Source organism: Thamnophis elegans, chromosome 1 (genome assembly GCF_009769535.1).
Source record: "Thamnophis elegans isolate rThaEle1 chromosome 1, rThaEle1.pri, whole genome shotgun sequence".
Classification (NCBI taxonomy): domain Eukaryota; kingdom Metazoa; phylum Chordata; class Lepidosauria; order Squamata; family Colubridae; genus Thamnophis; species Thamnophis elegans.
This window is the reverse complement of record NC_045541.1, coordinates 172,250,068-172,394,246: the sequence shown is the minus strand read 5'-3', so window position 1 is coordinate 172,394,246 and position 144,179 is coordinate 172,250,068. Positions and strand designations below refer to the sequence as shown.

At 46.1% G+C, this 144,179-nt stretch overlaps 1 protein-coding gene across 1 annotated transcript; it reads left to right on the top strand.

The window, feature by feature from the left end:
- Positions 1–35,938: 35,938 nt before the first annotated feature.
- NCAN (neurocan) lies at positions 35,939–123,539 on the top strand. The gene is made up of 14 exons (XM_032214327.1): positions 35,939–36,008; positions 37,494–37,934; positions 42,297–42,471; positions 48,790–48,917; positions 59,765–60,058; positions 71,781–72,764; positions 88,840–90,216; positions 98,257–98,373; positions 104,782–104,895; positions 111,545–111,703; positions 112,380–112,462; positions 115,412–115,556; positions 120,486–120,668; positions 123,388–123,539. Exons 1-14 carry the CDS (start codon positions 35,939–35,941, stop codon positions 123,537–123,539), a joined length of 4,422 nt encoding a protein of 1,473 aa, XP_032070218.1.
- The last annotated feature ends 20,640 nt before the right edge of the window (positions 123,540–144,179 follow it).

Genomic DNA, 144,179 nt, shown 5'->3' with positions numbered 1-144,179 from the left:
AGCCTGTCTGCTCTCCAAGCCAGATAAGATCTGTGACTGTCTGTGACTCCCTTGAAAGACTTTGCTGGATGTGAATGAGCAGAATTCACAGTCAATTAATAAAAGGGGTTTTTGTCGGGACGAGGAGTTTGCTTCATGCTCTTGGGAAGCCTCGGTCAGAACACCTGGTCAGTTGCTGCTCAGTTGCCTAGTAGGCTATTATAGAGATTCTTAGTCATCCAGGTCATGGTTGTCCCAAAGCTGCTTTTAAAAAAAAGGCAACTGGACTTTGTTTTTCCTTGAAGAGGTTTCGCTTCCAATCCAAGAAGCTTTTTCAGTTCCGACTCAGTTCGGAGTCAGAACTGAAGAAGCTTCTTGGGTGAGAAGTGAAACCTCTTCAAGGGAAAGCAAAGTTCAGTTGCCTTTTAAAAAAACAAAAACCTTTGGGGTAATAGGCCAGGGATTCCCAACCTCTGGGCCATGGACCAGTACCAGACCATGGCCTATTGGGAACTGGGCTGCACGAGCAGAGTGAGCAAAGCAACTCTGAAGCGAACCTGGCTGAAGCCATCTTGTGCTCCCTCATAGTTACCACGAAGCCTGAGAGGGGGAAGGAAGGGGGGAAGTAGATAGCCAAGCTCCAGTCAAATGTTGCCTCTCACATCTCCTGGCCACGCCCACCATGGCCATGCCCATCCACCCAGTCATTAGGCCAGAGAACTGGTTGTTAAATTATTTGAATCTCATCACTGCCCCCCCTTCCCCCGGTTTGTAGAAAAATGGTCTTCCACAAAACTGGTCCCTGGTGCCAGAAAGGTTGGGGGAATCACTGTACTAGGCTATGTTGCCTCTGAAGATGTGAGACCCAGTTGCCAGTTAGAAAATATCTTCTCTAGACCATAGTTATCAAATTTTTTAGCCCAACACTGCCTGACAGGTACCAGCCAGGAAAGCCTATATACCAGTATATTCATATACCGTATTTTTCGGAGTATAAGACAACCGGAGTATAATATGCACCAAGATTTTGAAGAGGCAAATTTTAAAAAAAAGTTTTTGCACTCTGCAGACCTCCAAAAAATGGCCTGTTTCTCGTGAAAACAGGTCCTTTTTGTCAAGAAAAGGGCATGCATAGCCTTTAGGAGGCTTGTAGAGTGCTCCTGGGGGCTGGGAGGGAGCAAAAACTAGCAAAAAATGGTTCGTTTGTTTGTGAAAATGGCCCCGTTTTTTGTCAAAAAATGGCAGTGCATAGCCTTTAGGAGGCTTATAGAGTGCTCCTGGGGGCTGAGGGGGGGGCAAACATAGCCCATTTTCCACTCATTTTTGCCTTCCCCAGCCCCCAGGAGCACAGTGTATAAGACACACCCAGATTTTCACCTTCTTTTTTTAAGTGTGTCTTATACTCTGAAAAATACGGTAATTTTTTGCAACACTGCTGGACTATTCTCCTAGAATTGCTGACATTTCAGCCACCTTGTAATATGCAGATGATCCCTTCTGGAAGATCTTATGAGACCCTAGTGATTTTGTGTGAGATCTCACAAGATTTCAGATGTGGTGTTGAAAGCTCCAGAGTCATGGCCCAAGGTCATATAGTGGCACCAAAGTCCCAAATATCCTTTTTTCCAAAAGGCAACTGGACTTTCTTTATTTTTTCCTCCTTTTCACTTCTCATCCAAGAAGCTTCTTCGGTTTAAACCGACTGGTAGGGAATGGAAGGATTTATATTCTTTGCAGCCATCTGGCCATTAGCTCTGAGAGTTCCCTTTCTATCCTCAGAGTCACCTGAAACAGTGTAAACGTGTGTGGGAGCTTTTTCAAAGAGAAAACCACTTCTATCCAAATGACAAAATTAAGGTTGCATCATTGCAATAGACAAACTCCGTTCCTTTCATAGGTGCATTATAAGAGCCGCGGTGGCGCAGTGGTTAGAGTGCAGTACTGCAGGCTACTTCTGCTGATCACCGGCTGCGGCAGTTTGGCTGATCGAAGCTCACCAGGCTCAAGGTTGACTCAGCCTTCCATCTTTCTGAGGTTGGTAAAATGAGGAGCCAGATTGTTGGGGAAAATATGCTGACTCTGTAAACCGCTTAAAGGGGGTGTGAAGCGGTATATAACTCTAAGCGCTAGTGCTATCACACATACAAAAGGGGTAGAATATGAGCCATGGGGGCCAGGGCCGGATTTTCCTATAGGCTAACTAGGCTTCAGCCTAGGGCCTCAAGATCAAGAGGGGCCTACATTCAAATTGTTAGCAAAATTAAAATTACACTATTCTAAAAACAGTGAACACTAAAACACTGAACCGAAAACAAGGATAAATTCTACGCATATGACTAATAAACAAACATAAAAATGTATTGGTTAAGATCGTTCCAGTGCCGCGGCAGTTGGGGAGCCCGCCCACGTTCCCGGCACCGGCAGTTGGGCGAGAGGCGCGGCCGCTCCCAGTAGCCGCCCCGTCGACGCGGAGCCCACCAGCGGCCAGGCAGGTGAGGGCGAGGGGGCTGAGCCGGGCAGCTGAGAGCAGCAGGGGAGGCGGCTGGCCTCACTGCCTTTGCCGCAGAGCAGAGCCGAGCCACCCTCCCACTTAAAAATGGGAGGTGAAAGGGCCTCATAAGTGGAATAGCCTAGGGCCTCTTTTCATCTAAATCCGGCCTTGATGGGGGCGCACTGGCTGTGGGCAGAGTTTGCCGGCAATACTGCATTCTAACCACTGCAATCATCATAAATATATGCCAGTTGCCAAGGACTTAAAATTGATTATGTGACTGTGAGGATGCTGGGATGATTTAAGTAAAATAAGTCATTTTTTCAGTGCTTTTGAGCCACGGTGGCCCAGTGGTTAGAGTGTAGTACTGCAGGCTACTTCTGCTGCCTGCCGGCTGCCTGCAATTTGGCAGTTCAAATCTCACCAGGCTCAAGGTTGACTCAGCCTTCCATCCTTCCGAGGTGGGTAAAATGAGGACCCAGTTTGTTGGGGAAAATAGGCTGACTCTGTAAAACTGCTTAGAGAGGGCTGTAAAAGCACTTTGAAGCGGTATATAAGTGCTATTCCTGTTTGTGTTGCATTAAGGTGATGCATGCTGCTATCATAATTTGCCTATCCTTGATCCTATCTTTAGAGACTTCTCATTGGGTAAAATCATGTATAGGTAGTCCTTGACTTATGACCAATCTCTTAGTGAATGTTCAGTGGACAGTCTGGGACCTGGATTCAAAGTGGCAAAGCTTGTTCTCCCTCACCTGGTGTCCCATGAGCACATATACAGCCATTTGCAGCGTCCTATGATCATACAACTGCATTTAATGACATTTTTGTCAAAAAAACATATTTCCAGTTTTCAGCAAAACCAGCCCATAGCAAACCACAAATTCACTTTACAGCTTCAGTGCTCATTTAATAACAAACACAACAAAAATCATAAAATTGGGTCACATGGGTGACCCGAATTACGACAGTCACAAATATGACCATGATGGGCAGGTTCCATTACGGTTGTAACTCAAGGACTAGCCCAATGGAACCTGCCCATCATGGTCATATTTGTGACTGTCGTAATTCGGGTCACCCATGTGACCCGATTTTATGATTTTTGTTGTGTTTGTTATTAAATGAGCACTGAAGCTGTAAAGTGAATTCGTGGTTCGCTATGGGCTGGTTTTGCTGAAAACTGGAAATATGTTGTATCCTGCACTGGCCAGCCAGTTGCCTGCCAAGCACAATGTAAAGTTTGATCACAATGGTCACCAGAGCCTCCTGATGAAGGTGAAGGAGGAGAGTGCAAAAGTTGGCTTGAAACTCAACATTAAGAAAACTAAGATCATGGCATCCGGCCCTCTCAGTTCCTGGCAAATAGATGGGGAGGAAATAGAGGTAGTGACAGATTTTATTTGCCTGGGCTACGAGATCACGGCAGCCAAGAAATTAAAAGACGCTCGCTCCTGGAGAGGAAAGCTTTGGAAAATCTAGACAGCATACTAAACAGCAGAGACATCACCCTGCCAACAAAAGTGCGTATAGGCAAGGCTGTGGTTTTCCCAGTTGCAATGGATGGCTGTGAAAGTTGGACCATAAGGAAGGCTGAGTGCCAAAGAATTGAGGCCTTTGAACTATGCTGCCGGAGAAAGTGAAACTCAAATACTTTGGCCACCTAATGAGAAGGAAGGACTCCCTTGAGAAGAGCCGAATGCTGGGAAAGCGTGACCCGACAAATGTGCACCGAGAAAACCGCCACGACAAAACAGAGACGTTGAAAGTGCGCCCACTAAAGCGCGCCGACAAAACCGCACCCACAAAAGCGCGATTAGGGTTTTTAGGTTAGGATTAGGGTTAGGGTTAGGGTTAGGGTAAGGGTTAGGGTTGTTACCGTTGTTACCATTGTTTTCACGTTATTTTCGGTGGCACGCTTTTGTCGGCGCGCATTTGTCGACACGCTTTAGTGGGCGCGCTTTCAACATCGCCGTTTTGTCACGGCGGTTTTGTCGGCACGCATTTGTCAGGCGCACATTTGTCGGTGAACCCTGGGAAAGATGGAAGACAAAAGAAGAGGAAGGGAACGGCAGAGAATGAGGTGGCTGGATGGAGTCACTGAAGCAGCAGGCCCCAGCTTAGATGGACTCCTGAGGATATTAGAGGACAGGAAGCCCTGGAGGAACGTTGTCCATGAGGTCACGATGGGTCAGACACGACTTCGCAACTAACAACAACTGATCATAGAGCCGAGGTGGCGCAGTGGTGAAATGCAGCACTGCATGCTAATTCAGCTGACTGCAGTTCTGCAGTTCGGCTGTTCAAATCTCACCGGCTCAGGGTTGACTCAGCCTTCCATCCTTCCGAGGTGGGTAAAATGTGGACCCGGATTGTTGTTGGGGGCAATATGCTGACTCTGTAAACCGCTTAGAGAGGGCTGAAAGCCCTATGAAGCGGTATATAAGTCTAACTGCTATTGCTATTGCTATCACTAATGCCTTAAAGACTTTGGACCATTTCTTGCTCGCTCTGGAGTCTGGACCAATTCTCCGGCTCGAAAAATCACTCTGTTGAAATTTAATCAACACTCAAGTGAAAGTTGACTTGCCTCCCTTGGTAGACAATTCCTGCTCCTCCTGAATCTCCTATTGGCTCAGCAGAACAAGTATGGATTTTCCTGGCGAGATAAAATTAATTAGAAAAAAAAAAAACACAAAATGCTTGAAGAAGTTTCTTTGATTGTTTCCCCCCCACCCATCCACCCACCCCGTTTGTTCTTCTGACTCATTCTTGTTTGTGTGCTGCCTTGTTCCTCGAGGCTTCTTTTTTTTTTTATTTGCCGTTTCTGACAAATAAAACAATGCCGAGATACGCACCAGCGCACATTTACACACAAACAACATCACTTCTTAGCCGAGCATATTGCGATGTCGGGATAAGCTGTAGGATTAGTGACAAGGAAGGAGGAGAGGAGAAGAAAAATTAAGTTAAACTCCCGTTTCCATGAGTGGCCTCCGGGAAATTCCGAAGACAATATTGCAGTGGGAAGGGGGTGGGAGGAAAAACACCCTCAAATTTGTAAGCCTAGTGGACGGTTTGAATTGATTCTACTCCTAATCTACTCCACGGCCTCCATTTTAAGAACTGAAAACGCGGAGGCTAATGTTTGTCATTTAAATAAAATATGGGCTATTTACTCATCCGTATTGGCACCCCAGGCCTCCTAGCTGAGCAAACAGAAGTCAAACACCAGCTGGCACAGATGTGCAAGAGGGAAGGTTTTGCCTCTGGCTCTTTCAAAGGTGCCGTAAAATAAGACCATCTTGTGGCTTTTGTGCTCCGTGTCTCGTGCCAGGGATGGCCAGTCACCTAGAATCCCAGGACTGGAAGGGGTCTTGAAGGCCATCTAGACTGATCCCATTTTGTGGAGGAAATCTAGTCTTGTCAGGACACTTTGGCAGGCAGTCCTTGATTTAGGACCACCACCGAGCCCCCAAATTTCCGTTGCTAAGCAAGACCGTCCCATGGAGCACTCCTTGGGGGGGGGGGGTGTTACAATATAGAAGCATTATTTGCATTTTGCCCCACAGTAATCTGACTCCTCATTTTACCGACCTCGGAAGGATGTAAGGCTGAGTCAATCTTCAACCCGGTCAAGATTGAACTTGTGACTGTTTGCCTGCAATACTGTATTTCAACCACCGAGCCACCACTGTTCCCATCTGAATTCAGGAGGCATGGATCCTTAACAAAGCCGATGGAACTGACTCCCTTTAAGGCCTTTCAGTCCCTGCTTTTCAATATTTTTGCATCTGTTTCATTTGTATCCTTTCTACAGATAGTCCTCAACTTACGACTACAATTGAACCCAACGTTTATGCTTTGTTAAGTGAGTGCCCCATTTTATGATTTTTCTTGCCTCCTTTATTAAGTGAATCACTGCAGTTGTTAAATTAGTGCAGGTAGTCCTTGACTTATGTCGACAACTGAGTCCAACATTTATGTTGTTAAGTGAGTTTTGCTCCATTTTATGACCTTTCTTATCACAGTTGTTAAGTGAATCGCTGCAGTTGTTCAATTAGTAATACGCTTGTGAAGCGAATCTGGTTTCCCCATGGACTTTGCTTGTCAGAAGGTCGCAAAAGGGGATCACCTGAGCCAGGGACACAACAGTCATAAGTGTGAGTCATTTCCCAAGCAGCTGAATTTTGATGTTCAAATATGCTGACACTCGCTCCTGAAGAGGAAAGCTTTGGAAAATCTAGACAGCATACTAAAAAGCAGAGACATCACCCTGCCAACAAAAGTGCGTATAGTCAAGGCTATGATTTTCCCAGTTGCAACGGATGGCTGTGAAAGTTGGACCGTAAGAAAGGCTGAGTGCCAAAGAATTGAGGCCTTTGAACTATGCTGCCGGAGAAGATGATCAGAAAATATGAATTGAAAAGAAAAAAAAAGCCCCTTTAGGACGAACTGTTGTAAGTTGAGGAGTACTGTATTTTTTGGAGTATAAGACACACCAAGATATTGAAGAGGCAAATTTTCAAAAAAAGTTTTTGCATTCTGCAGATCTCCCAAAAAGGGTGTGTTTTTTTGCAAAAACGGGCCCATTTTTTGTAAAAAGAAAAAAAGGGGGGGTATGCATAGCCTTTAGGAGGCTTGGGGCCTCTTTTTTGTCAAAAAAATGGCATGCATAGCCTTTAAGAGGCTTATCGAGTGCTGCTGGCGGGCAAAAATGAGCAAAAACCAGGCCGTTTTTTGCTCTTTTTTGCCCTCCCCAGCTCCCAGGAGCAATCTATAAGCTGCCTAAAGGCTATGCATGCCATTTTTGCAAAGGGGGAGGGGTTTGGGGAGGCTAAAAATGCTGTATTCAGTGTATAAGACACACCCAGATTTTCACCCTCTTTTGCGGGGGAAAGGTGCGTCTTATACTCCGAAAAATACGGTACCTGTATTTTGTACTCCCAACAACCCTGTGAGGGAGTTTGAAGCCAAGAGATATTATTATGTTTGATGAATTCCAACCCGGGAAATCAAGATATTTGAATCTGGGCCCATCTGGTGCTAAAACACCCTTGTGGGTGCTTATAATTCCTCCACTACCATTTATTGTTGACGGCTGGGCTATGGATTTGTTATTGAACCAGACAGTTCCTTTGACAGGGAGGGGAAGGAAAAGCCGAACACAAAGATTTGCAAGAAATCTTTTCCTCGCGGAGACCCCTCCCTTTCCTCCCCAAGGGAAAATCAGTGTGACATTATTGCACACTTGAATGCCTGGATCCATTCCATTGAAATGCAAATTCTGACTTTCTCCCAGACAGGGAGACATCTTGGCTTCGCCATCAGAAATAATTAGCTGTGATGGGAAGGAGGAATAGCATTGCTGAGAGGCCATGGATGGGACTTCATTCCTTCCTGTGCTTCTTGCGTTCCTCTCCAGCATACTGTCAACCCTGAAGCTGACCTGACAGAGGCCATTTTGAGGCTTCAGTGTTGCCACCCTGGAGCTGAGGAAGAGGGTGGTGGTGGAATAGAGGTAGCCAAAACAAAATATTTGGAGCCAAAACAAAAAAAAAACTTTCTCCTGGGAACCAAGGACACTTCCACAGGTGATGGGAGAGAGGAGGAGTGAAGTTACCAGGCAACCAGATGGCACTTTATAGCAATAGCAGTAGACTTATATACCGCTTCATAGGCCTTTCAGGCCTCTCTAAGCGGTTTACAGAGAGTCAGCATATTGCCCCCAACAATCTGGGTCCTCATTTTACCCACCTCGGAAGGATGGAAGGCTGAGTCAACCCTGAGCCGGTGAGATTTGAACCGCTGACCTGCTGATCTAGCAGTAGCCTGCAGTGCTGCATTTAACCACTGCGCCACCTTGGCACTTTGATTGGACCATGTGACTGATTGTTTGGGAAAGGATAAAAACCTTTACTTAGGTGAAAACCACAGGAACATTGAGAGTCGGTTTTCACCAGCCTGTGCCAATATGATATGTCCAATGAAACTATTCTTTGAGGAATACAGTCCAGACGTTGGAGAACAAGAGTCCCACTTGGGAGGAGGGGTGGTGGTCAAGCAGGGAATTAGCCTAGAACTCACTACGTGAACACAAGAGGGCCCAGTCTAACCTCCCACCGAAAACTTTTGAGCCTTATCTGGTTTTTTCCAGGCAGAGGTGGGTTGCTCCAGGTTCAGCCCGGTTCGGCTGAACCAGTAGGGGTATTTTGGCCTGGGTCGCAGAACTGGCAGTGACCCAGGCTGGCCACGCCCCTGAACCTGTTCCCCGGTCACTGTTGCCGCTGCTGACTAAATGTTGTTTAGTAGCAGGCGCAGTTGATTGTAAATTGCGCGAAAAACAATTTAAAATTGAAAATTTAAAAACAAATTTTTAAAACAATTTAAAAACAAAAATTGCATGCGCAAAAAACAATTTAAACTGAAGTGTGCATGTGCGTGCAGCAAACTGGTAGTAAAACTGGGAGTAACCCACATGAGAGCTGCAGATTGAGGGAGATTCCTATATTATAGGCAGAGAGAAATGAAGTAGCCAGTTGGAACTCTACACCCCTTGTTGTGCCTGGCAACAAGAAAGTTTGGCAGTTCGAATCCCTAGTGCCGCGTAACAGAGTGAGCTCCCGTTACTTGTCCCAGCTTCTGCCAACCTAGCGGTTCAAAAACATGTAAAAATGCAAGTAGAAAAATAGGAACCACCTTTGGAGGGAAGGTAACAGTGTTTCGTGTGCCTTTGGCGTTTAGTCATGCCGGCCACATGACCACGGAGACGTCTTCAGACAGCGCTGGCTCTTCGGCTTTGAAATGGAGATGAGCACCACCCTCTAGAGTCGGGAACGACTATCACATATGTGCGAGGGGAACCTTTACCTTTACTTAACTGAGGCTGGAAACCTCACCCAAAGCACATCATAAACCATACAGAAACCAGACCCAATTATCATTCTGGCCCCCAGTAAATGAGAAAAAGGTAGGTCTTTAACACCCTCTGGAAACCAGCAGGGCTGGAGCTATCTACATCTCCGGAGGGAAGTTGCTTCCTCAAAGAGAAATAGTGCTGGCACACCTGAGCCCTGTAGGGGATTCATGGATTTGATGAATGAATAGAGAAGATACATTCTCTCCTGCTTTCAAACTCCAACATTATAGGCTTATCTAATGATAAAGGCTGCGGTTCATTTAATTCCCTCTAAAGTAAACATTTCTCGGTTACGCTCATAATTGATTTTGGGAAACTGAGATGCCGGGATAGAAGGAAGGGCCATAATTCAGGTTTAGCACAATTTTGGACACATTCAGCCTCTGCTCTTTTCTGGTAGGGAAAGAGCAAAGGAAAGCTGGGAAGAGAGCAAGGAAGGAAAAACAAGGGAAGAAGGTAAGGAAGAAGAAAGAATGAAGAGGAAAGGAAAAAGAAGGGAAGGAAGGAGGGTTATAATGAGAGTCAGAGAGGGTCTCAGGGAAATCCTGCTTTAGCACTGCCTTAGCGTTTGGCTACCACAGGTGCCCCTGACACAAGTCCCGTGTCTTGCCCACCATAGCAATAGTTAGCAATAGTAGTTAGCCTTATATACCGCTTCATAGGGCTTTCAGCCCTCTCTAAGCGGTTTACAGAGTCAGCATATCGCCCCCACAGTCTGGGTCCTCATTTCACCCACCTCGGAAGGATGGAAGGCTGAGTCAACCTTGAGCCAGTGAGATTAGAACTGCTGAACTGCAGATAACAGTCAGCTGAAGTGGCCTGCAGTACTGCACCCTAACCACTATGCCACCTCGGCTCCTATGGCCATGACTATAGCCATGCCCATTCGGCCATGCTCATGATGACCATGCCCCCTCCTGGCCACACTCCCCAGGCCCTCCTAGGTCAAACACAATCCTGATGCAGCCCTCAATGAAATCGTGTTTGACACCCTGATCTATTCAAACCACTAACAACCCAACTGATCAGCTCACACACAGTGAAATGTATTCCGATAAAAAAGGATTTCTGGCATAGGACCGTGAAGTCCTTAATGCTCTCTGAGCTTGGGTGTTTTCTTGCGGATGTTTCATTACCCAATTAGATAACATCATCAGTGCTAGTGAGCGTGGAGCGGAGTTTGCTTCTTGTTTATATTACAGTAGCTTGCTCTGCCATTGTTTGGCGGCGGTGGAGAAATTCTTCTTGGTAGTTCCTTGATTTCTATAGAGATAAATCACATTTGCATACTATTTAAAAGAGTTCATAAGAAATTAGGAAGGAAACAGAAAGACCAGAACGTATCCTCTCTGGCAACCAATACCCAGATAAGCAGGGATTAACACCAGACAAATGATCAAGCAGAAAACTAACCTAATTAGGAAACTACCAAGGAGAAAACCACCTCCACCATCATTGGCAAGGCAAACTAGTATATATAAACAGGGAGTGAGCCCGACATTCACAAGCATTGATGATGTTATCTAGTCAGGTAATGAAATGTCTGCAAGCAAACAGCCGAGCTCAGGGACCACCAAGGGCTCCCTGGAGAAACTTATTATTCAGATGATTTTGTGACATTTGGAAGGTTGACGCAGGAAGCTAGTGCTTTTTGAAACAATCCCCAGGTAGAGATCAAGCTGGGAGGGAAATATTTACCCTGCTGTGAAAAGTGACACAGATTTTGTTTTTAATTGTTGTTGTTATTATTTCTTTTACTCATTAAACATGAAACTCAGTCCACTGAACATTCAAAAATGCACCACAAATACCATTGACTGGTGCTAATGGTTGATACAGGTTGCTGCCAGCGTCCTAGGTATCAACCAAGTACCTTCTTAAGATGTACGATGCACAGTTTTTTGCAGTTCCCCTGGTGTTATTGCAGGAAGCTGCAATTTCTTGATGTGTTTTATAAAATTCTTGGACATGGTGTCAAGTGCCCCGATGACAATGGGTATCCGGTTACATGTTGTTGTTGTTGTTGTTGTTGTTGTTATTGGTTAATCTTTGGTGAGATTCACAGCCTTTGGGGCTGGTTGGTAGCTCAACAGCTTGAGTCCTAACCAAGGACCTAGGAACTATTAAGGTAACGTTGGAGGATATAAGCTGTTTTTGGTAGAGTCAGAATGTTCAAGTCCGATAAATTTAGAATTTCCAACTACCGAGGTAGCCCTTTCGGTATTGCTCCAAGGGCTCCAATTACAAGCGGGACAACACTCGATTTCTTTTTCCACAGTCGCTCAACTTCAATTTGCAAGTCCCGGCACTTTGTGATTTTTTTTCTTGCTATTTATCTTCAATTCGCACATCACCAGATATTGCAATGTCAATGAACCAAACTTTTTTTCTTTTCAACTATTGTTATATCAGGTGTGTTATGGGCCATGTGCCTGTCAGTCTGAATTCTGAAATCCCACAAAAGATCTTGACTTTTTCATTCTCTAGAACCTTCTCAACCTGATGTTCCCAGGGGTTTTTGCTGTACTCAAATCCAAACCTCTGGCACAATTTCCAGTGAATGGTTTTAGCAACTCGATCATGGCATTGTTTGTGAAATTTTGCTGCACCCACTGATCAAATGGTCGACTGTCTCGTCTTTCTCATTACAGAGGCGACATTTGCTGTTGGTGGTAACATGCTGAATTTTTGCCTTCATGCAATTTGTGGCTAAGGCTTGTTCTTGACCCGCCAAAATAAAGCCTTCTGTTTCTTTTTTCAGTGCTCCTGATCTTAACCAGTTCCAAGTTAGCTTTCGGTCAGCTTTGCCTTCAATACTTTTCAAGTATTGGCCATGTATAGCTTTGCTTTTCCAATTTTCAGCTCCACCATCACCACCACCATCACCATCATCCCTGTTCATTTCCCCCCCTCCCCAGTAAAAGAACTGCTGAAAGCTAGAGGCAAGAATTATACCCAGGCCTCTCAGACCTTTAAGAATGTTTGGGGGGGGGGGGGAATGGGTTGGCTTGTTTTAAGAAATCTATTTGCATGCATAGTTCCTTCTGAGGGCAAATAGGATTGCAACAGGCAGAGCCCAGCCTGTGCGTATGTGGGGGTAGGATAAGGAAATGGGTGGGAAAGGCTGATGCTGGAGGAAATAAAGGAGGAAGAGGAGGAGCGGTATGGAAGAAAGTAAAGAGTGGGTAAAGGGGGAGATTAAAAGGAAAGCAAATAGGGAGGGAGGGAAGGAAGGAAGGAAGAAAAAAGGCAGGGAAAGGGAAAGGAAAAAGGAAAGAAAGGGAAAATGAAAGAAAAGGAAAGAAGAAAGGAAAGGAGAGGGGAATGAGAATGGAAGAAGGAAGAAGGAAAAAGAAACGAAGGAGGAAGTAAAAGAACATTTTAAAGGAAGGGAAAGGGAGGGGAAGAGGAAAGAAAGGGGAAGAGGGGAATGAGAATGGAAGAAGGAAGAAGGAAAAAGAAATGAAGGAGGAAGTAAAAGAACATTTTAAAGGAAGGGAAAGGGAAGGGAAGAGGAAAGAAAGGGGAAGAGGGGAAGGAGAAGGGAAGGAGAAGGAAGTAAAAACATTTTGAAGGTAAAGAAGGGGAAAAAAGAAAGATATGCAATGCAGGAAAGAAGGAAGAAAATGCAATGCAGGGTAGAAAAGGGGGTAGAAGGAAAGAGGGGTATTTAGGGAAGGAAAATATGTACAAAGGGAACAATTTGTGCTACTGGAGGTTCATATTTCCCCCCCCTCCTTATTCTTCCAGATTAAGGATGGTCCATCCAATGCAAGATGTCGGCTGCTGGTTCCTGCTTGGCTATCTCCTCCCTCTCTCAGTTCTGGGTGAGTGAAACCATTGTGGGAAATGATAGGGGTGTGCGAGTAGCTTGCTTTATCTGGACAGAATTTATTGCTCTGCCTGTAATTCTGAAACCCCAATGATGAAAAATTGGGGCGGGGGGAGGAATTCTATTGACTTTCTGCTCTTCCCAGGTGCTTCGGGGTTCCCAGAAAAATCTGTTTAGATACTATTTGAAGTTGTGTTCTGGGCTCTCGGCTTCTGAACATTTTTCTATTTTGATGGATTTTTCTTTGATCCATTGGGAATTTCTTAATGACCCTCTTTCAACAAGTACAGGTGGTCCTTGACTCACAACAGTTCATTTAGTGACCATTCAAAGTTACAGTGGCACTGAAACAACTGACTTATGGCCATGTTTCACACTCACAACGTTGCAGCATCCCCATGGTTATGTGATTGGAATTCAGAGGCTTGACAACTGACTCGTATTTATGATGGTTGCAGTGTCCCAGAGTCACGCAATTTTCTGACAAGCAAAGTCAACAGGGAAGCCAGATTCACTTAACAACCGATTGACTAACTTAACAACTGCAGGGATTACTTAACAACTGCGGCAAGAAAAGTCTTAAAATGGGCTAAAACTCACTTATCAAATTTCTCACTTAGCAACATACATGTTGGGCTCAATTGTGGTCTTAAGTTGAGCACCACCTGTAGCACTTTTGAAGTCTATAGCATTCTTTAATATCTCAACAAGATTGAGGTTATGACTTTGTCATGGATTATTTTGACTGGGGGAAAAAATAAAAGCCGTGTGCAGCAGCTGCCAAAAAAGCCAACCCAGTTCTAGGCTGCACAAACAGAGGGATAGAATCAAGATCATGCGAAGTGTTAATACCACTTTATAAGGCCTTGGTAAGGCCACACTTGGAATACCTTCAGGAAAGCTGTTAAAACCTGGCTGTTCCGGCAGACCTGGGGCTGCTGACCTGATTATTGAGGTCCAGCCCCGATTAGAACGAATGCATGTGTTGTGATTTTAAACTGTCTTTTTCTTATTTTCTTTTTCTTCTTTCTTCTTTTGTAAGCTGCCCAGAGTCCTTCGGGATTGGGCGGCATATAAATTTTAATAATAAATAAATAAAATAAATAAATACGGCATTCAGTTTTGGTCACCACGATGTAGAAAAGATGTGGAGACTCTAGAAAGAGTGCAGAGAAGAGCAACAAAGATGATGAGGGGACTGGAGACTAAAACATAGACTGAAGAACGGTTGCAGGAACTGGGTATGTCTAGTTTAATGAAAAGGAGGACTAGGGGAGACATGATAGCAGTCTTCCAATATCTCAGGGGTTGCCACAAAGAAGAGGGAGTTAAACTATTCTCCAAGGCACCAAGAAGCAATGGGTGCAAGCTAATCAAGGAGAAAACAACCTAGAACTAAGGAGAAATTTCTTGACAGAACAATTAATCAATGGAACAACTGGCATCCAATGTTGCAAATGCTCCAACATTGGAAGTTTTAAAGAAGAGATTGGATAACCATTTGTCTGAAACGGTATAGGGTTTCCTGCCTAAGCGGAGAGTTGGCCTGTTCTTAAAGACTCCCAGTGTTGGGGCATTCACAACTTCTGGAGGCAAAGCTGTTCCACTGATTAATTGTTCTAACTGTCAGGAAATTTCTCCTCAGTCATTTTTCTATCCTGCTTTTTCCTAAGCCCAATCGCTTCAATGCTCATCTCAATTTGAATTTAAGAAGAATATTCTCAGAATAACAGTGCCGGAAGGGACCTGGGAGGTCTTCTAGTCCAACTAGTGAAGAAAAGGACCAAGGGAGACATGATAGCAGTGTTCCAATATTTGAGGGGCTGCCGCAGAGAGGAGGGAGTCAAGCTATTTTCCAAGGCGCCTGTAGGCCAGTCAAGGAATAATGGATGGAAACGGATCAAGGAGAGATTAAACCTAGAAATAAGGAGGAATTTAATGACAGTGAGAACAATCAACCCATGGAACGGAAGTTGCCTTCGGAAGTTGTGGGAGCTTCATCACTTGAGACTTTCAAGAAGAGACTGGACTGCCATTTGTCAGAAATGGTGTAGGGTCTCCTGCTTGAGCGGTGTGTGTGTGTTTGTGTGTGTGTGGACTAGATGGCCTATAAGGTCCCTTCCAACTCTGTTAATCTGTTAAAAACCCCTGCTCAAGCAGAAAACCCTATATCATTTCAGGCAAATGCTTGTCTAATCTGTTCTTATATAGCGCCAGTGTTGCAGCACCCACAACTTCTGGAGGCAAATTCTGTTCCACTGCTTAATTGTTCTCACTGTTAGGAAATTTCTCCTTAGTTCTAAGTTGCTTCTCTCCTTGATCAGTTTCCATCTGTTGTTTCTTCTCCCACCTTCTGGTGCTTTAGAAAATAGGTTGGACCCTTTTGTTACCACCCCATTGTACAGGTTGCCCCCAACCCTCTCCCTGCTCCCAGATAGACTGGTTCAGCAATGGGAAGATCTACAGGATTCCCCTGACTTCTTCAGCAACCAGCATCTCCTTCCCCTCCCCTTGGGCCAAGAGCTGCCCCCGACACATGACCAAAGCTCTCTCCTTCTCAAGCCATTGCTTCAATAGAGCCGAGGTAGCGCAGTGGTTAAATGCAGCACTGCAGGCTACTTCAGCTGACTGCAGTTCAGCAGTTCAGCTGTTCAAATCTCACCGGCTCAAGGTTGACTCAGCCTTCCATCCTTCCGAGGTGGGTAAAATGAGGACCCGGATTGTTGTTGGGGGTGATATGCTGACTCTGTAAACCGCTTAGAGAGGGCTGAAAGCCCTATGAAGCGGTACATAAGTCTTAACTGCTATTGCTAAGCCACTCAGAGGAAGCAAGCCAGACAGGAGTAGTAAACTCCAAGTTGCAAATAATATACAGGCAATTAATTATTAATGGTAACTGTAAGAACGCATGAATAAAGAATGAAGGTAAAAGAAAGGAAACACAGCTTCAAAATGCTCACCACTAATGTCAGCTGGACGTCCTTTTCTTGCTACCATTCAATACCTGACAAACCGCCCTCTGGCTCAAAATATTAGGTTCCTAATTGCACAATACTGCGCTGACTACACACACACACCCCTACACACACACACCCCTACACACACACACGCACACACACACTTTCACCTGCCTTTTTCTTTGAAAGATGATTATTATATTAATAGCACTTAGCACTTAGACTTATATACCGCTTCACAGTGCTTTTACAGCCTTCTCTAAGCAGTTTCCAGAGCCAGCCTCTTGACCCCAGCAATCAGGGTTCCCATTTTACCCACCAGGGAACGATGGAAGGCTGAGTCAACCTTGATGGGATTAATGGGATAAATTAGCAATATGTGGCTTCTACTGATTTCGTACTGTGTAGATCAGTGTTTCTCAACCTTGGCAACTTGAAGATGTCTGGACTTCAAGTCCCAGAATTCCCCAGCCAGCTATGGAATTCTGGGAGTTGAAGTCCAGACATCTTCAAGTTGCTAAGGTTGAGAAACACTGGTATAGATCTTGGTCTGATTCCAAAGGCCTCTCCCAGCCAAAGATCATTTCAAATCTCCAGGATGAACCACAGGGACACAGGGGTTAGAGTGTAGAACTGCAGGCTAATTGTGCTGACTGCTGACTGCCTGCAGTTTGGCAGATCGAATCTCACCAGGCTCAAGGTTGACTCATCCTTCCATCCTTCCGAGGTGGGCAAAATGAGGACCCAGATTGTTGGGGGCAATTATGCTGAGTCTGTAAACTGCTTAGAGAGCGCTGTAAAGCACTGTGAAGCGGTATATAAGTGTAAGTGCTATTGCTAAGTGCAATGAGTCAGAAGCCTTCTGAGTGGGGAAGTGGGGAAGGAAAGAAACGGGGAGGGGGAGAAATGAGAAATGAGATGGTCTTGTCCGTGTTGGTCTCTGCCCCACCGTCAAACACAGCTGTCATATTCCATGAGAGTTTATGGTTTTTGTAGAAGGAAAAAAACTATATTTTCATGCTCTGGAAAAATCCCATAGCTGGAGCAGCAGTTAGTTTAATGGCTATTCAAAGTTACAACGGCACAGAAAATAGGGACTTATGACCATATTTCACACTTACAGCCATAGCTGCATCTCCATGGTCGTGCTTGTTAGGCAAATCACCGCTATTGTTAAATGAACCACAGGATTGTTAAGCAATTTCAGCTTTCTCCCATTGACTTTGCTTATTGGAAGCTGGCTAGGAAGGTCACAAATGGTGATTCATGGGATGTTGGAATTGTCATAAATATATGCTGGTTGCTCACCACCTGTCGTGCCTCCATCTGAGTCTGAATCTGCGGGGGAAGATGAGCTGACAAGAGATCGAGAGGGTGGCTCCGTTGATCTTGAGGAAACTGGGAAAGGGCAGAGTCAGTCCGGACAAGGCTTTTCAGGATTAGAAAAGCCCGCAGACAGGCAGGAGCAGGAGAGACAGAGGTCAGGCGAAGAGCAAGGACCACCCCCTCCTGATCCTAGAGAACGGAGAGAAGAGAGAAGGCGAGAACAACACAGACTGAGTTGGCTACGAGGGAGAAGAGTGCACCGCCTCCCTTCACAAGGCACACCTGGGGACTGAGATGTAAGGAAGGGTGGTGTGAGGGGCATTTGTCGGGAACAAGCGTTGAATCTGTAGAGCCTCGTGTGTGTTTGCCGATGCCTGGAGATTACTGTGCTCTGTCTTGTGGGGTTTGCCTGCTTTATTGAACTTCCTGTTCTGGTTACTGGCTTACTGGACTGCTAGCTCTGGTTACTGTTTAGCTAACCTGGCTAACTGGACTACTCACAGACAGAGTCTGCTGTAGGTGCGTGTGAGAGAGCTTTGGTCCAGGACTTGTAGTAAACATGGGGACGTTTGAGGGCAAAGTTGGAGCAATAAAGAGGAGTTAGACCTGTTCTCTGGCTGAGTTTTTTTCGTGCCACGCCCTGGGTCATCATCAGTGGTGGGATTCAGCCAGTTCGCACCTATTCGGGAGAACCGGTTGGTAACTTTCTAAGCAGTTTGGAGAACCATTGTTGGAAGAAACCTTTTGTTTTTTCCCACTTTACAGGGCTAATCCTGTAAGGGAGGCAGGAAGGAAACATTCTGGTGTTGTTTCTAGCCTGATCTTTATTGCCCTGCTTACATAAACTGTCTCTCCAGTTAACCCTTATTACCATTGTAACAACTAAGGCGAAGTGCCCATCGACCTGAGTGACATTGACTTGGCCACACCCACATGATCACATGACCACCGAGCCCCGCCTACCCAGCTGGCCATTAGGGCAGAGAACTGGTTGGTAAATTATTTGAATCCCACCACTGATCATCATACCACCTGAATACCAATCACATGACTGTGCGGGATACTATGGCAGTGATAAGCGCAAGGACTTGTCATACATCACTTTTTTCAATGCTGTCATAACTTTGAAAAATCACTAAAATCCATCTCGCACTTTGGCCAAAAAAGAAGTTGCGGTGGGAGGAAACAAATGGAGCTCATATAAAAGTATACCTTTAAAAGGAGAAAGTATGTAAAATCAGAAATATGGAAAATAGTTTTTTGGAATATAATTATTAATGCCACTGATATTGAATGGGGTTCGCTAAAAGGCGGAAATACACCACGCAAAATAGAAAGTGGAAGGGAGATAACGAGAAGGAAAGAGAGAGAGAGGAGACCGGAGAGAGGGAAGCAGAAGGGAGGAAAAGAGAAGGAGAAAGGGAAGGTGTGGAAAGAGGAGAGGAGAAAGAGAGAGCGAGCAAGGGGAAGTAGAGAAGAGAGAAATGGTAGAAGGAAGAAAGGAGGTAGGGAGAGGAGGAGAATTGAGACTATAATATGGTGTATGGAAAGCAGAAGCGCCAATAAAAAGTGACGAGGCTTGAAGGCAAGTGGAATTGATGTATTATTGAATATTCAAAAAAAAAATATTTGTCAAGATGTAATGGTATACTCTGGATTATATTATATGTTTGTTAAAAAAAACTTTGGGGGAAAAATAACCCTGAAAGGTCACTAAAAAAAATAGGACTACATGTAATTTATTAGGCAGCTGGTTTGAAGGGAGCTACCAAGAACAGCTCAGCTGTTTCCTCCCCTCCTTGCTCTGCTTTAAATAGATAATAAAAACTCTCCTTGACCCCGTGCTTTAAAAAAATGCTGCATGATGTTTCAGGATCACCCCTTAATTGCATTAAGGTGGCATAAACTTCCCTTTTGAATTCTTTGCCCTCCTTGGTAGCATGGTAAAATGTAATCAATATTTTATTGAATGTAGCCCCAATTGCCTGCTAAAAGAGGAAGAGGCCATGTATCAAGTTAATAACTAACGGAATGAATATACCTACCAACCAAATAGACCTTTTTTGCATTTTATGTTCCTTAATAACCATATTTGGAAGCAGATCGTACCACTCAGTAAGTGTTCTTGACTATGTTTGCTTCTTCAAAAAGAAAAAGGATGCGACATTCACAGTTCCACAGCGAACCTTTGAGTGAAAAATCCAAAGTGGGGATGTCATATCATACACGTAGGGAGGAATGTGGTTTTTTCTCACCCCAAAAAAATGTTCAGAAGGTTGGGTGTCAGCCCTTCTTCATTCAAAAATCAGGAAAGAAAAACCACAGTACTCCATTGGTAGAAATCAAGTGTACTTTTACTAATTATAAATGAATAGAAGCGAAGCTAAGCGAAGTCTGATTATTTAGGCGCAAAAGCGAATAATATATTGTATAATTCATTCCCCTCCCCTTGGCATCCCGTGCACAGTCCAATCATAATTCTCCCAATTGTCAGGTGTGAGATAACTTCGAAAGGCATCACCAGGATGGAATGCTAGTTCCGTTGGCCTTGGCGGGAAACACTCCTCCTCCACATGCGCAGTAAGGTGGACAGTTCAAAATCTAGAATCTTCCTCCAGCACAACAATGGGTCCCGTCCCAAATACCATGCCCCCCCTCCCCGTTTCAATGGCAGCCGAAGCAGCAGCAAAGCGGAGGCTGACATTGGGTCTCTCTCTCTCTCCCCCTCCCTCCCCTCCCTCCCTCATCCTCCCTCCCTCCCTCTCTCTCTCTCTTCTCACCTCTTTAAGTTTTTCTAAGTTGCCGAAGTGCATGCATGCCATCTTTGAACTTGCAAATAACTATGTTGTGGCCCACCAGCGGCCAGCTGAGCTGGTAGCAGACTCAGACAGTGAGGAGGTTGGGGAGGAACATGGGCCAGCCCTGGAGTCTGGGGAAGGCTCTGACAAGTTTCTCTGCATCGGAGGCAGAGATGGGGCGAGGGCCGTCCGTCAGTTATCAGCCACCTTTCGGAGTTGGAGATCAGTGGGGCAGAAGAACAGCTGGAGCCTGTTCCCGATGTGTGCATGCGCAAAGCTGCCAGGAGAAGGGAACAGCTAAGGAAACAAGGGCCGACTTGGGAGTAAAGCCACAGGTGGATGGTGAATGGCCCCTCCCATAAGGAATAAAGAGGAGAGAAAGGAGAGTGGAGTTTGCAGGAGACAATTAGTTCAATTCATTAGAGTGAAGGTCTATTCCTGACTTCTTGCCAAGTAGCTGCTTGGCAGCATGGCGTTTGGAAGATATCGGCCTGGCAGTTCTGCTGCTACAGCATGACGTTTGGAAGATATCGGCCTGGCAGTTCTGCTGCTACAGCATGGCGTTTGGAAGATATCGGCCTGGCAGTTCCCCAAGCCTGACGAAGGTCTGTAGTTGTGGAATCTCTTGAAAGACTGTTTGCCAGGACTTTGCTGGAGAGGAATTCCATTTAACCTAAATAAAAGAAGTTTTATTGGGACGAGGAGTCGGCTTCGTGATCTTGGGAAGCCTAAGTCAGAACAAACTAGATGGGCCCTCACTGCCTCAGTGGCCTCTGTTCCTGGTCATATAGCAGTAGCAATAGCAGTTAGACTTATATACCGCTTCATAGGGCTTTCAGCCCTCTCTAAGTGGTTTACAGAGTCAGCATATTGCCCCCACAGTCTGGGTCCTCATTTCACCCCCCTCGGAAGGATGGAAGGCTGAGTCAACCTTGAGCCGGTGAGATTAGAACCGCTGAACTGCAGATAACAGTCAGCTGAAGTGGCCTGCAGTGCTGCACTCTAACCACTGCGCCACCTCGGCTCGTTTTAACCAGTTTCCACCTGTTTGTTTGTTTGTTTGTTTTGCAAGTACCATTTTTTTGTTGTCGTAGTCTTTTGAGGCAGCCTTGCTTTCTGGTGACTGTGTCAACAGGTGCAGGCAGTTGTCTTGACTACATTTTAATTTAATTTATTCGATGTAAACACTGCCGGGAAGTTGGTACCTAAATTGAATTACTTTAATTTCAATTAAATTTTCAGAAGTGGTTAACCCCTATCCACTTCTGGGGCACCTTTCGATTTCCCAGTCTAAAGCTGAGAAGGATGGATTGGCCCAAAGATTCCTAGGAAGATTCTAAGGCAAAGTGTGTGTGTTTGGGGGGGGGATTAAAATAAGGTGACCAGACGTCCCGCTTTTGGCGGGACACCCCCACTTTTGAATGCATTTTCCCGCATCCCGCCCGCCTTTTTAAAAGGCACGCTTTTTTTTGGCGCTCGCAGCTCCCGCCCATCAGCTGCTAGCTTGCTGGGCTGGCTCATCGTTCTGTTCTCTATCCTACCTACCTACAAATTTAAGCCAGCCCAGCCTGCCGCTCACTGACTGGATTGGCCTGGACTCCAGCCAATCAGTGAGCTGGCTGGGATGGAAAACGCGGCGTGCTTAAAGTTTTCCATCCCAGCCAGCTCACTGATTGGCTGGAGTCCGCTTAGCACGCACGCACCCCCCTCCTCTCTGCCCCCCCTCTGCAACCCCGGATACCCTCTGCCGCCATGCCTGAAGCATGGGAGCGCTCACCAGCCGGCAGAACGCCGGAGTGGAAGAGGTGGATGTCCCGTCCAATTCCCTCTACAGATACCCCCCAAAATCTGGTAAGACGGAGCAAGCGGGGGGGGGAATATGCGAGAGGTTTGCGGGGAGTCCCGCCTGGCAGGGTTTTGCGCGCGCTCCGTACTCTGAGTTGAGGGAATGGCGAGCAGAGGCTGCAACCCCAGAGTTCGGCTAGGCGAGAACTTTAAGGCGAGCGGCGGGACGGACCCTTGCTGTCAATCTCCCCCCCCCCTGTGCCTTTTCGCAGCCGTCCCATCGTTCTCCCGCCAGTGGGGCTGCTCCTGTGATCCCCCCCCCGTGGCTGCGAAGGAGTTTCCCGAGAGTTTTAGAGGGTCAGGAGCACGACCCTCATTGCAACGTCGCCATTTGCAAGCTCCGGCTGCTTGGGAGGGTGGTTATTTATTTATTTTTTTCTTCTTGCTTCCGCTTTCTTGCCGGCTTGCAAGGATTGTGGTGGCGGCTTGGATGGAAATAGTGACATTCGTGGCATCGCGCTTGGGGTTAAAAACTGCTTTTCGTTCGCGGCAGCAACTGCTCTTTGAGAATTTTTGCTTGAAAAAACAGGACTCCCTCACGCGGTCCTGAATTGAGGTCCATCTCCCTCCACCCCTAATTAAAAAGCCCCTGGTAAATTCTTGCCTGTCCTGTGCCACTTGGCATGCCTGCCTGTTTAGTTGTTATTGCACTGATTGAATTCTAAAATACCCCATCAATCTACCCCATCCGGAGGTGGCGGCAAGAGCAGCGCGTTGTTGTTGTTGGGGCCAGCCTGCTTGTCCATGGCTGGAGCCGTCATCGCGGGCGTTAGGGACCTTCCGTTCTTCCTCCGCACCTCGCCCGAGCAGTCCTTACAGTCGCTGCCCGGCTCCAGCCATGGACGAGCAGGCTGGCCCCAACAACAACAACGCGCTGCTCTTGCCGCCACCTCCGGATGGGAAGCAACCACGCCTGTGCGGCCCCTGTGCTGCGGTGGGAAGCGAGTCTGCAAGGCTTGGTTGCTTCCCATCCGGAGGTGGCGGCAAGAGCAGCGCGTTGTTGTTGTTGGGGCCAGCCTGCTCGTCCATGGCTGGAGCCGTCGTCGCGGGCGTTAGGGACCTTCCATTCTTCCTCCGCACCTCGCCCGAGCAGTCCTTACAGTCGCTGCCCGGCTCCAGCCATGGACGAGCAGGCTGGCCCCAACAACAACAACGCACTGCTCTTGCCGCCACCTCCGGATGGGAAGCAACCACGCCTGTGCTGCGGTGGGAAGCGAGTCTGCAAGGCTTGGTTGCTTCCCGCCACCGCCGCTTCCCTCGTCCGTCTCGATTGCTGGAAGCAGTAACAAACGGCACGTCTGCTCCGCTGTCAGCGCCTTGACAGCCACCCCAGCCGGCGGCTACCGGGCCTCACTGGAGTCAATTGCAAAACCGCGTTCAGCGCTTTGAGGACCTGGGGCATCTTGGGAAATGCAGTTCCCTATCGGAAAGAATGGAGTAGCTGCGAATTTGTAACAACAGAAGATAATAACTTGGTGCTTCGCAGGTTACGAAAATCTCAAGTTTGATTTGCAACCACTGTTTTTTAAAAGTTAGATAAAGAAATTATGCTGTGAAAGCGACTAGAAAGCCTCCCCTCCCCTTCCTGTGTGCGAGAAAGGGAAGGAGAGGAAGGAAGGAGGGAGGGGGGAAGGAAAAAGAAGAAGGGAGGGGGGAGAAGATGGAAGGAGAAAAGATGGATGGAAGGAGAAAGAATGGGAGGAGAAGGAGGAAGATGGAAGAAAAAAAGAAGAAAAAGAAGAAGGGAGGGAGAAAAGAGGGAAGGAGGTAGGAAGAAAAGGGGAAGAGAGGGAAAGAGCAGAAAGACAAAGAGGATGAAGTTGATAGGCAAGAGGAAAGAGGAAGGAAGGAAAAAAGAAAAAGGGAGGGAGAGAGGAAAGAAGAAAAGATGGAACTAGAAAGGAAAGAAGGGAGGGAGGAAAGGGGAAGACAGGGAAAGAGCAGAAAGACAGAGAAGGTGAAGGTAGATAGGCAGAAGGAAGGAAGAAGGAAGAAATAGGAAAGGAGGGAAGGAGGAAGGAACAGAAGCGAAGAGGAAGAGAGAAATGGAAAGAGCAGAAAGACAGAGAAGGTAGATAGGCAAAAGAAATGAAGCTGAAAGAATGGAAGGAGGAAGGAAGAGAAAAGGAGGAAGGGAGTGAGTGAGGAAAGAAGAGAGGATGGAAGGAGAAAGGAAGGGAGGGAAAGAGCAGAAGACGGATAAGGTGAAGGTAGATAAGCAAGAGGAATGAAGGAAGAAGTGAGGAGTCTCGAGGAGGGGGAAAACATTTAGTGACCAAAGTTACAATGGCATTGAAAAAAGTGACTGATGACCATTTTTCACACTTAGCGACCGTTGCGACCATTTTTCACACTTAGCGACCGTTGCAGCATCCTCATGGTCACGTGATCAAAATTTTGTTTGGCAACAGATTCGTATTTATGCTGGTTTCAGTGTCCTGGGGTGACCTTTTGACAAAAAATTTTTTTTAAATCAAGCCCCCCCCCCCCCCCCCCCCGGTCAAAGGCGTCCCTCTTTTCCAATCTGAAAATCTGGTCAGCTTAGATTAAAACCTCAGTCTCCCCATTTCTAGTCCACCCTTTCCCCACTCCATCTGATTGGCTTTGGGATGAGAGGGAGGGTCTGGCCCAGGGGTGAAATCAACTTATCTTTGCTACCAGTTCACAAATGGGAGTGCACATGCGCAGAGCATCAAAAACGAGACGTGATGACATCAGGGAGCGTGGGCAGAGTCTCCTGCCGCCATCGCTATTGGTTCGCCCGAACCGGATAGAACCGGCTGAATTGCACCACTGGTCTGACCCAAATTCAACCAATGAGTTTCTGAGACTGAAGGCAGACTATTCATGCCCTTTTGTTTTTTGAAAAAAAAAAAAACAGGGCATTTTTGGGAAGTCTGCAGAGTGCAAATTTTTTTAAAAAATTTGCCTCTTCAAAATCTTGGTGCGTTTTATACTCTGGTGCATCTTATACTCCGAAAATTATAGTACCTCCAGCATCCCATAAAAGTGACATTTCTTCATGGAGTCGATCCAGAACACGCTGATCCTACTGGAGATACTTAGAGAGATACGGTTCTGTGGATAATGAGATCCTAAGTCATGAACGAAAGGACGCAGTGGCTCAGTGGCTAAGATGCTGAGCTTGTCAATCAGAAAGCTCAGCAGTTCAACAGTTCAAATTCATGGTGCTGTGTAACAGAGTGAGCTCCCGTTACTTGTCCCAGCTTCTGCCAACCTAGCAGTTCGAAAACACTTAAAAATGCAAGTAGAAAAATAGGAACCACCTTTGGTGGGAAGGTAACAGCGTTCCACGTCTCTTCGGTGTTTAGTCATGCTGGCCACAGGGCCATGGAGACGTCTTCGGACAGCGCTGGCTCTTCAGCTTAGAAATGGAGATGAGCACCACCCCCTAGAGTCAGGAACAACTAGCACTTATGTGCAACAGGATCATTTACCTTTACCTAAGCCGTGAACAGCTTTAGAGATGTCCATCAATTGCAACCTGAAGGCAGATGTGGGTTCCTACCAGTTTGGACCGGTTCAGCCGAGTAGATAGTAACTCGCAAATTTTTTTGCGTGCCGAACCAGCAGTAATGCCAGCAGCAACCCATCCCTGCCTGAAGCCAACTGGCAACCAGTACAACTCACCGAGTAGAAGCATTATATGGGTATATTGAAGCGCGCTCATAACTATATGTAGTCCTTGACTTATGATCATTCAAACTTACAACGGCACTGAAAAAAGTGACTTAGGACCATTTTTCACACTTATGGCTGTTGCAGCATCCCCACTGTCACACGATCAGAATCTGAATGCTTGGCAACTGGCATGTACTTACGAAGGTTGCAGTGCCCCCCGGGGTCATGCGATCCCCTTTTGCGACCTTCTGACAAGGCAAAGTCAATGGGGAAACCAGATTCATTTCACAACCAGGCTACTAACTTATTCACTGCAGTGATTCCCTAAACAGCTGCGGCAAAAAAGCTCGTAAAAGGGGACAAAACTCTCTCTTAACAACTGTCCCGCTTAGTAACATAAATTCTGGGCTCAGCTGTGGTCGCAGGTCAAGGACTACCTGTACTTGTGTCATCACATTCCAGACCGATGGTGTTTGAAGGCAACCCATGAGATTTCCCTCGGGGTAATGGATGACAAAGCCGAACAGATTTTATTCTCTGGAGACTGTCATTGGAGACTGTCAGGAAAAAAAAAAAGACAACTTTATCATTGTACAGCGAGGGATAATTTAAGCCTTTCTCTCTCCCTCAAGCGTGGGGGACAAGATAAAGTCAGCCTCATGACAACCTGCAGTGATAGATGAGAAAGACCTTGAGAATCAGGGTGAAGAAACGCTGTCTAGGGAACAGTCAGAGAAGAGACAGCAGAGCCCACAGCTGCATAATGGGTGGAGAGGAAGCTAAGAAGGGATGCACAGAGGCAGTTCAAGGGCTGTAAAGGAGTCAGCGCAGTGGTGGGATTCAAAACTTTTTACGACCGGTTCTGTGGGCATGGCTTGGTGGGCGTGGCAGGGGAAGGATACTGTAAAATCTCCATTCCCTTCCCATTCCAGGGAAAGGCTACTGTAAAACTGGGAACTGGGTATGTCTAGTCTGATGAAAAGAATGACTAGGGGTGACATGAAAACAGTCTTCCGAATATCTCAGGTGCTGCCACAAAGAAGAAGAGAGTCAAACTATCCTCTAAAGCACCTGAGGGTAGAGCAAGAAGCAAGGAGAGAAGCAACTTAAAACTGAGGAGAAATTTCCTGACAGTTACAACAATTAATCAGTGGAACAACTTGCCTCCAGAAGTTGTGAATGCTCCAACACTGGAAGTCTTTAAGAAGATGTTGGATAGCCATTTGTCTGGAACGGTATAGGGTTTCCTGCCTACAAAGGGGGTTGGACTAGAAGACCTCCAAGGTCCCTTCTATTATATTCTATTTTATTCTATTCTATTCTAAGACTGGAAGTTTTTAAGAAGAGATTAGATAATCATTTGCCTGAAGTGGTGTAGGGTTTCCTGCCTAAGCAGGGGTTTGGACTAGAAGACCTCCAAGGTCCCTTCCAATTCTGTTATTCTATTCTAATTCCCCTATTCTAATTGGTGGCTACTAGATAGGTAATAAAGGCATCCTCGTTGGGGACGGTATCCCTAAAGTCCAGTCTGGACAATTGTGTGATTAATTTTATTTATTAATCGGATTGACAGCCTGCTGCAATCTCAGCAATTCTCACAAAAGTAAACAAATACAATATCAGTCAGGGTATAAAAACACAGTACAATTATAACTTTCAACAAGTACGTTCCATTGGACCCCCATAGGTCCTCCACGAAAGCTGCCTTCAATGTTATCCAGAACACAGAGACTGTTGGAGACCGAAGAACTTCCAACAGAAAGTCTCAAAGGCTGCTTTTTCAAAAGGCAACTGGCCTTTTTAAAAAGCATTTTTGAGGCAACTATGACCTGGATGACTGAGAATCTCCACAGACATATTTCTAACAGAAGGTAATTCCACTGGGCTGTCCCCGTTGCTGAAAATCATACCGTTTTTATCATGTCAGCCACCCAGAATCACATGATAGCGACGGTTCCCCGACAAATGCGCGCTCGACAAAAGCGCGCCCGACGAAACCGTGGCGACAAAACCGCGAGTTCTAAATTGCGCCAACGAATGAGCGCAGAAGCACGCCGACAGAAACGCGCTCTAAACCTAACCCTAAACCTAACCCTGAACCTAACTCTAAACCTAACCCTGGACCTAACCCTAAACCTAACCCTGAACCTAACCCTAAACCTAACCCTGAACCTAACCCTAAACCTAGCCCTAAACCTAACCCTAACCCTAAACCTAAACCTAAACCTAACCCTGAACCTAACCCTAAACCTAACCCTGAACCTAAGTCTAAACCTAACCCTGGACCTAACCCTGAACCTAACCCTTACCTTAACTTAAATCGCGCTTCTGTCGGCGCGCTGTTGTGGGCGCGTTGATGACATCGCAGTTTTCGCGCCGCGGTTTTGTTGGCGTGCTTTTGTCGGGTCACGGAAAGCGAGATGGGCAGCATGTACATCGAATGAATGAATGAATGAATGAATGAATGAATGAATGAATGAATGAAACAATGCTTCTGGATTTCAGTCTTCCTGACTCCGGAAAATGAGGTTCAGCCCGGATGCTTCTCCTGGCAGTAGTTGGGGCAACTTTACCGAGAAAATGTGGCTCTATAAGTAACCCAGTGCCAAGCCATAAAAAGCCTCATAAATTAAAATTAGCACATTAAACTTAAATTAATTTAAACCCAAATTAAAATTAAAAATTAAATGATATTAAATTAAATTGAATTTAAATTAAACTTAAATTAAGATTAAATTAAATGTGACGCACATGCAAATGTGGCAGGGCTTAGTTACCCAATCAGTAGTTGTCATCTTGACTTTTTGCACAATTCCTCTCCCGTTGATGCGCCTGGCTAGTTCCTCTCAAAGGCTTAAAACCTGGTGTTAAAGGGAGCAAAAGCATTAGTCCTTTTAAAGCTTTTCACAATTAGATGTATTATTCACAATCACCTTGTTGGAAGAAATGTCCTTCTGGGTTCAGTTCCAAGTGGAGAAAAAGACACTGGAAACATGGAGGCTGTTTGGAAAGATGGTTTAATGGTGGAGAGGATCACATGGCTGGAGCTCCTGAGCAGAAAAAGGTTCTCATGCTTCAAGATTTTGGGTGAAGAAAAAAAGGGGCGAGTTGCTGAAAGTCCCTTTGTTTTATACCCTCTCCTGGGCTTTGAGCTCCCTGGGGCACAGGAAGAGTATCCTGATTGGTTGCTGTCAGAGGTCATAGCTAGCTTTGTAGGTTGTCTGTGTGCTACGTTTGGTTGAAACCTGGTGGCAATGAAATAGCTCTGCCTGTTATGTAGAATAGACTGGCTCAGACCTTAATGAAGCCGAGGTGGCGCAGTGGGTAGAGTGCAGTACTGCAGGCCACTTCAGCTGACTGCTATCTGCAGTTCAGCGGTTCAAATCTCACCGGCTCAGGGTTGACTCAGACTTCCATCCTTCCAAGGTGGGTAAAATGAGGACCCAGATTGTGGGGGCAATATGCTGACTCTGTAAACCGCTTAGAGAGGGCTGAAAGCCCTATGAAGCGGTATATAAGTCTAACTGCTATTGCTATTGGTCCATTATCAAAGATTGGGGGGGGGAGCTGGGTTTTGTGCCTCTCTTGAGTTTCTACTTCTCTTTTTAGGGGAAATATTCTGCTTTTTTAGTGTATCCCAAAATGTTTCACTTCTCCAGGAGAGGGGTGGATTTTAACTTCCAACAACCTCTTCTAGCAATAAATGCCCCTCACTTCCTCACCCTCATCCTTAATGTAAAAGGAGATGCTGCAGAGAAACTGGCAGACGATTAGGGAACTAGAGTCTGAAGGAGGGCAATGGGTTAAAGCAGCCTGGTTGGAGGAATGAATGCAGTACAGGATCAATTTCTGCAAAAGACCAAGGGGACAGTGGATAAAGATAAAACATGGCAATGTCTTGCAACTGGAACTTTAAAAAGAAACTGAAGGCTTGGTTTTGGCTGTGCAAGAGCAAGCTATTCGAACTCATACAACCCAGGCCAGAACTGGAAAAAAAATAATCAAATGGATTCAAAGGGCAGATTGCGCAAAGAAGCAGAAGGAACAATAGATTAGATACTCCGCTTGCGCAAGAAGATTGTGCAAACTGATGATAAACAACAACAACAACAACAACATAGCACGGTTTGCCAAAATGATTCACTGGAACATCTATAAAAATCATCATGTGTTGGTAATGAAAAATTGGTGAGAAGGTAGAGTTGAAAAAAGTAGTTGAAAATGAGCAGAGCAAAATATTGTGGCATTTCCAAATACAAACTGCTGAAGTCTTGGCTCAGAATACCCCAGACTGAACTGTGGTTGAATGGTGTGTGTGTGTGTGTGTGTGTGTGTGTGTGTGTGTAATTGATGTGGAGATACCAGGAGATGGTAGACTGGAAGACAAAGGATTGGAAAAGATCACAAAGTATTAAGATCTGAAGATCAAAACTGAAAGATGATAGCATAACCCAGACATACTTCAAAAATTTAAATGGAATTTTTTAAAAAATCTACACATTGATAATATTTCCATGTGTCAATCACAAAAGGCCACACGGCTTAGATCAGTGTTTCTCAACCTTGGCAACTTGAAGATGTCTGGACTTCGCTGGCTGGGGAATTCTGGGAGTTGAAGTCCAGACATCTTCAAGTTGCCAAGGTTGAGAAACACTGGCTTAGATCTTCACATGTGCTCCAGAGGTGGATTGCTGCCGGTTCGGACCAGTTTGGCCGAACCGGTAGTGGAATTCAGGCCTGGGTTGCAGAACCGGTAGCGACCCAGGCCGGCCACGCCCCCGAACCGTTTCCCTCACTGACGCTTGGCCGCCGCCATTTTGGATTTTAGTGACTGTGCAGTTCACTGTAAATTGTTCGGCGCCATGCGCACAGAACAATTTACATTGAACAGTGCATGCACGCACATATTGCATGTGTCTGGCACACACGCACCGAGGTTGCGTGTGTCTGGCGCACACGCATGCATGTTGCACGCCCATTGCAAACTGGCCGTAACGCCGGCAGCAACCCCACTCCTGATGTGCTCCACCGATACATTACAACATCTCAAGTTCTTGGGAAGAAATCAATGTGTGTGAAGGCCAATACCAGCTAATGAACTGGCAGTTGTGTCTTCCCATTGTGAACAGAAAAGAATATAATATATTAAATTCTGCCAACTTCCAGGGACTCTTGGCGTTCATAAAAGCAACAATAAAGCAACTCGTTAAGCTGCTGTGTCTTTTTTCTAAACTCAACCAACAGGTGCTGTGTTCACAGGCGTTACCTATTCTGAAGCACCTCTTCAGAACTGACACTAAAGCAGTGTTTCTCAACCTTGGCAACTTGAAGATGTCCAGACTTCAACTCCCAGAATTCCCCAGCCAGCATTCGCTGGCTGGGGAATTCTGGGAGTTGAAGTCCAGACATCTTCAAGTTGCCAAGGTTGAGAAACACTGCACTAAAGCATTGCGCAGTGCTGAAAAAAAAAACCACTTCAATTCCAACTGGCTCTCTCTGTCCTGTAGCCAACGCTTCATTTCAAGACGACATAGAAACATAGAAAAGTCACAGCAGAAAAAAACCTAGTGATCCATCGAGTTTTGCCCTTTGGGTTGTTTTTTTTTTTGAAAAAAAAATTATTTCGTTTTTGTCAGAGGATGGACAAATGTGTTCATTCCAAGCATGTTTGAACACAGTTGGTAATAATCGACCCACTACCCCCGCTAGAAGCGGGTTCTATGTATATTCGTTTCTGGCTTCATTCTCATAGCACCACCATGAAGTAGGTTGGGCTTCGAGGCCAGCATCCAGAGGTGGGTTCCTACCAGTTTGCACCTATTCGGTAGAACCGGTTCGTCAAATCTACCGAACCGGTTAGAAGAGGTTCCACCAGTGGACCCGGAAAGCAGGCCACACCTACAGAAGAGGTTCCAAAATTTTTTGAAACCCACCACTGGTCCTTGGATACGATTATTCTACACTATCATGCTCATATTTATAAAACTCAGTGCCTCTGTGAAAGGTAAGGATGACTGCTGCGTTTGTGGTGCAATCAGAACGTTGCGTGTGTTGAAGTTGTTTTAACGCAAACCAAAGATGCCTTTTAAAAAACAAGTTTGCATCATATTCTTATGCATGCCAGGGCTGTGTGTGAGGTAATTTAAGGTGGTTCTGACGAGTGTCGTCGGCATCTTCATATCCGGTCACATGGGCAGCAAGCCACTCCCATCCGGTCACATGGGCGGCAAGCCACTCCCACAAAGGAGGCCACACCCACAGAGTAGGTTTGAACAATTTTTGAAACCCACCACTGAGCATCTCATAACACTTGCAGAGACCGTCACAGACGCAAGGATTGCTTTTAATCCTCGTTAGGATTTTTCTTTTTTTAGAAATATACTTTTTTATTTTCCATTTTCATAAGATATAATCACATGTATACTATTACATAGCCAATATCCTATTGTATTAAGTAGTAATTACATCAGTTCCTCTTGCCATCAGCGCCCAGAAAGATAAAAACCCATTATTAGCTCTTCTGCTCTCCATACACCTCTTTCTTCTGCCTCTCTCCTACCTCCTTTCTTCCCTCTATCATCCTTTTCTACTCTACTTCCCCTTCCTTCTCCTCTCTCTTCATTCCACTCCTCCTTATTCTCCTCATCTTCCTCCCTTACCCTCTCTCCTATCCCTCGGTGTTGCGTCTTCTCGACGCAGCCGATAGGCGGGGCCGGAGCCACAGGCTCCTGATTGAGGTTTGAGGTTTATTTTATTTATATGCCGCCCTATTCCCGGAGGGACTCAGGGAGGCTCACAAACCCAAGGGAGGGGAGGTAAACACAAGAAACTACAACAGAAAAGGTACAAGGGAATTTAAAAGACAACCAACAGTCACACGATTCTAGAGGGGAAGGGAACTCATCACCACAGGCCTGCCGACACAGCCAGGTTTTAACGGCTTTTTGGAAAGCCTGGAGAGAGGTGAGGGTCTGAATCTCTGCGGGGAGCTCGTTCCAAAGGGCCGGAGCAGCCACAGAGCAGGCCCTCCCCCGGGTAGTAGCCAGATGACATTCGCCAGTAGATGGAACCTGGAGGAGGCCTAATCTGTGAGATCTAATGGGCCTTTGGGAGGTAATTGGCAGCAGGCGGTCTCTCAAGTACCCAGGTCTAATACCATGAAGGGCTTTATAAGTGATGACTAGCACCTTGAAGCGTATCCGGAGACCAATCAGTAACCAGTGCAGCTCGCGGAGGATAGGTGTAACGTGGGTGTACTGATGTGCACCCACAATCGCTCGCGCGGCTGCATTCTGGACGAGCTGGAGTCTCCGAATGCTCTTCAAGGGCTGCCACATGTAGAGCGCATTGCACTGGGCGCGCCTGCCGGCTGGCAGAAAATTCACTGACCTCCTATTGGCCAGCCGCCTGACAGCTCTCATATATAAAGAGCTGTCAGGTGGGCGAGCGCTGTCCGTGTTCTGAAGTTCTTACTGTACTGTTAACCGTTAATAAACCTGTTATCTTTCACCTCACGCCTCGTACTTAATACTCTCTTCCTATCTTTCTTCTCTCCTCTGCTTCCCACTCTTCCTCTCATTCACTTGGTGTATTTCAGCTTCTGAGCAAACTCCATTCTATGTTGATGGTATTTATGCTTCCATATCAATATACTTAACATATCTTAGTTTTAAAGAAAAAATAAGAGAAAACAGTACACATGTGCAATCATATTACTTTAAAATCTAACACCCCTCCTCAAGCCTAATATACATCCCTCCCTCCCACCCTTCCCCCCTCCAGCCTTCCCTCCCCTGACTTCCCAGAATCCATACACGGTATAAATCTTTAACAAAAACAGTCTAAAATATATTGGAAAAAAGAATAGAAAATTGATAAATCCTCATTAGGATTGTGTGCATGCATGTGTGCTGAAGGCTTAGCATGTTGGACAAACCCAGCCAACTTGCTTTGTTTATGATTCCATCCATTGCGGAACACTAATTTTTGTTGATGAAGGTTAGGGTCAGGGGTGGGCTGCTAATGGGTTCGCCCAGGTTCGGGAGAACCTGTAGCTAACATTATGGCTGGTATCTCCAAATCCCACCCCTGGCTGGCCCTGCCCACCCTGTCGCTCCCCTCCCAGGAGTCTCCACGTGGCCCGTTATGGATGCAAGGCCCACACGGAGGCTCCAGGAGGGGGGAAAAAAACAGGCCTCCTGGAACTTTCAGAAGGTCGGAAATGGGCCTGTTTCCAACCTCTGGAAGGCCTCTGAAGCCTGGGGGAGGCAGTTTTCGCCATCCCAGAGGGTTGAGGAAAGCCTCTGGAGCCTGGGGAAGGCGAACCCCTCCCCAGCCATTGTGCAGGAGACCGACTAGGCCACGCCTACCCAGCAACTGGACAGAGAACCTGTTGTTGACATTTTTGAAGCCCACCCCTGGTTATGGTTAACCAGATATCTAAGCAGGCAAAGAAGGACGTGGTCTAGGAAGAAAGGAGGACATACTAATGGTTGAACAGTGAAAAATTGCAAAATTGTACTTAAGCAAACGTGTACTGTTATCAGCTTCCAAAACCAAAAAGGGCATCCAGAGTTACTTCTAAACACAGTTGCTCCTCACCTATAGACAGAATCTTGCCAAGCCAAAGAAACAACAGGTACTCCTCAACTTATGACCGCAATTGAGCCCCAAAGTTATGTAATTAAGTGAGAAATTTCTTAAGCGAAGTTTCTCCCATTTTACGACTTTTCTTGCCACATTTGTTAAGTGAATCGCTGCAGTTGTTAAATTAATAACACGGTTGTTAATGAATCTGGTTTCCCCACTGACTTTGCTTGTCAGAAGGTCACAAATGGAAATTACTACATAACGCCTGGACACTGCATCTGTCATAAATGTGAGTCAGTTGTCAAGCATCCGAATGTAAATCATTTGACTATGGGAATGCTACAAGATTGTAGGTGTGGAAAATGGTCGTAAGTCACTTTTTTCCGTGATGTTATAACACTGAACGGCCACTAAATGAACTATTGTAAGTCGAGGACTACCCGTACTTTCATCATTAAAGTTATACTCTGAGAGTTTCTAGGAAGGAGCCATTTTAAACTCTCTTCCTCCTGACCAAACTATCTAAAGTTCACTGTCCTCTTTGTCCTCCGGAATGTAGCCTCTCCTTCCTGGGAATCCAGACTACATTTCTTCCACACTATATATGAAACTACCATATTTTTTGAAGTATAAGACACACCAAGGTTTTGAAGAGGCAAATTAACAAAAAAAAAAGTTTTTCCACTCTGTAAACCTCCCCAAAACAGCCCGTTTTTTTGCAAAAATGGGCCCGTTTCTTTTCAAAAGGGGGCATGAATAGCCTTTACGAGGCTTGTAGAGTGCTCCTGTGGGATGGGCCCCCAAAAATGAGCAAAAAATGATCGTTTTTCACGCAAACTGGACCGTTTTTTTTGTCAAAAAAGGGGGCATGCATAGCCTTTAGGAGGCTTATAGAATGCTCCTGGGGGCTGGGGGGGGGGCAGAATTGAGCAAAAAAATGGTCCATTTTTCTCTCATTTCTGCCCTCCCCAGCCCCCAGGAGCACTCTGCAAGGCTCCTAAAGGCTATGCACGGCCATTTGGTGAAGGTGGCGGGGTTTCAGGAGGCAAGAAAATGCTGTATTCAGTGTATAAGACGCACCCAGATTTTCAGCCTCCTTTTTGAGGGAAAAAGGTGCGTCTTATACTCCAAAAAAAATACGGTACTTTTTCCAGCACCAAAAAGACTGGTTTTTTCCAATCCCCATATTTTCCCAACAAATCTTTATCTTCAAAAACTGATGCTAGCAGTAATATAGGGTTGACAGTGAAGTGCTTTTCAAATTTCACCAGAGAATCGTACGATGTGTCATGTGATCTACAGATTACAGTGATCATAAATTTGAATAGGCTGGATTGAAGCCAATTACTGGAATCAGGAAATCAGTTGAATAACATAAATCTAGGCTGTCGGGTCTGTCGATGGACATGGGAAAGGAAGAAAGAAGCAGACAATTATAAATGACTACTGGGGAAACAGTGCAAATAAATAAATTAATAAACCACATAGAAAATGGACAGAATTTGATTGCAAGACTATGCCTATTGGACAAAGAAGAAGAGAACAAAAAGGGGTATTTAAATGGCTGTCACAGAGAAGAGTGGGTTGACCTATTCTCCCAAGAACCTGAGGGCTGAAGAAGAAGTAACGAGTAGAAGATCATTAAAGAGAGAGCCAACCTAGAACTAAGGAGGAGTTTCTTGACAGTGAGAACCAGAGGTGGGTTCCTACCAGTTTGCACCTATTTGGTAGAACCGGTTCGTCAAATCTACCAAACCGGTTAGAAGAGGTTCCACCAGTGGACCCGGAAAGCAGGCCACACCTACAGAAGAGGTTCCAAAATTTCTGAAACCCACCACTGGTGGGTGTGTAATGTCCCACAGTTGTCTGCGCATTAATAATGATCTAATAATATTTCCTTATACATTTTAGGGACCTTTCCTTACATAATTGGTGTTTTCTTTCATACTTTTGGATTTCTAATTTCTGTTTCCGTTAGTTGGCAATGGGCTAAAACCAATCTCACATGAAAAAAGTATTCAAAGCCTTCTTGATTTTAATTGTCAATTTATTTATTCCTGCACATTGTAATATTTATTCATTTACATATCTCTGTTTTTCCACTGTTGTGCAAACACAATTCCAGCAGCTGCTAACATGTGTAAAATTAAATATATGTTATGCTCCCTTTCAATAGCCAACAAAATATTTCTGGTTTTAATTCCATATCTTGCTTTACGATTGCTTCTAACCACTAACTTCTGAATAGCTACTTGGACCGACCTAAGTACTAATTCATAATTTCATATCCGGTCACATGGGCGGCAAGCCACTCCCATTCGGTCACATGGGTAGCAAGCCACTCCCATCCGGTCACATGGGTGGTAAGCCACTCCCACAAAGTAGGCCACACCCACAGAGTAGGTTCCAACAATTTTTGAAACCCACCACTGGTGAGAACAGTTAATCAGTGGAACTGCTTGCCTCCAGAAGTTGTGGGTTCTCCATCACTAGAGGTTCTCAAGAAAAATCTAGACAACCGTTTGTCCAGAATGGTAGAGGGTCTCCTGCTTGAGCAAGGGGTTGAACTAGAAGTCCACCAAGGCCCAACCCTTCCAACCAGGGGTGGGCTTCTAGGGGTTTTCAGGAATTTGGGAGAACCTCTAGCTAAGATTCTGTGCAGTTCGGAGAACCCCCAAATCCCACTCCTGGCTGGCCCCACCCACCTCACCCCGCCCCTCCGAGGAGTCCCCACGTGGCCCGTTTTGGATGCTGGTAAATGCAGGGCGTGCACGGAAGCTTGGGGAGGGCGAAAAATGGGCCTACCGGAAGTTTGGGAAGGCCGGAAACAGGCCCATTTCTGGTCTCGAGAGGGCCTCCGGAACCTGGGAAGGACATTTTTGCCCTCCTGGAGGCTCAAGAAATGCCTCCGGAGCCTGGGGAGGCAACCATGGTGCAGCCTGGCAGTTCTCCAAGCCTGATAAAGGTCCGTAGTTGTGAAATCTCTTGAAAGACTGTTAGCCAGGACTTTGTTGGAGAGGAATTAACTTTGAAACTAAATAAAAGGGGTTTTATCGGGACGAGGAGTCAGCTTCATGCTTTTGAGAAGCCTAGGTCAGAACTTCCTTGATCTGAGCATGCATCTCTTCTAATTCATGGCCATCTTTTGTCCTAGGTTCCCAGGACCCTGGGAAAGTGATCCATATCCACAAAGTCAGCCATCAGCCGGTGCGGGTCGGTCTGGCAGAACCGGTGTCTCTGCCGTGCCTGTTTCTCTTGCAAGGCTCCGGCCCATCGAATCCCAGTGAATTGTCTGATCCCCCCCGGATCAAGTGGAGCAAAGTACAATCCGCCACGGGACAGCTGGAAGATCTCTCTGTGCTGGTAGCCAAGGATAACGTGGTGAAGATCTCCAAAAACTACGAGGGTAGAATTGCCTTGCCCGGATACCCCCACCACCGAGAAAACGCCACCCTCTTATTTCTGTCCGCCCGGGCCAGTGATGCGGGACTTTATCGATGTGAGATAGTCACTGGGATTCATGATGAGCAAGACTTGGTCCCTCTGGAAGTTACAGGTAAGAAAAGGACTCGGTATATCTATATCTATATCTATATCTACATCTACATCTACATCTACATCTACATCTACATCTACATCTACATCTACATCTCTCTCTCTCTCTCTCTCTCTCTCTCTCTCTCTCTCTCTCTCTCTCTCTCTCTCTATCAATCTATCTATCTATCTATCTATCTATCTATCTATCTATCTATCTATCTATCTACCTACCTACCTACCTACCTACCTACCTACCTATCTATCTATTAATCTATCTATTAATCAATCAATCAATCAATCTATCTATCTATCTATCTATCTATCTATCAATCTATCTATCAATCAATCAATCTATCTATCTATCTATCTATCTATCTATCTATCTATCTATCTATCTATCTATCTACCTACCTACCTACCTACCTACCTACCTACCTACCTACCTACCTACCTACCTACCTACCTACCTACCTATCTATCTATCTTATACACTGAGTACAGCATTTTTGGCCTCCAGAAACCCCAATCCCTTCACCAAAATGGCTGTGCATAGCCTTTAGGAGGCTTCCAGAGTGCTCCTGGGGGCTGGGGAGGGCAAAAATGAGTGAAAAACAGGCCAATTTGTGCCCCCCACCCCCAAGAGCACTCTATAAGCCTCCTAAAGGCTATGCACGGCTCTTTTTTGACAAAAAATGGGCCTGTTTTTGCAAAAAATGGGCCATTTTGGGGAGGTTTGCAGAGTGCAAAAACTTTTTTTAAAATTTGCGTCTTCAAAATCTTAGTGCGTCTTATACTCCAAAAAAATACGATAATGCCAGTCCCTTCAGAACACATTTATGTGTTCATTTATGTGGCAGGCCCAAGCGATTAGTCCAGGGGTGTCAAACTCAAAGCTCACTGACCGCATATGGCCTGCAGGGTCCTTAGATCTGGCCCGCGGACCTGTCCTGTAAACAGCGAAGGACCCACCTGTGGTGTATTTGGCAGCGCAAATGGAGCTTGGAAGGACCACGCACCCCGGCTTCCATTTTTGGCCGCGATGGCCTCCTGCAACCCTCTGCCAGTGGGCTCCATTTTCACTGGCAGAGGGCTGCAGGAAATCATCGTGGCTGAAAACGGAGCCTCGATGAATGATGTTGAGCTGGCCATGCACACACACACACCCGTCCCTTCGAGGTTAAACTCAACTCTGATGCGGCCCTCAATGAAAACAAGTTTGACATCCCTGGGTTAGTCATTTATACTCCCCCCCCCAAAAAAAAAATTGATACAGGGCATCGTGAGAATCAATTCAGCCTTAGTTTTTGTTCCCATTGGTTTAATCGTATTCCTCCCTTGCTTTTATATCAAAGGGGTGTGTGGGTGTGCGTTAATGAAAGACTACAAAAAAACCCCAATCTGGTTGTGATTGCACGTAGACTTGGAGTCTCCCTTGTATGCTAATTAAAGGACTTCATGGTGGTTTATGAAGTTCAATAATTTGACAACCTCTGTCACAGAGCTTTCTAAGTAAGAGACATGTCACAAAAGGAAAAAAAGGAAGAGGGAGGGAGAAGGTTGTGCTGCGCGCAACCGGTGTGCAAGAGCTCCTTCCGAAAGAATTGAGACAGCAATCATCAAAGCCTGCATTTCACAATATTTTATTATTATTAAAAGGAGAGGAGATGCCCTTGGGTTGTGCGATTGCCTCCGTCGCAAATATCTTAGCAACATTGCAGCACAGAAGGGGTTGGACCTAACCTTTTCCCCAGAGTTTAATTTCCCATTCAGCCAGGCGCTCTCCCATCCAAGAACTGACCACGGTTGACCCTGCTTAGCTTTAGAGATCAGCCAAGAACAGATAGACACCCTCTTATCTGTTTTCATCAGCCAAGATTGATTAAGTGTTGCTCCATATGTTTGGTTTTGGTTTTTTTTTTCTCACTAGAAAGTCATTTTGTTTTTTCTACTCCTGGCAATTGCCTGGAAAGGCCTTGCATTTTTCTTGGTAAGCTGAGCAGAGAATCATGGGTCCAAATTCACCCAGCAGACGTTGTTTCCGTGCCTTTAACCATCCTACCAAACCGGCCCTACCTGTAAATAAGCTTCTATATGCCTCTATTCTCAATTTAGAATCTAGAACCCACCGTGTTTCCCCAAAAATAAGACCTGCCCCCAAAATAAGACCTAGCTTGATTTTTACACGTGCACCCAATAGAAGTCCTACAGCCAAAATAAGCCCTAGTTAAGACTTCACCCACTCTGGGGTGCATGGGATGGGGTGAGGCCCACGGGTAAAAATCAAGCTAGGGTGGGGATGGGGGGTGGTGGAGCTTCCCTACTTACCTTTGGACAGTTGCAGCTAAGCCTCGCGTGCCCTGACACCTGCCTCGCCTTGCCAGCCCACTTCTTCGGTGGCTGCTTGCCATCCCTCGCATGCGTCACCCCCACCTCCATTTCGCTGTTAGAGGCCTTCAGGAGAAACAGGCTCTGGATTGCAATAGCAATAGCAATAGCAATAGCAGTTAGACTTATATACTGCTTCATAGGGCTTTCAGCCCTCTCTAAGCGGTTTACAGAGTCAGCATATGGCCCCCAACAACAATCCGGGTCCTCATTTTACCCACCTCGGAAGGATGGAAGGCTGAGTCAACCCTGAGCCGGTGAGATTTGAACAGCCGAACTGCAGAACTGCAGTCAGCTGAAGTAGCCTGCAGTGCTGCATTTAACCACTGCGCCACCTCGGCTCGATTGACACATGCAATGCCTCACAAGCTCATTTCACTGTCAGAGGCCTTTCCTGAAGGCTTCTGCCAGCGAAACGGAGGCTGGGGACGATGCATGCGAGCAGAAGAAGTGGCGGCCAGCGGGCTCCTCCTGGGCGGGGCTGTTGGTGCCACCATTGTGAGGTGAGTCAGTAGAAGACATCCCCCCACAAGTAAGTCCTGGTGCCATTTTTAGTGGCAAGATAGATAGATAGATAGATAGATAGATAGATAGATAGATAGATAGATAGATAGATAGATAGATAGATAGATAGATAGATAGATGATAGATACCGGTAGATAGCTAGATAGCTAGATAGCTAGATAGCTAGATAGCTAGATAGCTAGATAGCTAGATAGCTAGATAGCTAGATAGCTAGATAGCTAGATAGCTAGATAGCTAGATAGCTAGATAGCTAGATAGCTAGATAGATAGATAGATAGATAGATAGATAGATAGATAGATAGATAGATAGATAGATAGGTAGATAGATAGATACTGGTAGATAGATAGATAGATAGATAGATAGATAGATAGATAGATAGATAGATAGATAGATAGATAGATAGATAGATAGATACCGGTAGATAGATAGATAGATGATAGATAGATAGATAGATAGATAGATAGATAGATAGATAGATAGATAGATAGATGATAGATAGATAGATAGATAGATAGATAGATAGATAGATACAGTAGATAGATAGACAGATAGATAGACAGATAGATAGATGATAGATAGATAGATAGATAGATAGATAGATAGATAGATAGATAGGTGAGAGAGAGAGAGAGAGAGAGAGAGAGAGAGAGAGAGAGAGAGAGAGAGAGAGAGAGAGAGATGACCAGGTCTTATTTTTGGGAAAACACAGGGTATATGCTTCTATCCACAAAGAAGAGGGGCTCAAATTATACTCGAAAGGACTAGAGGGCAGGACAAGAAATAATGGCTGGAAATTAATCAAAGATAGAAGCAGCAACCTGGAATCAAGGAGAAACTTCCTAACAGGGAGGACAATTAATCAGTGGAACAGAAGTTGCCTTCAGAAGTTGTGGGTGTTTCATCACTTGATATTTTTAAGAAGAGATTGGACAGTCACTTGTCTGAAACGGTATAGGTCAATTTTTCTGCTAGGGTGCCAAAAGGACTCAAGCACAAGCAATAGCACGTTCCTATGTTCGTGCCCACACCCATAATGCAATGCTCTCCCTCCTGTGCATGCGCACACAAACCAATCCCCCCTGCCCCCCCTCGTTCCCCCTCCCCTGCGCATGTGCACAGGGCTCACTGAAGCCTCCGGACTTCCGGTATGCCTGTTGGGCCGTTTTTAGCCTCCCTCTCCCCCTGACTACGGAAGCTTTCCTAATGCCGGGGGAGGACAAAAACGGCCTTCCCTTGCCCTCCGGAAGGCCGAAAATCAGCTGGACAGCGTGCGCATCTTTCAACACCTGGCGTGTCCTCAGATATGGCTCCGCTTGCCACCTGTGACATGTGTGTCATAGGTTTGCCATCGCGAGTATAGGATCTCCTGCTTGAACAGGGGGCTGGACTAGAAGACCTCCAAGGTCCCTCCCTGCTCTCTTCTATTCTAATTCACATCTCCTTGTCTTCTCACTTTTCAACCCTGCCTAGGTGTGGTTTTTCACTACCGAGCGGCTAGCAACCGCTACGCTTTGACTTTCTCAGAGGCGCAGAAGGCCTGCGAAGAGAACTCGGCTGTCGTGGCGTCTCCTGCTCATCTTGAGGTGGCCTTTGAGGATGGCTACGACAACTGTGATGCCGGATGGCTCTCCGACCACACTGTTAGGTACATGGAAGAATGTACATTCTAACTAGCTTGATGGACGAGGGGATGATCCAATTTTCTGCTCTGAATTAGTACCAGATGAATGATGCTTTTGTTCTGACTTTCTTTTTCTTTCCAAGAAAAAAAGAGGGGATGCCTTCCCTGTCTCCTTGTACAGGAAATTTTGTGAATTTCCAAATGTTACATTGCCAAAGGGTGCTCGGGTGTATTTTGATTATTTTATTGCAGCGAAATATAACTGCAGGCAAAACTAAGAGGACTTTGGGCTGCCAAGGGTCAGCAACCTTAAACACTCAAAGAGCCATTTGGACCCGTTTCCCACAGAAAAGAAAACACCGGGAGCCACAGAACCCTTCCGGTGCCTGACTATTTCCTGAGCAGCTACAAAACTAGCATATGTAGTTGAATTAAACGTTCTGTTTCCTTCTGAAACTTTTCTTTTCTTGGATTTATCCAGGGTTGGCCCACCGAGGGTCGAAAAGCTCAATAAATCGCATGCTGGCTGGTGTCACACATTTTTTTTATATGTATTTAAAAAGGAAATTATTTATTTGGGCGCAAATATTTTTTGAAATATATATATATATATATATATATATATATATATATATATATATATATATATATATATATATATATATATATATATATATACTTAAAGTCACAACCCCTGGTATGGCCCAAGTATGGGAGGAAGGTCACACTTCCACTCTCTGTCATTAGGCTCGTCACAAGAGTCCATCCAGACAGAAACCCAATATTTTTACTGTTGCCTTTTTTGTTACATTTGTTATATTTATGCTGATAAATAAATAAAGGGAGACTAGTATAGATCTATTTCAAGCTATTTAGCTCTCATCAGCTAGCCATACCCAAGTTTTTGGGAATCGAACCTGTGCTCTATTGCCTCCCAGGCAGGGAGTTAACCATTTGAGCTCAAATGGTTAACTCCCTGCCTGGGAGGCAATAGAGCACAGGTTCGATTCCCAAAAACTTGGGTATGGCTAGCTGATGAGAGCTAAATAGCTTGAAATAGATCTATACTAGTCTCCCTTTATTTATTTATCAGCATAAATATAACATATATATATATATATATACACACATACACACACACACATATATACATATATATATATTGTTGTATTTTTAAAGCTTATATAACCCATGCACTGGTGGTAAAATCCTTAATTTTTTTTTAATGGCAAATTTAAAAAAAAGCTTTTACAAATATTTACCTCCCCTCCCCCGCCCTCCCCACCCAAACCCAACCCCCTCCCAACCTTCCCCCCCCCCCCCCCGACGTCCAAGAGCAAATACAGGGTATAAATCTTTAACAAAGATATTTTAAAATAAACTAAAAGAAAGTTAGTATCCTCTTTCATTTGTGCTTTAACTCCTCTTTGTTAGGCTAACTCTAAACAGATTATATCATTCCTCGCCTTTTCAGTCATGAACTATCTGGAATTTCTTAGTCCCGTATTTATTTTGAATATAGTCAATCCATCTTCTCCATTCCAGTTTATATTTCTCATCTGAATGGTCCTTGAGATATGCTGATATTTTAGCCGTCTCTGCTAGGTTTGTTACTTTTAATGTCCATTCTTGAATAGTAGGCAAATCTTCCTTCTTCCTGTATTGCGCCACCAACAGTCATGCTGCCGTTATTAAGTATAAAATCAAGGGCATTTATTTTGACTGACAGGTTCACCCAAGCCGATAGTAAAAATTGCTACCGGTTTGGGCCAACCAGTAGCCAGCTGTGTGACAATCAGCCAGGCTGCACAATTTATATTTGCTAGAAATCGCATGCACAGCTGATAGTTGTACATCGGAACTTTTTTAAAAACTTTTTTTTACTTTTTATCATTTTTTTTTGAACCGGTAGTATAATAAAGTTTTTAAAAAAAGTTCCGAAGATCAGCTGTGCTGCACGAAATCCTGCTTTCTCACCAATCTAAATCGTGCGGCACAGCTGTTCCCAGCCCCTCGCTGTTCTACTTACCTTTTCAGACTCAGAAAAGGCTTCTTAGCCCCTGTGGTGCGCATGCGCGCAAAGCATTCATATGGGCGTGAAGCGAACCGGTAGCAGACTTCAGAGCTCCCTGCCCTCTTGCCTATCAGATCTGAATACAGAGTCATTTACATGGCTATCCATGATAGCTAAAAGGATTTGCACGCGTGTCAGAAGCATGCCGCCACTTCCAGGTTGAAAGGATTAGCGGGTGACATCATGTTGCCCAGTTGGGGGTTGCTTTGATGTCCTCAGCAGGAGCTGGAGCAAAGGATGGGAGCTCAACCGTACAACATAGCAGCACTCCCACGCGAGCCACTGTGCTCTTTGAAAAATCTGATATAGAAGTAGAGAAACCGCTAACGCTGTAGAAAGCAAGGCAAGAGTGAACAGATTTTAGTTAAAGAAGGGTAGATTTGATGAACAACATTTTCCCTCTTGTAGGTTCAGTTGAACAATGGAGTTGATTAGTTAGAGCAACTATGGGATTTTACATGCTGTGGCTAAGAATTTCGCATGGGACAGAGATTAAGCTAAATTTAGCGTAGCATCCTAGACTAAGCTAAAATGGGAATTGGCCTGTTGTGAGGGGCCAATCATTGACATAGCATGCTACAGGTAGCCCTTAAGTTACAAAAATTCATTAAAGTGACCGTTCAAATTTACAGCGGCACCGAAAAAAGTGGCTTACGACTGCTTTTTTCGCTTAATAGCAATAGCAATAGCAGTTAGACTTATATACCGCTTCATAGGGCTTTCAGCCCTCTCTAAGCGGTTTACAGAGTCAGCATATCGCCCCCAACAACACTCCGGGTCCTCATTTTACCCACCTCGGAAGGATGGAAGGCTGAGTCAACCTTGAGCCGATGAGATTAGAACCGCTGAACTGCAGATAACAGTCAGCTGAAGTGGTCTGCAGTACTGCACCCTAACCCCTGCGCCACCTCGGCTCGTGACCGTTGCAGTGTCCCTATGATCACATGATCAAAATTCAGATATTTGGCCACTGACTCATGCTTATGACGGTCCTGGGCTCATCTGATTGCCTTTTGAGACCTTTTGACAAACAAAGTCACGGGGGAAGCCCGATTCACTTAATAATGGTGTTATGAATTTAAGAACTGCAAGGATTCACTTAACAACAGTAGCGGGAAAGGTCATAAAATGGGGCAAAATTCATGTAACAAATGTCTCGCTTAGCAACAAAAATTTGGGACTCCACTGTGGTCGTAAGTTGAGAACTACCTGCACAGCGTATTATAGCTCTGTTTTTATGCTTACAATTATGCATGTATGCAAGACACTACTTTCAGTCCAGCCACAATCCCTATGTCCCTGTCGCAGGTAACCTGTCACCTTCCAAAAGTCGGTGAACTTCAGGTCCCAGCAACATCTACCTGCAGGCTGAAACAGGAGGCATGCTGGGAATTGTAGTTCAGCAACATTTAGAGGCCCACAATCCATCCAGACTGTAAATGTTGGCCAATGCATTGGAATGGCAGTTATTCTACTGTCTACACCAGGGGTGTCAAACTCTATTTCATTGAGGGCTGCATCAGGGTTGTGTTTGACTTCCAGGGGGAGGGGATGTGGTCAGGGTGGGTGTGGCCAGATCAACGTCACTGAGGTCGGTAGCGCCTGTGGTGGCCCAAGTGCTCGGCCAATGAAAATGGAGCTTGGAAGGGCTGCCTATGGCTCTTGTGAGCTCCGTTTTCGACTGTGATGGCCTCCTGCAACCCTCTGTCAGTGAAAACAGAGCTCGGAAGGTCCACCCTTGACTCTTGTGAGCTCCGTTTTTTGGCTGTGATGGCCTCCTGCAACCCTTTGCCAGTAAAAACAGAGCTCGGAAGGGACGCCCATGACTCTTGTGAGTTCCGTTTTCGGCTGTAATGGCCTCCTGCAACCCTCTGCCAGTGAAAACATTGTTCGGAAGGTCCGCCCTTGACTCCTGTGAGCTCCGGTTTTTTGGCTATGATGGCCTCCTGCAACCCTCTGCCAGTAAAACCAGAGCTTGGAAGGGACGCCCATGACTCTTGTGAGCTCCGTTTTCAGCAGTAATGGCCTCCTGCAATCCTCTGCCAGTGAAAACAGAGCTTGGAAGGGCCGCCCGTGGCCCTTGTGAGCTCCGTTTTCAGCTGCGATGGCCTCCTGCAACCCTTTGCCAGTGAAAATGGAGCTCGTGAGGGCCCGTGCAGCCCTCCCGAACTCCCTTTTTGCACGCAAAGGCCCTGTTGACCTCTGCTGTTTCCAGGGCACTGTTTCCAGGGCGGCCCCATGGCTCAGATTTAAGCACCCCATGGGCCGGATCCAGCCCCAGGGCCTTGAGTTTGACACCTCTGGTCTACATCCTTCAGATATATCTGTTGGCTCATCAGTTCTTTTGATGCGTTCCTTTCCCATTGTGAAGCGACATTTGCTGCACACACACAAAAAAAACCTTGTTGCAATTGTCTGCCCAAACACAGGGACTTTGCTTCTCCTCGCTCCCCCTAGTATCCTTTATTATTTTATCAACGCGCCTGCAATCATCAGTTAATGGAGAAGGGGAATCCCTGGAAGTTGCTAGTGAATAAGAGTAACTAAGCGGCAAAAAGGGCCATACAAAACACCCAATACTGGAATTAATTTTATAAATTCTCCTAGTTAAATTGGAATTAGGGAAGAGGAGTGAATTGAGCAGAACGGCACAAAAGAGCAATAAAAGAACTGAACCAGGGGAAAATTGGTCGTTGCTCACCGCAAGAGACCGATTCGGGGGTTGCCATTTGGAAGATGCAGATTAGTAGAAAGACACTTGACAATTCATGACAAGGCATGTTGAAGGCGAGAAGGGTAGTTTGCCATCGGGGTCCTTTGGCAGAGGAATTCGGGCCTGGTCTTGGGACAAAGATGGGAGAAAGAAAATTATTATTCAGCCCTGGAAAAGGAGGAAGTGTTGGGCGGGGGGAGACACAGAACAGCTGATTTTTGTTCTTTAACAGAGCAAGATTCTGCTAATACACTCTATAACAGACCTGGGGCATTTTATACCCCCAGCCAACAACTGGCCCTTTGGTGGCCCCTTCCGGGCTCCCGTGAGCTCAGTCGGAAATTAGAAATCAAATGTAAATAAGCATACATCATGCATGCAAAGGGACACAGTGGCTCAGTGGCTAAGACGCTGAGCTTTTCGATCAGAAAGGGCGGCAGTTCGGCGGTTCGAATCCCTAGCACCGCGTAACAGAGTGAGCTCCCGTTACTTGTCCCATCTCCTGCCAACCTAGCAGTTCGAAAACATGTAAAAATGCAAGCAGAAAAATAGGGACACTGTTGCTAAGCGAGACGGTCAAGGGAATTTGGCCCCATTTTACAACCTTTTAAGTGAATCACTGCAGTTATTAAGTTAGTAGCCCAGTTCTTAAGTGAATCTGGCTTTCCCGTTGACTTTGCTTGTCAGAAAAGGTGATCCCATGACCCCTGGATACTTCAACCGTCATAAATATGAGTCTTATTGCCAAGCATTCGAGTTTTGATCATGTGATACTGTAATGGTCTTAAGTGTGAACCGTCCTAAGTCACTTTTTTCAGTGGGGTTGTAAGTTTGAACGATCACTAAATGAACTGTTGTAAATCGAGGACCATCTGTACAGTTGCATGGCTTTCCTTCTGGAGGCGAATTATTTTTTTCCCCAATTTACGTATGTGCATATGTGCGTGCCTACACACTTTCACACCAGCCCTATTGATTTGGCCCTCCCGCGCTTCTCTGCACTCTTTCTAGAATCTCAAGGATTGAGACCTTTGTCCCTTAAACCAGTGGTGGGATTCAAATAATTCAACAATCGGTTCTGTGTCCTAATGAACACCTGGATAGGCAGGGCTCAGTGGTCATGTGACTGGGTGGGCGTGCCCAACTCAATGTCACTCAGGTCGATGGGCGCTTCGCCTTTGCTGTGACAATGTCATCAGGGTTAACCGGAGAGGCGGTTTCTGTAAGCAGGGCAATAAAGATCAGGCTAGAAACAACACCAGAATGTTTCCTTCCTGCCTTCCTTGCAGGATTAGCCCTGTAAAGTGGGAAAAAATAAAAGATTTCTTCCAACAACCGGTTCTCCGAACTGCTTAGAAAGTTAACAACCGGTTCTCCCGAATAGGTGCGAACCGGCTGAATCCCACCACTAACTCAAACCCTTCCATGCTTTTCCTGAAGTCTTTACAGTTTCCTTTATGGCTGTCAGAAGCTTTAGTGATGGAGTTTAAAACAGCTGCATTCTTTCCCATCCCTCAATTCCACTCCCCCCTCCCCCCCTGCCATCTTCGTACAGGTATCCCATCACCCTGTCAAGACCTGGTTGCTATGGTGATCGCAACAGCCTCCCAGGAGTCCGCAGCTATGGCAAGAGAGATGCCAGCGAAGCATACGATGTCTACTGCTACTCCAGAGAACTCCAAGGCAAGTTATGAGCAGAATATACTGGATTTACTGAACTCTTTCCAGGGGGCAAAATGCATGGTTGTATTTTTGGGGAGGGGGAAATGAGAGAATGTTCTGCTTGGTGCACCAATGGGTTTGGAACCTGTGTGCGGTTGTGTAACAGAGCCAAAAAGTTTTCTCACTTGGAATCCCCTGTACTGGATTAAAAACAGGGGTTCTGGAAATAGAATAGAATAACAGAGTTGGAAGGCACCTTGGAGGTCTTCTAGTCCAACCCCCTGCCCAGGCAGGAAACCCTACACCACCTCAGACAAAGTGTTATCCGGCATCTTCTTGTTCCACTACAGGTGTCCCTCAACCCATGACCACAATCGAGCTCAAAATTTTCCATTGCTAAGCGAGACAGTTGCTCAGTGAGTTTTGCTTCAGTTTATGGCCTTCCTTGCCCCAGCTGTTAAGTGAATCGCTGCAGTTGTTCAGTTAGTAACACGGTTGTTAAGTGAATTTGGCTTCCCCGTGGATTTTGCTTGTCCGAAGGTCGCAAAAGGGAATCACGTGACCTTGGGACACAGCAATGGTCCATGTATATGTATGAACCAGCTGCCAAGCATCTGAATTTTGATCATGAATTTTGATGATGGGGATGCTGCAACATTTGTAAGTGTGGAAAAATGGCCGTCTCTTTTTTTCAGTGCTGTTGCAACTTCGAACGGTCACTAAACGAATGGTTGTAAGTCCAGGACCACACATACTCTTTTGAGGACAACCACAAGGCTCTAAATCCATGATGGCGAACCTATGGCACGTGGGCCACAGGTGGCACGAGAAGCCATTTTTTAGGGCACGCGAGGCATTGCCCTGTCAGTTCCAGGGCTGGCCAGCTGACTTCGGCCTTCATTTTGGGCCGTTTTTCGCCCTCCGGAGGCTACCCTAAAGTCTCTGGAGGGTGAAAACAACTGAACACGCAAACTTGGAGTTTGAGAACGGACTTACGGGTTGTCCTGAACCCTCGGGGGGGGGAGGCCATTTTCGCCCTCCCCAGGCACCGAGAAAGAGTCTGCAGCCTGGGGAGGGCGAAAAACAGATCCATCATGTGCAAAAAGCATGGGGGTCGTGAGGTTGTGCATGCAGGCAGGGGTCACATGTACATGCGGGGGGGGGGGGTTGCGACCATAGAATTATGGGTGTGGGCATGCCCACGCACGACCCTCCCTGCGCTCCCCTCGCTTTTGGCATGCAATGGCAAAAAGATTAGCCATCACTGCTCTAAATGGTCCGTTTTCAAGTTCAAAACTTTTCTGGCATGTTTGTAATGGGATTAGGCCAATGCCAGCACAACTGGCATCAGTACACATAGTCCTCTGTTGTGGCCCAGCAGGAGCCTTTGGAGCTGCCACCAGACTCCGACAGCGAGGGGCCCTATGAGTCGGCCCTGGAGGATGTGGAGGACCCTGGACAGGGTTCCAACTCCGAGCAGGGCGCAGAGAGACTGGTTGGCCACCAGGTGGCGCCTGAGTCTTGGACCAGTGGGGAGGAGACAAGGGAGAGTGATCCAGAAGCCAGCAGTGAGTTGTTCCTGGATGCACGCCATCGAAGATCTATTTGACGTCAGGAACAATTACGCAATTACAGGAGGTAATTACGCTCAGCTGGTGGTCATTAGGCTCCTCTCCAGACTATAAAAGAGACTGCTTGTCCCACACCCTTCTTGCAGAAGTTAACGCTTTGACTAAAGAGAAACTAACTTGGCAGGCTGGATTGCTGCCAAGGTTTGTCTGAGTTGCTGCCAAGGTCTTTATCTATTTGTTTGTTTGGCTTTCAGCCACCGAGATTCTGGTCTTGTTATTAAAGGACATTCCATTTAAGCTTGTCTCGGCTTTCGTTATTGGACAGCAGAGGGGGTCAGAACAGTCCTCGACTTAATGACCACAATTGAGCCCAACATTTCTGTTGTTAAGTTAGGTATTTGTAAAGTGAATTTACAAATGAATTAATGCATTGTTAAGGAATCACTGCAGTTGATAAGTTAGTAACCCCGTTGTTAAGTGAATCTGGCTTCCCCACTGACTTTTCTGGTATGGTTGGAACGCTATTAGATACTTCCAGCACAATTGAAATCGGTATTTTAAATTCTCAATCATTCATTTGACTGTGAAATTGGGCATTTCAAGCTTGAAATGTTTTGAATTTGGAATGTTTTCTCTATCTCTGACTTTGTATCCCCTGAACTCCAACGGATGGAATTTAGGCAGAAAATGCATAAAACATGCAAAGCTCCCGTCATTCCCCAGGTTAGAAGGCCACAGGCTTTCTGCTAAAAGGTAGATAGATAGTAAAAATTGAGTGGAACTAGGAGGGGAAAAAAAAAACCCCAATTGAATTGACTGAGTTTCATTTCCATTAAATTCATTAAATATTGTTGATTTAATTATTAGGGTTGGGAAGTTGGTTGGGGCTTCCATCCAAAAGGCCCGCTTTGAAGATTGCAGGAATGCAAATGTAGCATCTGCTTACGGCTTTTAAAACCCAGTTGCCTCTTTTCGTTTCTCTCTTTACTTCTACAAGTAGTCCTCAAATTATGGCCATATTAGAGCCTGCCCACCGCAGTTATAAGTCGGGATGGCGATGAATCAGGTCAACTTGGTGGCTGATCCAATTTTATGACCTTTTTTGCAGCAGTCATTAAGTGAATGCTGTAGTCGTTAAGCAAGCCAATGTTTTTTTTGCTGAAAAGCAGAAGTTAATGCTGGTTTTCTCTGGCAAAAATGTTGTAACATGTGGTCACACGTGACCGCGGGATGCTGCAAACAGCCATCAATGTGGGCCATTTGCTGAGCACCCAAGATGTGGTTATGTGACTGTGAGGATGGTGGCTATCAGGCCTTCGGAACTGACTTGTAAATATCCCCAGGGAAGTCCGTCGTAACAGGATGTAAATTGAGGACTACCTGTACTGTTTGAATTTGCACGTTCTAAGCTAAGCTAAAACACAGAGCTGAATAAACCTCAAATATTTTTCAAGGCAATGACACCATGCTGTTTTTCCAAAACTTGAAATAGGTTTTACCATACACTAGCCGCTAACCTGGCGTGGCCCGGGTATTTATTTATAGGGAGAAAATATCCAGACCAAACGTAATTTCTAATGTTGGATTTTCTCCCTGACCAGAGGGAGCCCCCTTGTGGAGTACTGTGAAGCCGTTACCATGGAAACTCCACTGCGCTGTACAGTAGAAGCCATTTTACGGCAGTACAGTAGAAGGCATTGAAAGGTACAACAGGCTGTATCTTAACAGAACACATACCTAACTGCTGTATGATATATGATGGAACTTATTGTTCCTATGTTGTCTTAAGTCACATGTTTGTTTTTGTTGATGTGTTTATGTGTTTAAAATAAAAATTTATAAATAATAATAATAATAATACCACTTTCTAAAGCCTTAGTAAGACTTTACTAAGAGGGGTTTTAAGGGTGTCTTACCCCCGCAGTATTTTTCTCCAGAAAATAAGTCATCTGTATATCAAGTTTGGTTAAAATTGCTCAAGGCATTCCAGAGTTACGCTGGAACACACACACCAGGGGTGGGTTACGCCCGGTGTCTGCCGGGAGCACCAGGTACCATTCTGCCCACCTGCGCTCCTTATCGGTATTGGAAGTTTTGGGGGCTTCCGCACATGCACACGGAGCGCACGGCGCCTGTGCGACGCTCTGCCGAGCAGCTGTAGCGTTGCAGAGGCTTTGCGGAGGCGGAGGCGTTGCTGGCAGGAGTTACACATGTGCATGCTGAGCAAGTGTGCGCATGTTCATGTGGTGGATGCCCAGCCTTGTTGCACTGTACCGGTTGCACCGGGATCCGGAACCCACCACTGACACACACACACACACACACACACACACACACAGCCATTTGGATGGATGGATGGATGGATGGATGGATGGATGGATAGATAGATAGATAGATAGATAGATAGATAGATAGATAGATAGATAGATAGATAGATAGATAGATAGATAGATAGATAGATAGATAGATACATGGATGGATGGATGGATGGATGGATGGATGGATGGATGGATGGATGGATAGATAGATATAGATAGATAGATAGATACAGAAGGAAGATAGATGATAGATAGATAGATAGATAGATAGATAGATAGATAGATAGATAGATAGATAGATAGATAGATAGATACAGAAGGAAGATAGATGGATGGATGGATAGATAGATATAGATAGATAGATAGATAGATACAGAAGGAAGATAGATGATAGATAGATAGATAGATAGATAGATAGATAGATAGATAGATAGATAGATAGATAGATAGATAGATACAGAAGGAAGATAGATAGATAGATGATAGATAGATAGATAGATAGATAGATAGATAGATAGATAGATAGATAGATGATTGATTGATTTGCTCCCTATTTATTAATCTGCCTCTAAACACCATTTTCTAGCAGCTCTAGTAGGACAGGCTATTGAGGCTTGTCAGAGACATTTTATTGGTCTTTCTGGGAAGCAGTGAAATGGACTTCAAGGACCTATTTGGAGCAGATGGCTGTTGATTGAATGATACCTGCCAGAAGCAAATGAAATGCCACTCTCTTAGAGGCTCCTTGGAAACTCTTGTTGCTGATTGTTAGAAAAGAGCTACGGCTGGCTTGATCTTGAGTAACCCAATTGAGCATCACTTGTGTTACAAAATGGAGTTCCTTCTGCCCCAGTCCTGCCTAAACCCAAAAGGTGTTGGCTTAAGCAAGTTGCTGAATCCCTTCTTCGCATGTCTTGTGTACCTCCCTTGTTTGGGTTTACAGAGGAACATAAACAGATGAGAAATCCCCGATCCTTGGGAAATTGCATTTAATTAAAACTTAGAAGGGAACATGGAATGAGGTTCCATTCAAAAGTGGGTTTCTGACCTAGGCTTTACAAAAATCACGAAGCAGACTCCTTGTCCCGACGAAACCCCTTTTTATTAAGCTAATATGAATTCCTCTCATTCACATCCAGCAAAGTCCCGGCAAACAGTCTTTCAAGGGTGAATTTACAACCACAGACCTTATCAGGCTTGGAGAGCTGCCAGGCTGATATCTTCGCAACGCTGCACAAGAAAATACTTGGCCAGGAGTCTTGAACAAATCTTCACCCTAATGAATTGAACAAATTGTCTCCTGAAAACTCCCCTCCCCTTTCGCTCCTCTTTATTTCCTATGGGAGGGGCCATTCACTATCCACCTGTGCCTTTACTCCCGAGTCGGCTGTTCCCTTCACCTGGGAGCTCGGCGCATGCGCACAGGGAACAGGCTGCAGCTGTTCTTCTGCCCCACTGATCTCCGATTCCAAAGGCAGCTGATAACTGTCAGACAGCCCTGGCCCCATCTCTGCTTCCGATGCAGGGCACTCGTCAGAGCCTTCCCCAGACTCCATGTTCCTCCCCAACCTCCTCACTGTCTGAGTCTGCCGCCAGCTCTGCTGGCCCCTGGTGGGCCACAACAGTTTGATGCTGGCCCCAAGCAAGTATTTGGCTTCCCACAGGGTACCTATCCTGGCTAGTTTAATAAAAAGGTATGTCCGGCCATTTTTACAGAGGTTCTAATGTTTCTTCAGCAATAGAAATAGACATAAGATGGACTAGAGACTTCTGGCCAGGTGGCCACCTCATTCTCTTCTAGAAAAACCAGCCATTAACTATGATGGTGTAGAAGAAACCCTGGTTTGGTTGGTGCTTCAGAGATGAGAAATAGTAGTTGTAGCCCTTTGGCCAAAGAGCAATGAATAGGGAAGGAGGGTTGGATGAAAGATGAGAGAGAGAGAAACTGAGCAAAGATGGGATATAGAGAGGGAAGAAAAGAAGACCAGAAAGAGAAAAAAAAAAGCAGGAAGCAGATAATGAAGAAGAGAGAATTGTGGGGGGATGCATGAGAAAGAGGAAAAGATGAAGAAGAAAGACAGGAAGTAGTGTGGCCCGCCAGATTCAGACAGTGAGGAGGTTGGGGAGGAACCTGGGCCAGTCCTGGAGTCTGGGGAAGACTCTGATAAGGGCTCTGTGTCGGAGGCAGAGAGGGGGTCTAGGCCATATGCCAGTGATCAGCTGCCTTCAGAGTCAGACATCAGTGAGGCAGACGAACAGCTGGAGCCTGTTCCCAGTGTGTGCATGCACAGAGTTGCCAGATGAAGGGAACAGCTAAAGAACAGGGGTCTACTTGGAAATAAGGCCACAGGTGGACGATGAATGGCCCCTCCCAGGGAAAATAAAGGAGGAGAAAAAGGGGAGTAGAGTTTGCAGGAGACAATTAGTTTACTTAATTGGTTTGTGACTCTCCAAGACTCCTTGCCAAGTTTTGCAGATATCGGCTTGTCAGCTCTCCAAGCCAGATAAAGTCTGTGACTGTAAATCCTCCCTTGAAAGACTGCTGGATGTGAATGAGCAGAATTGGCAGTAAATTAATAAAAGGGGTTTTTGTCGGAACAAGGAGTTTGCTTCATACTCTTGGGAAGCCTAGGTCAGAACAGGAAGATGGGGCGAGAGAAGCAGACATAGAAGAGAATGAAGCTGAGTGGGAAGTGAAGAGAGAAAAGGAGAAAGGCAGAGAGGGGACATGAAGGAGGGGGAAAGAGGAGGAAGAGGATGGAATGGGAAGAAGTTGATGGGGAAAACAGAGAAGCAGCTTGAAGAACCAAAACTGTGAATTTCAAAACTAAAAACAAAATCCTCGGAATCCAAACTTAAAAACAAAACAACAAATAAGGCCTGGAAATAATTGAAGTTGAAACTCCAGAATCATCAGCTGCTCTTTCGGGAGCCCCTGATTTAAATGTTGAGTCTTGTACCATCTCACTGAAACTTCAAATCCTGAAAAACATGCTCCGGGGGGAATGAAATCAGCAAACAAAAGCTGTTCATGAAATATAATGATAACAGTGCTCAGAAACACATTTGAATTGAAAAGCTGTTTTTAAAAAAAACCACCTTCAAACTCGGAGCAAGATGTCCTTAATCCACTTCCCTGGCAATTATCATTTGTTCTCCCTAATTAAATGCAACATTAGTGGATTGATTTGCCATTGAAGCTCACGAAAGGTTGCCAAGGGCCTTCCTTATTTACCACCGATCAATCAGGTTTTCAAACCTGAAATTGGATCTTCTTACTTATTGTCCGGGCTCCCAAGATGCCAGCAGGCAATCCCCAAAATGTCTGTGGCGGGATGATAAATGTCGCTTCAGCTTTGTTTGGAAACAGGTGCCACTGACACACAAGCCCACACGTTGTTGACCAAAAGTGCAGGGGTAGGTTCCGATAGGCACTACTGCCGGTTTGCTCGTGCGCGCGCTGCGCACCTGTGTGCATGCGCGGTGCAATAGTTTACTTTTTACTGTTTACTGTTTATTAAATTTATAGGCCGCCCAATCCCGGAGGACTCCGGGCGGCTTACAGAAACAAAAATTAAGAAAGATTAAAACAAATAAAACACAACAATTTTAAAAAAAAAGACACAACATGCACCCAATCTAAGCGGGGCTGGACCTCAGTCCAGAGGTCAACAGCCCCAGGCCTGCCGGAATAGCCAGGTTTTAATAGCTTTTCGGAAGGCCATGAGAGTGGGTAGGGTCCGGATCTCTGGGGGTAGCTCGTTCCATAGGGCCAGAGCAGCAACAGAGAAGGCCCTACTCCGAGGCGTCGCCAGCCGGCATTGTCCAGCTGATGGCACCTGGAGAAGGCCCATCCTGTGCGATCTTATCGGTCTTACGGAGGTGTGCAGCAGAAGACGGTCTCGTAGATATCCGGGTCCTAAGCCGTGTAGGGCTTTAAAGGTGATAACCAGCAGAAATTGTTATGCGCATGCGCAGAAGCAAAAAAACAAGATGGCAGCGTTTACGGCGCTGCCCGGAGAACCGTTTTGGGGACGTGGCAGGCCTGGGTACCTGCTGGTTCCAGCGACTCAGGCCGCCAAACCACTACTAGTTCAGCCGAACCGGTCCGAACCCGTAGGAACCCACCACTGCAAAAGTGAATCCTGAAGGATTGTTGCGTCAACCTCTCTTGTTTCTTCCATCCAAAAAAACAGATGCGGCTATTTTTTTGGGGGGTGGGGGGAATGTTCCTGGTGAAATGAAAGAGGCCATCAAAACTGTTGTTCTGTCTCCTGAGAGCCTTGAGGGGAAGATCGGAAAGACGGGGTAGCTTTGATAAATCAGCCTGCCACTTAACTACTTTTCTCTCGCTTATGTCTGGAGAGAAGAAGGCTGGGCAACTTATCTTCACTGGGCTTTCTTCCTTAAGTAATGAAGTTCCCCCCCCCCCTTAACACCCAGATGCCTCTTTGAAGCTGAACAGACCAAGAATAAAGACAGATTTAACCTAAACAAACAGAGCTGAAGGAACCTCTTTGAAAAACAGCCCCATCTTTCCAAATAAAAGTACTGTATTTTTCGAAGTATAAGACGCACTCCTCCCCCCAAAAAGAGGGTGAAAATTTGGGTACGTCTTATACATTGAATGCAGTCCTGCCAGCCCCCACCCTTTGGCCTCTGCCTCCCAGCAATTTGCCTCCTTGCAGCAAAGAGCCTGTTTCAGTTTCAGCAGAGCTTGATTAGCACAAGCAGCTGATTGTCAGTTGGATCGGCCTCCCGACGATCAGCTGTTTCAGGCTGCTGGGATTGCCATTGCCTATTGCTGCCTCCGTGCACCCCATTTTTGGCCTCTGCATGCCCCATTTTCCACCCATTCCGATACCCGCTGCCTGGAGCAGACAGAAAATGGGACATGCGGAGGCTGAAAACGGGGCGGGCAGAGATGGCAATAGGTTAAGGCAATCACTGTAGCCTGAAACAGCTGATTGTTGGGAGGATGATCCAACCGACAATCAGCTGCTTGTGATAATCAGGCTGTGCTGAAATTGAAATTGAAACACACTGTTTGCTGCAAGGAAGCAAATTGCTGGGAGGCAGATTTTTTCCCCTTGTGCTAATCAGGCTAAACTGAAACTGAAACAGGCTGTTTGCTGTTTGGTGCAAGGGCGCAAATTGCTGGGAGGCAGATTTTTTTTTTCTTGTTTCCTCCCCGAAAGCTAGGTGCGTCTTATACTTTGGAGCATCTTATACTCCAAAAAATACAGTACTTTTTTCTGTCCAGCAGCAAATTGAACTTGCTTTACAGGTGGTCCTCAACCACAATTGAGCCCAACAATTCCATTGTTAAACAAGGCAGTTGTTAAGGGGATTGTGTCCCCCATTTTACAACCTTTCTTGCCACCGTTGCTAAGTGAATTACTGAAGCTGTTAAGTGAATCACATTAAGTATAAAACAGCTTCTCCAAGCAGTTTTGCTTGTCGGAAGCCGGCTGGGAATGTTACAAATGGTGCTTATACGGCCCTGGGACAGTCAGAATTACAGGCGTGCCCAAATTTTGATCACATGACCACGGGGGATGCTGCAATGGCCGTGAGTGTAAAAAACAATCGTAAGTCAATTTTATTCAGTCATGTTGTAACTTTGAAGGTAAGTTGAGGACGATCTATTGAACAAATCAATTTTTCACACAATACGTTGAACCATAAACCAAGCAAGCCCCCCCTGATTTTAGACATGTAATATGGAAAAAGCTAAATGTTTCTAAAACCACATGGGAATGTATGCGTAATCCTTGACTTACAGCCCTTCATTTGATGACCGTTTGAAGTTACAACGGAACCAAAAATTGTGACTTAGGATCAGGGGTGGTATTCACTTACCTTCCCTACTGGTCCATGTGCGCACGTTTGCATGTGCTCTGTCCGCACATGTGCTCAGCCTTCCGCGCATGCGCTTTGGCTAAAAAAGGAACTATAGCAATAGCAATAGCAGTTAGACTTATATACCGCTTCATAGGGCTTTCAGCCCTCTCTAAGCGGTTTACAGAGTCAGCATATTGCCCCCAACAACAATCCGGGTCCTCATTTTACCCACCTCGGAAGGATGGAAGGCTGAGTCAACCCTGAGCCGGTGAGATTTGAACAGCCGAACTGCAGAACTGCAGTCAGCTGAAGTAGCCTGCAGTGCTGCATTTAACCACTGCGCCACCTCGGCTCTTCTTGTTAAGCAAGGCAGTTGTTAAGGGGACTAAATGGGATGCCATAGAGCCGGGGTGGGTGGGCGGAGCCACCCGCAATTTCCACTACCGGTTCGGTTGAACTGGCCCGAACGGCAGAAGACCACCTCTGCTTAGGACCATTTTTCACACTTTACAACGATTGCAGCAGCCCTATGGCCACACGATCAAAATTCAGACGCTTTGCAACTTGCTGCGCATTTATGACCGTTGCAGTGTTCCCCCCGGGGTTATGTGATCCCCTTTTGTGACCTTCTGACAAGCAAAGTCCATGGGGAAGCCAGACTTCATTTAACAGCCGAGTTACTAACTTAACACCTGCAGTGATGCACTTAATAACTGTGGCAAGAAAATGGGTCAGAACTCACTTAACAACTTTCTTGCTTCATCATCATCTTTTAACGACTCCATAATCCCTTGCGGGGTGGAGTCTGGGCAACTGAATAGAGCTAGCAGAGTCTTTACTGGCCAGATGCCACTCCTGTCGCCGATGCAGAGTTTTATTCAGCAGATATATCCTCATTGTGCCCATAGGAATATCTGCTTCTACCTAGGATCAAATAAACAACCTCCTGATTGTGAGGCAAGAGTTCCACCTCTAGACCACTGCACTACTCCTAACAACTGTCTTGCTTAACAACATGAAGTTGGGACTCTACTGTGGTTGTAAGTCAAGGATTGCCTGTATACCATTGGAAAACCGGAGGTGTAGTAATGTCCTGTGTGGGTCCAATCTAATGATGTTTTTCCTGTGATTTCAGGAAAAGTGTTTTATGCAACCAGCGCAGGTCGGCTGACATTTCAAATGGCCCAGAAGCATTGCCTGAGTCGAGGGGCTCAGCTAGCAACCACGGGGCAGTTATACCTCGCCTGGAAGGAAGGGCTGGACCAGTGTGACCCAGGGTGGCTGGCTGACGGAAGTGTGCGCTATCCAATCCGAACCCCACGGAAGAAATGTGGCGGAGATGAACCTGGCGTAAGGACAACCTACCAATTCTCAAACCGCACTGGCTTCCCGGATCCGTCATCCAAATTTGATGCTTACTGCTACAAAGGTTTGTAGGTGGTTTTTAAAAAAAAAATTACATCTCAATTTGTGTTTCTTCTACTTGATTTGGATTCTGCTTGCTTGAAATGTCCTGGGCAGGATGCAACCACCTTTTTTTAAAAAGAGTTTAAAAGCACAGAGGGGCTGCCCTGATTTTATAGATTTTTCCAGGATATGTGTTTATCTATCTATCTATCTATCTATCTATCTATCTATCTATCTATCTATCTATCTATCTATCTATCTATCTATCTATCTATCATCTATCTATCTATCTATCTATCTATCTATCTATCTATCTATCTATCTATCTATCTATCATCTATCTCTGTCTGTCTGTCTGTCTGTCTGTCTATGTATCTACCTACCTACCTACCTACCTAACTACCTACCTACCTACCTAACTAACTACCTACCTACCTACCTACCTACCTACCTACCTACCTACCTACCATCTACCTAGCCAGAGGTGGGTTGCTTCCGGTTTGGCCGTGATCGGGCGAACCAGTAGTAGCGGCGGCAGGAGGCTCCGCCCACCTGCCCAGACACTTCTGCGCATGTGCAGAAGTATCACACGTCCGCACAAGTGCCCCCAAACTGGTAGCAAAAAAATTGGCAACCCACCACTGTACGTACCTATCTGTATCATCTCTCTCTCTCATCTGTCTGTCTGTCTCTGTCTGTCTGTCTGTCTGTCTGTCTGTCTGTCTGTCTGTCTGTCTGTCTGTCTATCTATCTATCTATCTATCTATCTATCTATCCATCCATCCATCCATCCATCCATCCATCCATCCTGTCTGTCTGCCTGCCTGCCTGCCTGCCTGCCTGCCTGCCTGCCTGCCTGCCTGCCTGCCTGCCTGCCTATCTATCTATCTATCTATCTATCTATCTATCTATCTATCTATCTATCTATCTATCTATCTATCATCTACCTACCTACCTATCTCTATATATATCTCATCTGTCTGTGTGTCTATCATCTATATCTATCTATCTATCTATCTATCTATCTATCTATCTATCTATCATCTATCATCTATCATCTATCATCTATCTATCTACTATTTACCTAGCCAGAGGTGGGTTGCTTCCGGTTCGGCCTGGATCGGGCGAACTGGTAGTAGCGGCGGCAGGAGGCTCCGCCCACAAGTGCCCCCAAACCGGTAGCAAAGAAATTGGCAACCCACCACTGTACGTACCTATCTGTATCATCTCTCTCTCTCGTCTGTCTGTCTGTCTGTCTGTCTGTCTGTCTGTCTGTCTGTCTGTCTATCTATCTATCTATCTATCTATCTATCTATCTATCTATCTATCTATCTATCTATCCTGCCTGCCTGCCTGCCTGCCTGCCTGCCTGCCTGCCTGCCTGCCTCTCTATCTATCTATCTATCTATCTATCTATCTATCTATCTATCTATCTATCTATCTATCTATCTATCTATCTATCTATCTTTAAAATCTATCTATCTATCTCTAGATGCTTTACCAATTTTTCCAAGGTGCTCTGAGCTTCCCAGCCCTCTCCTATCCAAATCCTGCTCACCTGCTGAGCATTACGTTCTATACCTAATTCTTTCAAGTGGAGGTATCTTCATTTAAACTAGCGAAGATCTGCAGGCAGAGATTCTCTTTCCTGAGCCACAGACCCCATTTAAGCGCAAAGATTCTAGTCCACATGTCTCTGAATAAAGGGCGAATGCAATCAGAATCCGTGAGGTCAGGGTAGGCTGAGAGATTTCTCCCGTCTGAAGGAATAAATTGTTTTCAGCTACCCCCTATTATTCACAACCGTGAACTAGGAACTTTCTATGTAAGAAGCTGGTTTTCAGCCTGAGTAATGGTTGCAATTATTTTCTCGGCAAAAGCCAGCCTAAATGGCCTCTCTCTTGGTCCCTGTGTCTGCATTGCAAAAAAGCACAATTGGCCTATTGGTGCCTGGGTTTTCAAGGCTCTGGGAAAAAGAGCATTGTTAATGTGAGCAATTCTCTGTCAGCCTCTCCAAAAAGCATCCCTGTTACTGATGGATTGATTTAATTTATACCCTGCTTTCCAGCTTGGCAAAACCATCAAAGTTGCCGTGACACAAATAGAAGCAAAGACACCGCGCACAAAATAGAAAAGAATGATCTAATGCCAGTCAGTGTTTCTCAGCCCAGCCTACCTCTGAAGTTCTCTGTTTTTTTATGGGTATATAATTGGAAGGCAGAATCCTACAGAGATGCATAGACCTGCTGGGGGGAAAGAGCGATGTAAATCCAATTAATCAAACAATAACACGAGAAAAGTAGAAGGCGAAGTTCAAAACCTCCTTTAAGAATCAGATCTGGTCCAAAAAGTGTCCAAAATGATACGGATTTGACTTATTAGAATGCAATGAAAACAGGCAACAGATTCTCAAGTTTAGAAACAATTCAGGGTGAACCTTGTAAAATAGGATAGTATAGAAATTCTTTATTGGCCAAGTGTGATTGGACACACATTGTGACTTTTTTGATAAGCCAAGTCAATGGGGAAACCAGATTCACTTAACAACCGTGCTACCAACTTAACCACGGTAGCGATTCGCTTAACAACAGGGGCAAGAAAAGTTGTAAAGTGGGGAAAACTCACTTAACAAATGTTTCCCTTAGCAGCAGAAATTTTGGGAGTCAGTTGTGACGGTAAATTGAGAACTAGCTGTATTTGCATGACGATGCCGTACTGCACACCAGAGGTGGTATTCAGTAGGTTCTGACCAGTTCTGGAGAACCGGTAGCGGAAATTTTGAGTAGTTCAGAGAGCCGATAAATACCACCTCTGATTTGCCCTGCCCCCATCTATTCTCTGCCTCCCGAGTCCCAGGTGATTGGGAGGGAATGGGGATTTTACAGTATTTTTGCCCTGGAGTGGGGAGAGAATGTGGATTTTGCAGTATCCTTCCCCTGGAGTGGGGAGGGAATGTGGATTTTGCAGTATCCTTCCCCCGGAGTGGGGAGGGAATGGAGATTTTGCAGTATCCTTCCCCTGGAATGTGGAGGGAATGGGGATTTTGCAGTATCCTTCACCTGGAATGGGGAGGGAATGGGGATTTTGCAGTATCCTTCCCCCGGTGTGGGGAGGGAATGGGGATTTTGCAGTATCCTTCCCCCGGAATGGGGAGGGAATGGGGATTTTGCAGTATCCTTCCCCCGGAATGGGGAGGGAATGGGGATTTTTCAGTATCCTTCCCCCGGAATGGGGAGGGAATGGGGATTTTGCGGTATCCTTCCCCCGGAATGGGGAGGGAATGGGGATTTTGCAGTATCCTTCCCCCGGAATGGGGAGGGAATGGGGATTTTGCAGTATCCTTCCCCCGGAATGGGGAGGGAATGGGGATTTTGCAGTATCCTTCCCCTGGAGTGGGGAGGAAATGGGGATTTTGCAGTATCCTTCCCCTGGAATGGGGATTTTGCAGTATCCTTCCCCTAGAGAGGGGAGGGAATGGGGATTTTGCAGTATCCTTCCCCTGGAGTGGGGAGGGAATGGGGATTTTGCAGTATCCTTCCCCCGGTGTGGGGAGGGAATGGGGATTTTGCAGTATCCTTCCCCCGGAATGGGGAGGGAATGGGGATTTTGCAGTATCCTTCCCCCGGAATGGGGATTTTGCAGTATCCTTCCCCTAGAGAGGGGAGGGAATGGGGATTTTGCAGTATCCTTCACCTGGAATGGGGAGGGAATGGGGATTTTGCAGTATCCTTCCCCCGGTGTGGGGAGGGAATGGGGATTTTGCAGTATCCTTCCCCCAGAATGGGGAGGGAATGGGGATTTTGCAGTATCCTTCCCCCGGAATGGGGAGGGAATGGGGATTTTGCAGTATCCTTCCCCCGGAATGGGGAGGGAATGGGGATTTTGCAGTATCCTTCCCCCGGAATGGGGAGGGAATGGGGATTTTGCAGTATCCTTCCCCCGGAATGGGGAGGGAATGGGGATTTTGCAGTATCCTTCCCCCGGAATGGGGAGGGAATGGGGATTTTGCAGTATCCTTCCCCCGGAATGGGGAGGGAATGGGGATTTTGCAGTATCCTTCCCCTGGAGTGGGGAGGAAATGGGGATTTTGCAGTATCCTTCCCCTGGAATGGGGATTTTGCAGTATCCTTCCCCTAGAGAGGGGAGGGAATGGGGATTTTGCAGTATCCTTCCCCTGGAGTGGGGAGGAAATGGGTATTTTGCAGTATCCTTCCCCTGCCATGCCCACCAAGCCATGCCCACAGAACCAGTAGTAAAAAAAATGAATCCCACCACTGGTGCACACGTGTCCCTTGTGACTTGCAGCTGCGAGCGCCCCTGGCCTCCGGTCTTCAAAACAGCCAGGGATGAAATCGGCTTGCATCGGTTGTTTCTTCTTTTGTGGGTCAGCACAATACTGCTACTATTTCGGCTTCGGATTTCCTGCTGCTCGCCCATCTTCCTTAATTAGCTGGAGTTTTTGTTGCAATTTCCCCAGTGCCTTGCTGAGGAGCCGAAGACTTTCCCCAAATTGTCAATTGCTTATTTGCAGCTGTATGGCATCTCCCAATTTCTTGGGATAACAACCTGGGAGGGGGAAAGAGACATGCCGGGATTTATAACCCAGGCTGAGATACCAGTGGTTAAACAAGGGCAGGCACTTTGCTTTATTTAAAGGGAAGAGGGGCTTGAAAGAGGCGGTGCACCGTGTCTCCAGTCCTCTTTCCAGCAGCCCCTTCATAAATCAGCCCGCCTGGTCAGGGAGTGCGCCAGCCGCTTTGGCTGACAAAAGGAAAAATTGAGTCCCTGGGCCCCGAACCAGCTTGCAGCTCAGAGCTTTGGCAATAATTGCCCCTTCAATCCTGCCTTCTCAATCAGAGAGGCGGAGAGGGAAGGGGAGTTGGCTGAAGGAAGCAGAATCTGGGTTTTTCACCGGGAGAAAAATGTGGGGTGCCCCTCCCTTCCCTCCTACTCTCCTTAGCCTTTCTGTTTTAGGAGGTTTTTTTTTTAGGAGAATAGGCCTTTGGTTGCAGCTCCATAAAAAAGGAATCAAAACACCCAGGGGTGGGTTTCAACATTTTTTAGAACCTCTTCTGTAAGTGTGGCCTGTTTTGTGGGAGTGGCTTGCCGGCCATGTGACCGGGTGAGAGTGGCTTGCCAACCATGTGACTAGATGGGCGTGGCCAACTTGTAAAATGTGGTGAAACTCACTTAACAACGCTCTTGCTTAGCAACCAAAATGTTGGCTCAGAAACTCTGGCATTGAGGTGTGCAAGTCTTAAAGCTGTCAAGTTACAAGACCCTCGTACCTCTAACCCTTTAGAAAAAAAAACCCAGGGGTGTTCAAACTTGAAAGCTTTAAGACTTGTGGACTTCAACTCCCAGAATTCCTCCTCTCGCTCTTCATCTTGATGATGTGTGGATGGGCGGGGGGAGGGAGCTGGAACCGGTTCTAAATGGCACTGTAGATTTGTGGAACCTCTTCTATAAAAGAGGTTAGAACTGGCAGGAACCCACCCCTGCAAAACACCCACGGGTGGGCTTTAAAATTTTCAGCAATGGGTTCTCTGCCCAGTTGCTGGGTGGGCGTGGCCATGGTGGGCGTGGACTAGTCAGCCTCCAGCACCAAGGCGGGGCCATTTTCGCCTTCCCCAGACTTTCCTTGAGCCTCTGGGTGGGCAAAAAAACCCTCCCCCAGGTTCCGGAAGCCTTCCGGGAGCCCAGAAATGGGCCCGTTTCCTACCTTTGGGAACTTCTGGGAGGTCTGTTTTTCCTCCTCCCCAAGCTTCCACGCAAGCCCTGGCATTCAAAACGTGCTACGTGGAGACTCCTGAGAGGGGCGGGGTGGGTGGGAGGGACTGGGAGCAGCCAGCCAGTGGTGGGATTTGGAGGTTCTCTGAACTAGCCATAATGTTAGCTAGAGATTCTCCTGTTACTGTTACTGTTTATTAAATTTATAGGCTGCCCAATCCCGGGGGACTCCGGGCGGCTTACAGAAACAATAATATTTAAAAAAGATTAAAAACAAATAAAACACAACAGATTTAAAAAGACACAACATGCACCCAGTCTAAGTGGAGCTGGACCTCAATCCAGAGGTCAACAGCCCCAGGCCTGCCGGAATAGCCAGGTTTTGATAGCTTTTGATAGCTTTTCATAGCTTTTCAGAAGGCCGAACCCGTAGCAGCTCACCCGAATCCTGAACCCGGCCGAACCTGTAGCAGCCCACCCCTGAAAACAGCCCAAAATTGATGAGGGGACTGAAAGCTAAAGCATATGAAGAACGGTTGCAGGAACTGGGTATGTCTATTTAATGAAAAGAAGGACTAGGGGAGACATGATAGCAGTCTTCCAATATCTCAGAGGTTGCCACAAAGAAGAGGGAGTCCAGCTATTCTCCAAAGCACCTGAGGGTAGAACAAGAAGCAATGGGTCTAAACTAATCAAGGAGAGAAGCAACCGAGAACTAAGGAGAAATGTCCCGACAGAACAATTAACCAGTGGAACAACTTGCCTCCAAAAGTTGTAGCTGCTTCATCACTGGTGGTTTTTAATATGAGATTGGACAACCATTTGCTTGAAGTGGCATTGGGTTTCTTGCTTGAGCAAAGGTCCCTTCCAGTTCTGTCCTTCTGGCTTCTGTAAAAAGCCCACCGCCATAGAAACGATACCGACAGTTCTTGACTTACAACTATGTGTTTTGTGACCGTTCTGAGTTACAATGGCACTGAAAAAAGTGACTTATAATTGGTTCTTGCATTTACAACATCGCAGCATCCCTAAGGCCACATGATAATTTTGGGGGCCTGGTTAAAAAACAAAAAACGAAAAAAATGCATGCGTTTATGATGACTGCAGCGTCGCAGGGGCTGCGTGAAGATAACTCTACCCCCTGCAGAACCCCAATATGCTAATCCTCCCAATAAAGACCCATTGAAGTGTGTCATCCATTCTGGACTGCTTTCTATCCCCAACTGTGCTCACTGAAAATGTTCAAGTCAGCTACTGCATTCTCATTTTCTCGGCTCATGTATACATTGAAGCATAAACTAACCAGCAGGCTCGGTTGGAACTCCTCAAGCTTAGCGTATTGGTCCAGATGCGGTTGTTTAACAGGCCTGCTTAATATGTCATACAAGCCCAGGCATGGCGGAGTTCATCTGTCGGGTTATACTTACTCTGTTTCCCTGAAAATAAGACCTCCCTGGATAATAAGCCCAATTTTAGTCCAATGAGCGCATGCACTAAAATTTATTTATTTATTTATTTGTCTTGTATGCCGCCCACTCCCGGAGGACTCCGGGCGGCTCACAAAAGACAAGGGAAAGGGGGAAAACGAGACAAAGACAACATATTAAAAACAAAACCAACATTCACAATTTCTGTGGAGGTAGATGCGTCTCAGCTCCCCCCAGCCTGCTGGAACAGCCAGGACTTGGTGGCTTTGCGGAAGGCCGGGAGGGTAGTAAGGGTCCGGATCTCAACAGAGAACTCGTTCCAGAGGGCCGGAGTTGCAACAGAGAAGGCTCTCCCCCGGGGAGTCGCCAGCTGACATTGGCTGGCAGATGGAATCCGGAGGAGACCTAACCTGTGCAATCTAATTGGTCTGAGAGAGGTAATCGGCAGGAGGCGGTTTCTCAGGTACCCAGGTCCAATGCCATGTAGGGCTTTATAGGTAGCGACCAGCACCTTGTAGCGGATTCGGAGACTAATAGGTAGCCAGTGCAGCTCGCGGAGGAGCCTGACCCGAAAAATAAGCCCTCCCCCCCAAATATAACAGCCACACTCACCGCCTCCTGCACCTCAAAAATATTAAGGCCTCCCTGAAAATAAAGCCAAGCGCCTATTTCGGGGGTCAAAAGAAAATAAGACCCTGTCTTATTTTCAGGGAAACATATTACCATTCCCTTCCCCATCTCTCTGAGTTCAAAAGGATGGTGGGAGGGGAATGCAGGGAGTCCTCGACATTTCATTTAGTGACGGCACTGGAAAAAAAGTGGCTTGCAACCATTTTTCACAGTTCCGACCTTTGAAGCATTTCCCCATGGTCACATGATCGAAATTCAGATGCTTGCCAATGGGTTCATAATTACGACGGTGGCAGCCTCCCGGGGACATGTGATCCTGCTTTTGTGACCTTCTGTCGAAGTCAAGTCAATGGGGGGAACCCAATTCACGTAACAATCAGGCTGCTAACTTGTCAATTGCAGTGATTCACTTAACCGCTTGGGCAGGAAATATCGTAAAACGAGGCAAAACTCACTTAACGGCATACATTTTGGGTTCAGTTGTGGTCGTAAGGTTGAGGACTACCTCTTTAAGAGCTATACTGATAGTTCCTCACTTACAACCTCAACGGAGCCCAAAATTTCTGTCGCTAGGCAACCCAGTGGTCAAGAGAGTTTTGCCCCACTTTAGGACCTTTCTTGCCACAGTTGTTAAATGAATCACTGCAGTTGCTATACTAGTAACACGCTTGTTAAGTGAACAACTGTTTTCCCCACTGACTTTGCTTGAACAAAAAGTCATAATAGGTGGATCAAGTGACCCACCTACAACGGTCATAAACATGAGTCAGTGGCCAGGTGCCTGAATTTTGATCACATGACCATGAGGATGCTGCGGTACTCTTAAATTGTGAACAATGGTCCATCCTTCACTGTTTTTTGTACTGTTGTAATTACGAAGGGTCAAGAAATGATGAGTTTTCTTTTCTGTTTGGTTTTTTTTGGGGGGGAGAGCGGAAACCAGAATGCCAGATATCTGGCAGGAAACGTAGATCAGTCATGTGATCAGTCATATGGCAGTCAAACTGCCATCAATGGGGGCTGGTTGCCAAGTGCTCAAAATGTGGCCACGTGACCAGAGAGGGAGACACCCATTGGAACATTGAATATGGGTTGTAAGAAGCCCTGGGGAGGTGGGTTCCTACCGGTTTGGACCGATTCGGCCAAGTAGGTAGTAACTCAGCCGGACATGTGACCGAACCAGTTCCATCTTGATTTTCTGTTCTGCACATGCGCAGAACAATCTTCATTGAAAAAATATAAATATATATATATATATTTATATAAAAATATAAAATATATAATTCCCCCCTCCCCCCTTTTTTAATGTTGTGTGCATGCGCAGACCTTTTAAAGTGCAAATGCGCACGCGCACGGAGCAAACATTTTCGGGCGCCGAACCGGTAGTAATGTCGGCAGAAACCCACCCCTGCTGGGGAGGTCTGGCATAACTTCAAGCGGTCACTAAGTGACCATCATAAGTTGAGGACCACCTGTCCAAATTTGGTATTCAGCCAGTTCGGACCGGTCCGTTTGAACCGGTAGCGGAAATTGCGGGTGGAGCTGCCCACCTGCCCCGGCTCTATGCCGTCCTCTCTAGGCACGTTTTTTTAAAGCTGGGCGCATGCACAGAAGGGGCACGCGCAAGCAAAGCGCATGCACGCAAAAAGCCGGATGCATGCGTGGAAGGGGTGCATGCAAGCAAAGTGTATCTGTGGAAGGCCAGGCGCATGTACAGAAGGGGCGCACACAAGCCAAGGGCATCTATAGAAGGCCGGGCTCATGCGTGGAAGGGGCGCCTGCGAACCAGCGGTAACAAAATGTGAAACCCAAACTAAGTATATTGTTATGGAAGTATAAATACTATCAACATAGATCGGAGTTTGCTCAGAAGCGGAAATACACCAATGAGAGGAAGAGTGGGAAACAGAAGGGAGATGGGAAGAGAGGGAGAGGAGAGGGTAAGGGGGGAAGATGAGGAGGATAAGGAGGAGTGGAATGTAGAGAGAAAGATGGGAAGAGAGGGATAGGAGAGAGGGTAAGGGGGGAAGATGAGGAGGATGAGGATAAGGAGGAGTGGAATGTAGAGAGAGGAGAAGGAGAAGGGAAGGGGAAGTAGAGTAGGAAAGGATGATGGAGGGAAGATAGGAAGTAGGAGAGAGGTAGAAGAAAGAGGTGTATGGAGAGCAGAAGAGCTAATAATGGGTTTTTATTTGGGGGGGGCGTTGATGACAAGAGGAACTGATGTAATCATTAGTTATTACTATATGATACTGGCTATGTATAACATACATGTGATTGTATGTTACGAAAATGGAAATAAAAAATATGTGGTTTTTTTTTTTTAATGTGAAACCCACCGCTGCACCTGTTCTGATCCAGGTTCAGAGTTCTGCTTTCGACACATAAGGGAGCAAGATTCCTGGGACAGCTTGTCCAAGATAGACTGGAATAATGATGAAGATCGTTTCTAAGTTAATTATGTTTCCACGCCAGCCTTCTCTGCACTCACTCTTAATGCTCACACATGCACACCCACACTCTGGGCTTTAGGGAATGCCTATTAGTATGCCAGAGGCGTTGCTTGGACGCATCTGTCTGAGCTGCACGAGTGAATGTTTCTCCCTTCTCCCCCTTTCCTATTTTGAATATAAATGCTTTCTATCCTATCTTTGCATGCCTCGCCGGCTGATTTGTTTTTTTAATCTATCTTTTCTCTCTTTTAATTTTCCTAGAACAGCCCTTGCCAATTCTCTACCTCAGGTGTGCTGGCTTTCAAATCCCAGAATGCCTCAGTCAGGACAGCCATGGCTAAGGCTTCTGGGAGTTGAAGTCCGGCACATTTAACAGAGTGACAGAACGAAAGAGTTGGAAGGGACCTTGGAGGTCTTCTAGTTCAACCCCCCCTGCTCAAGCAGGAAACCCTATACTATTTCAGACAAATGGTTGTCCAATGTTTTCTTGAAAACCTCTGGTGGTGGAGCACCCACAGCTTCTGGAGGCAAGTTGTTCCACTGGTTAATTGGTCTTACTGAAAAAAATTTCAGTTCTCCGTTGCTTCTCTCCTTGATTAGTTTCCACCCATTGCTTCTTGTCCTGCCCTCAGGTGCTTTGGAGAACAGTTTGGCTCTCTTCTTCTTTGTGGAGATATTGGAAGACTGTTATCATGTCATCCCTATTTCTTCTTTTCATTAAACTAAATATATCCAATTCTGTTCTGACCGAGGCTTCATGAACTAGGCAGCACGAAGCCAAGTCCTCATCCTGATAAACCCCTTTTATTTAATTTGCAGTGAATTCATCTCCAGCAAAGTATTTCCTCTCCCTCAGTCTTTCAAGATAGTTCACAATTAACAACCTTTATCGGGCTTGGAGAGTGACCAGGCCGATATCTTTCAGACCCCCAATATTTGGCAAGAATGCAGGAATGAATTAATTGTCTCCTGCAAACTCCACTCTCCTGTTGCTCCTCTTTTATTCCCTATGGGAGGGGCCATTCATCGTCCACCTGTGGCCTTACTCCCAAGTCGACCCTTGTTCTTTAGCTGTTCCCTTCGTCTGGCAACTCTGTGCATGCTCACACTGGGAACAGGCTCCAGCTGTTCATCTGCCTCACTGATGTCCGACTCCGAAGGCAGCTGATAACTGTCAGATAATTGCCCTGGCCCCCTCTCTGCCTCCAACACAGAGCCCTCATCAGAGCCTTCCCCAGACTCCAGGACTGGCCCATGTTCCTCCCTAACCTCCTCACTGTCCGAATCTGCCACCAGCTCTGCTGGCCACTGGCGGGCCACAACAAATTCCTGTAACTATCCCTTCTATCTTTCAGCCTCCAGTCCCCTAATCATCTTTGTTCCTCTTCTCTGTACCCTTTCTGGAGTGTCAATTTGGAAAGCACCTGTTCAGAAAAGGATTTCCCCCAGGGGTTGAGTTTTTCCTAAATCTACAATTCTCTCTTTTTTTTAAATCCCTTTGCAGGGCATCAGTTGGCCAAGATACCAGAGAGGGCATCCTTTGTAGACGGATTTGTCCATCAGCCCATGGACCAATATTCGGAGGGAAGCCACGAATCAGGAATGGAGAACATCTTGGTGGAGCACGATCCTGACCTGCCCTTTCTGAGCCAGAATGAGCTATTCCCCAGGGAAAACGGGGAAGCGATCATGTCAGCAGATTCCAAAGAATCAGCCAAGGATCTTTACGGCCCCTTACACAAAGTGGCAGTGCCGTTACTGGAAGAAGATGAGCAGCTCCAGATGGTAACGGCTTTCCCAGTTGGAAGAGAAAGCATGGAAGAGAGATCTGTGGTACCCAGTGTCCCTTTTCTCAATGGAGAAGTTAGAGGGGTTCCCACAGAACCCTCTGTAGATGTCCTTCACGATGGCAAACTCTTCACTGTAATTGATGATGCCGATAAGACGAACGTCACTGAAGAGTCGCTGAGTGTGGTTTCGATGTTGGGCAAGATGCCTTTGGAGGGAGATGCCGAAGATGGCATCTCACCAGAAGCAGTTCCTCATCTGGTCACTCCAACCTGGGTACAGGGAAATACGGAGGGTTTATTCCCACAGGATACTACTGCTTCTCCGCAACCATCCCAAGTTCAAATCCTAAAGGAGCATCCGACAATCCCTTTCCTAATTCCTTCCGCCACTTCTCCAAAAGATCAACCCACTGCCACTGGGGCCACACCAGCTACGGCTGGCATCCCTGAATCGAATCAGAATGTTTACACAGGACTGAACGGGGGGTACTTCCAGGAACAGTGGAAAGACGAGCTGGTTGTTGATGGGAACCCAGGGGGCAGCACCATGCTACCCACTACACTGACCGTCTTGGCCTTGGCAGGGCACGAAATGGTAGACAATGCCATTGAGACTTCAGCTGGTATGGTCCCTAGTCCTGCCTCTCCTCTTGGGGGAGGTCTAAACTATTCGCTGTCCAACGAAGTTGACGAAAACAGTAAGTTGATTTGGAATTTGGTTTCTGCTGCAGCGGCCTTCCGCCAGGCGTCGGGAGCCTGTACATTGTAAAAGCACCTTAAGAAGAGGGATCTTTCCTAATCAGGGTGGCCGGGCTTGGATCCCATTTGCAGAGCCGTGGTGGAGCAGTAGTTAGAATGCAGTATGGCAGGCTAGGTCACTGCCTACTGCCAGGCGTTCGATTCTCACTGGCTCAAGGTTGAGTCAGCCTTCCCTCCTTCTGAAGACGTTAAAATGAGAACCCAGATTGTTGGGGACAATATGCTGACTCTGTAAACCATTTAGGGCAAAGGTATCAAACTTGATTTATATTGAGGGCCACATCAGGGTTGTGTCTGACCTTGGGGGGCCGGGTGGGTGTGGTTGGGGTGGGTGTGGCCAGGGTGCACTGCATTCCCACGTTCCGTTTTCAGCTGCGATGGCCTCCTGCAGCACTCTAACAGAGAAAACGGAGCTTGGGAGAGGAGCACACGGCCCTCCCGAGCTCCGTTTTTGCTGGCAGAGGCACCACAGCTCCTTCCCTGTTTTCAGCCTGGCTCCGCGGGCCAGATCTAAGCACCCCAGGGGCCAGATCTTGAGTTTTGACACCCCTAACTTAGAGAGAGCTATAAAGCACTGTAAAGTGATATATAGGTCTAAGTGCTATTGATATTGCTGTTCATATCCCATAGTACTGTGAAGGGAAAGCAGATCAGAGTTATTGCAGGACAATATTACAGTAACCAGAATTGGTACGCGACAGGAAGTCCTCTATTTATACTCACAATTGGGACCGGAATATTCATCATTAAGCGGTGTGGTTGTTAAGCGAGGCATCATGTAACTGAACCTCATTTTATGAACTTTTTTGCCATGGTCATTGCATGATCACGACTTACGACCTACCTGGCTAGCTTCCCCATTGACTTTGCCTGTCAGTAGCCCGTTGAAGAGGTCAAAAATGGTGAACCGAACCGAACTGAATACTTTGTCTGACCGAGTGTGATTAGGCATGCGAGGAATTTGTCTCTCATATAGAAACAATCAGTGTGGTCTAAAGGTGGTATTCATTCAGTTCTGACCGGTACTAGCGAACCGGTAGCAGAAATTTTGAGTAGTTCGGAGAACCGGCAAATACCACCTCTGGCTGGCCTCGCCCCCTCTATTCTCTGCCTCCTGAGTCCCAGCTGATCAGCTGGGTCTTCTTCTGTTGCCCTACACAGGAGAATAGAGCTGGAAAGCAGGTTAGTAGGATGGGGAGGGAATAGGGCAGGGGTGAAATGCTACCGGTTCGGGCCAGTTCGCCCGAACCAATAGTAAAAAATACTAAAAAAAAGTTTTTAAAAACGTTCCGCCGATTTCACACCACACAGCCAAAAATGGGGGGTTAAGGGCTCTGTTTTTGCTCCCAGCAGGCTTCCCTGAGGCCTGCTAGGCCAAAAACAGGGGTTTGGGGCTGTTGAGAAAGAAAGAAAGAAAGAAAGAAGGAAAGGAGAGAGAGACAGAGAGAAACAGAGACAGAGAGAGAAAGAAAGATGGGAGAAAGAAAGAAAAAGAAAAAGAAGGGAGGGAGGGAGGGAAAAAAGGAGAGGAAGGAAGGACTACAAACGTGGCACTAGGCCCAGCTTCACAGGATAATCCAAGGCTAGAAGGGGATCTGGCGGTCATCTAGTCCAACCCTGCTCCAGCAGGACGTCGTTAAAGTGAGTTTCTGTCTTTTGATCCCCCAGTGACATGACCACAAGGGCCCAAGACCCCACCAAGCCACGCCCACCAAGCCACGCCCACACAACCGGTAGTAAAAAAAATAGATTTCACCACTGGAATGGTGATTTCACAGTACCCTTCCCCTGCCACGCCCACCAAGCCATGCCCACCAAGCCACATCACGCCCACAGAACCAGTAGTAAAAAAAATTGAATCCCACCACTGGTATGGTCCTGGTGGCCACCCATGATTGCAGGATGCTGTAAGTGTGATTGTAAGTGTGAGCTGCGTGCTGAGGGCCCGAATCTCAATCACGTGACTCTGGTTCTCCTGTAAGATCATTTGAGTGTGAGGACTGGTCATCAATCCTTTGTTTTCAGTGCCATTGTAACTTCAAATGGTCACTAAATGAATGGGCTATAAATCAAGGACTACCTATAATACTGGTTGTAGCCACAAAAGGGGCACAGTATATCGGATAAGTGCAAGTAGTCCTCAGTTTACAGCAGTTCATTTAGTGACTGTCAACTGACTCACATTTATGACGGTTGCAGTGTCCCAGAGTCACATGATCCCCTTTTGCGACCTTCTGACAGACAAAGTTAACGGGGAAGCCAGATTCATTTAACAACCAATGCTACTAATTGAAGAACTGCAGTGATTCACTTAACAAACGTGGCAAGAAAGGTGGCAAAATGGAGCAAACTCACGTAGCAAATTTCTCGCTTAACGACATAAATTGTGGGCTCTGTTGTGGCCGCAGGTTGAGGACTACCTGTGGGTGTTTCGAGCCAACGCTGCGCTTCAGTTTTATGTCCTCCCTCATCTCCAGAGAAGGGAAGGGCAGCTTGTTTACTTCTTCGGTGCATTGCCTGTAGCCACTAAATTTAATTTATAAAGAGAGGGAATAAAAAGGAGCAGAATTTTCCGTTCTTTATTACAATTTTCACATACATTCATTGCTAAAGTTAAGAGATCACACAGGGGAGCCCTGGAGTAGGTGTGGAAGAATTGACTCACTCGCCATATGTTAATGAATTACTTACATCAGTCTCTGTTGCGGAAAACTCTCACGCAATCTAGGAGAGCTGTGTTCAGACTTTTACCCCAGAGCAGAGTTGGTATTCTGCCGGTTCGGACCGGTTTGCCCAAACCCGTAGCGGAAATTCAACTGGCACGCGCTGGAGCTGACAGCTCATGTGCCAGCAGATATGGCCACCTGTGGAACACGTGCTATAGGTTCGCCATCACGGCCATAGAGCCAGAATGGGTGGTTTGGGTGAACCGGTCCGAACCGGCAGAATATTAACTCTGCTCTGGGGTAAAACGTGATTTTCAGCCTTCCGGAGGCTTTCCTGGAGCCTGGGGAGGGCAGAAACTGCCTCCCCTAGCCACCCAGAAGCCAGAAACGGATCATTTCCAAACTTCCGGTTGGCCGTTGGGCCCATTTTTTGCCCTCTCCAGGCTCCGGAGGCTTTCCTGGAGCCTGGGGAGGGCGAAAACAGCCTAACCTGCTCCCCCGGGAGGAAATACCAAGCTCAGCTTGGAGGCGAGCAGTGTGCCACGTGAGGGGGAGCGTGGGGTGTGTGTGAACACATGCACATGTGGGGGTGTGAATTGCATTATGGGATGTTGGTGTATGCGCACACGTGCTATTGTACACGTACCCTCGCATTTTTGGTAGCCAACAACAAAAAGGTCCTTCATCACTGCTCTATGGCATTCTATTTAGGCACTTTTTTAAGCCAAGATGCATGCGTGGAAGCCGGAGCGCATGCACGGATTCACACATTCACATTTGCAAACTGGTAGGGAAGGTAATAGCAATAGCAATAGCAGTTAGACTTATATACCGCTTCATAGGGCTTTCAGCCCTCTCTAAGCAGTTTACAGAGTCAGCATATCGCCCCCAACAGTCTGGGTCCTCATTTCACCCACCTCGGAAGGATGGAAGGCTGAGTCAACCTTGAGCCGGTGAGATTTGAACAGCTGAACTGCAGATAACAGTCAGCTGAAGTGGCCTGCAGTACTGCACCCTAACCACTGTGCCACCTCAGCTCTAAGTGAATACCATCCATGTCCCAGCGCCCCCTCTGAAATAATCACTGCTTTCCTGATTTGATTGGGTTCAAACCACCATTTGGCCCTAAAGCGCTATGCAAATGTTATCCTTTGCCTGCTCTACCTCACGGGGTTGTCAAGAAGATTTTCAAGCAATCTCTTCTTTCACTTGTGCAGCCTTAACATTTAACACAGGGGTGTCTAACACAACGCCTGCCATATGATCAGATCCGGCCCATGGGGCCATCCTGGAAAATGTTAGGGTCATTCCGAGCCCACATCACTTTGGCCTGGTCTGCCCAGTGCAAAGAAGAAACATGGCAGCAGTTTTGGGAGTGGCGTCAAGCTGGCCACACCCACCCAGTCAGCCATGCCCGCCTGGCCCACCGAGGTCAACCACAGCCCTGATGCGGCCCTCAGTGTAATTGAGTTTGACACCCCTGATTTAACATGAACTGTGGTGGTACAGTGGTTAGAATGAAGTATTGCAGGCTGACTCTACCCACTGTCAGGAGTTCGATCCTGACCAGCTCAAGGTTGACTCCGCCATCCATCCTTCCAAGGTCGGTAAAATAAGGACCCAGATTGTTGGCGGGGGGGGGCAATATGCTCACTCTGAAAGCTGCTTAGATAGTGCTGTGAAGCGATATATAAGTCTTAAGTGTCTGTGGAGATTCTCAGTCATCCATGCCATGATTGTCTCAAAGATGCAAGAAGAAGATGTTTCGCTTCTCATCCATGAACTGATGAAGCTTCTTGGACCAGAAGTGAAATGGCTTCTTCTTCCTCAGGGAAAGATGGTCCGGTTGCCTTTTGAAAAACCACCTTTGAGAGAGGGCTAAGTGCTATTGATATTTATTTATTAAATTTATATGCCGCCCAGCTCACTATCGAGCGATTCTGGGTAGCTTGATATAGGAAATAGGTGTGGCCCGCCAGCAGCTAGCGGATCTGGCAGCAGATGCAGAGAGTGAGGAGGTGGGGGAGGAACCTGGGCCAGTCCTGGAGTCTGGGGAAGGCTATGATGAGGGTTCTGTATCGGAGGCAGAGAGGGGGCCAGGGTCGTATGCCAGTAATCAGCTGCCTTCAGAGTCAGACATCAGTGAGGCAGACGAACATCAGGAGCCTGTTCCCAGTGTGCGTATTCTCAGATTTGCCAGACGAAGGGAACATGTAGGAACAGGGTCTGACTCGGGAGTAAAGGTGCAGGTGGACAATGAATGGCCCCTCCCAGAGAGAATAAAAGGGGAGCGAAAGGGGAGTGGAGTTTGCAGGAGACACTTAGTTCATTCCTGCATTCTTGCCAAGTATTGCGGCGTCTGAAAGATATCGGCCTGACCACTCTCCAAGCCTGATAAAGATCGGTAGTTGTGAACTATCTTGAAAGATTGTGGGAGAGGAAAGACTTTGCTGGAGAGGAATTCACTGGAAATTAAATAAAAGGGGTTTATCGGGACGAGGACTTGGCTTCATGTAGCTGAGGAAGCGTTGGTGAGAACAATAGGTTTCTGTCCTATTTCCTATATCAAGCTACCCAGAATCACTCCTATTAACTCCATTAATATAATGAATATCATCTATAATATATATTGTGGGATATATATATATATATATATATATATATATATATATATATATATATATATATATATATATATATATATATATATATATATATATATAAATATGTTTTCTGAGGTTTTCGCGGGTGTTAGTATGTAGGTCTCTAGTTGTTCGGGTTTTCTCCCGCGTAGAATTGGAGATGTCTTGGCGACGTTTCGACGAAGTCACATTCGTCATCTTCAGGCTGCTGCTGACTACTTCAGGTTTGGTGTTGACTCCTGGAAACACCAAACCTGAAGTAGTCAGCAGCAGCCTGAAGATGACGAATGTGACTTCGTCGAAACGTCGCCAAGACATCTCCAATTCTACGCGGGAGAAAACCCGAACAACTAGAGACCTACATATATATATATATATATATATTAGGAAGATCCACGTGTTTATGTTTGAGGGATCAGATGGAATTCTCTTAGCCCTCCCATTTCAGACCCACTTCGCCTTTGGGTTGCTGATTTTGTGTGGATTTTTTAAAATTCTCGTTCCTTCTCCTGCCAAAAATCACAGTTTCCTGTGCAGCTTTTAAACTCTGCCTCCTGAAAGAGCTTTCAGTAGCCATTGGTGCCAATTAGCACATGTTTGCAACCTGATGTAATGCACTCAGGCATAATTTCGGCTGAAAAGTGTTAGCACCAATTAAGAGAGGGAGGGGAGAGAGAGCAGCGGTCTCTGAAGACAGAGTTATTTTGCAAGTGTGCGTAATTTTGACACTTACGGCTGCATAGGGGGTTGGGTGAATCGTTGCCGATGCTCAAATTAAGAATAAGCATCTGGTACAACGCTGAGCTGTAGGGTGGCAGCTGCCAGAGCTGGCATGGGGAAGGGAGGGAGAAAAGGACCAGAAATCAGGGTAGAAAGAACTGAATTCTGGAAAGTTAACCTGCTTTGGTATACATGTAGCTCTCCACTTAGGATCGGTCACTTAGCAAGTATTTGAAATTATGACCTACCTTAGAAAGGGGACTTATGACAGTGGTAAGATAGTGGTATTTTGGCCTGGGTTGCAGAACTGGCATATATAGATATATAGATATATAGATATATAGATATATAGATATATAGATATATAGATATATAGATATATAGATATATAGATATATAGATATATAGATATATAGATATATAGATATATAGATATATAGATATATAGATATATAGATATATAGATATATAGGCAGGCAGGCAGGCAGATTGTAGAGATAGAGAGAGAGAGATTAGATAGACAGAGATAGAGATAGAGATAGAGATAGAGATAGAGATAGAGATAGAGATAGAGATAGAGATAGAGATAGAGATAGAGATAGAGATAGAGATAGATAGTGATAGATAGATAGATAGATAGATAGATAGATAGATAGATAGATAGATAGATATGAGAGAGAGAGAGAGAGAGAGATAAGTAGATAGAAGATAGATGGGTAGATAGATAAATAGAGACAGTCAGACAGAGACAGAGAGATACATAGACAGACAGACAGGATGGATGGATAGATAGATAGATAATGATGATGATAGATAGATAGATAGATAGATAGATAGATAGATAGATGATAGATAGATAGATAGATAGATAGATAGATAGATAGATAGATAGATAGATAGATAGATAGATAGATAGATAGATCAGCAGTCCTGTCCAATTAAGACTTCCTCCTCTACAGGTAGTCCTTGACTTACAACCACAATTCAGCCCAAAACTTCTGTTGTTGAGACGGTTGTTGTGAGAATTGCTCCATTTTACGACGTTTCCTGTCATAGTTGTTAAGTGAATCGCTGCAGTTGTTAAATTAGTAACACAGTTATTAAGTGAATCTGGCTTCCCCATTGACTTTGCTTGTTAGAAGGTTTTAAAAGATAACCGCATGACCCCAGGACAACCGTCATAAATATGAGTCAGTTGCCAAGCATCCAAATTTTGATCATGTGGCCACAGAGATGCTGTAACGGTCGTAAGTGTGTAAAAACTGATGTGTCACCTTTTTCAGTGCCATTGTAACTTTGAATGGTCATTAAATGAATGATTTTAAACCAAGATTTTATCTGTTACAAACCTAGAGGTGGTTTGACCTAAGGTATTTACATCTCTGCAAATCTTTGAGTTCTCTTGATCCTATTCATAGTGTCCTTGGGGAAATTTCCTTGTTATTTTTTTTAAAATAAACACTGACAGTATGAATGTCCAAATATTGTGAGCCGTCCCAGTCAGGAGAAGTCTATCTGAACTTGGGGCAGACCATCATGCCCTGTTGTGGGCATTTTGGAAAAAGAACCAGATGGAGTCATTATTGTTTTTTTTTTATTTAATTAACCTGGCTATATTCTTTTGCATTCTTATGGCCCCTGGAAAAAGTGATGTATTTATGCTTGTTTAGGCTTCATCCCTCATTCTGGTGGGCACTCAAAATAGTGTACAGTGTAAAGTCTTTTAACAAAGAGTGAAAGCTAGAATAAGTGATAGAAATAAGGGGGGATATTAGTGTATAAATCTTGATATAATAAAATAAAAGTAGTAATAAGTAATAAGTAATAAGTAATAAGTAATAAGTAATACGTAATACGTAATACGTAATACGTAATACGTATTACGTAATACATAATAAGTAATAAGTAATCACAATTACAATCATAATCATAATAAGAGGAAACATGGAACAATTGAATAATGACAGATTCCAAACTAATATAAATGTGTATCATTATTAGAAAAACATAAGTTGATTGAATGTAATAATTATGATTAACTCTATTCGTTTTATTTGTATTAGAATGTATGACACCCAGATGCCACACTGTTCACGCATTGATTTGATATATTTGCTAAAAAAATAAAAATAAAAACTTGGAAAAGATAGTGTACAGGGATCAGGTGCCACGAACAATATGAAATAATAAAGTATAAATCCCCAAATTGAAAGGATAAAGACAATTTTTTTTTTGCTGGCTGGAACTGAGGAGAAGCCAGTGATAATGCACAGAGATGCTTTTCATGCTGGTGTATAAAAAGACACAGCTTTGATAATCTGGCACATTTGGAAGGCATTTCAGAGTCACGATCCTTCGGTAGAAAAAAGCCCCCCTCGCTGGGCTCTGACATGAGCTCCTCTTAACAAAAGACCCATCCAGTAATACTGTCCCGTTTCCCCCCCCCAAAAAAAATAGTCAGCCTCTTTTGTCTTGTAAACAGCTGAGTCTTGACCAGATCTTTCTGAATTTTAAACAAAAGGCATGTGCTGAAACTGACTAGATATTCTCGACTGAGGGGAATGCATTTTCATGGGAGGGAGAGGAAGGGAGGAAAAGTGAGAGGAAGGAAGGAAGGAAGTAGGGGAGAGGAAAAGAAAAGAGAAAAAAGAAAGGAAGGGAAGAGAAGAGGAGGAGGAGAAGGAAAGGGGGAAGAAAAGGAGGGAGGTAGTAAGTATATAGGGGAGAGGAAAAGAAAAGAGAAAAAGGAAGGGAAGAGAAGAGAAGAGAAGGAGGAGAAGGGAAAGGAAAGGGGGAAAAAGGGAGGGAGGGAGGTAGTAAGAATGTAGGGGAGAGGAAAAGAAAAGAGAAAAAAGGAAGAAAGGGAAGAGAAGAGAAATATGAGAAGGGAAGGGAAAGGAAAGGGAAGGAAGGGGGAAGAAAGGGAGGTAGTAAGAATATAGGAGAGAGGAAAAGAAAAGAGAAAAAAAGAAGAAAGGGAAGAGAAGAGAAATATGAGAAGGGAAGGAAAAGGAAAGGGAAGGAAGGGGGAAGAAAGGGAGGTAGTAAGAATGTAGGGGAGAGGAAAAGTAAAGGAAAGAGAAAAAGGAAAGGAAGGAAAGAGAAGAGAAGAGAAAGAGGAGAAGGGAAGGGAAAGGGAGGGAAGGAGGAAGAAAGGGAGGGAGTAAGAATGTAGGGAAGAGGAAAAGGAAAGGAAAGAGAAAAAGGAAAGGAAAGAAAAGGAAAGCATGCGAGATAGACAACCATAGAGAAGTAAAGAGCTAGGCAAACCTATCATAGACATAGACATAGACAGGTACAGAGAAGAAAGTAGAGAGCAATTAATAGGAAGATATGTAAATACTGAAAGCTAATTCTTGCTATAGAATCTGCCCCCCCCTTTCTGCTGTACTCTCTCTCTCTCTCTCTCTCTCTCTCTCTCTCTCCCTCTCTCTCTCCCTCTCTCACACACATACACACGTCCCTACAAACTCCACAACATTCAAGGGTGTTCCTACAGACTCTTCATCTTGCTCTGCTTATCCTAGCCCTCCTTCTCTCCCCCCACTCTTAACCCCAGCCCCAAACCCTCCCAGGGAGATTAAGAACCTTAGAAATTTAGAAATCCCCCTGCTCAACCCCATTAGCTCAAAGGACCATAGTTGCAAGGCGATGCATCTAATAAGGAGGCAGTTGCCACAGAAACCATTCCCACATGCTCCTTGGCATTGTAACCGTTGCCAAATGCCTATGATGCAGCCCTTCCACGCAGGCACTTTCGGAGGCCCAGATGGAGAGGTGCCAATTCCCTGGGCTTATTAACACCCAGACAGATGGGCTGGCCATGGGGGAGCGAGCAAGAGGGGAAGGGGAGAAACTTTAATAGAAGGTGGCATAGAGACTGAAATCTTGGTTTAACAGATTTCAAGTCAAGTTCATCAAAATCATAGTGGGTAGCTATGGCAAATTTATGACTTGTGGACTTCAGCCCCCAGAATTCCTGGGCCAGCAATGAACTTTGCACACCATGGACTAAATTTCTATATGGTATATTTTATTTGCATGATGATAGCACCGTTATATGATGAAAATACCATGGTGCCCTTCTCTTCAGTTTAATGGACCTTTCTAAGTTAGCGATAAAAAGATAAAAGGTTTCCCTTGCCCAGTTGTGTCAGTGTGTGTGTGTGTGTGTGTGTGTGTGTTTGTTCATCTCCAATTCACAGCAGAAGAATCAGTGTTGTCCGAAGATGCTTCTGTGGTCATGTGACCAACAGGTGCACAGAACACTGTTAACTTTCTGAAATGGTACCTATTTATCTACTTGCATTTACATGCCTTTAAACTGCTAGGTTAGCAGCAGCAGGGAAAAATAATGAAAGCTTGCTCCCTCATGCGGTATTTGGGTCTTGAACTAACAACCTTCCAACCACACAGTGTCTTAACCGCTAGGCCACCGGGCCCCACAAGCTAGAGATATTCCCTCACCATTACTGTACCAGTAGTCCTCGTTTGGCAACTATCTCATTTAGTGACCATTGACAATTATGATGGTGATGACAATGTAACTTTATGACCAATCCTCCCATTTACAATCTTTGGAAGTTTACAGAGCATAGCGAGACTGAAATAAGATCGTAAGCACAGTGGCAGTTTCATTTAGCAGCCATTTTGTTTAATGGCCAGGTTGCTAGTCCCAATTATGGTCGCTAAACGAGGATTACCTGTACATTAAAATGAAGTTTTAAGGCAGGACATAAAGCGAGATTTGGACATAAGAGTGAACATGAAACGGGGTCAGACTAGAAGATCTTCTGAGGGCCCCATCTATCCCTTCTATATTGTTATACATTTACTGAGTCTTTTTCATAGAAAAATTTTTTATTTTCCATTTTCATAGCATATAATCACATGTATATTATTACATAGTCAATGTCATGTTGTATTATTAAGTAATTACATCAATTCAACTTACCATCAACTACCAAAGGGAAAAAAAAAATCAGTTATTGGCTCTTCTGCTCTCCATACACCATATTTATACCTTATCCGACACTTTCTTTCCCCTCTCTCCTCCCCCTTTCTACATCCTTTCTTCCCGCCATCATCTTCTACTCTACTTCCCCTTCCTTTCTCCTTCTCCTCTCTCCCCTTACCACTCCTCCTTATACACCTCATCTTCCCCCCTCACCAGTGGTGGGTTTCAAAAATTGTTGGAACCTACTCTGTGGGTGTGGCCTCCTTTGTGGGAGTGGCTTGCCACCCATGTGACCGGATATGAAATTATGAATTAGTACTTAGATCGGTCCAAGTAGCTATTCAGAAACTCTGGCATTGAAGCATGCAAGTCTTAAAGCTGTCAAGTTACAAGATCCTTGCCAGTGGTGGGTTTCAAAAAATTTTGGAACCTCTTCTGTAGGTGTGGCCTGCTTTCCGGGTCCACTGGTGGAACCTCTTCTAACCGATTCAGTAGATTTGACGAACCGGTTCTACCGAATAGGTGCGAACTGGTAGGAACCCACCTCTGCCCCTCACCCTCTCTCCTGTCCCTCTCTTCCTATCTTTCTTCTCTCCTCTGCTTCCCACTCTTCCTCTAATTCACTTGGTGTATTTCAGCTTCTGAGCAAGCTCCCTTTTGTGTTGATGGTATTTATAATTCCATTTCAATATACATAAAAAAGAAAAAATTAGCAGTATACATGTACAATCATAATAACTTAAAATCCAACACCCCTCCTCCAACTTAGTAAACTCCGCTCCCTCCCCCCCTCCCCCCAAGCCCCCCAACCTTTCCCCCCCCCTGACTTCCCAGAACCAATACAAGGTATAAGTCTAACAAAAACAGTTCAAAATATACTTAAAGAAAAAGTATAAAATTAATAACGTCTTTGAATTGAGCTTAGCTCCTCCTTGCTAGGCTAACTATAACATTTACTGAGTCTTGAAGAAGAATAGGAAGCTTGAACTCAGGAAATTCAAATGTCAAACCACAACACCTGCTGTAAGTAGGCCAAGTCAGTTGCCTACTTGCTTGGGAGTCAGACATAGAGCTTAACCATACAAGTCAGTATGAAACTAGTACTTCCTGCATGCCAACTGCAGCCTAGACATGAAAGGGCAGCGCAATATAATCTGCTTAACCAATAGAAATGAGCTAACATATTTCCGTGTTTTTGATGCTTTGAACATACTATAAGAATGTGTGTTGTGACTAGAACGCTGTTCAGATGTTAGAAATTGCAATCTCTATCTGAACTATTTGGCCAAATAAAGCTTTTCTTGATCTCGCGGTCCGATTCTCCTGATTTTTCTGCAACATTTATGGTGAGGCTCAGCCAGGAGATTGAGGAGCGATATTTCGCTGAGGACGGCATGGACCGACCAGTGCCCAATTGAGGCCGTCTAGTCCTACCTTCAGGCGCCAACAGAGAGTTTCTCTGGAAGGAGACTCACGACCCCCCTGGGCACTTGGTGGACACCGACTGATCCAAGAATTACCGCGAGATCAAGACAAGCTCATAAATAACGCCGGCTGAAATAAGAAGACACCTGCAGGCAAGTATTGTGGAAATTGTAGACCCACTCGGTTGAGAGTGGAAGAGGGGGCCCAATCACCCCCATGAGCCCGGGATAGCATTCCTTCCTAACGGAACCAGCGTATCCTAATGAGCAGGGACGTGCAGTCAGGGGAGGCAGGGGAGGCAGAGACTCACCACTGTCATCATGAAAAGAAAAAAAATGTAAAAGGAAAAAGGCAAGAGCTGAGGTCAGGTTGAGCTAGTTGCTGCCAGAGTCACTGTGGATGACTCTGCTTAACTGTTTAAAAAAGCCTCTAAAAAGCACCCTCTACAGGAAGAGGCAGGAGAATGACGTGCCTCATTTAGTCTGACTTTAGGCGTTTTATGATCACCCGAGCAGAGTTAAGAAAGGGTTAAAAGCCTAAAAATTCCTGACGTAGGGGAGGCACATCGTTCTCCTGCCTCCTCCAGTAGAGGGTGCTTTTTTAGAGGCTTTTTAAAACAGTTAAGCAGAGTCATCCACTGTGACTCTGGCAGCAACTAGCTCAGCCTGACCTCAGCTCTTGCATTTTTCCTTTTACATTTTTTTTCTTTTCATGATGACAGTAAGAGCAGAGTTGAAATCCTCTCTGAAACAATAGCAATAGCAATAGCAGTTAGACTTATATACCGCTTCATAGGGCTTTCAGCCCTCTCTAAGCGGTTTACAGAGTCAGCATATTGCCCCCAACAACAATCCGGGTCCTCATTTTACCCACCTCGGAAAGATGGAAGGCTGAGTCAACCCTGAGCCGGTGAGATTTGAACAGCTGAACTGCAGAACTGCAGTCAGCTGAAGTAGCCTGCAGTGCTGCATTTCACCACTGCGCCACCTCGGCTCAGCTGGAAAAGGTACGTGTGGGTCGGAGGGAGGGGGAGGAATTCAAACTTCATCGTCAACTGTAGATCCCTCCCCAAGTGTGGTTTGATTGCAGGCAGAGCCACATTGCCTTTTCAAACACACACACACACACACACACACACACACACACATCTGGATAAAACTATATAAGCCCAGCTTCACTGATTCAAGCCATTGGAAAATATATCCAATCCAACTTCTGTGTTTGTGTTTGTTTGACAGAGAATGAGTGTGAGAGGGAAGGGGGTAGGAGAGATAGTCCAATCCAACTTCTCTGTGTGCGTGTGTCTGTTTGAAAGAGGGGGGAGGGAGGGAGAGAGGAAGGAGGGGGAGGGAGAAGAAAAAGAATGAAGGAAACTTTTTCGCAAAGGAGAAAAACAAATGCTGTCACTTTAAATCGGAACTGAGCATGCCTGGCTGTGGAATTCTGGGAGTTGAAGTCCACAAGTCTAAAAAAAAATTGAAACCCACCACTGTGTCAGTGCCTCACCAGCCATAAACCTTACCGCATGTCACTGCTAATGAGGCTCTACAATTGTGTGGGTGGTTAAGTCACTGCAGTTCCTGTTGGTGACCGTGATTCTCCGGGGCCTCAGGTCAGTAGCAAGTGTCCTAGAACATGGGTGGTGAAGGAAGCATTCCTCAAACGCCTCTTCAATACATGTTACTCTATACATCTTGATCTTTAAAAATATGCCAGCGCTTGCTGGGAGATCTAAAGATAGTTATAGAAAACTTTGGATCTTTAAAAATAGGCCAGCGCTTGCTGGGAGATCCAAAAAGTAGAAAAGAGAAGATACTGAGCACCCCAGAACAAAGAAGAAGAAGAAAAATGTTGTAAGGTGTGTAGTCCTGGGTGGACAGGATACAACACTCTTAGAAAAAACCCTGAGATATAGTCAGTTACCAGGATGGGTAACAAGCCTCAAGGAGGGAAAAGAAAAAAGATAAAGAAAAGAAAAGTCTCGACGAAATATTTAGTTCCTGTGTTGTTTTAACTTGCGTGTTTGTCTTTGTTGACGTGTTTAAGTGGTTTTTTTTGTTTTTGTTTTACAAAAAAGAAAAGAGAGAGTCTCTGACATCAATGCCCTCCACCTGTGTATCTTTGACATGAAATGGTTGACACTGAAGAAGTAGGAGACCCAGGGAGACAAAAGGTTGAATCAGATATTGGTTAGAAAGAACAAACGGTCCCATCAGGTGGGGCCAGGAGAAAGAAAACCAAAAAGGTTACCGAAGGGACAGATCAAGTGGACCACAAACCTGGTCAAAGGGAGCAGTTGAGACAAAAACTCAAATTGCCCCTAAGGGAAATTTTTATTGCCAGGAATTGAGGGGGAGCTACGTAAGGTGTGGATCTCGCAGTCCGAGTCTCCTGATTTTCTGCAACAGTTTCACTGTGTCTCTTTTGCTGGATAGGAACCTTCTGTTTCAAACTGTATTTTGGAGTACGTGGGGATATGAACCCAATATCTGTCTGTAACTCTTTAAAGCAGCCGCATCTTGTTCTAAATATCAGGGTTCCAAGTAAAAACCCCAACAAAAGAAGACTCCAAGGCTTGAAGTTCCTCAAAGTTCCATTTTATTAGATGGCTTCCAGGCCTGACACTAAGATTTGAAGCTGTCCTGAGTATATGATCCCAGGAAAAGACAGGGCTGCAGTATTTTTCGGAGTATATGACGCATCTTTTTCCCTCAAAAAAGAGGGTGAAAATCGGGGTGCATCTTAGACACTGAATACAGCATTTCTGGCCTCCCAAAACCCCACCCCCTCACCAAAATGGCCGTGTATAGTCTTTAGGAGGCTTCCAGAGTGCTCCTGGGATCTGGGGAGAGCAAAAATGAGCAAAGAATAGGCCCTGGGTACCTGAGAGAGCGCCTCCTGCCGATTACCTCCCTCAGACCGATTAGATCTCACAGGTTAGGTCTCCTCCGGATTCCATCTGCCAGCCAATGTCGGCTGGCGACCCCCCGGGGGAGAGCCTTCTCTGTTGCAGCTCCAGCCCTCTGGAATGATCTCCCTGTCGAGATCCAGACCCTTACTACCCTCCCGGCCTTCCGCAAAGCCACCAAGTCCTGGCTGCTCCAGCTGGCCGGGGGGCCTGTGAAATATCCAGCCCCACGGAAATTGTGAATGTTGTGGTTTTGTTTTTAAAGTGTTGTCTTTGTCTAGTTTTCCCCCTTTCCCTTGTCTATTGTGAGCCGCCCGGAGTCCTTCGAGAGTGGGCGGCATACAAGACAAATAAAATCAAAATCAAATCAATTTTTTTGCTCATTTTTGCCCCACCAGCCCCCAGGAGTACTCTATAATCCTCCTAAAAGCTATACATGCCATTTCTTTGATAAAAAACGGGCCCGTTTTTGTGAAAAAAAGGGCCATTATGGGGAGGTCTGCAGAGTACAAAAACTTTTTTTTTAATTTGCCTCTTCAAAATCTTGATGTGTCTTATACTCCGAAAAATATGGTACTTTAAAAAGTTAGTGACAGATGCTGTATTCACACCCCTGCATGTTCTGAAACATTTTTGGGAATTAGATTGGAAGCACCGTACACTCCTAATATATGCATATGTTTTAATCCTTTCCAGGGTTGTCATTGCTTGAGAATCAAGGCCCCAAGGAAACCACCTTTTCTCCTGCCTCAACACCTCATTCCTTGGAAGACACAAGCGCTGAAAGAACCAACCAAGGATATTGGACCATTTCTGGACCAAGAAGCCAGGAGAAGGACGTATACAATGAGTACGTTCCCATATCATTCCCTGTCTCGGCTAATGTTCTACTTGATCTGCAGAAAGTTGCTGTGACTACAGGATACGATCCTGAACTTGCTTCCGTGGGGATCAGCATGCGAAGAGACTATCTTCAAGGGATGACCCAAGCTGGAGACCATGAAGGTGACTTTTCTGGCCATGGACAGGGGGTTACCCCAGCAGAATCCCTTGTGTCCTCTGACCACCGGAGGAACAAGCCACACATTGATGAGTCAAGTGGAGAGTATGATTACGGCTCCCGAGAAAATCATCTCAAAACAATGAGCTTTGGCGAAGAACTTCCAGGACCTGTGTTTGAGGGCCACCAAAACTTTCCAGAAGATGCTGAAGGAGAAACGGAGCCAGAAACTCTGCATTTTGTTAACCAAGAGGAGACAATGAGCCTCCTCGACATTGCGGGAAAAGACACCGTCTTGAAACAGGGCAGCCAACATTCAGAAGAAGCGTCTGAGCTGAGGGGAGAAGAAGCTGTGACATTCTCCCCAAAAGACGTCATCTCCCCAACACCAGGAAATGTGTATTTGCAGGAAGCTCAATTCCTCCCTGAGAAAACTGAGACCTGGTTGGTGGACCACAACCACCAAGATAGTATGGAGACCACCAGAGCAAACAAAGCAATCCTGGGGCCTCCAGATGGTTCCACGTTTACTGAAGTCCTAGATCCTTCTGAGGCACAAGGTAGCTGGGAACAGGCTACTCAAAGCACGGAGGGCCACCTTGAATCCACCACGGTAGAGCAAAGTCGCCACGAAAGCTCGGAGGAAGACAGTGGTGGCTACCATTGGCCAAATAGTGCCACTGCAGGACCTCCTGCTCACAATCACACCGTCTTCTTTTCTTCTGCTCAATCCCTTCCAGATGAGGCCAAATACGGAGAGGAGACCACAGCCTTGAATTTGCCTGAGGTGAGGACTCCATTCATACTCCACAGCACCTCAACGTTCATACACATGCCGCAGCCAGCTGCCTTCGACAACTCGCTTGTGGTTCCAAGCTCACAACCTTCCATCTATCCCACCGAGGGAGAGGCGGAAGCCAAGATGGACCAGGAAGGGTACATCCTCTCTGTCACTGGAGACTTTCTTCCCATGGAGACTGACAGTGGGAGCGGAGAAGACAAAGAAGATGCACCAGCACTCAAAGGAATCCCCCGTCTGGTGTGGGCCCAGGAGATGAATGACAGCTTGCTTGGTAAGAATCCCACCCCCTTTGCACAGTGTTTTTGTGGGGAGGGAAGAAGACGTGATGTGAAGACAGATAGGCCACCAGACATACATCAGCTCCGTTCCTTCTTGCATATACGTTCTTAGGAGTTCCCCATCCTTACATCGCCACAGGAAGGGTTTCATTCAAAGTTTCATTTTTGGAATTAATGGAGATGAGTAAATTGACTGTCCTAATCAAAGAAAAAGCTATAGTTCACTCTGTTTTCACTTCACTTGGAAACCACTTCTGGACTTTGTGCTTGAGGTGGAGGGAAAATGAATAGACTTCAACTCACAAAAATCCCAGCCACAATCAAGTGAGATTCTGGAAGTTGAAGGCCCATCCAAGTCACTTTTTTCAGTGCTGTTGTACTGTGTTTCCTCAAAAAGAAGACCCAGTCTTATTTTCTTTGGACCCCTGAAAAAACAGCTATGGCTTCTTTTCAGGGGGGTCTAATTACTGATTCACCTTGTTGTGGCAGCACCAACAGCCCCTCCCAGCAGGAGCCCTCTGCCGGTCCACTTCTTCTGTGGCTCCTTGCCGCCACTCACACACTTCAATCCTGGCTTCTGTTTTGCTGTCAGAGCCTTCCAGAAAGCCCTCTGCAGCTGAGAAACAGTCTCTGGATTGACCTGCGCAATGTCCTCTGGCTTCCATTTCACCTTCAGAGGCTTTCCGGAAGGCATCCGTAGCCGATAAAAGAGCTCTGGAGCTCTGTTATCGGCTACAGGGGGCTTTCTGGAAACCTCTGATGGCAAAACGGAGGCCAGGGACGACACACGGAAGTGGTGGCAAGCGGCTGCAGAAGAAGTTGGCCTGCAAGGTGAGGCAGGTGTTGGGGTGTGTGAGGCTTGGTAAGTAAGGCAGCTCTATCCATCCCCACCCTAGCTTAATTTTTACCTGTGTGCCCCACCCCCTACACCCCAGAGTGGGCGGGATCTTAATTAGGGCTAATTTTACAGGTAGGGCTTAATTTTAGCATATGATAAAAACATGTGCTCAAAAACCCGATAGGTGTCAGCATTCCAAATAGCCTCCAAAAGTAAATCAGAGTATTGCTCAAAGTTCCGATTTATTAAGAGAGCCATGTTGGCACATCTGTGAAAACCCGAATCTGAAAGCTTCCCGGTTTTCCCCACCTAGTTGAAAGTTCAAGATCTTGCCCCCACATCCACAAGTCCATCACATGGTCCAATCTCCCACTGCCATGCTAGCAGTTCCACCTATCCAATTCCAGTCAGGTGCAGAGGTGCAGAGACAAAGGATGACCTTGGATTTCTAGAAAGAACGTTGTTATGGCTACATAGAATCTCACTCCTTACAATCCCCCCCCTCTCATTTTCCTAGAATAGAAAATGCATGGTAGAATAATAGAAAGTGTGGCAGGCCAAAGATCCAAAAGAAAAGATGCCTGCAGGCCTAACAATAAGGGCTTCTTTTCAAGGTGAGTCATATTTTCGGGAAAACAGGATCACTCAGAACAGTGACCAAATGAATGGTTGCAAGTTGAATCTTCTCCAGGTGTAGAAAGGAACAGGGGACCTTTCCAGAGCCAGAGAGGAGAGAGAAAAATTGGCAGTTGGCATAATTTGTGCTTTGCTGGAAGGGCCGCGCTATTCAAGACTCCCCACTGTGACAAGCGACACTTGCAGCTAACTGAATCCTGTTCCGCAAAAAGCGTTTTTTGGATGTCGCTTTCCCCCCCCCTAACTACAAAGGCTTCGAACAGCTAAACCCTTGGGACTGTCACTCGTTACGATTCGAAACGGGGCTTTTAACACAACCGTGCTAAAGTCTCTGTGTTTTGCAAAGCTCGTAATGCACTTTTGCGGAAAATACATTCGGGGTATTGATTAGCTGGATTTATTCTCTTGTTCCTAATGTGGTTACAAGGCAGAGCATGTCCTCCTCGCGGAACCCAGACGACTAACACGGCTCCATAGATTCCCCTCCCCCTGCTAAATATACAAAATGCTTCCCCACAGTTTCCTTACACACACACCCACACACACCCACACACACACACACACACACAAGACCCCAAAATTCCCCTATATTTCTTCCTTTGGGCCACAGAACTGTGAGTATGGAAAGCCCTTGACTTACAATCACAATTGAGGTCAAGATTTCTGCTGCTTTGCTATATAGTTTTTTCATATAATTCTTTTATTAGTTTTTTCTTATCTTCATTTTTATGCCGGATTGTACCCATCTCGTCTCGTAACTTTTGTATTGGTTTTTCCCCCCCCCCCACTTTTTTGAGTCTAAATGCCAACCATCTCCTGGGCTTATTTCTGTTTTCAAATAGTTTGTTTTCTTTTGGCTGCTTTGATTTTTTTGTGCTAGTTCCTCTTTCTCTAAAATATTTAATTCATGTTTTACTAGTTCCGTCTGATTTTTACCATTTGTTTTTTGTGGTTCTCTCTGTAATTCCGCTTCAAGTCTTTTATATTCTTCTACTAATTCCTTTCGTCTTTTCTTCTTCTCCTTATTCTTCCTTCCTATATTGGAGATCACTAATTCCCTGAAATATGCTTTAGCAGTATCCCATACATTTTGCAGGGACGTTTCTCCGTTTTTATTCTTTTTGAAGAACTCCATTTCCTGTTCAAACTCTTTTATCTTCCAATACTGACTGTTTTAATGTCCATCTTGGTTTTCTTGTTTGTCCTTTCCATTTTACCTTTGTTGGGTTATGGTCGGCCCAGGTATTTGACTCCACATGTACTTCTTGTATATTCTCTTGCAGTTCTGGTGAACTCCATGTTATGTCAATTCTTGACCATGATTTATGGGTTCCACCACAAAACTGCGGTAGACTAAAGCACGCTCGACGAAAGCGCGTACGTGACGTCATCACAGCGTGACGAAAACAGCACGCTGTGAGCGGTAAACTTAAAATTAACGCGTAAATCTAAACCTAAACCCCCCAAACCTAACCCTAAACCTAACCCTAAGCCTAACCCTTAACCTAACCCTAAACCTAACCCTTAACCTAATGCTAAACCTAATACTAACCCTTAACCTAACCCTAAACCTAACCCTAACGCTTAACGTAACCCTAAACCTAACCCTAAATCTTAACCTAACCCTAACCCTAACCCTAACCCTTACCTTTATGTGAATCGGCTTGCTTTAAAAGCGCTTTCTAAAGCGCCCTTTTTTCTCTGCGGTCGTATTTGTCGCGCTGCTGATGACGTCAGGTATGCGCTTTAATCGGGCGCGCTTTAGTGGACCGCGGTTTTGTCGTGCCACGGATTTATGCATATTTGAATAGAAAGTATATATTTTTCCTCTGGTTTTAATTCCCTCCAAGCATCTTTAATTCCTAGTTCCTCCGTCATTTTAAAAAGATTTCTGTTGCTAAGTGAGACATTTGTAAAGCAAGTATTGCCCCATTTTACGATCTTTCTTGCCACGGTGGTTAAGTGAATCACAGCACTTGTTAGGTTAGTAACCTGGTTGTAAAGCGACTCTGGTTTCCCCATTAACTCTGCTCGTAGGAAGGTCGCAAAAGGGGATCACAAAACCCCAGCCATCATAAATACGAGTCAGTTGCCGAGTGTCTGAATTTTGATCACGTGACTATGGGGAATGCTGCAGTGGTCGTAAGTGTGAAAAACGGTCATAGGTCCTAATGGTCATTTTTTTTCAGTGCTGTCGAATGGTCACTAAACAAACTATTGTAAGTCAAAGACTACCTGTGTTGCAAAATGCATGCGTGTCATGAGAGCAATGATTACATACTTAACTTCGATAGGAACATTAGACTTGACTGCAAAAGTAAGAATTTGTGATTTACTCCCTAGATCGGGGCTGAGCAATTAATAGCAGTTAGACTTATATACCGCTTCATAGGGCTTTCAGCCCTCTCTAAGCGGTTTACAGAGTCAGCATATTGCCCCCAACAATCCGGGTCCTCATTTTACCCACCTCGGAAGGATGGAAGGCTGAGTCAACCCTGAGCCGGTGAGATTTGAACAGCCGAACTGCAGAACTGCAGTCAGCTGAAGTAGCCTGCAGTGTTGCATTTAACCACTGTGCCACCTCGGCCCTTCCATTCTCAATGGGCCACATGAGAAATTGTGGTGGGATGTTGTGGTGTTGCCGACACCACTCCGCCACCTGCCAACTCTGCCGACACCGACACTGCCACAGGCTGGATTGGAAGAGCCTGTGGGAAGTGACCCGCGGTCCGTAAAATACCCCTGTCTGCCCTAGATTGTTAGGATGGAGTGACCTTCACGGAAACAGTAAAGCACCTTTGAATCTGGATAAAATGATTTCCCCAGCCCTAAATAACCTGCTCCTTGTCGGTGCATCAGGAATTACGACGTAACTTCTGCCCAGAAGTTGTACAACTCTGCAGGGATTCAGACGGGAAGGGCCAAAGGTGAATCAGGGCAGACGTAGCCCCCATCCAGCTAGCCCCTCTCTGGAATGCTTTAACTAAAATGATTTCCCCCTCCCCGCTCCCAGATTTTCACAACTCCATGTGATGCTGGAAGGAGATACTGCACAGCGAGTTGGATCCAGCAGTTAAGGCACGAGGCTAGAAACTGGGAGGCTATGAGTTCTAGTCCTGTAAATTCTAAGAAAACCCCAGGACCGTGATGGCGAAGCTATGGCACACGTGCCACAGGTGGCACACGGAGCCATATTTGCCAGCACGGCAGCCCTCAGCAGCCCTCAGCTCCGGAACACGTATGTGTGCTGGCCAGCTGGTTTTCAGCCTTCTAGAGGGCCGGGGGAGGCCATTTTCACCCTCCTCAGACTTCAGGAAACCCTCCGGGGCCTAGAGAGGATGAAAAACAGGCCCAATGGCCCAACCAGAAGTTCGGGAATGAACTTCCGGTTGGCCCGTTGGGCATGTTTTTCGCCCTCCCCAGGCTCCGGAGGCTTTCCTGAACCCTAAGGTGGGTGAACACAGCCTACCCCAGTCTCCCTGGAGGCTGCCATTTTCGCTCTTCCCAGGCTTCAGGAAAGCCTCCAGAGCCCGGGGAGGGCAAAAATTCCACACACACACACTCCCCATGTGGGGGATCGCTCATGCATGCACAGGTGGGCAGGCACACCCGGGATAGCATGCGCGCACAGCGTTTTGCCACACCTTAGAAAAAGGTTAGCCATCCCTGCCCTAGGATTTGGTGTAATGATTAAGGTACTAGAGCAGAGGTCCCTAGGCCATGGGCCACTGCTGGCTTGTGAGCTGTTCAAAGCTCTGCCCGTGACATGCTAGAAGCAACGTTGTGCTTTTCATTGAGGCAAAAGGGGGCGGGGGGGACACGCTGGCAGACACAGCAGAGCACTTGAGCTGCCGTTCTTTGCTCCACCAGCATTTGCAAAAATCAGGAAAGGCCTTTGAGCAAGAGAGGACCAATTGAGGCAGGGCATAGCAACCCACTCAGCCGCAATGTCACTCATCAGAGCAAAGTGCTTGCCTTGAGATAATGGGAATCCAGTAGAGGAGGAGGGCAGGGAGGTGCCAATCTGGGTCAGAGGGCTGGAATAGTTATTCTATGTCAGGCAGGCAAGCAGGCAAGAGGGGAACAAGCAAAAAGTGAGTGCAATTTAATGCCTCCCACGGCCCAGCCTCTGAAGCATCTCCTTCATTTGGCCTCCTAGCGTGGCTGCTCCCTACAATTCACTAGCTACCGTATTTTTCGGACGATAAGACGCGCCGGAGTATAAGACGCACCATGATTTTGAAGAGGTAAATTTAAAAAACAAAGTTTTTGCACTCTGCAGGCCTCCCAAACCCTCTGCATGCTTCCTTTTTTGCAAAAAAAAGGGGGAGGGGGGCATGCAGAGCTTTGGGAGGCTTGTAGAGTTCTCCTGGGGGTTGGGGGGGGGGCAAAACGAGCAAAAAACAGCCCATTTTTTGCAAACAAAAAGGTGGGGCATGCAGAGGCTTTGGGAGGCTTGTAGAGTGCTTCTGGGGGCTGAGTGGGGGCAAAAACAACCCTGGTTTTGCTCATTTTTGCCCTCCCCAGCCCCCAGGAGCACTTTTCAAGCCTCCCAAACCCTTTGCACATCCATTTTTGCAAAGGGGTTTCTGGAGGCAAAAAAATGCTGCATTCAGTGTATAAGACGCACCCAGATTTTCACCCTCTTTTTTGGGGGGGAAAGGTGCATCTTATACTCTGAAAAATACGGTAAATTAAGGAATACAGATAGTATAGTTCTCGACTTACAACAGTTCATTTAGTGACCGTTCAAAGTTTCAACAGCACTGAAAAAAGGGGCACACGACCGATTTTCACAGTTACGACCTTCGCGGCATTCCCCATGATCATGTGATCAAGATTCAGTTGCTTGGCAACTGGTTCATATTTATGACTACCATGAGATAACGGGTTTCCCCTTTGTGACCTTCCGATGAGCCAATGGGGCAAGCCAGATTCCCTCAACAACCAGGTTACCAACTTATCATCTGCAACAATTCACTTCACAACGGTGGCAAGAGAGGTCGTAACATGGGGCAAAGCTCACTTAATAAATGTCTCACTTAACAACAGAAATTTTGGGCTCGCTTGTGGTTGTAAGTCAAGGACTGCCTGTACAATGCAAATCAGTAAACACAGAGAGCCAGTCTGGTCTAGAGGTTAAGACACCAGTCTAGAAACCAGGAGAGTGTGAGTTCTAGTCCCGCCTTGTTCAAGCCCAGCTTTAGCCATGATAGTCAGCTTTTGGGCCAATCACCCTCTCTCTGGCCAACCCACCTCACAGGGGTGTTGTTGAGAAATGAAAAATGGGGAGGAAGGTATGTGAGACATGTTCACTGCCTTGAGTTGTTTGTAAAACTAATAAAGGCAGGATACAAATGAAGGGATAAATAAATAATAAAATGAAAACTGGCTGGGTGGCTTTGGGCCAGTCACCAGGAGACTGTGAATTCTAGTCCTGCCTTGGGCATGAAACACATGTCATGGATTTGCCATCACTGACGTAGCTCAATCTTTCGGGGAAGACCCTGGTCTCCATGTTCTTTCAGAAGGCTAAAAAGGTAGAGGCTTTCTGGATCTCAAGTGGAAGGCTGTTCAAAGGACTGGGGAAGCTACAGAGAAGGTGCCTCCAAGGTCTCATGACATAACAGTATTTAAGGGGGTCATGGTGGTCTGGAGTGTACCCATTCTATTTGTGGAGTGTGATCACACTTGCAATATTGCATCCGGTTTTGGTTGCCACAATATTAAAAAGATGTGGAGACTCTAGAAAGAGTGCAGAGAAGAGCAACAAAGATTATTAGGGGACCGGAGGCTAAAACATATGAAGAATGGTTGCAGGAACTGGGTATGTCTATAATGAAATGAACAACTGGGGCAGTGGTTGGATTCAGCCGGTTCGCACCTATTCTGGAGAACTGATTGGTAACTTTCTAAGCAGTTCGGTTGTTGGAAGAAACCTCCTTTTGTTTTGTTTTTTCCCACTTTACAGGGCTAATCCTGTAAGGAAGGCAGGAAGGAAACATTCTAGTGTTGTTTCTAGCCTAATCTTTATTGTCCTGCTTATAGAAACTGCCTCTCTGGTTAACCCTTATTACATTGTAACAGCTAAGGTGAAGCGCCCATCAACGTGAGTGATGTTGAGTTGGCCACGCCCACACGGTCACATGACCACCAAGCCCCACCTACCCTGCTGGTCATTAGGGCAGAGAATTGGTTGTTAAATTATTTGAATCCCACCACTGAACTGGGGGTAGCATGAGAGCAGTCTTCCAATATTTGAGGAGCTACCACAAAGAAGACAGAGTCAAGTTATTCTCCAAAGCACTTGAGGGCAGGACAAGAAGCAATGCATGAAAAATAATCAAGGAGAGAAGCAACCTAGAACTAAGGAGAAATTTCCTGACAGAACAATAAATTAGTGTGGGTGCTCCAACACTGGAGACTTTTAAGAAGAGATTGGGCACACATTTGTCTGAGTGGAGGACCTGAGCAATCTCTCTGCAATTTGGATTGCTTGAACAACAACAAAAATAAAAAACCCTTCCTCCTTATCTTCCCCTTGTTTCTTTTTTTGCAGCCGAAAGTGACCCTTGCGATAACGATCCATGTTTGCACGGGGGCACCTGCCAGTCGAGTGGAAACCTTTCCAGCTGCCACTGTCTGCCAGGATTCACAGGCGAAAACTGTGAAATAGGTGAGGAGATTGGGGTGGGTGGGTTTGGGAGGCTCCGTTGGAAAAGTTTACGGGAATCAATTCCCATACTGGTAGTCCTTCCGAGGTGGGTAAAATGAGGACCCAGCTGGTTGGGGGCAATATGCTATCTCTGTAAACCACTTAGAGAGGGTTGTAAACCACTGTGAAGCAGTATACAGTGTTGTGGCCCACAACAGATTCGGACAGTGAGGAGGTTGGGGAGGAACATGGGCCAGTCCTGGAGTCTGGGGAAGGCTCTGATGAGGGCTCTGTGTCGGAGGCAGAGAGGGGGCCAGAGCCGTATGCCAATTATCAGTTGCCTTCGGAGTCAGACATAAGTGGGGCAGACAAACAGCTGGAGCCTGTTCCCAGTGTGCGTATGCTCACAGTTGCCAGACGAAGGGAACAGTTAAAGAACAGGGATTGACTTGGGAGTAAAGGTACAGGTGGATAGTGAATGGCTCCTCCCAGAGGAAATAAAAGAGGAGCGACAAGGGAGTGGAGTTTGCAGGAGACAATTAGTTCATTCCTGCATTCTTGCCAAATATTGGGGGTCTGAAAGATATCGGCCTGGCCACTCTCCAAGCCTGATAAAGGTTGGTAATTGTGAACCAACTTGAAAGACTGTGGGAGAGGAAAGACTTTTCTGGAGAAGAATTCACTGTAAATTAAATAAAAGGGATTTATCGGGGCAAGGACTCGACTTTGTGCTGCTGGGGAAGCCTAGGTCAGAACATACAGGTAATTCTTGACTTACAACCACAACGGAGCCCCAAATTTCTGTTTTTAAGTGAGGCACTTGTTAACTGAATTTTGCCTCATCTTACAACTTTTCTTGCCTCAGTTCTTAAATGAAGCACTGCAGCTGATAAGTTAATAACCCAATTGTGGAGTGAATTTGGTTTCCCCATTGACTTTGCTTGCCAGAAGGCCGCAAAAGGTTAGGCGGGGCTTGACGTCGCTACGACACGACATGCAATCTTGGCGCTCCAGGATTGATGTCGATATCTCTGTTGCTGGACAATCCTTTTTGGATCTAAACCATTCTGAAGGAACGGTGATAGAGAAGGCCATGTGCTGCTGATCTCAGGGGCATTGCAAAGCCTTTGATTGATCCAGGAAAAAGCTCTTTTTGCCGGCTACAAGAGAAGCAGCCAATATGACTATAGAAGGTTGGGACAAGCCCCTGAAACAGAAGCAGTACAGGAGAGTGTGCTGAAATGGTGAGAAAAATCTTTATTATTAGAGAAGAGAAAACCCAAAAAACTTGGAGTTAAAATAAAATTGAAGACAGAAGGAAGCAAGCAGCGAATTAACCCTGGTTTAAAACTATCGTGTTATTTTTTCCACTTTAATTTTGTTTGTTTTCTATGGATGGACTTTTTACAAATGCCTCTTACTTTTAAACTGGACTGTTCTTTTTTCCCCCCTTTTTCCTCTATACTTTTCCTATTTTTTGTATTTATGGATTAAAACCTCTTTCCTCGCAAGGCTCAGCTGGATCGTAATCTTTAAACAATTTTTTTTCATTTCCGGAGTTCAGAGCTTAGAAAAGAGAGTCAAAAACAGAGGGAAAAGATGTAACACTGCCATCTAGAGGCTAAAGGCTTGGCAACATCTGATATTACAAAGCTATCGGCTTTGTTTACTGAAAGGGTCAGTGGAAAAAACTTCACTGAATTTGTTTGAAACCTAGCAAAAGCCTTGGATGTTTTAGTGGCAGTGTTTATAACTTGGAAAAATGGCACAATATGAAGAAGAAAAGGAACTAACATTGCAAAAAATTATGTTAGAAATTCAAAAAGTCTTAATAATCACCGAGGGAATTGAAAAGAGACTTGAAATTATAGATCAAAATACAGAAAGGACGGAAGGAAGAGTTGAGAATACTTATAAAACAATGATGAAATTTGAAGACAGAGTTCAAAAAATCACAGAGACATATGAAAGTGATAAGAAAATTGTTGACACTGACAGCAAATCGAGTGCGGAAGGAAATGATAAGTGTGAAATATGGAAAGGAGAGATCGATGAACTGGAACTCTATCTCAGATGTCAAAACATAGAGGGAGAAAGGGGAGAAAATTTGGCAGAAACAATGAGAATAATTTCGGCAGAAGCACTAGTGATAACAAAAGTCAAGCTGATGAAAGGAACAGATGGAGGGTTTCGAATTCTTATAAGATATCCAATGAACAACAAGTTGTCAAGAGAAGTCCACATAAGACTTATCAAGAAAGCACTTAGAATACAGATTCTACAAATGGCAAGTATTTCTGGAATGATACAGGATGATGAAAGGAAATGTCACAATAAAATTTAATTAAATGTAGTTAAACTTTGAGTACTATGTATAAGATAAAGTAACAATAGCTACAGTCAAATAAATGATCAATAATGATAATAAGGCATTTATATATACTAAATTGATAATATGAAATTTTATAGAAACTATAAGTGAGGATGATGGAGACGATGTTGAAAAGCCTTTTTATAAAAGATAAATAAGTCTATATAGAATAGAATATAAAGATGTAATATCATTGGATGATTTCAGGATGATATAATGAAAAGCCATAATAGATGGAATCTCAGGAAGTTTTGAGAATTAGGATAATGTCAGTGTTCCAAATATCATGCAGAATTAAATCAGAGTCCAAGGCAGAGCTATCCGTAAAGTTCCAATTTAATAAGTCAGACATGTTGGGACATCTGTGGAAAATCCCAATTCTGAAAACTTCCTGCGATTCCATCCAGTTGAAAGTTCATGATCTTGTCCCCACACCCACAAATCCATCACATGGTCCAATCTTCTTCGGCCATGCTGGCATCTCCACCCAGCTGGTTCCGGTCAGGTGCAGAGGTGTGGAGACAAAAGATGACCTTGGGCTTCTAGAAAAGAATGACAACAACAAATTCCACAATTCTACTCCTTTCTATTCCCCCCTCTCAATTACTACACTAATGAAACAGCATAGTGAAATAATAGAAAGTGTGGCAGGCCAAAGATCCTAAAAGGAACATAACTACAGGCCTGACAATGTTGTTGTTGTTGTTTATTAGTTTTGTATGCCGCCCACTCCTGAAGGACTCCGGGTGGCTCACAATAAACAGGGAAAGGGAAATAAATAAGACAAAACAAAGAATTTAAAAATGCACAACATTCACAATTGAGGCGGGGCTGGATATTTCAACAGCCCCCAGCCTGTCGGAACAGCCAGGCCTTGGTAGCTTTACGAAAGGCCGGGAAGGTAGTAAGGGTCCGGATCTCCACGGGGAGCTCATTCCAGAGGGCCGGCACAGCAACAGAGAAGGCTTTCCCCCAGGGGGTTGCCAGCCGACATTGGCTGGCTGATGGAACCCGGAGAAGGCCAAGCCTGTGAGATCGAATCGGTCTTTGGGAGGTAATTGGCAGGAGGCGGTCTCTCAGGTACCCAGGTCCGATGCCATGCAGGGCTTTATAAGTAACAACTAGCACCTTGAAGCGTGTCCGGAGACCAATGGGTAGCCAGTGCAGCTTGTGGAGGATAGGTGTAACGTGGGTTTACCTGGGTGCACCCACAATCGCTCATGCGGCTGCATTCTGGACTAGCTGAAGTCTTCGAACACTTTTCAAGGGCAGCCCCATGTAGAGCTTAAAGAGATTAAATTCACTTCAAATTTAATCTGCCTCATATAAAAAGGTTGTAATAATAGCTATGCTTAATGGATGTTTAACAATTATAACAATTTGTATAAATATATATTAGATTGATGATACTAATAATGGAAAAAAACGGAATTGAAAATTATTAGAGAATGTCATTAATGCTAAAATAATAAATAAAATGATTTAGAATAGGATGCAAAAAAATTTCTTTATTATTGGGTATATTGAAGATGATATAATGAATCATTATAATATAAATGGATACATATTTAGAATACCTTGTTTAAAATGGAGAAACAACGGTGATAATTAAACAAATGAAGTGTAATAATAATGTATACAAAGATATTTGATTGACAATGTGTGATTTTTGATAAAGCTCAAGTGATGACTATGGAAACGACGCAGAAAGATCTTGTAACCAATTGACACACTATATGTAGTTGAAGAGGTTTTTATGCTATATGTTTTGTGTGTTTGTTTGAAAATAAATGACCTGGATGACTGAGAATCTCTACAGGCTTTTTTTAAACAAACTGTTGTAAATTGAGGACTATTCGTATAAGTCTAACTGCTATTGCTATTGTTGGCAAATACTTTTGAAGCAGTGGTGGGATTCAGCCGGTTCGGACCAGTTTGAGCGAACCAGTTGTTAAATTACTGGCTGGCCCCACCCCTTCCTGCCCCGCCCCTTCCAGGAGTCTCCCCACAACCCATTTTTGCTCCCAGGGAAGTGCAGGAGGCTGAGTGCTGCCTGTCACACCCCCTGGCCATGCCCACCATAGCCAGGCCCACTCACCCAGTCATTAGGGCAGAGAACGGGTTGTTAAATTATTTGAGTCCCACCACTGTTTTGAAGGTATTGTTTTTGCAGATATTTTTGACCCAATCCTCCCCTCGCTCTAAAGTTCTAAGAAAGAACCGAAATGGCTACAGTTAGCCAAACAAGCGAGGTTTGACGTTTCACACCAATTTTATGCACATGCTCGGCTGTCGGGCTCACAGATGGATGTAGCTGCATTTATCTGCTGGATTGCTGTGTTGTTAATCTTCGCTTGGGATGCAGCTGGCTGCTGTTCCTCTAACTCAGATAAGCCCTGAGGATTCATCCCCAGCCCTGAGCTTGTTTGTGTTTCAAGCCAACTCATATGCACAGACTAGATTTCCCAAGAGGGTTCAGTGCATCCATTGGGAGTATTTCTCCAGGGCAGCCTTGGCAATTCGAAGTTGTATGGACTTCAACTCCCAGAATTCCCCAGCCAGCCATGAAAGGGAAAAAAGTAGTTTCTGATTTTCTTTACAGCAATTATAAGTACAACTACAAAGTTAGCTCTTACTCTATGGTTATACAAAAACCCACTCTTTTTATAATATTTTTTTCTAATCCTCAAAACCATAAATCGTAAGTTCATTTTTTTGCCTGCTACAGTATATACAAAAAGCCAATTCCGTCTAGTTAAATTAAATTAATTAAAGCACCAGGCTAGAAAGCCAGAAATGTAAGTTCTAGTCCTGCCTTAGCCATGAAGGCCAACTGGGTCGTATTGGGTGAATCATAAGGAGACTGGGAGTTCTAGTCCTGCCTTAGCCATGAAGGCCAACTGGGTCATATTGGGTCAATCATAAGGAGACTGGGAGTTCTACTCCTGCCTTAGCCATGACTTGGGTTGTGAGCCGCCCTGAGTCCCCTTCGGGGAAAAGGGCGGCATAGAAATATAATAAATTCAAATTCAATTCAAATGAAAGCCAACTGGGTCATATTGGGTCAATCATAAGGAGACTGGGAGTTCTAGTCCTCCCTTAGCCATGAAAGCCAACTGGGTCATATTGGGTCAATCATAAGGAGACTGGGAGTTCTAGTCCTCCCTTAGCCATGAAACTCAACTGAGTCATATTGGGCTAATCATAAGAAGACGTTGAGTTGTAGTTCCACCTTAGTCATGAAAGATAACTGGGTGATATTGGGCCAATTATAAGGAGACTGAGAGTTCTAGTCCTGCCTTAGCCACGAAAGCCAACTGGGTGATATTCGGCCAATCATAAGGAGTTCTAGTCCCGCCTTAGCCATGAAAGCCAGCTGGGTGGCTTTGGGTCCCTCTCACTCAGCCCAACCCACCTCACAGAGTTGTGGAAAAATAGGAAGAGGGAAGTGTGTTGAATATGTTCACTGCCTAGATTTATTTCTAAAGATAATACATGTATTCCTTGACTCATGACCACAAATGAGTCCAAAATCTCTGTTGTTAAGTGAGACATTTGTTAAGTGAGTTTTGCTCCGTTTTACGTCCTTTCTTGCCACAGATGTTAAGTGAATCACTGCAATGGATAAATTAGTAACCTGGTTGTTAAGTGAATCTGACTTCCCCATGGACTTTGCTTGTCAGAAGGTCACAAAAGGGGGTTCACATGGGTCCCCGGGACACTGAAACCGTCATAAATATGAACCGGTTGCACAAGCATCTGAATTTTGATCACATTTTGGTCATGGGGCTGCTGGGAACATTCTTAAGTGTGAAAAACGGTCGTAAGTCACTTTTTTCCAGTGCCGTTGTAACTTTGAACGGTCACTAAATGAACTGTTGTAAGTCGAGGACTGACTGTAAAGGCGGGATAGAAATAAATTAAAATAAATAAAAAGTGTATTGGGGTTTCCTGAAAAACAGAACCCGGGCAATCAGAAGGGGGACTTGAGAATCCCAGGCAGCAGCAGCCATAATGTGACAGAGTCCCGGCCTTCACACCTGCTCTTCTCCCCACAGATATTGACGACTGCTTATCCAACCCTTGTCAAAATGGTGGCACCTGCATTGATGAGATCAACGCCTTTGTCTGCCTGTGTTTGCCCAGCTACGGAGGGAGCTTATGCAACCGAGGTGAGAAGGACCCTCTACAATTTTTTATGCAAAAATCATTCAGATGAGGAATAAAGCACTGCACAGCGTGTTCAACTTCTCTAGCAGTGGTGAGATTCAGCCAGTTCGCACCTATTCGGGAAAACCGGTTGTTAACTTTCTAAGCAGTTGGGAGAACCAATTGTTGGAAGAAACCTCCTTTTGGTTTTTTCCATTTTTACAAGGCTAATCCTGTAAGGAAGGCAGGAAGGAAACATTCTGGTGTTGTTTCTAGCCTAATCTTTATTGCCCTGCTTACAGAAACCGCCTCTCCAGTTACCCGTTATTACATTGTAACAGATAAAGCAAAGCGCCCGTTGACATGAGTGACTTTGAGTTGGCTACGCCCACACGGTCACATGACCACTGGTCCACGCTTACCCAGCTGGTCATTAGGGCAGAGAACCGGTTGTTAAATTATTGGAATCCCACCACTGTTCTCTACGTGTGTCTGGCCGAAAAACACGGCCACGTCAAAACGATGTCATGCACGTTGTGACCTCACTCTGCAAATCACACAGTTGTTTCAATGGGTCTACTGCGGCGTGAGGTGAAATGACAGAGGTGCAGAATTTGTGCTCTTCATGCAAGGACACGCATGTGGTCACATTCCCCAACCCTGTAGATCAGGGGTAGTCAACCTTTTTATACCTACCGCCCACTTTTGCATCTCTGTTAGTAGTAAAATTTTCTAACCGCCCACCGGTTCCACATTAATGGTGATTTATAAAGTAGGAAAGTCAATTAAATTTAAAAACGGAAAGTGCTTCAGTATCAGACAAAACCCCTACCGTCCACCATGAAAGCTGGAACGCCCACAAGTGGGGGACCAGGTTGACTACCATTGCTGTAGATACTCATGGAAATAAAATGGAGCTCCATCCTGATCAGGGGTGGGATTCAGCCGGTTCAGACCAGTTCGGGGGAACTGGATGCTAATTTTACATCTGGTTTGCCAAAATGGTAGCTGGAAGGACTGGCTGGCCCTGCCCACCCTGCAATGCCCCTCCCAGGAGTCTTCACACGGCCCGGTCATCATGCCAAATAGGTGCAGGGCCCGCGCAGAGGCTCTGGGAGGATGAAGTCTAGAAATGGGCTTGTTTCCAGCTTCCGGAACCCAAGAGAGGCTGTTTTCACCCTCCTGGAGGCTCGAGAAAAGCCCCCCTCCTGCCATGGTGTAGGAGGCTGGGGTGATCATGGCCATGCCAATCCAGCAACTGGGCAGAGAACCAGTTGCTTTTCAGTCCCACCCCTGATCCTGATGCCTCCATGAAGATGCAATAGTGAAGGAGATGGCAGCCACCATCTACCTGGTCTAGTCCACAGCCAAGAGGATCTCTTGGTGGTCTGCTATCCAATTGCTAGTCTAATGGAGTCCAATTTTGCTTTTCAAGCTCAGAGAAGGTGGGCAAGGACAGTAGTGTGTGTGTGTGTGTGTGTGTGTGTGTTTCATTTAGCAACCATTCAAAGTTACAAGAGCACTGAAAAAGTCCTGATAATTGCAACCAAATTGGTGGGTTCCCAATTTTTTTACTACCGGTTCAGATGTGCTCACGTGTGCGCAACGCTTCTAAGCATTCACAGAAACCTCTGAGCATGTGCATGTGCAGAAGCATTTAGCACCACTGCTACCCGTTCGCCCGATCCGGGCCGAAGCAGGCGCAACCCACCTGTGCCGCTGCAGCATCTTTGTTTCATATGAATAAATTCAGTTGTTTGGCAGCCAGCATGTGTTTATGACCTTTGCAGCATCCTGTGTGTTAGGTAAGCTCCCTGTTGGGAGAGTGAGTGTGTTCAGCGAAGCGCTGTGAGTGTTGTGTTGGAGAATTCACAAACCAGCATACAGAGACACTGCAGTTTAAGTAGGCTTTTACTTTCATGGAAATAGAGGTATCAGAGTCCATCAAACAGTCCAAGTCATACACGGATAAGACAGTCAGTCATCAACGTCTTTCAGTTAAGGGATAATCCAAATAACATAGTCCATAAACATACAAATAGTTCGGTACTCAAAATTTGCTAGCAGTTGCAAAATTTACAATAGCTCACGGCACTTTCTAACAGCCAGCTTCCAAAACACTCAGATCAGATCAGCCCAGCATCTCACCAACAGAGAGCTAACAGTCATTCTGGCTCCCTCTTTTGGCCAATTGAGGAAAAACAGCAACCAATCACATTTTACAGTATGATTTAAAGAAACAGGTATAGCTTTGTATATTGATTTATATATTGCCAACCCAACTGTTAGATTACATTCCTAACACTGTAGTCATATGATTTCCAATTGCTGCCTTCCCTGCGGGCTTTTGACAAGGAAAGTCAATATGAGAAGCTGGATTTGCTTAACATCCACGTAATTCACTTAACAACTGCACTTAACAGCCATGGCAAAATAGATCAGAAAATTGGGCATTACTCACTATTGCTTATCAGTATAGGTGATCCTTAACTTATGACCATAATTGAGTGCAAAATTTATGTTGCTAAGTGAGAAATTTGTTAAGCAAGTTTTTCCCCATTTTATGACATTTTTGCCACGTTTGTTAAGTGAATCCCTACAGTTGTTATCTTAATAACACGGTTCTTAAGTGAATCTGGATCCCCTGTTGATTTTGCATGTCAGAAGGTTGCAAGAGATGACTGCATGACCCCAGGTCACTGCAGTCATCATAAATGCGAGTCAGGTGTGAAACATCTGAATGTAAATCATGTGACCATGGGGATGCGATGATGTTCATACGTGTGAAGAACAGTCACCAATCACTTTTTTCAGTCCGGTTGTGACTTCAAACTGTCATTAAGTGAACCGTTATAAGTTATTTACCTGCACAGATCATGGTTCCCATGGTGGTCGTAAGTTGAGGACTAGCTGTAAAGTATTTTTTTAAAAAATATATTTTTATTGTTTACATATAAATATATTGAATACAGTGCAATTGTCCTGGCATTCCACTTGCCATGAAACAAAGGTAAAAACAAATAACATATATACTCTTTTTAACAGTGCTAGTACTGCCCAGGTGTTTTTGACAATCAAATTCTAGAACAGGAATGGCTAACTTTTTTGCCACTGCATGCCGAAAGCACCCTAACCCTAACCATAATACAATGCATGCCTCACATACAGTGGTGGGTTTCAATTTTTTTAGAACCTCTTCTGTAGGTGTGGCCTGCTTTGTGGGAGTGGCTTGCCAGCCATGTGACTGGAAGGGCATGGCCAACTAGTAAAATGTGGTGAAACTCACTTAACAACGCTCTTGCTTAGCAACCAAAATGTTGGCTCAGAAACTCTGGCATTTGAAGCACACAAGTCTTAAAGCTGTCAAGTTACAAGACCCTTCCACCCCTCACCCTTTAGGAAAAAACCCCCAGTGGTGTTCAAACTTGACAGCTTTAAGACTTGTGGACTTCAACTCCCAGAATTCCTCCTCCAGTCATGTTGGCTCAGGAACTCTGGCATTGAAGCACGCAAGTCTTAAAGCTGTCAAGTGACAAGACCCTTGCACCCCTAACGCTTTAGGAAAAAAAACCCAGGGGTGTTCAAACTTGACAGCTTTAAGACTTGTGGACTTCAACTCCCAGAATTCCTCCTCTCGCTCTTCATCTTGATGATGTGCGGACGGGCGGTGGGAGGGAGTTGGAACCGGTTCTAAACGGCACTATAGATTTGTGGAAACTCTTCTATAGAAGAGGTTAGAACTGGCAGGAACCCACCCTTGCTCACATACCTCGTGCCCCGCCCCCTGGACATGAACGTGCAACCTCCACGCACTCCCCCCTGCTGCCTTGTACATGCACATGAGACACCCCTGCGCTCTCCCCCCCGTCGCGCATGCGTGCACGACCCCACCACCACCCGTGCCCTATTTTGGACCTAGTAGGCCTCCCTGCAGTCTCCTGGGATCAAAAATGAGCCACAGGGTGGCACTGCACACACACACCCGTGCTCCCCCTGCCCCCCATGACCCCTCCGCCCCGTGCATGCCCACACATCTCCCACATGTGCCCCGCCCACTGGGCATGCACGACAGAGACCAGCGGGAGGCTGGTGCAACAGCTGAGCTGGTGCCAACGGCTCGTGTGCCCACAGAGAGGAGTCTGCTTGCCACTTATGGCACGCCTGGCATAGGTTCGCCATTACGGTTCTAGAATGTCAACTTATCTGCCATTCTAATATCTACATTCTAGTGGATACCTAGTATCTCTCTCCATGACCACCTAACCTGATTCTGTAAACTAATCTTTAGTCCATCGATCAGTCATCCCAGAGGAAAAAAGATTAAAAAGTTTTGAAAGCCCCACCTATTGAACTCACTATCAGAGGACAGGAGAAAGTTCCTATCACTCATCTCCAGATTCTGTACTCTAACCCTTAATTCTTAGCAGTAAAATGCATTCCAGAAGGTGTGGGTGAATCTTGTTTCCTTAACTGCACTCCGCATTAATAGGTTTGGCAAGGATGCTAAACGGCTGAGTTCACCCTACACTATTATCTTGGTCAATTAATTAGTCCACCTCCTGCGTTCACTGAATCTTAAATTAATCAAGTGGGCACATCACAGCACTACGCCATATTGACTGTCAGCCAAACTTTGCCCTCTGCACAAAGACAGCCACTACATCTTCAACCAATGCAGTTAAGCCAGCTGTAGGAACCAAAACAGACGTCAAGCATCGTTTGAAACGGGAATATTGCATTAATATCTCCAGACAGAAGCTGGCCATTAAACCCGGAATCCTCTTTTTATAAAAAGGAGACATGGCTTTTGAGTGGGAACAGAAGTGTGCCTGGCACACATGCACGCACTCTCTAAAACTCAGAGGGATGATGAGAGTGAAATTCCCTTTGTTTGGGAAACTACCAGCTCAGCAACCGGAGAGAAAGACCGCCATTAATCCAACGTGGTCCTCGACAGCCTATTTCCTTCCCGCCCGAACGGCTTTTGGAAGCCACTAACCAGCAGTGTCTCTGAAGTCTGCTACCAGTTTGGTGGGTCTGCTACTGTGGTGGGTTTCAAAAATTGTTCGAACCTACTATATGGGTGTGGCCTTCTTTGTGGGAGTGGCTTGCCGCCCATGTGACCGGATGGGAGTGGCTTGCCGCCCATGTGACCGGATATGAAGATACCGACGACACTTGTCAGAACCACCTTAAATTACCTCACACACAGCACTGGCATGCATAAGAATAGGATGTAAACTTGTTTTTTAAAAGGCATCTTTGGTTTGCATTAAAACAACTTCAACACACGCAATGTTCTGATTGCACCACAAATGCAGTAGTCATCCTTACCTTTCACAGAGGCACTGAGTTTTATAAATATGAGCATGATAGTGTAGAATAATTATATCCAAGGACCAGTGGTGGGTTTCAAAAAATTTTGGAACCTCTTCTGTAGGTGTGGCCTGCTTTCCGGGTCCACCGGTGGAACCTCTTCTAACTGGTTCGGTAGATTTGACGAACCGGTTCTACCGAATAGGTGCGAACTGATAGGAACCCACCTCTGGTCTGCTACTGAGCATGTTGGCAATGTTGGAAAAGTGATACCATCTTTTAATAATCCAAAAGATTCTTGATTGCTCAGAAATGGATGAACTCACTTTGGAGTTAAGGGACAAGAAAGACTCAGAATACCATACAGTTTGGGAAAACTGGTATCAATGGATAAATAATAGGAACATGAAATGTACAGCTTAGAAACATAGATGTATAGATATAAGAATAATTAGGAATGTATAAAAATGTATTTGAATAGTAAATGGTTATGTCAGTACTGTCAAAAGGGATTGTGACTTATACAAAACTCTTTTTAAAGGTATTTGTATTTAATGTTTTAAATCCTCAATAAAGTTTTTTTTCTTAAAAAAACAAGTTGTGATCACATGGCCCTGGGGTGCTGTGATCATCATAGATATATGCTTATAACCAAGCACCCAAAATTTGATCACATGACCTTAATAATGTTGCGTGACCCGACAAAAGCGCGAACGTCAAAAGCGCGCCGACAAAACCGCGGCGCTAAAACCGTGATGTCAAAAGCGCGCTGACAACAGCGCGCCGACAACAGCGCGCCGACAGAAGCGCGATTTAAGTTAAGGTAAGGGTTAGGGTTAGGGTTAGGGTTAGGGTTAGGGTTAGGGTTAGGGTTAGGGTTAGGGTTAGGATTACAGTGCGCTTCTGTCGGCGCGCTGTTGTCGGCGCACTTCAGCGCTCATTCATCGGCGCGGTTTTGTCACCGCGGTTTTGTCACCGCGGTTTAGTCAGGCGCGCTTTTGTCGTTCGCGCATTTGTGGTGGAACCATAATGTTGCACGGGTCATCAGTACAAACCCAGCCATAAGACACTTCTTTTAGTGCCGTTGTAATTTTGAATGGTCACTAAAAGGATGGTTGCAAATTAAGGACTACCTGTAACCTCTCTAGCACTCATGCAGGGAGAGTCATTAGTTCTTTTCATCCTATTCTGGTTTCACTTCCCAGAAAATGCCATAAGTGATCAGGACACTTCCCAGCATGAGAATATCTTCCAACAGCTCTTCCGCTTGTCAGTTGCAAATTGGCGTGCTCGTTAAAAAGAAGATAAAGCTGACCTTTTCATTGCGCCCCACTGGATGCTTTCTCTTCCTTTCAGACACAGAAGGCTGCGACCACACGTGGCTCAAGTTCCAGGGTCACTGCTATCGCTACTTCGCCCATCGGCGCGCATGGGAAGACGCGGAAAGGGATTGCCGACGTCGCTCAGGACACCTCACCAGCATTCATTCCTGGGAAGAACATAATTTCATTAGCAGTAAGTTGGAACTCTGGGGGGAGAAGGGAACCACAGCAAGAGAGGAAGGCCACGTGACCCTGCAGATGTCAGCGTTCCAAGTAATGTAGCCATTGAAAGCAGAACTCCAAAGCAGGTAGATTCCTCAAAGAGCAATTTATTGGATACATCATATTGCCACGACTGGTAAAAACCAACTCTGAAAGTTCCCATGGTTTTCACCTAACTAAAGAGTGAAAGTCCCACCCCCACCCCACCCCAGTCATCAGTCGTCACATTGTCTAATCCAGATGCCAGCTGGTTGCTTGGTTACTCTACTCCTCCTCTTCCCCACCACCAGTTGAACTGTCCTTGGTTCCCACAGAAAAACCTTTTGTTTTGACTACAAAACCCCAGCTAACTATTCCCCACCCCTCCCTGTCTTGTGGTAACCCTAAGGCCGTAAAGATGGCCACAGCCAGGTTTGCTTCAGGGTGGACAGCGAAAATAAGTTCACACATCAGGGAATGTGGTCATTTGTATCACGCATTTCGGGGAAGTTTTGCCACATATCCGGGCGGTGATTGAGTGCCCAGGCAACTGGTTCTTTTGGATTCAGAATCAATTAACACTACAGTGAACGAAAGGGTTGGGGGGGGGTCTTAGTCAAGCCTCTAAGAAATGCATTTTTCTTACTCCAAGCATTTCTCCCTCTCAGGTTTTGGCCACGAGAACACTTGGATCGGCCTCAACGATCGCATCGTGGAACAGGATTTCCAGTGGACGGACAACACCGGATTGGTGAGTCTGTGCAAGAGGAGATTCGGGCTGGGTCAGTTCAACCTTTTTTGAGGGCCGCGTGTCTCTGCGTTGACTCTTGCCAATTGAAGCAGCCAAGATTGGAGCTCCCAAGTAGGAGGTGACCAGGCTGAGTCCCAGGGCTGGATCAAACACACCATGAGTTTGGAATCTCTATAGTCCTGTAAGACAGTGGTCTCCAACCTTGGCAGCTTTAAGACTTGTGGACTTCAACTCCCAGGATTCCTCCAAAGTTGCCAAGGTTGGAGACCACTGCTGTAAGACACCTAAATCCAGCCGCCCCTTGAAGTCTGTTGACTTTGTCAGGCATGACTTGATAGCACTTGCGGACTTCAACTCCCAGAATTCCTACTCCAGTCATGTTGGCTCAGAAACTCTGGCCTTTGAACCACGTAAGTCTTAAAGCTGTCAAGTTACAAGACCCTCGCACCCCTAACCCTTTAGAAAAAAAAACCCAGGGGTGTTCAAACTTGACAGCTTTAAGACTTGTGGACTTCAACTCCCAGATTTCCTCCTCTCGCTCTTCATCTTGATGATGTGCAGACGGACAGAGGGAAGGAGCTGGAACCGGTTCTAAACGGCACTGTAGATTTGTGGAACCTCTTCTATAGAAGAGGCTAGAACTGGCATGAACCCACCCCTGGGGCAGCCACAAAGAAGAGAGTTTAGACCTATTCTCCAAAGCACCTGAGGGCAGGACAAGAAGCAATGGGTGGAAACTAATCAAGCAGAGAAGCAACTGAGAACTAAGGAGAAAATTCCTGACAGAACAATTAATCAGTAGAACAAATTGACTCCAGAAGTTGTGAATGTCCCAACACTGGAAGTCTTTAAGAAGATACTTGATTGCCACTTGCCTGGAATGCCATGACAGTTATGGCGAACCTATGGCACATGTGCCATAGGTGGCATGCAGAGCCTTCTCTGCGGCTACAGCAGCTGTCCCCCCCCACGAGCTCCGCCATGCATGCACCTGCACCTCCCGCCGGCCAGCTGGTCTTCGGATCTCTGCCGTGCATGCGCGGTGGGTGCTCGCATTGCATTTCGGGGGCTTGCGCGGCACGCCCACGCCATGTTTAGGCTTCCAGGTTGGTGCAGGAGGCCTTCCAGGCCCAAAACAAGGCACGGGGGTGCTGCGTGAAGGCCCCCTCCCCACCCCATGCCCTGTTTTGGACCTAGAAGTCCTCTTGCACCAACCAGGAAGCGAAAAATGGGTGAGGGGGCAGGCGCATGTGCCCGGTCACATGTGCATGTGGGGAGGTGCAGAGTGCAGGCACGTTGCATTATGGGTGTGGGCATGCAGATGTGCTGTTGCACACATGTGCGTGCCCTTTCGGCACGCGATGACAAAAAGGTTAACCATCACTGCCATGGGATCTCCTGCTTGAGCAGGGGGTTAGACTAGAAGACCTCCAAGGTCCCTTCCAACTTTGTTATTCTGCAATGACTCTTATCTGGTGCCAATTCGCCTTGACTGTTAGTCGTTCAGATTCCTGTGCATGGGTAGCATGAAATAAACTAGCAATATCCAATCTTATCCCGAAGAGCTCCTCGGAACCCTATTTCAAAGGAGTCTGTGTGGGAGGGATATTGTTTTTACTCTTTGCGTATTGTGTTTTTTATTGTTTGTAAGCTGCCTGGGGTCACTGAAAGTGAGTGGGCGGCCATATAAATTTTATAAATCAACAAGTCAATATAATATGTGCGCCTGACATCTGTTGAAGCAGGCAACAGATGTCACACCAAGCTAGATGTCTCTCTTTCAGACAGTTGTTCAATTTTATTCAATTCAATTTTATTATTTGTATGCCGCCCTTCTCCGGGAGGACTCAGTTGTTCCTAGATTTGAGCTTTAAAGGTAAAGGTTCCCCTTGCACATAGGTGCTAGCTGTTCCTGACTCTAGGGGGAGCAGTGCTCATCTCCATTTCAAAGCCGAAGAGCCAGCGCTGTCCGAAGACGTCTTCGTGGTCATGTGGCTGGCATGACTAAATGCGGGAAGTGCACAGAACACTGTTACCTTCCCACCAAAGGTGGTCCCTATTTTTCTACTTGCATTTTTACCTGCTTTCGAACTGCTACGTTGGCAGAAGCTGGGACAAGTAATGGGAGCTCACTCCATTACGCGGCACTAGGGATTCGAACCGCCAAACGGCCGACCTTTCTGAACGACAAAATCAGCGTCTTAGCCACTGAGCCGACGCCTAAAAAGGGCCCTGAAAAAGCTCTCCTCTACCTGAATCAATAGCAAGCTGTAATCAATGGACAGAACACTGGAATGCATGGCAAACATTGATTTCCCACTGTCAACTACTCTGGGTGGCTCGCAACAATCAAAGATACTGCAATAAAATCAATGCAAATAAAAGATGGGAACTGCAATGAAGCCAGGTGCAGTGAAACAGTCCAGGTGGCGGACACAACGGTACGATCTGCCTCTTTTTATATGAGTCGCATGTTTTATGTGCAATGCACATTTAAAAAAAACAGACAGAGCTTTGATCCTACTCTTCGGATTGCCACCTTGACTTTTTTTGCTGAAACTCTGGAGAAACCACTAAGTGGTGGAAATGACACAAGGCATTTTCCCACTAGAATAGTGGTGTCCCAGAGATACACAACCCAAGCAGCAAATTATAAAAGCAGCACTGTGCCAATGCTATGCAAGCTCCACCCCTTTTGTGCATTCATGATGTAGATCAGGGACACGCAATCTTGGCCATTTTAAGACTTGTGGACTTCAACTCCCAGAATCCCCCAGCCAGCCATTCATTCCCATTGTTGGCTAAGGAATTCTGGGAGTTGAAGTCCACAAGTCTTAAAGGTGCCCGAGATTGGACATCCCTGATCCAGAAAAAAGAAAAATGAAAAGGAAGAGGCAACGAATGTGCAATCTTGGGGATTTTTTTTAAAATTTCTTTGTTGTTTGCTAGCAATACGAGAATTGGCGTGAAAACCAGCCAGATAATTTCTTTGCCGGCGGCGAGGATTGCGTGGTGCTGGTGTCCCACGAGACTGGCAAATGGAACGATGTCCCGTGTAACTACAAACTTCCCTACGTCTGCAAAAAAGATACAGGTAAATATATGCATCGCTTGCAGGTTTTTAAAAATGCTTTCCTCCAGGCCAGTTCGGAGAATCCTCATTGGCTATTGCTCACAGGGTCAGGTTTGAGCCCTTCATTTTTTTTCCCCTCCTTAAACAGGTAGTCCTCGTTTTATGACCGGTCACTTAAGGACCGTTCAAAGTTATGACGGACCACCCAAAAGGTTCTTGTGACCTGGTTCTGTTAGCTGCGTTCGTCCTCCTGGGAGGGTCACGTGACCACATTTTGGGTATTCAGTGACCAACCCACATTTACTGCTTCTAGTATCCCACAGTCATATGACTGCAATTTACAATGTTTTTGCCCCAAAACTTACTTCTAGTTTCCAGCAAAAGCACCAATAGCGCTTAGACTTATATACCGCTTCCCAGTGCTTTACAGCCCTCTCTAAGCGGTTTACAGAGTCCGCCTATTTCCCCCAACAATCTGGGTCCTCATTTGACCCACCTCGGAAGGATGGAAGGCTGAGTCAACCCTGAGCCTGGTGAGATTCGAACTGCCACATTGCAGTCAGCCAGCAGTCAGCAGAAGTAGCTTGCAGTATTGTACTCTAACCACTGCGCCACCTCAGTACTTAGCCCACAGTGAACAACGGGTTCACTTAATTGTAGCGTTCGTTTAACAACTGCCACTAAAAAGGTCGTTAAAAACAGGTCCTATCATGTGGTGACCTAGTTTACGACTGTCACAACTTATAATCTTAATCGGGAATGTACGGTCGCTCATTCAGGACTACCTATATCGAAACGACTCAAGGTGGAGCAATCTTGAGTTTCTTTTTCACAACTTCCTGTTTTCCTGGGCTAAGTTTCACATATTGTCACCTATTTTTCTTCAATTTCACTCCCATGCTGTTTGACCCGATCCTATGGTCCAATCAGCTATTAGGCAAAAAGAAGCCTGGATCCAAATATAACCATAATAGAGCCTGCCCATCATGCTCATAACTCATGACGGTCGTAAATCAGGTCTCCCCGTGACCAACATGATTAAACATGTTTTTATACAGCAATTGTTAAACAAATCCATGGTTATTAAGTGAATGCTGCAGTCATTAAGCGAACCGATGGTGCGTCTTGGCAAAAAACTGAAAGCCGATGCTGGTTTTCAGCCAAACCATCATGAAACACAGTCACATGATTGTGGGATTCTGCCAATGTCCATAAATTCAGGCTAGTTTCTGACTGACCGAAGTGACCACATTGGGGAGGGAGGGGCGCAATGGTGGGCTCCGACCAGTACACCCTGGTATGGGCGTACCGGTGCCTGCCGGAAGCACCAGGTACCGTTCTGGTACAGTGCTCCAGTGGGCCCACTCGCCCACCCACGCTTCTTACCGGTATTTGAGGTTTTCAGGGCTCCCGCGCACAGAGGGTACGGCACCTGCGCAACGCTCCGCCGAGCAGCTGGAGCGTTGTGGAGCATCGCGGGTGGTAAGTACACATGCACGCACTGCGCACGTTCATGTGGTGGAAGCCCGGCCCCTTTGCACCGTACAGGTTGCAACGGGATCCTGAACTCACCACTGGAGTGGTGGAACTGTCATAACTTTGAATCCAGATCGTAAGTATCCTCCAGGGAGGTCCATTGTAATTTCAAACTCACAGGTCGTAAGTCGGGTCCGAATTCGACCGGTTGTAAATTGAGGACTATCCTGTATTAGAAGCAAATATTGTCAATCTCTGGAGCTGGCCTGTCCTGCCTTCTAATTTCTATTCAACCTGTGCTTGTGGGAAAGTGTGTGTGTGTATGTGTGTGTGTGTGTGTTTTCAAGAGGCCATTTTTCAGATTGTTGGAAAGAGGTAGGCAACTATGGCCCCTTTATAACCTGTGGACTTCAACTCCCAGAATTCCTGGCTGGCTCAAGAATTCTGGGACTTGAAGTCCACAGGTCGTAAAAGGGCCATTGTCACTCACCCCTGCTCTAGGAGGAAAGAAATGTTTATGTTTATGTTTATTTCATTTGTATGTTGCCCTTTTCCCCTGAAGGGGGACTCAGGGCGGCTCACAACTCAAACCAGGGAAGGGGGATACAGACAAATTAACAACAACACAAAACAATACATAATTTAAAAACACGCAACAATCATACCATTCGAGATAGGGGCAACCGTTCTTTAGCCCCAGGCCTGTCGGAACAGCCAGGTTTTAAGGGCTTTGCGGAAGGCCTGGAGGGTGGTGAGGGTGCGAATCTCCACGGGGAGTTCGTTCCAGAGGGTCGGAGCAGCCACAGAGAAGGCTCTCCTCCGGGTAGTCGCCAGTCGACACTGGACGGCGGATGGAATTCGGAGGAGGCCTAGTCTGTGGGATCTAATCGGTCTGGTGGAGGTAATTGGCAGCAAAAGAAAGAAAGAAATATAAACCAAAGCCCCAAGGATTATCTGAAATGAGATTTTTTAAATACTGCACTTAATCCATACTTACAGTTTCTTAATCCATACAGTTTCTTTAAAGAGAAAGGAAATGGGGGGGGGGCAATTAAAGCTGCGGCTTTCCCCACATCAGAGATTATTTCCAAAAACCACTGGAGTTCTTACTCAGGGGGCCTAATTTCTCTGTTTTCCAGCTGGTGGAGGCAGGAACGAAATGAGCCCCTTTGGGGCCGTTTTTCTCCCACTTATGTTAATTTGCCTTTGAAATTCTCCCATTAAAACTATTAAGACCCTCCAAGTTGCTTGTTGGAAAAGTCACATTAACCTCCAGCTGTTTGTGACAGACTTGAGAAATGGGTCTCCCATTTCCAGCACTAATGATATATTAGCTCTGATAAAAGTTATTAATTAAGTATAGAAATCCCACTTTCCCATGTACCCCAAGAACATGGAGTATAACTTCATCGCCAGATAGGCCCTTTGGCATCGGTTAGATTTATAAAAGGTCCTAGAACATCTGAAGATATACCGTATTTTTCGGAGTATAAGATGCACCAGAATATAAGACGCACCAAGATTTTGAAGAGGTAAATTAAAAAAAAAAAGTTTTTGCACTCTGCCAACCTCCCAAACCCTCTGCACGCCACATTTTTTGTGAAGGGGGCGGGGTTTGGAGAGCCCAAAAATGCTGCATTTAGTGTATAAGACGCACCCAGATTTTCACCCTCTTTTTTGGGAGAAAAAGTTGCCTCTTGCACTCTGAAAAATACTGTAAGTAAATTCAGAGGTGGGTTTGACCTAATTTTACCACTGGTTCTCCATGCACCGAAACTGCTTCGTGACACATGCGCCTTCCGCGCATGCCCTTTACTCACATGTGAGGCTGGTATGCCTGCGCGCGGCTTAGAAAACGTGGCTAAATAGAACGGCATAGAGCTGGGGAGGGTGGACAAGCCCACACGCAGGTTGCCACTACCGGTTCTCCTGAAGCAGAAAGATAGAATGTCCCTTGAGTGTGTCTTCAGAATTCAGATGGTTTCTTCCTTTACATTTGTAAAGGATGCGGTTCCTTCTCCTTGCATCTCTTACAGTGATAAAACACAGATTGTAAACCTTCTGAGGCAGAGACTCAACTTGTTCCCTGATTGTGCTTTGTAAAGCAGAGCAATCTCAGATTTGAATCCATGTCACCGAGCACAGAAACATCCACAGAGAATCTGATTAAATGCAGGAGGGAAATAGTGAAAATAACATCAAATCCAGCATCTCTGTAGTCTTAAAAGGGACACCTCGATGTCATTTGTTTTGAGCAACAGCATGAACATATGGGGGGAACTTGGTGCTCTCTGAACTTGGCTGTTTTCTTGCAGACATTTCATTACCCAAGTAGGTAATATTATCAGTGCTAGTAGGTCGTCCTCATTTAACAAGCTTAACAACCATTCAAAATTATGATGCACTCAACAAAGGCTACAGGAAGTCCTCAATTAAGCCCAAAATTTATATTGCTAAGTGAAACATTTGTTAAGTAAATTTTTCCCCAATTTAAGACCTATTTTGCCACAGTTGTTAAGTGAATCAGTGCAGTTTTTAGGTAAGTAACATGGTTGTTAAGTGAATCTGGGTTCCCCATTGACATTTACTTGTCAGAAGAGGTTAGAACCAGCAGGAACCCACCCTGGTCCAGAGCAGTGGTAAAATTCATTTTTTTTACTACCAGTTCTGTGGGCGTGGCTTGGTAGGCGTGGTAGGGGAAGGATACTGCAAAATCTCCATTCCCACCCTACTCTGGGGCACGCCAGAGGTTGTATTTCCCGGTTCTCCAAGGTACTCAAAATTTCTGCTACCGGTTCTCCAGAACCTCTCAGAACCTGCTGGATTTCACCCCTGGTCCAGAGGTTTCTTTGGCGGGGGGGGAGGACATAGTGCTGTCATTAGCCTCAAAGGGGCGGGTCATGCATCAGTTTGAAAAGACTTCCAAAATACACGATGAGAGTAAAATCGGATAATGTTTACTCGTGGCTGTAGAACTTTTTCCTTCTGCGCATTTCAAGAACACAATCGGCACAGAGCCAGTTGAGAGGTGAACAATCAGACCTTGCGAGTCACTAAAAGGGAATTATTATTACGACCGTGGACTTCGGAAAAGTGATGATGTTACCGGAGCAAGCAAAGGTCTATCAGGGAGGTAACGAGCGAGCGCGATGCGTGACTATCTGCTTATTGAAGTTATAAGTGGCAGTAGCTCACTCGGCGCACCAAAGCGCTCGCTCACGGGTTAAGTAGACCTTTGCAGAATTGCTGCCTTATGACACTCACGGATGCCGAGGTGATTTAAGTTGCAATTCCTAGTAGATAGGGTGAAAATGTCCAAGGAGGAAAATAAATGGCCCTGGGCTGGAAACCATCAGTCTAAAAACTGTAAAATTGAAGGCCGCCTTTTGGAAATGCCTAACGAAATCAATCCCCAGCTGTTGCAAAGGGGGGTTTCTAACGCTTTCCCTCCTACAACTTGTATGGTCTTTGTAGTGCTGTGTGGGCCGCCTCCTCTGGTGGAAAACGCTTCCCCCATCGGAAAGAAGAAGGAGAGGTACAGCGTGCACTCGACCGTCCGATACCAGTGCGCAGAAGGCTTCCTCCAAAGACATTTGCCCACCATCAAATGTCACGTCAACGGCCTGTGGGAGAACCCCAAAGTCCTCTGCACAAAACGTGAGCTCCTGCCATCACTTTCAGGGATGAGGGTGGAAACGGAGGGCTGGGGGGGCTGAGAAATCTCCCTTTCTCTTCCCCTTTCCTACTTGCCCTGTTGGCTGGGCAGGACTTCAGGGGGTCCGGGGAAGGAAACCTGGAAAAGGGCCAGGAGTGGGGAGGGATTCAGTCGGTTCGGAACGATTCAGGTAAACTGGATGCTAATTTTACATCTGGTTTGCCGAACCGGTAGTTACAAGGACTGGCTGGCCCTGCCCACTCCCCTCCCCTCCCCAGGAGTCTCAGCACAGCCTGTTTTGGATGCCAGGTAAGTGCAGGGCTGTGGGAGGGTGAAAAATGGGCCTCCCGGAAGTTCCATAAGTCCAAAAACAGGCCAGTTCCGGCCTCCGGAGGGTCTCTGGAGCCCGGGGGAGGCTGTTTTCACCCTCCCAGAGGCTCAAGGAAGGCCTCCAAAGCCTGGGGAGGGTGAAAATCCCCCCTCCTGCCGTGGTGCAGGAGGCCGAGTAGGCCACACCCACCCAGCAACCGGGCAGAGAACCCGTGGCTGAAATTTTGGGAATCCCACCCCTGGAAAGGGTTCACGGTGCCTTTCGCATTGCTCTAAGAACCCACAACTCCCAGGGTCAGACTGGGAGAGCTCTTTTTCTCCTTGGGGTGAAAAAAGAATTGCGGGGGGAGGATGGGAGAAGAGTATTTGGACAGGATAAAAATTCTGGGAAAGTACATCCTCCAGATAAACCAGCATATTTCTTGTTTTAAAAAATGAACACGTTGGTGTACATTACTTTCCTTGCTTCCTCTCTCCCTTCTTCTTTTTTCTTTTTTATCCCTTCCTTCCTCTCTCTCTTCTTCCCTCTTCTTTTTTATCCTATATTTCTTCCTCCCTCCTTCTTCCTTTTTATTCTTTCTTTTCTCCTCCCTCTTCTTTTTTATCCTACCTTTCTTCCCCCCTCCCTCCCTCTTTCTTTTTTTCCCCTTTCTTCCTTCCTCCCTCTTTCTCTGCCCTTCGCTGCCCTGCCCCACTCTTCTCTCCACTTCCTGCTCCAACAGTCATGGGATTTCCTAGTGGTCTCCCGTTCTCAAGGTGTGATCAAGTCTGACTCGCCTCCAAAATCAGCCTAGGGCAGCTGGATGCTCACACCTAGGTCAGGAAGGAAAATATGGGGGAGGGGGAGAGGAGTGGCACCGGGACACATATAGGTGGATAACGAATATGCAGTATGGATCAGTGAGTGTCTTGTTCATTTGATTTATATTCCACTTTTGCTTGTACAGCTGCAAATGTCGCTCATAAGGCTTCTTCCATCTCTTCCCACTACAACAGTCTTGTGGGGTGGGATCAGTGGTGGGTTTCAAAAAAATTTCGAACCTACTCTGTGGGTGTGGCCTCCTTTGTGGGAGTGGCTTGCCGGCCATGTGACCTGGTGGGAGTGGCTTGCCGGCCATGTGTTCTCTCTCTCTCTCTCTCTCTTTCTCTCTCTCTCTCTCTCTCTCTCTCTCCTTCCTTTTGTCCCTCTGTCCCTTTTTCCTTTTTTTCTTTCATCTCTCTCACTTTTTCTTTCTTTTTATTTATTTATTTATTTCTTCCTTTCTTCCTCTTTCTCTCTCTGTGTGAGTCTCTGTGCGTGTGTGTGTGTGTGTGTGTGTGTGTGTGTGTGTCAATGGTGGATTTAAAAAAAAATTGGAACCTCTTCTGTAGGTGTGGCCTGCTTTCCGGGTCCACTGGTGGAATCTCTTCTAACCGGTTCGGTAGATTTGAACTGGTGCGAACTGGCAGGAACCCACCTCTGGGTGGGATGGGCTAGGAGAGAGGGACTGGCCCAAAGTCACCCAGTTGCCTTTCCTGCCAAAGGAGGGAATAGGACTCAGAATCTCCTAGTTTTCTAGTCCAGCAGTTTTGCCCTTTTGTCAAAATGGCTCTCGGTGTGCAATGTTTGTGCAGGCAATGTCTTTTAGAAAAGTGGAGTACCGGAAGTCCTCGTTTAGCAACCACAATTGGCACCTAGAGCTCAGTCGTTAAAGGAAATGGTTGCTAAGTGAAACTGCAATGTTGTTCACGATCGCAGTTGAACTTTCCGCGGCTTTACAGACCCGCCAAGGTCATAAAGGCAAGGACTGGTTGCAAAGTTACCATATTTTTCAGACGATAAGACGCTATATAAGATTTCGGAGAGGTAAGTAAGAAAAAGAAGTTTTTGTCCTCCCTGGCCCCCAGCAGCACTCTGCATCCTTCAGCAGGGCTGGGGGAAGGCAAAAACACCCCTGTTTTTGCAGAAAACGGTCCATTTTTCACAAAAACGAGCGCGTTTTTGCCTTCCCCGAGCCCTGCTGAACCCTGCAGAGTGCTGCTGGGAGCTGGGGGAAGGCAAAAATGCCTCAATTTGTGCGAAAAACGGCTCATGGTTTACCCATTTTTCTCAAAAATGGGATGCGGGGGACGGGGCTTCAGGAGGCCAAAAATGGCTATATTCAGTGTATAAGACACACCAAGATTTCCACGCTCTTTTGGGGGGGGGAGTGCGTCTTATATTCCCAAAAATATGGTACTTATTTCACCACCTCTGTCATTGCAAACGGTCCCTGAACGAGGCAGTTGTTAAACGAGGACTGCCTGCCTGTAGAACTGTGGTAGAAGCTAGCCCTTGTTGCATTCACCACCTGGTCTGGGCTGAGTGAGTAATGTCTCCGTGTTTCCTGGCTGTTGATTCCTTGTAGCCAGACGGTCCCACAGAACCCGGCGGCACCATCGTCATCACCGCCAGCGCCGGCAGCACCACCACCGCAAATCCCGCAAGGACCGGAGGAAACACCAGAAGCAGCGTCCGAAGCTGGACTGGGCAGAGGATGGCAGCAACTACTTTTAAGCTCTGACACCCCCCCCCAATGGAAGCACAAGCTTTGACACCCCCCCCTCTTCCCGTATCTCCAGCCCCTCCCCCCCCCCATTTTCCTCCCGACCATCCAGAATGTGACGGAGTTTCCATGTGTGATGGGAATGGCTGATCGCCTTTTCTTCCCCTCTCGTACCCCTTCCCAGGGCCTGCTGCAGGAGGGCACAATTGCGTGCAGTGTATACCCACTAGACCCGTGATGGCGAACCTATGGCACGCGTGCCAGAGGTGGCACGCGGAGCCCTCTCTGTGGGCACGTGGGCTGTCGCCAGCTGCTCCACTGGTTTCCAGTGCCCACATGCACACCGGCAAGCTGATCTTCGCACACTGTCAGTGTGCACGAAGACCACCTGGCCAGCACATATGCGCGCACCGGAAAGCAGGAGACCAGGTGGCTGGCATGCACACTGGCCAACTGGTCTTTGAGTTTTCGGTATTCCAGCGCACATGCGTCCACACGCACACGCATGTTTCAGTTTGGGCACTCGGGGCCGAAAAGTTTCGCCATCACTGCACTAGGCATCCATGCAGATACGCTGAAAACCTGGCATTTAAAAAAAAAAGATTCCAGTCATGTTGACATGTTCCTCACTCCTCCCTCCCCCGCCCCACCCCAGCAAAATTGGGGCCGCCAAGCCCAAATTTCTGAGAATTGGCTCTCGTTTTTAAAAGAGACTTTGCAAAAGCTCACCTTGGTTGCAAAGATCTTCTGGAAAACGGGGGCTTAAAGTTCAGAGGGGCAATCCAATTGCCCAGTGATTGGAGGAGAGTTGGCCGGCTCTGCTTTGGTCCCCTCAGTCCCCACCTCATCCCGAGCTTCTCCCCCTTCCCCACATTAGAACCTTCTGCAAATTAACAAAAGGAGGACAAAGCTTTGCAAAATTTTGCATCGCTTTAGAAGAGAGACATTCTTCTCAGCACAAGATTCAGGTGGCTTAATCTTGCCTCTTCTGAAGGTTTGGATGTCCCACCACCATGGGCCTGATCAAGTGATGGGAATTGTAGTCTAAACCAGTGTTTCTCAACCTTGGCAACTTGAAGATGTCGGGACTTCAACTCCCAGAATTCCCCAGCCAGCAAATGCTGGCTGGGGAATTCTGGGAGTTGAAGTCCGGACATCTTCAAGTTGCCAAGGTTGAGAAACACTGGTCTAAACTATCTGAATTGAACATAGCTGGCTTAAGACATTTTTTTTTTGCTGCCCGTTCTGTCTTGTTGCTACTTAGCCAGCTTCTGCAAGGATTTATCCAAAAGGGGAAAGGCAATTCTGATTCTATTCGACTGCCATCTGTTCCAGGGATGGATGACATCTGTCATTCCCACTTTTAAGGAAATGGGTGCCCTGAGATATGGCTGGCTGGGGAATTCTGGGAGTTGAAGTCCAAAAATCCTAAAGTGGACACATTTGGAGATCCGTGGTATGTGGGAATGACCTTGGCAGACAGGTGGGAGAACTACAGACTGGATAACCAGGATGTAAAAGATGTCTCAGTCCACAGCAGGACAGAAACCTTGGGAAATGGTTTTTTCTGTGGCTCCCGCTCCCAAGGCCATTCTCACACACCATCACAGGCCCGTTGTATAAACCAGCCAGGAGACTAAATTCCTTAGGCCAGTGGTTCCCAAACTTGGCAACTTTAAGACTTGTGGACTTCAACTCCCAGAATTCTCCAGCCAGCAGAGCTGCCTGGAGAATTCTGGGAGTTGAAGTCCACAAGTCTTAAAGTTGCCAAGTTTGGGAACCACTCAAACATGATCTGGGATTCTCATGAACTAGGTCTCTTCCCCCAAAACCTCAAGTCCCTCCTTTTCTGATCTCCTTTTTATTCTATTGCTTCTTTGAATCATCGTTAGGATGGGGAAGGAACATAGTATATGTTTCTCAACCTTGGCAGCTTTAGGATTCATCGATTTTTAGCTTGGCTGGTTGCTGAGGAATTCTGGGAATTGAAGTCCATATATCTTAAAATAGCCAAGGTTGACAAGCACTGCTCCAAGGTGTCATGGATTTCCCACCATGCCTCACAGCTCTGACATAGCACAATCTTGGGCTACTGATGGAAAATTAAGACAGATGCTGCCCAGCCCAGCAGCTACATTCACAAGAATATACTATACTGGCTCTGGGAAATCTCAGCCTGGAGCATAATCTTCAAACAGGTCATGAAGATGTCAGATCTAGCAATGCTTTCCCAACTGGCCTCAATTCTTTTGCTTACATTTTGCAGATATTAGGAATTCTGTATTGTTCTTGTTCTTAGGACTAGCATATCTAGGTTGCAAAACTCAAGTAACCCACTAGATGGCAGGAAGGTGCTTGGCTTTGATGTTTGCTGCCATCTGATGGCCGTGAATGATGTGGCAACCCATATAAATACTAATCTTGGTTGTTTGCTCTCTTCGCCTCCATAAGCACAAGGCCCTCTGTCAGCAAAGTCCCCTTGATCTAAATTTATTTTTCATTCAAACATAATTTGAATTACCTGACTAAAATTCCCCAAGCATTTAATAAAGTCTATTTTGGTCACATTAAAAAATATTATTATTATTAACATTTGTCTGGGGCTGGATGCAGCTTTGAAAGGCAAACTGAATATTCCCAGCATGAAGCAATGGAAGGAAAGGAATATTTTCACCTTAAATCAGAAATGGGAATCTGCAGAGAAGTCTGTGATCAAATCCCTGCTGTCAGGGATCCAAGTAACACCCCCAATGAAAGATGATTCTGAGGCCTGAGTTTCCTCAAAGTTCCATTTTATTAGAGAGGTCATATTGGCACATCTGGAAAAACCTGAATCGGAACCCACATGTCCATCACGTGGCCAAATCAGGCACTGTACTCAACTGGAGATGCCTCCCAGTCACCCCACTCTAGGAGCAGGGCAAGATGTCCTTGACTCTCTGAGAAAGGAATGTTATTTTAACTATACTTCCCATACTCCAAATAATCCCTCCTCCCATTTCTCCACAGCATTAAATGTGGTAGGCCTGAAGGCCCAATGCAAAATACGGCTTCCAGGCCTGACACCTGCCTCTTTTTACGGACAATAAAATGGAGGGAGGGGGCTCAGTAACATAAATGTAGCCACCATCTTGACTTTTTTGACCCTCCCCGGGCGCATCCTTGGTGATGTTGCTGTGTGTGTTAATCGGATGTTTGTTTGCCGTGATGGCTTTCTCTACAAGGAGATGTAGGCCATCCTTGACAAAAGTCAGTGGCCTCTGCATCCTAAGGCCGCAATGGCCTTCCAGATCTCTGGATACTACAACTCCCATCATCGGCGACCACTAAATAAAATTCAGTCAATAGGTGTTTTGTGAGCAGGACACAGGCCATAGAGATGTGCTTGAATTGGCTGCAAAGTACATTTTAATTCAGGGTTTTCCCACCTTGACAACTTTAAGGCCCGTGAACTTCAACTCCCAGAATTCCCTGGCCAGCATGGCTGACCAGGGAATTCCGAAAGCTGAAGTCCACGGAAACTTAAAACTTACCAAAGTCGGGGAAACTCTGCTTTAATTCAAGACACAGCATCTTTTGACACTTAATTAAGATCAAAATGTGTTGCAGGAAAGTCTGAGACGCCTGAAAAGGGGAGGAGGGGAGAATGAAGATGGCAGCTTTAATTGAAGATGCCATTTTGACTCTCTCAGCAGAGGTCTCTGAGCAAAGTGACTAGGAGGGCAAATGTCCCGTTTCAAACCTCATCCCAGATTCTCCAGGTAGCCTTCAAAAAAGCCATTTTCTCTCAGCCTCAATTTCAGAACAGGGTTAATTCTGGTCCTGGCCTACCTTACAGGACAGTTGTCAGGCTAAGCCTTTTGAACCCTCGAAAAATGGCATGCTGATACTCAATGTTATCATTGCTCTGATCAGTAGTCTCCATGCTACCATTCAATGCTCATTCAGTGTCAAATTTAGGGACGGGATGGCGGGGGTGGGTGGGAAGAGGTGTGTGTGTCTCAGGATGGAGTGAAAGTTCATTTAATCTTTTTATCTTTTTAAAACAGCTCTTAATGTTTCAATTCTGGACGTCTTTGGCTGAGACACACTCGCAAGGATGTGTAGTTGAGGGAACAAGGGTTTATGGAAATTCTCAATCATCCAGGTCATGGATGAAAAACATTCCAGTTTTTTGTTTTTTTTTTGAGCACATTTTGCTTCCAGTCCAAGAAACTTCTTCAGTTTGGATGCTTCTTGGATAAAAAGCGAAATGTTTTCAAGGGGAAAAAAACCATGAAAGTCCAGTTGCATTTTGGACTTTTGTGGGGGTTTTTTTCCTTGGAAAAAAAACTTTGGGTTGAGGAAACAAGATGCAACAAGGGGGTGGGGGGGATTATATTTAACTCCTGGTCTCTTGCCCTGGATTTCCAGCAGATTTGCAGGAACGATAAGAGCAGAAAACCAACCTTGATATTGATGCAGTGAGTGGGAAGGAACTTAAGAGGTCATCTAGTCCAACCCCGAGCCTCCTCCATGCAAGAACATCAAAGCAGAATTCAAGGAGATGGCCCTTAACTGTTTTTCACTGAAAGAGCTTCCGCCAGCCCCAGAAAAAAAATATATCCCTCCATCAAAGGACTCACAATTAGGAATCTCCCTCTAAGAAAACGATGCAAAAGATTATTATCACAGGTTGTAGCAATACCTTTTAGACCCACTCCAGCTGTCCCCATTTTGGAGGGGGGTGGCTGGTTTGGGGAGGATTACAAAGAGCAAAATGCATGTCTTAAGTGATGCAAAGGCCTAAGGAATCCATTTTGCCTCCTCCTTCAATGGATACCATTTTTGGAAGGTGGCCCTGTCCACGTGGCCTTTTTGGAGCATTAAAATCTGTGGCCCTGCATTAGTCAATTATATTTTGCTCCAACATCTACAACGCTAATTTGAGTGTGTGTGCTGGAAAGCATTCTCACAGTCCTTTGGATCAGATCCTCCTGCAGGCAAAACATAAGTCAGCCTTTTCATCGGTCCTCCTAGGGTTCCAACATCACTACATCTGTGATTCTTTGAAATACTTTGCACCTCTCTGATCGAAAAAGGAAAGAAGTGTTTGCAAAGGAGATGAGATAAATACAAGAGAGGAAGATAAGGCTTCTGGGTGAACATCCAGAGCTTCTCCATCACCAGAAGTATTAAAGAATGCCATCCCTTCATAAAAATTGAAATGCTTTTTGTTCAATCTTTACGAGATCCCCCTCCCCTCAAATATCTTGGCTATTCTGGGCACTTCCAGATCATCAAGGACACTTCCAGCTGTTTATGATTTAATTCTCTGGGATCTGGCCAAATTCTTTGGGGCAAAATGAAATTGGATTCTGCTGTCCCCAGGTTACTGTGAAACGGAGGAGATTTATAAAGGCTTTTGGCAGCTTCAATTTCTACTCACTTCTCCATCAGTAAAATACCAGAGAGAAGAATTTGTTCACGGTTTCAATAAAATGTAGATTGAATCAAATCTTAGGCTGACCTGTGTCATCAAACACCACCGCAGAATGTGTTTGTAGAACCTCAAAACTGTGTGGTGCCAAAGGTGCTTTTTCAAGAGGCAATTGGACTTCCTGGTTTTTCTTTGAAGGTGGGGAGAATAAATCTTCCCATTCCCCATCATTCCGTCAGAGCTGAAGAAACTTTTTGGATGAGAAGTGAAACGTCTTCAAAGAAAAAACCAGAAAGTCCAGTTGCCTCTTGAAAAAGCACCCTTGGGACAACCATGACCTGGATGACGGAGAATCTCCATAGTCAAAATTGTGCTATATTTGGCCTCCAAAAGGGTGGGAGAGATGTTGAAAGTTAACATTCCTGTAAATACAAAGGCTAAATTCTTCCTCTGCTGCATTCCAGAGATGGCTTATATTTTACATGGAAGTGAAGTTATTTAAACTAAAAAGTGCACGAAATTGTATAGTCACCCTGTTATGGAGGCTTCCTTTGCCACGAATTATACAACGCAGAAAGGTAGATTTTTCCAAAATGAGTACAGGTAGTTCTCCACTTACAACCGCACCTGGGACTGCGGCTTCCATCACTATGAGATGGAATCGTTCAGTGAGTCAGACCCATTTTTACATCCTTGTTTGCCATGGTTGTTAAGTGAATCGCCATAGTTGTTAAGCATATCCAGCTTCCCCCATTGCTCAAGTCTTCCTACTTGTTGAAAGACCCCTAGGAAGTTTGCAAATCACAGTCAAATCACCTTGAGATGCTGCAACTAGTGTAAATACATGGCAGTTGCCAAGCTCCCAAATTTTGATCACGTGATTGTAGGGTGTTGCGGTGGGGGTAAGTGCAAAGACTGGATGTCAGTCGGTTTTTTCAGTGCCATTGTAACTTCAGTCTCTAAATGGCTATAGGTGTAGGATTAGGACTTCCTGTATCCCTTGTACCCACCTATATTGATTTCAGTGGGGCTCGCATCCAAGCCAAGGCCTGAAGCAGGGGTGGGGAACAATGGCCCTTTTACAACTTGTGGACTTCAACTCCCAGAATTCCCTATGCTGGCTCAAGAATTCTGGGAGTTGATGTCCACAAATCATAAAAAGGGCCATCATTCCCCACCCCTGGCCTGAAGAATTAATATAAAGATCTGGTGAGGCAAAATTGTATCCGGGAGGGCAGCTGCAGGGAAGAAGGGATCAAAATGGTGGCCACACTCGGGACTGCCAAGAAGCCAAGGCTCCCGCCTTAATTTTTCTGACCACAGGGATGCCCTTGACAGAGAGAAGAAGAGTTCCCTTGAGGAAATCTTTTTATTTGTCTCAATTTCCCACTCAGCGGAAAAAAGCAGAGTTCCTAAAGTGGTACACTTGGCTTTTAAATAAAACAGACCATAGAATTATCAAGCAGTCACATGGAGGACCTGTTTTCCAGCAGTGGCAGAGGGTTAGACTAGATGACCTTTGAGGTCCCCCTCAATACTAGAGAGAGGAACTACCCAGGAATGGGTGGCAGGAAATATAACCCTGTCCTTGCCGAAAGCTTCTGGTGGGCGTTTCGGTTCCTGAGGTGATGTGCGCAACCCAACCACATCCTGTTGCAAATGCAATTGCTTTTGAACTGTTTTCCCTGCACAAGCGAAACGTGTCCCATCTGAAGCCGGGTTTGACTTGTGGGTGTATGTACAAGTGTGGATGTGTTTATATGTGTGGATGCGGGGCACGCATACACAAAAGTGTGAGTATGGTGTGTGCCGTCAGCACCTTTCCAACCTCTGCTGTTTCAACATAACTGCAGTGTCCAGTCCTCCTCTGTGTGTAACCCCTCCCTCCTGCCCCTTGGGTGGTTCCCTCCCCCCCCCAAAAAAAAGGGGGGAAGTGGGGGAGAGAAAACAAGGCCCCTTGCGGTTTCTGTACTGCTGGACATTTTAATAAATTTTTTTAACAGTTCCTAAGACCGCCGTCTGCTTTCTTCCATTGTCACTATCTCTTCCCGAAGATTCGCATCCAGGTTAAAAGTGGCGGTTGTGTGAAACCTGCCCACAAGCTGCGCTTCCTGCAGAAAAGTGCCAGGGCCATGGACTTAAAACATATAGGACCATTATCTGTCTGCAAGACACAGCTGGCAAGACAAAACTCATTCCCCACCAATGTCCCTTTTAAAGTATAATAAATGACAAGAATGAGAAAACTGCAATGCAGCCTGTAAATCATTTTTACGTGGGATTTGATTAGGGCTACCGATGCAAGCACTATTTGGCATAATGCAGTCCCAAGGATTGGGGAAGCGAAATGAACGGCAAAAGATGGATAAGCAAATAACTCTTGGGAAATTCCATTGAGCTCAAAAAGTGGAGGAGGCGGGGGAAGAAATCTGAAATCTACCCTGAAAATAAGACCTCCCGGATAATAAGCCCAATCGGGCTTTTGAGCGCATGCGCTAAAATAAGCCCTCCCCCAAAAAATATTGCAACACAGCAGCAGCCATGAGGTGACCACGCTCGCTGCCTCCTGCACCTCAAAAATAATAAGACCTCCCCGAAATAAGGCCAAGAGCCGAGGTGGCACAGAGGTTAGGGTGCAGTACTGCAAGCCACTTCAGCTGCAGTTTCAGCGGTTCAAATCTCACCGGCTCAAGGTCGACTCAGCCTTCCATCCTTCCGAGGTGGGTGAAATGAGGACCCAGACTATGGGGGCAAGTTGCTGACTCAATTTGCTAAAAAAAAATATCTGTAAACCACTTAGAGAGGGCTGAAAGCCCTATGAAGCGGTATATAAGTCTAATAAATAAATAAATAAATAAATACATTTTGGAAGTCAAAAGAAAATAAGGCCCTGTTTTATTTTTGGGGAAACACGGTAGGCAAAGTCTCTAGGATCCACCACAGTATCACAAATGCAAGCTGGTTTTCGAAACTTCCATCATAGAAAGAGGAGAATGCAAAAATTGCCTTGAAACTCAACATTTAAAAAAACTTAAGATCGTGGCATTGGGTCCCATCTCTTCCTGGCAAATAGAAAGAGAGGAAATGAAAGCGGGGACAGATTTTATTTTCTTGGGCTTTAAGATCACTGCGGACTGCAGTCCTGAAATTAAAAGATGCTTGCTCCTTGCGGGGAAAGCGATGGCAAAACTAGACAGCATATTAAAAAGCAGAGACATCACCTTGCCAAGAAAGTCAAAGCTATGGTTTTGTAGGGCTGTGAGAGCTGGATCATCGAGAAGGCTGAATGCCAAAGAATGGATGCTTATGAATTGTGGGGTGGGAGAAAATTCTTGGAGAGTCGCATGGATTGGTTCACTGACAAAAGGGCGAATGACAAAACCGCGCCCGACTAAACCGCGGTGACAAAACTGCATGTTCTAAAGCGCTCCGATGAATGAGCGCTGAATCGCGCCGACAACAGCGCGGCGACAGAAGCGCGCTGTAAAACTGAACCTAACCCTAAAGCTAAACCTAACCCTAAACATAACGCTAACCCTAACCCTAAACGTAATGCTAAACCTAACCCTAAACCTAACCCTAACCCTAAACCTAAACCTAACCCTAAATCTAACCCTAACCCTTACCTTAACTTAAATCGCCCTTCTGCCGACGCGCTGTTGTAAATCGCCCTTCTGTCGACGCGCTGTTGTCGGCACGTTGATGACATCGCGGTTTTAGCAATGCGGTTTAGTTGGGCGCGGTTTTGTCGTCCGCCCTTTTCTCGGGTCACGCCATGGATTGCAAGGAGATCAAATCAGTCGATCCTGAAGGATATCAACCAGTGGTGGGATTCCAAATCTTTTCCTACCGCTTCTATGAGAGAGTGTTTTGCACGCATGCACAGCACTCAAAGATCTCCTTCGGTGTCAGTGCTGGTGAGCTGAGCTGTGTTTTAGCTCAGTTGAGGTGCAGCAATTCTCTCTGCCATGCGAATCAGCTAAGCTAAAAAAACAAAGGACTATAGGACAGGGAACAATGGGAGTGGGAGGGCAGAGCCAACCAAAAGTGGTATTTGCTGGTTCTCCAAACTATTCAAGATTTCTGTTACCGGTTTGCTTGAACCAGTCCGAACCAGCTGAATACCACCTCTGGTATCAACCCTGAGTGTTCTTTGGAAGGACAGATACTGAAGGTGAAGCTCAGATGCTCTTGTCACCCAAGGAGAAGCGAGGAATCATTGGGGAAAAAAACCCTGTTGTTGGGAAAGATGGAAGGCAAAAGGAAAAGGGGATGGCAGAAGACTATAATACAGTGTTTCTCAACCTTGGCAACTTGAAGATGTCCAGACTTCAACTCCCAGAATTCCCCAGCCAGCATTCGCTGGCTGGGGAATTCTGGGAGTTGAAGTCCGGACATCTTCAAGTTGCCAAGGTTGAGAAACACTGGTATAACAGAATATAAGAGAATGACAGCGTTGGAAAGGACATTGGAAGTCTTCTAGCCCAGTGGTCCCCAACCCCCGGTCCGCGGAGTACCTGGCACCGGGCCGCGCAGCGGCCGGGGGCCATGATCGCTGCAGCGGCCGGGGGCCATGATCGCTGCAGCGCAAAGGCTCCTGGGCCGTGCGCAAAAGCTCCTGGGCCGTGCGCAAAGGCTCCAGGGAAGAGAGCCCCGCGCTGGTACGCACGTGATATATAAACAATCAATGTGTCGTCGCGAACAACGCCCCCCCACCCCTGCGCGCGCTCAGCGGGCCACGGTAAAATTATCAAAGGCTGACTGGTCCGCGGCGATAAAAAGGTTGGGGACCACTGTTCTAGCCCAACCCCCCTTGCTCAAGCGGGAAACCTATACATGTGATGGCAAACCTATGGCTTCAGTGTGCATGCGCGCTGTGTTGGCCAACTGATTTCGGCCTTCAGTTTCAACCGTTTTTCGCCCTCCGGAGGCTTCGGAAGGCTGCCCCGAAGCCTCTGGAGGGAGAACAATGGCCCTATGGGCAACCCAGAAGTCCATTCCTGAACTTCTGGGTTGCACGTTGGACCGTTTTTCGCCCTCTGGAGGTTTGAAGAGGCTTCCCTGAAGCCTCCAGAGGGCAAACAATGGCCCCATATGCAAACTTGAAGTCGGGAAATGGGCCATTTCCGGCCTCTGGAGGGCCTGCAAGGGGGCGGGGGGCTGTTTTGGCCGTCCCCAGGCTCCTAGAAAGCCTCTGGAGCCTGGGGAGGGTGAAAAATGGTTCCACTGAGCCATCGCGCACCAAAAGCGGGGTGGAGGGCAGAAGGGTCACCCGCGCATGCGTGGGAGGTCGTGTGCACATACAAGAGGGTCGCACAGGGATGCACGGGGGGAGGACACGCACACGTACGACATCCCCCCCGCGTTCCCCCTGCTTTTGGCACTCAATGGCAAAAGGTTAGCCATCCCTCTCCTATGCCATTCCAGACAGTCTCTTCTTAAAAGCCTCCAGTGAATGGAGCACTCAAAACCTCTGAAGGCAAACTGGATAATTATTTTCACTATTACAAAAAAAAAAAAAAAATTCCTTAGTACTAGGTTGGTTCTCTCCTTGGTTAGTTTCTATCCAATTCTTTCTTGTCCTGCCTTCTGTTATTGGGGGGAGGGGGGTGTCATCCAATAGATCAGACCAATGGTGGGTTTCAAAAATTGTTGGAACCTACTCTGTGGGTGTGGCCTCCTTTGTGGGAGTGGCTTGCCACCCATGTGACCGGATGGGAGTGGCTTGCCGCCCATGTGACTGGATATGAAGATGCCGCCGACACTTGTCAGAACCACCTTAAATTACCTCACACACAGCACTGGCATGCATAAGAATATGATGTAAACTTGTTTTTTAAAAGGCATCTTTGGTTTGCGTTAAAACAACTTCAACACATGCAATGTTCTGATTGCACCACAAACGCAGTAGTCATCCTTACCTTTCACAGAGGCACTGAGTTTTATAAATATGAGCATGATAGTGTGGAATAATAGCAATAGCAGTAGACTTATATACCGCTTCATAGGGCTTTCAGCCCTCTCTAAGCGGTTTACAGAGAGTCAGCATATTGCCCCCAACAATCCGGGTCCTCATTTTACCCACCTCGGAAGGATGGAAGGCTGAGTCAACCCTGAGCCGGTGAGATTTGAACCGCTGAACTGCTGATCTAGCAGTAGCCTGCAGTGCTGCATTTAACCACTGCGCCACCTCGGCTCTTATAATCATATCCAAGGACCAGTGGTGGGTTTCAAAAAAGTTTGGAACCTCTTCTGTAGGTGTGGCCTGCTTTCTGGGTCCACTGGTGGAACCTCTCCTAACCAGTTCGGTAGATTTGATGGACCGATTCTACCGAATAGGTGCGAACTGGTAGGAACCCACCTCTGGATCAGACTGGCCCTTTAAGGTAGTCTGTAGAGATTCTCAGTCATCCAGGTCAGGGTTGTCCCAAAGGTGCTTTTTCAGGAGGCAACTGGACTCTCCTGTCCCTTTTTTTGAAGGACATTTCGCTTCTCATCCAAGCTCTGACAGGGCAGTGGGGAATGGAAGGATTTATATTCCTTGCAGACAGCTGATTAAATTGCAGACTGCAGGAACCAGGGAGCACTACCCAGGTGACCCTAAGGACACGGTAATGCTTCAGCACAGAGAGGGCTTCAATGACCCTCTGAAAGGATGCAAATGACCAAGCTGTCTGCAAGGAATATAAATCCTTCCATTTCCCACCATCCTGTCGGAGCCGAAGAAGCTTCTTGGATCAGAAGATTAGATGGTTAGTGTCACAGATGCTGTGAGCACGAGTTTGGGCAAACTTGGGGAGACAGTGGAGGACAGGGGGCCTGGGGTGCTATGATTCATGGGGCCACGAAGAGCTGGGCATGATTTAGTGAACGAGGAAGATCTTTTGTGCTCTAGATTCTCAAGACAGTTTTTTATTCGGGAGGCATTGTCCCTGACAGATTAAAACATGAGCCAGCAGTATGCGGGAACTGTCCGAACGGCCAACGCAATCCTGGACCGCATCAACAGTGGTTGATCTTGAAATCATGGGACCACTCCTAGAACGGACTCCAGTTTTAGTCACTATGCTACAAGAAGGATGTTGAGGAAATGGAATTATTCTCAGTGTCCAAGGGTAACTTAGGAACTAACAGACGGAAGCTTGATAGAGCAGTGTTTCTCAACCTTGGCAACTTGAAGACGTCCGGACTTCAACTCCCAGAATTCCCCAGCCAGCGAACACTGTGATAGAGGGCTAATCAGAGGTGATATTTAGCCGGTTCGGACTGGTTCTCCTGAACCGGTAGCGGAAATCGTGCCTAGGTTTGCCCGCCCCACACCCATCCACCCCGGCTCTATGCCATCCTATTTGGGCATGTTTTTAGGCCAGGCACATGCACGGAAGACGCACGCACGATCAAAACACATGCGTGGAAGGCTAGGCACGTGTAGGGAAAGGGTGGGCGCACACAGGGCAAATCTGCGGTAACCGCTGGGGATAATCCAAACACCTGGTCTATAAGGAAGAATGTCCTGGCTATGAGCACTATGAAACAGAAGGCCGATCTGCCTCTTGGAAACATGGGGCCTATTTCAATGAAGGTTTTCAAGTATAAATTCAACAGGCATTTGTCTGTATTCCTTCCAGGGCAGGGGGTTGGATCCAGTGGTGAAATTCATTTTTTTTACTACAGGTTCTGTGGGCGTGGCTTGGTGGGCGTGGCAGGGGAAGGCTCCTGCAAAATCTCCATTCCCACCCCACATCTGGGGGAAGGCTCCTGCAAAATCTCCATTCCTACCTGATTCCACGGGAAGGATACTGCAAAATCCCATTCTCTCCCAACCCGTAGGGGAAGGATATTGCAAAATCTCCATTCCCACTCGATTCCAGAGGAAGGATTCTACAAAATCCCATTCTCTCCCAACTCCTGGGGGAAGGATATTGCAAAATCTCCATTCCCACCCTACTCTGGGGCCAGCCAGAGGTGGCATTTGCCGGTTCTCTGAACTAATCAAAATTTCCGCTACCGGTTCTCCGGAACCTGTCAGAATCTCCTGGATTTTACCCCTGGTTGGATCTCTAAGGTCGCTTCCAACTCCATGATACTACCATTATGTGATTGTTGCTGGGACTAATCAGATTTGCAGTCTATCGCCATGAAGTCACTGAATTCAGGAAAATGTGAGGAAACAGTCCTTCTGATAGCAGATCTGGAGGGGGGGGGTGGCGGGCAACTGATGCATTCTTCTCCCAGGTTGTCGGCTGTTCTCAGCTGCTTCATTTCATTTAAGGGGAGGAGCCGAACAGGTGGATGTCCATGCAGGCATACTAGAATAGAATAATTCAGGGTGTCGCTTTGATAGAGGTTAATAGAGGCTGCAAGGACCTTTCCCAACACATTTTATTCAAAGGCATCAGCTTTTGTGAGTTGCAAACTGTAATCAAATGTGCTAGTTGGAAAAGTTGCAACCAGACCCATTCCGGAGTTGTTTGATAATAGAGATCGCATGGTTTCAACCTTTCTTTCTTTCTTTTTTAAAGCTGTGGAACTTGTTAAAAATATTCCCGGGATCTCTAATCAAGAAGCAAGTGCCTAGAAATTGACTGTATTTGGGAACTAACTTAAGAAGAACAGAAGGGGGTGTCAACCCTGGAATTGGTTGAACTGTGGCCATTTTCTTTTTTGTAGTTTGGATGGAGAGAGGCTGGTCCCTTTGCGCCTTATAGACCAGGGGTCTTCAACCTTGGCCATGGGACATTAATTATTAGAGGGGTAGTCCTACGCCCCTAAGAGCGATAACTTGCAAATAGATGGTCGCACTAGTGGAGTTGACACTGAGTGACATGTCCATCAAGGGGTTCACCGACAAATGCGCGCTCGACAAAAGCACGCCGACGAAAGCGTGGTGAGAAAACCGTGAGGTCGAAATCGAGCCGACGAATGCGCGCAGAAGCGCGCCGACAATAACATGCCGACAAAAGCGTGCCTTCAACAAACAACTAATAACAACCTAATAACCCTAACCCTAATCCTAACCCTAACCCTAACCCTAAACCTAAACCTAACCCTAAACTTAACCCTAAACCGAACCCTAAACCTAACCCTGAACCTAACCCTAACCCTTACCTTAACTTAAATCGTGCTTTTGTGGGCACGGTTTTGTTGGCGCGTTGTTGTGGGTGGTTTTTCGCCATGGTTTTGTCGGTGCACATTTGTCGTGCGCACATTTGTCAGGTCACGCCACCAAAGTACAGTATCAATCTTTCCCTGTTCCACGCATGTACAAATCGAAACATTTGAGCGAGCCTCTGATTGTAAGGAGACACAAGTCCATGATGGCTCTTTGTAGCCCAGCGCCTGACAGTTCATAACAGAGTCCCCGACTGGAGATGATGCTGGGGAGGTGGTGCACCGAAATGGAAGGGGAAATGGCAGCCCAGCGGTGGATGGCGGTGATGCGATCAGGCTGTCTGTACTTGGAGACCTTGATGTCCCAGGTCTCCTGCATTCGATAACCGGAAACCACTGAGACAGTGGTGGGTTTCAAAAGATTTTCGAACCTACTCTGTGGGTGTGGCCTCCTTTGTGGGAGTGGCTTGCCAGCCATGTGACCTTGTGGGAGTGGCTTGCTGGCCATGTGTTTTCTCTCTCTCTCTCTCTCTCTCTCTCTCTCTCCTTCCTTTTGTCTCTCTGTCCCTTTTTCCTTTTTCCTTTCATCTCTCTCTCTCACTTTTTCTTTCTTTCTTTTTTATTTATTTATTTCTTCCTTTCTTTCTCTTTCTCTCTCTGTGTGAGTCTGTCTGTGTGTGTCTGTGTGTTTGTGTGTGTGTGTGTGTCAGTGGTGGGTTTCAAAAAATTTTAGAACCTCTTCTGTAGGTGTGGCCTGTTTTCTGATGGAACCTCTTCTAACCGGTTTGGTAGATTTGACGAACCGGTTCTATTGAACTGGTGCAAACTGGTAGGAACCCACCTCTGCACTGAGACGTCCATGACCCACAATTGGTTCATCGCCTCAACGATCAGGTCCGGTTTAATGAATGACGTGCTGGGTGGTATGATGGGCTCGACATTCGGGTGGACACCTTGCTGGTGCAAAAGTTGGTCTAAGTGCTGTAGGATGTGATTGTGACCAGCTGGGGAATTCTGGGAGTTGAAGTCCACACGTTTTTAAAGTGGCCAAGGTTGGAGACCCCTGTTATAGACAGAGATTGATTGACTAACAGCAGGCGAGAAACAGGGAAGGGGAGCATGTGAAAACCTTCTCTTCTTCTCTACCTTTTGCCATTTGCCCAACATGTGGTCAGATAGACTTAAAGACTCAAAAGGATGACACAGAAAGAAGGGAAAGGAAAGAAAGGGGGGGAGAGGAGGAAGGAAACCAGGAGAAGGGAAAAAAGGAGAGAGAGGAAGAAGAAGGGAGGGTGGGAGGCAGGGGTAGTATTCACTTACTTTCCCTACTGGTTTGCAAATGTGAATTCACGCGTGCATACGCATGCTTCGCTTGCATGCGTTCCATCCACGCATTCACTCGGCGTTCCGTGCAAGCACTCTTTGGCTTGAAAACGTGCCTAAATAGGATGGCATAGAGCAAGGGTGGGTGGGTGGCAATTTCCACTACGGGTTCAGGAAAACCGGTCCGAACCGGCTGAATGTCATCTCTGGTGGGAGAAAACAGAGGGAAGCAGGAGGGAGAGAAATGAAAGGGAAACAAGGAGCTAGGGAAAGAGGGACGGAGGAAGAAAAAAGAGGGAACAAGAAGAGAGGGAAAGAGAAGGAGAGGGAAAGGGAGAAGATAACGGGGAGAGGGAAGCAGAGAAGAAAAAGAAAAAGAAGCCAGAGGGAGGGAAGCCGAAAAGGAAAGAGGGAGCGAGGAGAAAGAAGAAAAGGAAGAGGGAAACATGGAGAGAGGAACAAGGAGAGAGGGAAGGAGAAAAGAAAAGGAAGACAGAGGGAGGGAGGGAGGGAAACAGAAAAGGAAAGAGGGAGCGAAGAGAAAGAGGAAAAGGAAGAGGGAAACACGGAGAGAGGAACAAGGAGAGAGGGAAGGAGAAAAGAAAAATAAGAGGAAGCCAGAGGGAGGGAGGGAAACAGAAAAGAGGGAGCGAGGAGAAAGAAGAAAAGGAAGAGGGAAACATGGAGAGAGGAACAAGGAGAGAGGGAAGGAGAAAAGAAAAATAAAAGGAAGCCAGAGGGAGGGAGGAAAACAGAAAAAGAAAGAGGGAGCGAAGAGAAAGAGAAAAAGGAAGAGGGAAACACGGAGAGAGGAACAAGGAGAGAGGGAAGGAGAAAAGAAAAGGAAGACAGAGGGAGGGAGGGAGGGAAACAGAAAAGGAAAGAGGGAGTGAAGAGAAAGAGGAAAAGGAAGAGGGAAACACGGAGAGAGGAACAAGGAGAGAGGGAAGGAGAAAAGAAAAATAAGAGGAAGCCAGAGGGAGGGAGGGAAACAGAAAAGAGGGAGCGAAGAGAAAGAGGAAAAGGAAGAGGGAAACATGGAGAAAAGAACAAGGAGAGAGGGAAGGAGAAAAGAAAAATAAAAGGAAGCCAGAGGGAGGGAGGGAGGAAAACAGAAAAGGAAAGAGGGAGCGAGGGGAAAGAAGAAAAGGAAGAGGGAAACACGGAGAGAGGAACAAGGAGAGAGGGAAGGAGAAAAGAAAAATAAAAGGAAGCCAGAGGGAGGGAGGGAAGCTTTAAAGGAAAGAGGGAGCGAGGAGAAAGAAGGAAAGGAAACATGGAGAGAGGAACATGGAGAAGGGAAAGAGGAGGAGGAAAAAAGAGAGAGTGCAGGAGGGACGCAGAAGGAGGTGAAGAGATAGGGAGGGACCGAAAGAGAGAGAATGAGGGAGAGGGGAAAGAGAGGGCAGCCGTCTTCCAAGCCAACTTGGGCCACGATCAGCCTTGCTTCCTGCCTCTTCTAGAGTTCAGTGAACTTTCCACTGAACTTCTTCAGAGGAGCCTGCTAATGATGCCCAGCTGTCAAAGAGGTTGCTGGATGGTTTATATGGATGGCCGTTAACTACGATGTGCTCATTATGCTGCAGCATCCTCCAAGCAGGAGGCAGCTTTTCTGGTGCATTAATGAACTCGCCGGCTACCAGCCTGCATAAAACATACTCAGATGCTGCGGCACCTGGGATGAATCTTGCCAAGCCTTTGAATGTGACATTAGCCCCCTTTTTTCTCCAGAAAAAGAAAAAATCCCCCGAATACAGATCATTAATTGGCCCATCACTCTCTGGTCATATTATTTTTGCACTCTTTTTAAATTAAGGTTGCACGTTTGTGACATTTCTGCTGCATAAGGGCCAAGATTGGACCAGCCAACAGAGTGAAAATGTTACCCTTTCAAATTGAGTTGTTTGTTTTCCATGAAATTTATAGCTTTAAGGCTCCAGAAAGTAATTGATCTTAGGGGAACTCAGTTGAGGAGCTTGAAGAAATTCAGCAATTACTGGTTTCAGATCTTGGTGTCAACTGCCTTCTTTTTCCACCCCAGAAAAGAGAGAAAAATAAAAAATAAACACTACTCAAAACAAAAACAAAACAATCTGAAAAAATCTGGCACTGGCTTCATCCATCCACTGAAAAGTGTCTTCTTTTCTTTTCTTTTCTAAAAGCAAGTCTCTGGTCCTCAAAAAAACCTTAAAGTTTTCATAGCGTTTACTTAATGATTGCCAGTCTTTTTGTAATGGGCGTTATCAACTGCCTTTCTGTTCTTAGAAGCAATTAAATAATATCCCTCCCAAATATCCCTCCCAAATATGTGTGTGTCAGTGATGGGATTCAATTTTCTTTACTACTGGTTCTGTGGGTGTGGCTTGATGGGTGTGGCTTGGTGGGTGTGGCAGGGAAAGGATACTGCAGAAACCCCATTCCCTCCCAACTCCAGGGGAAGGATACTGCAAAATCCCCATTCCTTCCCAATCAGCTGGGACTCGGGAGGCAGAGAATAGATGGGGGCAGGGCCAGGCAGAGGTGGTATTTACCGGTTCTCCGAACTACTCGAAATTTCCACTCTCAGTTCTCCAGAACTGGTCAGAACCTGCTGAATCCCACCTCTGGTGTGGGTGTGTGGGTGTGCGCGCACGTGTGCGTGTACTGGAATGTGTGTACTGGCGTGTGTGTGTGTGTGTGATCTGAAATAGTGACGACAATGAACAGGCAATGCAGGCATGAGCTATGATTAGCAAAAGCTCAACTCAATTTCAGAAAGTGTGAGAAATATCACCATTATTTTCTGGACACGCGCATGCCTCTGGGTTTGCAGAACCTGGCCAGCTTTGACACAAACGTGTTTTTAAACAATGTAGAATTAGATCAAGATCATGTGAAGTATATTTGGGTGGCTTCCTGCCAGTTCTAACCTCTTCTATAGAAGAGGTTCCACAAATCTACTGTGCCATTTAGAACCGGTTCCAGCTCCCTCCCCCCGCCAGTCCGCACATCATCAAGATGAAGAGCGAGAGGAGGAATTCTGGGAGTTGAAGTCCACAAGTCTTAAAGCTGTCAAGTTTGAACACACCTGAGGTTTTTTTTCCCTAAAGGTGAGGGGTGCAAGGGTCTTGTAATTGACAGCCTTAAGACTTGCACACTTCAATGCCAGAGTTCCTGAGCCAACATTTTGGTTGCTAAGCAAGAGCGTTGTTAAGTGAGCTTCACCACATTTTACAAGTTGGCCACGCCCACCTGGTCACATGGCTGACAAGCCACTCCCACTTGGTCACATGGCTGATAAGCCACTCTCACTAAGCAGGCCACACCTACAGAAGAGGTTCTAAAAAAATTTGAAACCCACCCTTGGTGTCCACTGTTGGTCACCACCATGATAGAAAAAAAAGATAACTGAGGCTGTATAAAGAGTGCAGAGAAAAGCAATAAAGATGATATGGGGACTGTTTGCAAACCCTGGGTGAGGACTGCCATTTGGGTCCAAAATCCATCCTCATCCCAACACATTACACATAGGTTTTATTCAGAGCATCAGCCGAGTACAGGGTGGCTTACAGAGCCAATGCAAGCAAAGCAAACATAGCAATAGCAGTTAGACTTATATACCGCTTCATAGGGCTTTCAGCCCTCTCTAAGCGGTTTACAGAGTCAGCATATCACCCTCACAGTCCGGGTCCTCATTTCACCCACCTCGGAAGGATGGAAGGCTGAGTCAACCTTGAGCCGGTGAGATTAGAACCGCTGAACTGCAGATAACAGTCAGCTGAAGTGGCCTGCAGTACTGCACCCTAACCACTGCGCCACCTCGGCTCTTCATACCAATGGAGGGGACCAATTCTTTACAGTCCAGTTCCACAACCACTGGCTGACGGGAGAGTCGGCTCACCCGCAGGATTTCAGCTTTGCGTCTCGAAAGAGGACAGGCTGGACGGCTTTCAACCACGGTTGCGACATGAGAAAGCAGGACAACGGAAAACGTGGAGGAGAGCAAAGGAGAGAAATCTGTCTTCTCTGCCGCAGTCAATGCCTTCAGGATGAAAACTTACAGATACAGATGAAGGGAGTCGGAAGGGACCTTGTAGGTCATCTAGTCCAACCCCCTGCCCAAGAAGACCCTACGCCATTTTTGACAGGTGACGGTCCAGTCTCTTCTTGAAAGCTTCCAGGGATGAAGCTCCCATCCCGATGAAGTTCAGGATGAAGTTGCTGGAGCGGAGAAGGCGGGGCGGGGGGTTCCTCCTTTTCTGGATTTTTCAACTCCCTTTGGGGATTGTGCAAGAAAACAGAGAATCCTCAGTCTTCTCCAAAGACGTGGCACTGGGTATGGCTGACGAGTTGCAAAACACAGCCCCTTCGCCAGTCCACTCTGCTCAGAGGTCTCCTCTGAGTTATGAGTTATGAGTTATGAAAGTTTATTTATATGCCGCCCTTTTCCCTGGGGGGACTCAGGGCGGCTTACAACTCGAGGGAAGGGGGAAACAAACATTTAACACATAAGAACAATACATAATTAAAAGCGCAACATTCATACCATTCGGGTGGGTTACAATCTTTAGCCCCAGGCCTGACGGGATAGCCAGATTTTAAGGGCTGTGCGGAAGGTCTGGAGGGTGGTGAGGGTACAAATCTCCACGGGGAGATCGTTCCAAAGGGAGATCTGCCCCAATCCATGACAAATTCCCCCCCCCCAAAGTAACATCATCAGCAATGTAGCAGCAAATGCAAAAGGCTAAAGCGACTTATTTTCTTCGGAGATGCTGAAGAAGATTCGGGCGAGCAGGCAAGGATCAGCGGGGTCAGCTCCAGCCAGA

Excerpts from the sequence above, each read along its gene's own strand:
- NCAN (XM_032214327.1), top strand. The coding sequence starts at position 35,939 with ATGGCTGTCACAGAGAAGAGTGGGTTGACCTATTCTCCCAAGAACCTG. Across the intron at positions 36,009-37,493 it reads GGCTGAAGAAGAAGTAACGA|CATGCATCTCTTCTAATTCA; the intron begins GTAGAAGATCAT and ends CCTTGATCTGAG. Across the intron at positions 42,472-48,789 it reads CTCTCCGACCACACTGTTAG|GTATCCCATCACCCTGTCAA; the intron begins GTACATGGAAGA and ends ATCTTCGTACAG.